The sequence below is a fragment of the Prunus mume genome, linkage group LG1, assembly GCF_029339155.1.
Source record: "Prunus mume cultivar Tortuosa linkage group LG1, ASM2933915v1, whole genome shotgun sequence".
Classification (NCBI taxonomy): Eukaryota; Viridiplantae; Streptophyta; class Magnoliopsida; order Rosales; family Rosaceae; genus Prunus; species Prunus mume.
In genome coordinates this window covers 23,156,550-23,292,044 of record NC_142698.1, presented here as the reverse complement: position 1 = coordinate 23,292,044, position 135,495 = coordinate 23,156,550, and the positions used below count along the sequence as shown (strand labels likewise).

At 36.8% G+C, this 135,495-nt stretch overlaps 20 protein-coding genes, 1 long non-coding RNA gene, 1 other non-coding gene and 1 pseudogene across 26 annotated transcripts in view; 7 read left to right on the top strand and 16 right to left on the bottom strand.

Moving 5' to 3' along the window:
• The window catches only part of LOC103343267 (methylesterase 17), a 2,145-nt gene extending 247 nt beyond the window's left edge, over positions 1-1,898 (top strand). Inside the window, 5 exon segments of the mRNA XM_089044154.1 lie at positions 1-133; positions 229-369; positions 736-870; positions 1,524-1,620; positions 1,623-1,898. The exon segment at positions 1-133 is cut by the window's left edge and continues 247 nt beyond it. Of these exon segments, the coding sequence (XP_088900280.1) occupies positions 1-133; positions 229-369; positions 736-870; positions 1,524-1,620; positions 1,623-1,804 (688 nt within the window). The 3' untranslated portion in view covers positions 1,805-1,898.
• Positions 1,899-2,038: 140 nt separating this feature from the next.
• On the top strand, positions 2,039-3,697 carry LOC148921359 (uncharacterized). The gene is made up of 4 exons (XM_089044155.1): positions 2,039-2,465; positions 2,568-2,647; positions 2,944-3,178; positions 3,319-3,697. Exons 1-4 carry the CDS (start codon positions 2,372-2,374, stop codon positions 3,432-3,434), a joined length of 525 nt encoding a protein of 174 aa, XP_088900281.1. The 5' UTR covers positions 2,039-2,371; the 3' UTR covers positions 3,435-3,697.
• Positions 3,698-4,205: 508 nt separating this feature from the next.
• Positions 4,206-7,767, bottom strand: LOC103338691 (eukaryotic translation initiation factor 2 beta subunit). Its single transcript, XM_008241961.3, has 10 exons — positions 7,613-7,767; positions 7,262-7,314; positions 6,445-6,553; positions 6,286-6,341; positions 6,150-6,204; positions 5,949-6,043; positions 5,696-5,841; positions 5,320-5,462; positions 5,033-5,118; positions 4,206-4,461 (listed from the first exon to the last, which is right to left on the bottom strand). Exons 2-10 carry the CDS (start codon positions 7,307-7,309, stop codon positions 4,384-4,386), a joined length of 816 nt encoding a protein of 271 aa, XP_008240183.1. The 5' UTR covers positions 7,310-7,314; positions 7,613-7,767; the 3' UTR covers positions 4,206-4,383.
• On the bottom strand, positions 4,719-4,803 carry LOC148921358 (small nucleolar RNA SNORD34). Its single transcript, XR_016123408.1, has one exon. It is a non-coding gene; the product is annotated as a small nucleolar RNA SNORD34 (small nucleolar RNA).
• Positions 7,768-23,297: 15,530 nt separating the features above from the next.
• Positions 23,298-24,738, bottom strand: LOC103338595 (pathogenesis-related genes transcriptional activator PTI6-like). Its single transcript, XM_008241848.3, has one exon. The coding sequence runs from the start codon at positions 24,378-24,380 to the stop codon at positions 23,523-23,525; it is 858 nt and encodes a 285-aa protein (XP_008240070.1). The 5' UTR covers positions 24,381-24,738; the 3' UTR covers positions 23,298-23,522.
• Positions 24,739-27,441: 2,703 nt separating this feature from the next.
• Positions 27,442-30,088, bottom strand: LOC103338499 (ubiquitin-conjugating enzyme E2-17 kDa). The gene is made up of 5 exons (XM_008241743.3): positions 29,949-30,088; positions 29,654-29,750; positions 29,030-29,157; positions 28,185-28,289; positions 27,442-27,817 (listed from the first exon to the last, which is right to left on the bottom strand). Exons 2-5 carry the CDS (start codon positions 29,721-29,723, stop codon positions 27,674-27,676), a joined length of 447 nt encoding a protein of 148 aa, XP_008239965.1. The 5' UTR covers positions 29,724-29,750; positions 29,949-30,088; the 3' UTR covers positions 27,442-27,673.
• A 1,002-nt stretch (positions 30,089-31,090) lies between these two features.
• Positions 31,091-32,306, bottom strand: LOC103343096 (uncharacterized). Its single transcript, XM_008246805.2, has one exon. It carries the CDS (start codon positions 32,166-32,168, stop codon positions 31,410-31,412), a length of 759 nt encoding a protein of 252 aa, XP_008245027.2. The 5' UTR covers positions 32,169-32,306; the 3' UTR covers positions 31,091-31,409.
• Positions 32,307-32,584: 278 nt separating this feature from the next.
• On the bottom strand, positions 32,585-37,505 carry LOC103338399 (Leucine-rich repeat protein kinase family protein). 2 transcript variants are annotated; one of them, XM_008241634.3, is made up of 3 exons: positions 36,973-37,505; positions 34,846-36,200; positions 32,585-33,510 (listed from the first exon to the last, which is right to left on the bottom strand). In XM_008241634.3, the coding sequence occupies exons 2-3, from the start codon at positions 36,122-36,124 to the stop codon at positions 32,885-32,887; spliced, it is 1,905 nt and encodes a 634-aa protein (XP_008239856.1). In that variant the 5' UTR covers positions 36,125-36,200; positions 36,973-37,505; the 3' UTR covers positions 32,585-32,884. The 2 variants fall into 2 exon arrangements, with proteins under 2 accessions (XP_008239856.1, XP_088900278.1); XM_089044152.1 differs by having other exon boundaries at positions 34,846-36,197; positions 36,973-37,216.
• A 3,747-nt stretch (positions 37,506-41,252) lies between these two features.
• RPT3 (regulatory particle triple-A ATPase 3) lies at positions 41,253-45,699 on the bottom strand. Its single transcript, XM_008241525.2, has 6 exons — positions 45,078-45,699; positions 43,497-43,727; positions 43,090-43,248; positions 42,750-42,902; positions 42,235-42,318; positions 41,253-41,718 (listed from the first exon to the last, which is right to left on the bottom strand). Exons 1-6 carry the CDS (start codon positions 45,576-45,578, stop codon positions 41,584-41,586), a joined length of 1,263 nt encoding a protein of 420 aa, XP_008239747.1. The 5' UTR covers positions 45,579-45,699; the 3' UTR covers positions 41,253-41,583.
• A 3,747-nt stretch (positions 45,700-49,446) lies between these two features.
• RPT2 (Phototropic-responsive NPH3 family protein) lies at positions 49,447-51,976 on the bottom strand. The gene is made up of 5 exons (XM_089041644.1): positions 51,821-51,976; positions 51,665-51,734; positions 51,147-51,524; positions 50,333-51,058; positions 49,447-50,230 (listed from the first exon to the last, which is right to left on the bottom strand). Exons 1-5 carry the CDS (start codon positions 51,880-51,882, stop codon positions 49,712-49,714), a joined length of 1,755 nt encoding a protein of 584 aa, XP_088897770.1. The 5' UTR covers positions 51,883-51,976; the 3' UTR covers positions 49,447-49,711.
• Positions 51,977-56,544: 4,568 nt separating this feature from the next.
• Positions 56,545-65,441, top strand: LOC103337829 (Leucine-rich repeat protein kinase family protein). Of its 2 annotated transcripts, XM_008241100.3 has the most exons (21): positions 56,545-56,914; positions 57,342-57,534; positions 57,957-58,107; positions 58,566-58,637; positions 58,821-58,892; positions 59,159-59,302; positions 59,406-59,477; positions 59,644-59,715; positions 59,932-60,006; positions 60,485-60,553; positions 60,697-60,765; positions 60,935-61,006; positions 61,231-61,317; positions 61,550-61,618; positions 61,711-62,207; positions 62,477-62,635; positions 63,059-63,342; positions 63,919-63,970; positions 64,165-64,415; positions 64,529-64,663; positions 64,871-65,441. In XM_008241100.3, exons 2-21 carry the CDS (start codon positions 57,426-57,428, stop codon positions 65,216-65,218), a joined length of 2,859 nt encoding a protein of 952 aa, XP_008239322.2. In that variant the 5' UTR covers positions 56,545-56,914; positions 57,342-57,425; the 3' UTR covers positions 65,219-65,441. The 2 variants fall into 2 exon arrangements, with proteins under 2 accessions (XP_008239322.2, XP_088906145.1); XM_089050019.1 differs by lacking the exon at positions 61,231-61,317 and having other exon boundaries at positions 56,671-56,914.
• A 6,737-nt stretch (positions 65,442-72,178) lies between these two features.
• Positions 72,179-73,529, top strand: LOC103337732 (large ribosomal subunit protein uL16-like). Its single transcript, XM_008240937.2, has 3 exons — positions 72,179-72,754; positions 73,205-73,286; positions 73,392-73,529. Exons 1-3 carry the CDS (start codon positions 72,243-72,245, stop codon positions 73,461-73,463), a joined length of 666 nt encoding a protein of 221 aa, XP_008239159.1. The 5' UTR covers positions 72,179-72,242; the 3' UTR covers positions 73,464-73,529.
• Positions 73,530-73,985: 456 nt separating this feature from the next.
• On the bottom strand, positions 73,986-77,123 carry LOC103337635 (AP2/B3-like transcriptional factor family protein). 2 transcript variants are annotated; one of them, XM_089052520.1, is made up of 7 exons: positions 76,863-77,123; positions 76,688-76,753; positions 76,468-76,602; positions 76,295-76,356; positions 76,047-76,206; positions 75,682-75,888; positions 73,986-75,219 (listed from the first exon to the last, which is right to left on the bottom strand). In XM_089052520.1, exons 1-7 carry the CDS (start codon positions 76,947-76,949, stop codon positions 74,128-74,130), a joined length of 1,809 nt encoding a protein of 602 aa, XP_088908646.1. In that variant the 5' UTR covers positions 76,950-77,123; the 3' UTR covers positions 73,986-74,127. The 2 variants fall into 2 exon arrangements, with proteins under 2 accessions (XP_088908646.1, XP_008239059.2); XM_008240837.3 differs by having other exon boundaries at positions 76,468-76,566; positions 76,863-77,092.
• A 916-nt stretch (positions 77,124-78,039) lies between these two features.
• Positions 78,040-79,576, bottom strand: LOC103337537 (cytochrome b-c1 complex subunit 8). Its single transcript, XM_008240736.3, has 2 exons — positions 79,324-79,576; positions 78,040-78,401 (listed from the first exon to the last, which is right to left on the bottom strand). Exons 1-2 carry the CDS (start codon positions 79,491-79,493, stop codon positions 78,353-78,355), a joined length of 219 nt encoding a protein of 72 aa, XP_008238958.1. The 5' UTR covers positions 79,494-79,576; the 3' UTR covers positions 78,040-78,352.
• An 899-nt stretch (positions 79,577-80,475) lies between these two features.
• LOC103337447 (KH domain-containing protein At3g08620-like) lies at positions 80,476-84,172 on the bottom strand. The gene is made up of 6 exons (XM_008240641.3): positions 83,707-84,172; positions 82,922-83,070; positions 81,856-81,972; positions 81,471-81,587; positions 81,184-81,327; positions 80,476-80,973 (listed from the first exon to the last, which is right to left on the bottom strand). The coding sequence occupies exons 1-6, from the start codon at positions 83,873-83,875 to the stop codon at positions 80,827-80,829; spliced, it is 843 nt and encodes a 280-aa protein (XP_008238863.1). The 5' UTR covers positions 83,876-84,172; the 3' UTR covers positions 80,476-80,826.
• Positions 84,173-86,202: 2,030 nt separating this feature from the next.
• Positions 86,203-89,249, bottom strand: LOC103337290 (zinc finger CCCH domain protein). Of its 2 annotated transcripts, none has more exons than XM_008240482.3 (7): positions 88,629-89,249; positions 88,313-88,486; positions 88,042-88,170; positions 87,593-87,745; positions 87,119-87,283; positions 86,670-86,849; positions 86,203-86,555 (listed from the first exon to the last, which is right to left on the bottom strand). In XM_008240482.3, exons 1-7 carry the CDS (start codon positions 88,917-88,919, stop codon positions 86,490-86,492), a joined length of 1,158 nt encoding a protein of 385 aa, XP_008238704.1. In that variant the 5' UTR covers positions 88,920-89,249; the 3' UTR covers positions 86,203-86,489. The 2 variants fall into 2 exon arrangements, with proteins under 2 accessions (XP_008238704.1, XP_008238761.1); XM_008240539.3 differs by having other exon boundaries at positions 88,042-88,167.
• A 5,441-nt stretch (positions 89,250-94,690) lies between these two features.
• LOC103343002 (glycine-rich RNA-binding protein 4, mitochondrial pseudogene) lies at positions 94,691-95,583 on the top strand (annotated as a pseudogene).
• A 360-nt stretch (positions 95,584-95,943) lies between these two features.
• Positions 95,944-99,688, top strand: LOC148921357 (uncharacterized). Its single transcript, XR_016125832.1, has 2 exons — positions 95,944-96,758; positions 99,470-99,688. It is a non-coding gene; the product is annotated as an uncharacterized LOC148921357 (long non-coding RNA).
• Positions 99,689-100,795: 1,107 nt separating this feature from the next.
• On the bottom strand, positions 100,796-104,903 carry LOC103337193 (uncharacterized). The gene is made up of 9 exons (XM_089048673.1): positions 104,610-104,903; positions 104,396-104,438; positions 104,204-104,273; positions 104,010-104,055; positions 103,816-103,914; positions 103,485-103,553; positions 103,197-103,386; positions 102,848-102,972; positions 100,796-102,339 (listed from the first exon to the last, which is right to left on the bottom strand). The coding sequence occupies exons 1-9, from the start codon at positions 104,838-104,840 to the stop codon at positions 101,020-101,022; spliced, it is 2,193 nt and encodes a 730-aa protein (XP_088904799.1). The 5' UTR covers positions 104,841-104,903; the 3' UTR covers positions 100,796-101,019.
• Positions 104,904-106,322: 1,419 nt separating this feature from the next.
• ABCB25 (ABC transporter of the mitochondrion 3) lies at positions 106,323-114,771 on the bottom strand. The gene is made up of 18 exons (XM_008240276.2): positions 113,892-114,771; positions 113,711-113,772; positions 113,480-113,523; positions 113,162-113,264; positions 112,895-113,002; positions 112,604-112,687; positions 112,423-112,483; positions 111,014-111,159; positions 110,791-110,907; positions 110,308-110,393; positions 109,754-109,842; positions 109,365-109,420; positions 108,558-108,638; positions 108,354-108,419; positions 108,186-108,278; positions 107,825-107,889; positions 107,497-107,632; positions 106,323-107,102 (listed from the first exon to the last, which is right to left on the bottom strand). Exons 1-18 carry the CDS (start codon positions 114,496-114,498, stop codon positions 106,959-106,961), a joined length of 2,148 nt encoding a protein of 715 aa, XP_008238498.2. The 5' UTR covers positions 114,499-114,771; the 3' UTR covers positions 106,323-106,958.
• A 504-nt stretch (positions 114,772-115,275) lies between these two features.
• Positions 115,276-116,717, top strand: NDHN (NADH dehydrogenase-like complex N). The gene is made up of 4 exons (XM_008240172.3): positions 115,276-115,844; positions 115,969-116,085; positions 116,195-116,280; positions 116,414-116,717. Exons 1-4 carry the CDS (start codon positions 115,416-115,418, stop codon positions 116,472-116,474), a joined length of 693 nt encoding a protein of 230 aa, XP_008238394.2. The 5' UTR covers positions 115,276-115,415; the 3' UTR covers positions 116,475-116,717.
• Positions 116,718-116,779: 62 nt separating this feature from the next.
• Positions 116,780-121,637, bottom strand: LOC103336913 (Tetratricopeptide repeat (TPR)-like superfamily protein). The gene is made up of 12 exons (XM_008240084.2): positions 121,081-121,637; positions 120,800-120,941; positions 120,603-120,719; positions 119,987-120,488; positions 119,828-119,866; positions 119,603-119,724; positions 119,266-119,412; positions 118,955-119,044; positions 118,700-118,824; positions 117,893-118,098; positions 117,309-117,433; positions 116,780-117,166 (listed from the first exon to the last, which is right to left on the bottom strand). Exons 1-12 carry the CDS (start codon positions 121,443-121,445, stop codon positions 116,978-116,980), a joined length of 2,169 nt encoding a protein of 722 aa, XP_008238306.2. The 5' UTR covers positions 121,446-121,637; the 3' UTR covers positions 116,780-116,977.
• A 1,410-nt stretch (positions 121,638-123,047) lies between these two features.
• Positions 123,048-126,310, bottom strand: LOC103336823 (cytochrome P450 714C2-like). The gene is made up of 5 exons (XM_008239972.2): positions 125,928-126,310; positions 125,410-125,636; positions 124,945-125,192; positions 124,328-124,682; positions 123,048-123,940 (listed from the first exon to the last, which is right to left on the bottom strand). The coding sequence occupies exons 1-5, from the start codon at positions 126,217-126,219 to the stop codon at positions 123,515-123,517; spliced, it is 1,548 nt and encodes a 515-aa protein (XP_008238194.2). The 5' UTR covers positions 126,220-126,310; the 3' UTR covers positions 123,048-123,514.
• Between the last annotated feature and the right edge of the window lie 9,185 nt (positions 126,311-135,495).

Below are 135,495 nucleotides of genomic sequence, written 5' to 3'. Positions count from 1 at the left end.
AGGCTACAAAGTGACATGCCTTGACCTAAAAGGTGCCGGCATTGACCAGTCTGACCCTAACACCATCCTCACTTTCCAAGACTATAACAAGCCTCTCATTAACTTCTTGTCCAATTTGCCATTGGATGAAAAGGTGAGTTTACCCTAATTAATCTTGCTTAATTAGGCTGATTATGTTATGTTGATTTAGTTTTTGGGGGATTAATTAATAATGTTTGCTATGCAAAGGTAGTACTTGTGGGACACAGTGTAGGAGGCATGAGCTTGACGGATGCTATACACAGATTTGCTAACAAAATACATATGGCAATATATGTTGCAGCAACCATGTTAGAGCATGGATTTTCTACCCATCAAGATTTCAAAGATGTAAGACTCATTTCTTCCTTTGTTTTTTTTTTGGGGTTAAAAATCTTAAGCCTTTAGTTCTTTACTCATGTTATTTTTGTATAATAAGAGTTCACAAAGGGTTTTTTGAGTAGCACCGGGAAAAGTTAGGTACCATGGTGTTCAAGCATGCTACTGCATTGAAATTTTTGTTTTCATATATGTATTATGTTTGTATATTCTTGTTATCTTATTTGTTTATTTTTTTTTTATATACAATTGATACTACTCTAAATTACTCTAATCTATGAGGGAGGGAGATGAAACTCGAGTATAAGGGAGGTAGGTACATTGCCTTGACCAACTGGCCTAACCCATGTTTGCCAATTTTCTGTACTTATGGAGTAGGGAAAGCCTGAATTATCAGCATTTGGAAACGTCGTCAAATTCATATATGGGTTGGGACCTGACCAGCCTCCTACTAGTGCCATAATGAAGGAGAATTTTCAGCACCAAATCTTGTATCAGATGAGCCCTCTAGAGGTAAGCAGCACTAGTACTACATAGTTTATATATTCTTCTTCTAATGCCTCAAAATAGTAAGAATTCTTGGATATTTATCTTCCCCTTGGGGCCTTGATCATTTCTTTTTTTTTTCTACGGTTGGAACTTAATTATATCATAGCCGTATTGGACCCTATGTCCACCAGATTGAATTAGATTATGCTAAATTGTATAACCTTGTATTAGACAGTGTTGTGCAGAATTTAAACGAATTCTTTCAAATTCTAAATTCCAAAATGTCAAAATCGACACCGGAAAGAAAGCCAGAGGTGTGTCACACTGGAGACCCTTAAAATGCCAAAATACAAGCCTGAAATACAGTTTTTGCTGAAGAGCCCTGAGAGACTCTGCACATTATAACACATTGTAGTGCAATCAATATTCAATATATATTCCAGTCCAGTTAAATACAACATACCAAACCAGCCCCAAGTGCACTATTAACTGCAGCAGGAAGATACATAAACTGATGTAGTGTCAACCTCACCAAACCACCAAGACCACAACAGGCCATCTCAAATTTACCACAGAATTGACTTCTCTTCTATTACAGAGCGGTTTAGTTTAAGACGCAATGTGTTGGAACAAAATACCAAATTTATTATAATCCTCTTTGGTATTGAATGTTTCAGGACTCAACTTTAGCTTCAATGCTGCTGAGGCCAGGACCTACGCTGGCATTGCAGGGTGCTCGATTCGAACGAACTGCGGATGCCGCTGATTGTGTGCCAAAGTGTACATCAAGACCATGCAGGACCATGTTATAAAGCCTGAGCAACAAGATGCCATGATCAAGAGATGGCCACCATCCCAAGTCTTTGTTCTGGATAGTGATCATAGCCCATTTTTCTCCACACCCACTGTGCTCTTTGGATTGTTGGTTAAAGCATTGGCTTCCATCAAATGTTCTTAAAATTTGGAGTTTTTAAGTGCATGTTGTTTCTCTCTCTTAATGCTCTGTAACACTCACACAAAATGCCAATAAGTTTTCATAGTAATTGTACTCATTTGGAGGATTTCACGGCTTTAAACAACCAATCCAATAAACTTCCAAGCAGAATGAGAATTTAGAGGAGAAGAATATTATCCGTCCTTAGATGGGCCACCTATGGACAGCAGGACTAAACACAATAAGATGACCAGAAAAGAACAGAAGGGAAAATTCCATAAGCTATGAAACTCTTGTTTTTATCAGCTATGGTTGTCTCATTTTGTCTGCTGAAAATGGACTTTGTTTTATTATCCTAGGTTAAATCAATGTTGCTACATATATACTAGGCATATACTGAAACAGACATGATAGATTCATATGTTTTTGGCTCTTAGTCTTTTTTTCTCTTCAATTATAATGAAGAATTCAACCCCTTGTAAAGGTTATAAATGTTTCGATAGCGCAGAAATTTTCTCTTAGACTTAATCCCAGATAAGTTTTTAGAAGAAGAAGAAGAAACAGCAGCAGCACGCAGTTTCTCTTGAAGGGATGGAAAATTACAAGACCTTTGTTGGTGGAAGGATTGGGTTGATTTGTTTCACTTTGGGGCTGTTCCTTGTGTTTCAAAATGCTCATGCTTTCAGTATGTATTCTTCTTCTATCTCATCGTTCTTCTTATATACGATATGAAAAAAATAAAAGAAAAAGGCAAGATTAATTATTTGTACTTTGGTTTGATTTTCAGATAAAACAGCGCCCACACACAATGTAAATCTAAGCCCATTCGAGGGTTGGATGAGTGCTTTCTATTGCATGAACAAAACAGTAAGAGTACATAAATTTACATGAAGACTAACGTTCTCTTCTCAAGCAAATTTTGACATATTATGTTATTAAATTGTTAATACTATATTTTATAAGAAAAAATGCATTCGACCAATAATTCAAATTAACAGTCTAATATGTTATGTTCATCAACTGATCAATCGGCATGACATGTTACCTCCGGCAAGAAAAATAGCTGGTAAACATACATAGATAGGTGTTATGGTACATAATATGAATTTTGGTTAATAACTAAGAAGGAATTGTAAGTGTGTTGGTGGGTGTTATAATTTTAGGTACCTGTTCCTTGCTCGCCGAAGGGGCAGCTGACATTCAGTGGAATAGTGGACGTGGCCCCAAGTGAGAAGGGAGACTATTGCAGTGATAAAACAGGGTGCTCAAAACACGCCTTAGGTGTGCTTGAATGCATCTACTTGGTCAAAAGAGACTTCTGGTTTCATAACAATGCCACTGTAGATGTCCTCAATCGAACCATCATTGACGGATGTGCCGATAAAAATAATAATTCAGGTACTCTTTTCTACTTATAAGCAAAGAATTGTTCTCTTGTTATACCGTAAGTCCATCTTAAATATTTGTCCGACTGCGAAACTTTGATGAATGGCTTTGATTTTTTCGATAACATTAATTGGAAGTCTGGGAAAATGCAGGTATTTCAACAGCGAATTACAAGAGCAGTGGGATGAAGGTGTACCAGAAGATGTACATACCATATGTTGCATCACTGTCAAGCTTGGCCTTCATAGCCATGTCCAACATCATGTGAAAAGCTTTCCACCGGCTGTGTGACAGTTTGGAAAATTCTAGTCGAGTGTACTCTACAAAACCCTACAACATATTATGCAAATAGAGGCAGGCAGAGCCAGCCATCTACACTATTGAAATCAATAAGGATCAACACTTCCATTACTATTATTATTGCATATGTCTTAGACTCTTTTTATTTTTTGTTTCTACTTATTTTAGTCCTTATAATATATTTTGTAATCGTGTTAGTGATGTTGTAAGGAATGCTTTGGCACCCGCAAATTGTTTCAAATTTCACAAATTTCCATCAACTTCTAAAATTTCAGTGTCTATGCCGGGAAAATGGAAACCTCCACTGATATATTGTAACCTCTGTCGACACGCATAATTGTTCTTTACTGGGTTTTTGTTTTTGTTTATTTTTTATTCAAGGAGAAGAGGAATTCGAACACATGAGCTCGGATGAAAACCAATTTCTTGTTTTTGCCTAATCAACACCAAGCATGCCCTTAGCTCTGAGTAGCAGTCATCATTCAATCCAACTCCTCATTGACTTTTACGTCAAATGTAAACTAACCTACCTAAACTAACACAGTGCTTAAAAGATTGCGACACACGACCCATCCAAAGGATCCAATCCAATCCAATCTAGCAGGTCTGATCCAATCCAATCCCACCCCAGGGGTGACGGTTTAACTTGCAAGAGAAACATGCAGAGGAACGCACATTCAAACGTCTGAGAGTTATCACTAGACAGAAAATAATTGAGCAGCAGTAGCAAAGGCCGAAGTATAGGAAGGTCTGTAATCACTAAGCAGAGGTAACTGTGAAACAACAATACAAGAGAAAATCTTCCTCAATATCCAAACGTCACAGCAAAAATATTACTGTTGTAGATGCCAAACACGCAACTCAAAAATCCATTAACTACTACATGTAAACCATGAGTTCACAAAATTATGCTAAGATCATGTCCCAGCGTTCCTTCGTCCAACGCGAGCCACAAAACCAGCTTTAATTGGAGCAACTGTTCGTCCAGAACCACACTGCAACATAAAGATTTATCAAATAAATTAGCCGGGAAGCTGAAAGTAAGACAAAATACACTCAATTTTAAAGAATTTTAAAACCAGAAACACAGAACCATACAAGATTGGTAGCATATTGCATTGATTAACCTAGAAACTATGAGCATATGAGGAAAAAAAAACAAGAAAAGTATTCCTTCACCCTATACCCTAGGGTTTTGTCCCAATACCCACCCACCACCCCTTCAAAAGAACAAAAAGAGCAAAATTTTAAACGAGGCCTCAGAAATAATATAGGTTACTCCATCATGAGCAAGAATCGGACAATGTAGGCAAATCTTCAGATCATCATAGGCCTCTTGAACAAGATGTTAGGTAGCAGCATAAAAATGCTAAAACCGTTCTTTATTTGCTTAACTACTTCCTATAAATCAATCCCACTGATCCTAAGCTGATGTATGAGGGTCTACTATGGATCCAGGGGGTTGCCAATCTATGGGATAGAATTCAATCAATGCCCAGAGTACCACAACTATTAAAATTAGCAAACCAATAGACAACTGAAATATTAGAGAATGCTAACTGTTACCTTTTCGCATCTGAGAAAGAAGAGACGATTCTCCTTTGAAAGTATAGTGTCTGGACTTTTGCACCCAAGGCAGATGACATATTCATCTTGGAAAAAAAAAAGTTACATAAGAAAAAATGAAACAATAGTAACAAGTGTGAAACACAACATAACACATAGAAAATGACAGATATAACTGCCAAGCAGGCCTAATCAACAATGCATCTTGCAGAACACTCAATCGAACCATGTCAGATTAACGACTGTAATAAAAATTAATAAATCAAACCACAGAACTAGGTACTTACTGACATATCGCCGCAGTATTCCTTCAAAATTCTTCGGTGCAAATCTTCCCTTGACGACCAACCTCTGTTGTCCATCAAGGGATCCACTTGTCCCCAATTCAGCCAGCAAGAAAGCCATGACGTGATCTGGCTGCCTATGCATCCTGTAAACACCATCCGTAAACACCAAAAAAAATGTATTTTTTCTTTGTCAAATAAGACATTTCCACAGAAATAGTATGACAAACAAACATGACCACCAAGGTAAACTGAGAAACCAACAGAGGGAGATTCTAATGGACAAAGTAATTTAAATAAAAGGAAGGAAACATTTAATGCAGATGAGATAAAAAAAAATGATGGTTTCGGTTTATCAGACAAGGGAGCTGAAACATACGTCTTGCACAGATCCATGAAATTCACAAAAACAGTTTTCTTTGTGCCCTCACGAAGTACTTGTGGAGGCCTCATAACTGTCCTACGCCTGTCTCCAGCCAGCTCCGGGTTATTCTCACGTAGAATGTTAAACACCCTATCAAGAAGCTGCAGACATTGCATTGAAAAAATAAATAAAACATATATGTACAAGGGTCAAGGAACCATCACTGAACTGTAAAAGATCTGTAATGGAGATGAAATAATTTACACACCTCCTCATATGTGTAATCACGATCGCTCCCCTCCCAAGGATAGGATGGAGCCTCAAGAACAATTCCTTCTCCTTCCTCATCCTCGCCAGCGCGCTCTAAAAGGCCAAAAATATAAAATCTTAAACAATTTTTTTAACGACATAAAGGTTGCAGGCATTTTAGAAGGTTAAAGAAAAAAAAGAAAGAAGTTAAAACACTCACCATTTAAATCTTCCACTACATTTTCACTGTCTTCATTCAAAATACTGGTTTCAACCTATAATCACATCCACCACTAAAAATCAATATCTAGGAAAAATATTCTGCTTGTAGACATTGGAAAAGCTTGGAAACTTACTGGCTTCTTCTTCTTCTTTTTCAAACCAGAAAATGTACTCTCCTGCCCATCAGAAACTGCAATGACCAAAAAGATAAGTACCACCAAAGGTGATGCATGTATAACATAATTGTAAAAGAAAACAGCACAGAGTAATCAATGGTTGTTCAATTAAACAACCTGCCAGGTTTTCTGTTTTCTCAGCCAGCTTGTCCACAGAATCATCAGTATTATCCTGAATTACAACCTTCTTCTTTTTCTTCTTTTTAGTAGGATCAAAAGGGGCAATCTGCAAAAAAGGATGAAGAACCACAATAATTAGTTCTAGTTAAGAGACTCGTCTAGGATATCTAGTTAAGAGACACTCTTCACCTCGATATAGCTAACTACACTACCATTCTGAACCACCAAATTCTAGCCAGGGGATCACAACAATTTTTGGAAATGCAGAAGAATCTGGATAAACTTTTCCCTCAAAAATGAACCAGCACAATTTTTCTCATTGGTTTTTTTTTTTCTCATTGATTTCTTATACATCTAAAGGGAAACTTCATGGAAGACTGACACACCCAAATAGATAAAGATGCACTGTCCCAGCAGAAACGTTTTATCGGCCATATATTTCTCCTACTTCTTTTATTGCAATAGATAATATGGTTTCCAGACTACAAATAGTTGCAAGCAAAGGAAACTTTTGACAAAATTCACAGGTGAGCCTTTCTTTGAGAGAAAAAGGGGGAATATCTAGTCCAATTTCAATAATGCTATAATCGTATTCAAGCTCCAATAGCCAAATTACGTCTCAAAGCTGAAGTAATTATTAGAATTCTCAAATAAAAAATCCAGCAATTCTCCAAAGAAAACCAGAACAAACCTTATCTATCTTAAATTCCAAAATGAACTTAATGCACGAGAGGTAGGGAATCAAAATTTCAATCATATAAGACCTGAAACTTATCTATCGGATGGGGTGCAATTACAAAAACGTGAAACTTACATCTGGTACCACCTCGTCCTTCACCTCATTCTGGTTGTCATCTGCCATGTTTGCTGCAAAACAAGTGAAACAATATCTATCAAGGACTAAACCCTACATACACCGAAAACCAAACAAGCCCTAATAACTCATAATCTCTCTATGTCGAACTATTTCAAGAAAACCAAACCTAGAAATCAGAAAAACCCTAGCACACAACCAAATATAAATAAAGCCCAGAACGATTGCGATGCATAGACACCATTTAAGCAATCATTGCTTGAATTCCCCCATCCGGACCAAAGCTTTAAAAACACAAACAAAACCATAAATAAATAATAAAGAATGAACGAAAAGAGGTCAGAATCATACAAAGCAAACCAAGATTGGGTAAACAACTGGCGATTTTGGAAACCCTAGCTCTCGCTCCTTCGCCTGTAGTGTTTTCGCTTCGCTCTTTTCTCTTTATTTTATTCGTTTTCTTTTTTTTTTGCTAGTTATTTAATTTGTGGGTGAGTTGGGTGGAAATTACACACGTGCAACAAGGCCTAAAAAGAGCTTAATAGCCCATTGGGCCTTGGGTTTCAGTTTTTCTTGTTGCTTGCCCATCACGCACTTGCTAACTAAAAACAGGGATTTTTTTTTCCGCAACTTTATAAACACACTCAAAATCCATCATTACACACACTCAAAACTCATTTATAAACACACCAAAAATATACAATTGTTGACTTTGTGTTGATTTTGGGTGTGCTTGATATAAAAATTGATTATTATATAAAAATTGATTATTATCGTCCTTCAAATTGTAAGTTGAACATCCGTGTCGTCTGGCCGTCATTTAAAACCGTCAAATACAACGATGTGATGTGATCGAGCAACAAATGACACAAAAAAACAAGAACACAATCTGATAATTTCGTAAACCTCAAAAAAATTTATGATATAAAGTAATATTTGGGAGTTCTAGGCACAAGTGGCCATTTGGCAACTTTCGCCCCAAAAAAAAATTAATAAAACCCTGGAAATCCTCTCCCATTGTGGATTGTTCTCTTTCCTGACTAGGAATACATACCTCCTGAAGCTTAGTAACAAATTTCTGATACAAATCACTTAGTTTGGGTGTGTACTTATCTCCTTCATGCCTTTGTTCTTCAAATCAAACTCAGCAAGACAAAGATGATTAGAAAGTACTTTGTTGCACCTAGAAGCTTGCAGACACCCTCATTTGCATGTCTAGTCGGGGTTGTCGAATCTAGAGCTCAGCTGGTACATAGTTATATACGAAGATATGTGATAAATTGATACAAAATTTGCTGTAACTATTTATGATGAGCACCTTCATTCAATTTACAAACCCTTTTTATGGCAGGAGCCAAGAAACAAGTTTCTGGTGAGCAAGTTAAAGAAATGAAATGGAAGAAAAACAAAAATTTCAACAAAGTACACCGCAATTGAATCTCAACTCAAATTGAATTTGACTCCTCCCATCGCCATGGAATCTTTAAGAAAGAAAAGCTAGAAATGATGGGCCTTGTCGTGAATTTGGCAGCAATTGAATTTGACTCCTCCAATCGCCTGTGTCAATTGTGGGTTCTCTTCTCTTCCACCTTATCAAGCCAAAAGCAACCAAACACACACCTTCAAACAAAACAACAAAACTTGAATTGCAAAACCAGATGCTCCAATCTAAAAACACCACAACTTTTAAATCAATTTGAAAACAAAAATCAACCCACAAATCAGGATCACTTGGACTTAATTGGGCAACGAACCGAGCAACAAAATGTACGGTTATTATTACCTTGGCCAGAGAGTGAGATGCCATGGCAAGCTAGTATAATATTTGAATATATTTTACAGTATAGCCGTGCGGTTATACGTATTAAATATTAGAATATATTTAAACAGGCTATACTATTTAAATTTTCGAATATAGGTTAGAGTGTATAGCCGCGCGGCTATACTATTGAAATTTTCGACATTTAAAACGTATAGCCGAACGGCTATACTATTTAAATATTGAAATATATTCGGCTATACTAATTAAATATTTGTTTATATTTAAACAGTATAGCCGCGGGGCTATTTAAATATTAAATATACAAAAATGGGACGCCAGCCAGAGAGAGAGCCCATGACCTTGAGGCAGGGCGGAGACTCGTTGCCAGGAAAGTTTCTCCGCTTGCCAGGTAATTAAATCGCATGAAAAGCCTTTGTCATTTATATACTGGATCATCTTGTCACTTATCATTGGCTTGTTTGATTTTTTTCAGGGACAAACAAGCAAAAGAGCTGAAATCCATGAACCTTGAGAATGTTCATCCACATGACTATTTAAATTTCTACTGTCTTGGTAACCGGGAGAAGATACCACCGGTTCTAGGGACACCGAGATAGCCATGGGTGGATATCAACCGCATCACACATTAGGTGAGAGGAGTTCAAACACGTGACCTCGAGGGTGACTACCAATTTCCAGTTTTAGTCCCTCAACACCCATGCCCATATCTGAGTATGTAGCAGTCATCATGCAATTCAACTTCTCATTGACTTTCACGCTAAATGTAAACTAACCCACAATGCCAAAAAGATTGTGACACACGATCCATCCGAATCCGATCTATCTTATCCAATCCAATTAAATGCAATCCCATCCTAAGGGGTGACAGTCAAACTTGCAAGAGAGAAACATGAATAAGAAAGAACATTCAAACATCATAGAGTTATAACTAAACACCAAATAATTGAGGGCAGTAGCAAAGGGGAAAGGATAGGAAGGTATGTAATCAATAAGTAGATGTAACTGTGAGTCGACAATAGGCCAAGATCATGTCCCGGCATTCCTTCCTCCAAGAACTTTAATTGGAGCGACTCTTTGCGAAGAAAGACACTGCGCAACAGAAAGAATTATCAAATAAATTAACCAGACAGCTGAAAGCAAGACAAAACAAACTCAATTTGGAAGAATTTAAAAACCAGAAACACATAACATATAAGATCACCATAGCAATATATTCTAAGGAAAGAATGAGAAACACAAAACCCCATGAACAAGAAAAATATTGCTTCGCCTTAATCCAAAGGGTTTTGGCCAACTAATATTAGAGAATGCTAAATTCTAAGACTGTTACCCTCTGGCATCTGAGAAAGTAGAAACGAATCACCCTTTGAAGTATAGTATCTGGACTGTTGCACTGAAAGCAAATGACATATTCATCTGGAAAATAAAAAATGAAAGATTAGTAATAAGTGTGAAACACAACATAGAGCTTGCAGAACCTCAATCTAACGAGGTCAGATTAACACTTGTAATACCGAACGTACGAGGTATTTACTGACATATCGCTCCAGTAGCCCTTCAAAAATATTAAGTGCGAATCTTCCCTTGATGACCAACCTCTGATGGTCGTCAAGTGATCCCCCTGTCCCCAGTTTAGCCAGCAAGAAAGCCATGACATGAGCCGGCTGCCTTTGCATCCTGTAATTTTAAGGTAGAAGAGTTTTAGATCGAATAAGCATTTTATTCTTTTTAACTAAGGAGATAGAAACAAATAGTAGCTTCAGAAAATAAATTGAGGAACATGATCATGATGAGCAATCTTTTTAAATTTCTACTATTAGGTCCATCCAAAAACAAATTTGAAATTTCCACAGAAATAATATGACAGACGGACGGCTTTACTTGAATAGGATACCAAACGCCCCCTTAAATTTCCCGAAATCTGATGCATCATTATTTATTTATCGAGTCCAGAGGATTAGGATTAAGATTTGGGTAAAGCAAAAGCAAACAGAGCCCATGATAAGATATCAAAAGACTCTAATTCAGAAACAAAAGTAAATGTAACTTTAGATAGAGTCGAACATAATAAATCTTAGAATCACAATGCAATATAATTTAAAGTTCAATGCCACAAAATGATTTAAAAGTTTCACAACAAGAAAGCATTTTACTAAGAGAACTGAAAACAGAAAAAGCAATACATGCAAATGCAATTCAAAACAGGAAACAGGCAAAGCCTCAAAACCCCAAAACACAAATTAGCAAAATTACGATCCAGTTACGAGCCATTATGTTACAAACACTCACACTCATTTTATTGATATCAACATTGATGACAACTGACACTCCAAAATCAAACATAGAAATAAATAATGTGAAGTGCAAGCAGTAGAGAATACAGAGACGATATTAACCAGAGATTTCAATGTCTTTGATTTGACATCAGGCTTCTTTAAGTATGGAACTCAAAAACTTTGATTTCTCCCCCGTCCAGGCCAAAAAATTCACCCAGTTTTTAACCACAATGATTCATGAACTTATATCCAAGTTTTATTGTGGTCATCTAATTAATTTATAAAAAAAATTGAAAAATCCCCGTACAGCCGAACGGCTATACTATTTCTTCAAAAAAAAATATCTAAACATCCGCCCGGCTATACTAAGCACAGCGTTTGGGGGACCAAGTACTAAGTCTTTTAACAGCGTATACTGTTTCTTTGTAAGCAGCGTATCCGAGCGGCTATATCACTTTTTCTAAAGAAATTGGAAAAGCCACGTATAGCCGCGTGGCTATACTATTTCCTTCTAAGAAATTTTAAAACTAGTATAGCCCTTTTTCTTAAAAAAAAAACCCCAGTATAGCCGACCGGCTATATTATTCCATTTTAAAAAATTGAAAAAAATTAACGTATCGCCGCGCGGCTATACTAGTCCTTTGTTTAAAAAATGGAAAATCCTGTTAAAAAAGATTGGAAAAACCGAGAATAGCCGAGCGGCTCTACGATTTCTTTTTAAAAAATAATTTGTTTTTGAAAAATCCGCGTACAGCCTGCCGGCTATACTATTTATTACTATTTCACGAGTATAGCCGCCGGGTATACGTGTACAGTTTACTATAGCCGTGCGGCTATACACGGGATTTTTTTTTACAGTCGACCGGCTATACTAGGTTTTATTACTGATTCTAAAAGGTTGTATAGCCGGCCGGCTATACTTGGTTTTTCCTGTATTTTAAAAAAGATTATAGCCGGGCGGCTATACCGGGTTTTAATTAAAAGTTCAAAAAATTAGTATAGCCGCTAATACATGTTCTCTCCTCCAATCGCCTGTGACAATTGTGGGTTCTCGTCCACCTTATCAAGCCTAAAGCAACGAAACACACACTTTCAAACAAAACAACAAAACTTGAATTGCTCAACCAGATGCCCAACTTTTAAATAAATTTGAAAACAAAAAATCAACCCAGAAATCAGTATCACTTGGGCTTAATTGGGTTATCAACCAACGAATTGAGCACCTAGTGAGGTGAGTGTCTTGAGGTTACAGGACTGGAGAGACTGGAGTTGCAGAACAGAGTGAGAGGCCATGGCAGCTAGTATAATATTTGAATATATTTCAAAGGTATAGCTGCTCGGCAATACGAATTAAATATTCGTTTATATTTAAAACGTATAGCTGCGCGGTAATACTATTTAAATATTAAATATAAAAAAAGACGCCGGAGAGGGAAAAAGTGAGGGGAAAAGTAGTATATCCGCGCGGCGATACTATTTGATGAAAAAAGAGAGGGAAAAAGTGACCCTCCTAGTTGCATATAAACTGAAAACCCCAAGACACAAACTCAACAGCCAAATTCAACTCAAAAAACAGACCCCACAACTCGGCTTCAAGCACTTCTCCCTGGCCTAAATTGACAGCAAACCCACCAATCCACTGACCCAAATGATCTCTCAGGACCCCTCCAGCACCAATGGCACCAGTACTACCCCTGCGAGACCTATCTATATTTAACTTGACCACAGGATGAAATAATTTAAATAAGGGGAAAGAAACACATAATGCAGATGGCATAAAAACTACAATTTTGGTTTATCAAACAAGGGAACTGAAACCCACCTGTTGCATTGATCCATGAAATTCACAAAAACAGTTCTCTCTTTGGCCTTCCTGGCCTCAGGAGGTACTTGTGGAGCCAGCTCTGTGTCAAGAAGCTGCAAATATAGCATGGAAAAAGTAAATAAAACACACATTCATGTATAATGGTCAAGGAACCGCTACTGAACTGTGAGATATCGCATGGAAAAATTCAAATTGTCCTCAATTTCCTTTATTGTGATATCACTCCAGCCACCTTTCCTACTATTATTATGAAGAACATAGATTATACAGTTTCCAGACTACAATTTGCTATAAACATATTCAAGCTCCTCTAGCCATTGTTCTCGAAGCTGAAGTTATGATCACAGATTCACGAACCTCAAATTAAAATTTCAGCAATTCTCCACAACAAAAAACAATATCTTATTTCTCTCAAAATTCAAAAAGAACTTAAGAAACCCGCTATTAGATAGAAAAGAGAAAAAACAAAGATTAAAGTAGAAATTAAACAGAAATTGCGAACTGGGGAGGGAAGTGGAAAATTTTCTGAAACTTACAGCTGGCACCACCTCATTCTGATTGTCTTCTGCCATGAAGTTCGCTGCACAAAACAAGTGAAATTGAATCTATCAAGCACCAAACCTCACAAATAAATAAATAATAATGCAAAGAGTTGCAGAAACAAACTGTACAGAACGAAGATTGGGAAATGAAGAACAATTGGGGATTTGGAAAACCCTAGAACAAGTAAAGATCAGGAGAATTATCGACACTTACAAATTAAAGAAAACTCTCCCTCTTCACCTGTGACTGTGTGTCTGATCGCTTTGCTCTTTTCTGTGTTCGTTATATTCGTTTATGCAGTTATTTAATTTGCATGGGCGAGGTATTTATGCAAGTGCTTAAGGCCTATGTTACTTGTCCATCACGCATAGCGTTATAGTGAAGTTCAAAGACATGAAAAATTGAGTTTCTCCCCATTTCTTGTTAAATCTTTTTCCTATTATTGTTTTGAGAGTACAAACATATAATTGGTTTGCCAGAGTTGAAGATTGTAGTGCTATTGAACTTGTATTATCAATTGTTGTATCGTAGGAGATGGACGCATGTCGAACTACAAGCAAACATGAGTAAGCAAAAGAAGAGTAATATAAGAAGTAACAAGAGCATCACCACGGTAACCTTGAAGGTGAAGGCTGCTTAATCGTAAAATCTGAGAAATGAATTATATGAGGAAAAATATGAAGTGATAACATACCTGCTGAATATTAGTAACAAATTTCTGATACAAATCACTTAGTTTGGGTGTGTACATATCTCCTTCATGACTTTGATCTTCAAATCAAACTCAGCAAGACAAAGATGATAAGAAAGTACTTTGTTGCACCTAGATGCTTGCAAACACTCGTCGAATCTAGAGCTCAGCTGGTACAGAGTTTATACAAAAATATGTGATAAATTGATACAAAATTTGCTGTAACTATTTATAATGAGCACCTTCATACAATTTACAAACCCTTTTTATGGCAGGAACCAAGAAACAAGTTTCTGGTGAGCAAGTTAAAGAAATGAGATGGAAGAAAAACAAAAATTTCAGCAAAGTAGACCGCCATGGAATCTCAACTCATTTTTTTAATTTTAGGAGGCCCATCATTTCTAGCTTTTCTTTCTTTCTTTCTTTCTTTCTTAAACATACTTACATTTTGTTGACAATTTCTTGTCGTGAATTTGGCAGCAATTCAATTTGACTCCTCCAATCGCCTGTGTCAATTGTGGGTTCTCTTCTCTTCCACCTTATCAAGCCAAAAGCAACCAAACACACACCTTCAAACAAAACAACAAAACTTGAATTGCAAAACCAGATGCCCCAATCTAAAAACACCACAACTTTTAAATCAATTTGAAAACAAAAATCAACCCACAAATCAGGATCACTTGGACTTAATTGGGTTATCAATCAACGAACCGAGCAACAAAATGTACGGTTATTATTACCTTGGCCAGAGAGTGAGGTGAGTGTCTTGAGCTTACTGGACTGGAGACTAGAGTTGCAGAACAGAGTGAGAAATGGCAGCTAGTATAATATTCGAATTTATTTCAACGGAACAGCCGACCGGCTATACATATTAAAATTTCAGCAATTCTCCACAACAAAAAAACAATACCTTATTTATCTCAAATTTCAGAAAGAACTTAAAATAAAAATTAAACAGAAATTGCGAACTGGGGAGGGAAGTGGAAAATTTTCTGAAACTTACGGCTGGCACCGCCTCATTCTGATTGTCTTCTGCCATGAAGTTCGCTGCGCAAAACAAGTGAAACTGACTGTCTTCTGCCATGAACCTCGCGGCTCTACGTTTGGAAAATTCTATTTACATAGTATAGCCGCGCGGCTATACTCTTGAACTCTCTATTCAGGGTCATCCCGAGCGGCTATACTTGTAAAATTCTATTTATTGAGTATAAAAATGGTATAGCCGTGCGGCTATATTCGCGAAATTTTTTTTTGAATGATATTCTTAAAAAATAGTATAGTCGACCGGCTATACTCGGTTTCATTAATGATTGTTAAAAGTAGTATCGCCGGGCGGCTATACTTCCTTTACTTTTAAAACAAATATAGCCGTGCGGCCATACCGGGTTTTATTAAATGTTTCAAAAAATAGTATAGCCTCTCGGCTATACGTGTTCTCTCCTCCAATCGCCTGTGTCAATCGTGGGTTCTCTTCCACCTTATCAAGCCTAAAGCAACCAAACACACTTTCAAACAAAACAACAAAACTTGATGCCCAACTTTTAAATAAATTTGAAAACAAAAAATCAACCCAGAAATCAGTATCACTTGGACTTAATTCGGTTATCAACCTACGAATTGAGCACCTAGTGAGGTAAGCGTCTTGAGGTTACTGGACTGGAGAGACTGTAGTTGCAGAACAGAGTGAGAGGTCATGGCAGCCAGTATAGTATTCGGATATATTTCAAAGGTATAGCCGTTCGGCGATACTAATTAAATATTCGAATATATTAAAATATTAGAGCCGCTCGGCTATAGTATATGAATATTCTAATATATTTAAAACGTATAGCCGCGCGGCTATAAGATTTGAATATTCGAATATATTTAAAACGTAGAGCCGCGCGGCGATACTAATTAAATATTAAATATACAAAAATGGGACGCCAGAGAGGGAGAGCCCTTGACCATGAGGCAGGGCAGAAACTGTTGCCAGGAAAGTTTCCCTGTTTCTCCGCTTGCAGGCAAGTGTTTCCCTCGCATTGGCTCCAAAGTCAAAACCAACTATACCTACCTAACATTGAGATTCTGTGGTTGCAAGCTTGACATATTGTTCTGTTGAATTGCTGTTACAGAACCTCTGAGTTTGATCTGCAAATCCAAGTCAGCAAGACAAAGATGATTAGAAAGAACATTGCAGCCACATGCTTGCTGCAGACGGCATAATTATCACTAGATTTCATTGTTTCTTACTACCACATGCCTTTATCAAAGTTTTTCTGCATAATGCTTTAAAATACAGTGCCAACGGAAAAGAGCTCGTGCATGCAACCATTAATTTATGTATGCTTGTATGTAATGTAAGGAGAGCTTCTATCAGACCCCACAGTCAATGTAAATCTAAGCTTGTTCGATGGTTGGACAAGTGCTTATTATTGCTTCAACAGCATAAAGCCTACTGTACATTCTCTTTCGAAGACATTTTTGATATACTGCCATATATATGTTATCAAATTGCAAACATAATACTATATTTTATAAGAAAGCACTCGCTTGATTAATGATTCAAATTAACAGTTTGATATGTCATGTACCGCAACATATTTTTTAAGAAAAAATCATTTAATCAATCATTTTGACATATGTTATGTTCGACAATTGATCAATCAATTTGACATGCTATGTCAAAAACAAAAAAGTTGGTATACACATGCCTTGGATTGCTTCATATTTTCTTCTCATATAATAATTCATATTTTCTATTGTTCCGCCTGCACCGCTACACATCCGCACAACATGAAAAGCACAATCTGATTATACAAGTATTTGTCCGGACGGCGAAACTTTGATGAATGACTTCGATTTTTTTGATAACATTAATTGGAAAATGCAGGTATGTTCAACAGTGGATTACAAGAGCAGTGGGATAAAGGTGTACCAGAAGATGTACATTTGTTGCATCACTGTCAAGCTTGGCCTTCATAGCCGTGCCGTGTCCAACATCTTGTGAAAAGCCTTTCCACCCGCTGTGTGATAATTGGAAAAGTCTAGTCGAGCGTACTCTACAAAACCCTACATATTATTGAATTCAATAAGGATCAACACTTCAATTACTATTATTATCGCACATGTCTCAGATTCTTTTTCTTTTTATGTTTCTACTTATTTTAATCCTTATAATATATTTTGTAATCGTGTTGGTGATGTTGTACCAAAACCCATCTATCAAATTCTAAGGAATGTTTTGGCATCCTCATTGTTTCAAGTTTTCATTATTAACTCCAAAATTTCGGTGAGTCGTGTCGGGAAATATGATGGTAACCTTTGCGGTCAAAGATTCTTTAATGAAATTCGCAAGAATAGTTTTCTTTGTGCCCTCACGAAGTACTTGTGGAGGCCTCAAAATTGTCCTACACCTATCTCCAGCCAGGTCCGGGTTAGCGCCGAATGTTAAACACCCTATCAAGAAGCTAGACAATATTGCATAGAAAAAATAAGTAAAAGGAACCATCACTGTGAAAGATCTGTAATGGAGATTAAATAATTTACACACCTCCTCATATGTGTAATCACGATCGCTCCCCTCCCAAGGATAGGATGGAGCCTCTAGAACAATTCCTTCTCCTTCCTCATCACCAGCCCGCTCTAAAAGGCCAAAAATATAAAATCTCAAACAATTTTTTTAGAGGCATAAAGCTTTGTTGTAGAAGGCCAAAAAAATTCTATTAGTCAAAACACTTACCATTTGAATCTACCACTGCATCGCCACTGTCTTTGGTTTCAATTGAACAACCTGCCACGTTTTCTGTTTTCTCAGCCAACTTCTCTTCAGAATCTTCAGTAGTATCCGAAATACAACCTTCTTCTTTTTCTTCTTTTTCGTAATCAAAAGTTGCGATCTGCGAAAAAGGATGAATAACCACAATTTAGATCTATCAAAGAGAAAAGAAAGAAGATTAAAGTAGAAGAAATTAGATAGATATTGCGACATGGGGAGGGGAATTGGAAAAATTTGAGTGTTATTGCACCTCATCTTTATTCACATGATCATTCGGATCAAGTGCAATTACAAAAACCTGAAACTTACATCTGGTACCACCTCGTTCTTCATCTTATTCTGATTGTCATCTGCCATGTCGTTTGCTGCATTGGACAAGCATACAAAGCAAGTAAACCGTAGAGAACGAAGAACAATTGGGGAATTTTGAAACCCTAGAACAAGTCATGAGAATTAAGACACTCACAAATTAAAGAAATCTCTCCCTCCTCTTTGACTGTGAGTGTTTGTCTAATCGCTTTTCTCTTTTCTGTGTACGTTATAATTGTTTTTGTGAATATAATTTGCATGGTATTTATTCGAGTGCTTAAGGGCTGTTGTTGCTTGTCTATCACGCAGAGTGTTTGATTTTGATTTTGGGTGTGTTTCTATCTTGGGTTTTTTTATAAATACATGCTTAGGATTGAGTTTTTTTATAAATTTGTATTGATATTTCCCAATCAAATCAAGATTTCCCCAAAACAAAAACAAAAAACAAAAATAGGAAATATAATAGCTTTATAAAAATTTGAAAATAATAGCTTAGGTTTTTATACGAAGCAGATTGATAAAATTCGTAGTCTCAAAAGTCAAAAGCAAAGAAAAAACTTGTTTTGTGGAACTGTTTTTTTCCTGTGGTGTGCCCTCAATAACTTGTCTTCTTCGGCCGGAAAAGAAGAAGAAAAAAAAGCCTATTTGGGAATCTTCTTGTCTCCAACGATGACCCTTTGTGAATTCTTTTCTTTCTTGACTTGGACTATATGGGCCTGGCTGCTTCTAAACCCAACTGTAATACAGGTTTTTTTTTTTTTTTTTTTTTGAAGATAAGGTTTGAGCCGGTACCAGAATCACCCAATTTGCTCCATCAATAATATGTCAATATATTATTTAGTAGAAATAAAATACTTTATGAACACGAGTTGATGTGTTAGAAGTTTGAATCAAAAATTATAAATTTTTTTATTTATAAAAAAATACCATGTAAGAGTACCCAAATCTAAAATGCAATATCACTAATACAATCTCCAAATTCACTTTTCAGTTTTTTCATCGTTTGTTATTTCTTCATATTGGGCTTGATTATTTCATTTTCTGATTACTTATCCAAATTTAGTCACGATCAGTCACGAATTAAGTATTTTGCAGAACTTTTACATAGCCCATTGTATATAGATTACTTTACTACATAAAACTATGATCATGTGATTACTAACTAACTGTTAGCTTAATATACATAATTAGATCATTCCTCGATAGCTCAAGCTTTTGCAACAAATGATTATGTAACAACATAGGAAGTTACTAGATGATCTTTTTGTGTTGTTAAAGTTGAAAGTTAAAAAATAATAATAACTGAAATAGGAACTTGCCCATTTGACGGGAAATACGGACGAACATAAGACAAAGAAGATAGGTTAGGCTTTACATTTGAATTCTAGTGTGTACATTTGACTAGAGATTACAACTTGTAAATTATAATTACCAGAGAGACAAAAATCACTGTGGGGCTTGCTGCGTCGATTATTTCGATGGAAAATAGATTGGGAAAGTTCTAAGAACCTTGACTGTCCAACTTTTATTTCAATTCAATCCATTCGAGGTCAAAGCATGCATGCCGCTTGTTTCCGCCCGCTTGTTTTTATGCTTTTTCCAACAGCATTTCACCTTCTAATTTGGCTTTACCCTATCGCTTGGAAATTTCTCTCCAACCTTCAAATTTTCCTTTTCATTTTTGGTTGGAGGGTGACATGACATTGTCATTGGAAGACTTGATCAATGGACGGTCTTTGTTTAGTCCGGTAGTGGGACGTAGAGCCTTCTGTTTTTCTTCATCGAAAATCAAAAAGCACTGCTTGGAAAAGTCAATTACGAAATTTATAGTACATGCTTTCAACTTCGGAGAACCTTCCACCTCTTTTTTCGTTTTTGTTTTTCTTCGTTTCCCAAGCTAAAAACAATATATTCACATATGTGGTTGTGGTTGGGAGTTGAAAAATCAAACCCAAAACCCATAAAATTTAGCCACCCTGCTTTGAAATTACGATGCCCAAATTTAGGACATAATTTTCCTACTATTTATATTTGTTTTAGGGTTTATGACATTAATTCGGCATAAGCACTTTCGTGGAAATTCTTCACTAAGTATTTTATATTGATGATTAGTTACATATTTATAATCTTTGCCTTTAGATTACATTCATTAAATACGTTGGTAATCTCTTATATGCAATCTAACAATTGAAATATATAACCAATCATTATTTAAAATACTTATTGAAGAATTTCTCGTCTTCGATTTTTGTTGAATTGGTTTTTGTTTTATCTATTATTTAACGTTGTCACGAGCTGCATGCCTGGATATTAATTGAAAACTGCAGCCATAAATTATGGAAAAATGAAACCATTTATTCCCACTTCACCACTGGCTAGCTAGCCTCCAGCAACATATATAAATATACATAAGAATATTATATATATCATGCAATGCCATGAGAGTTTTTGTACGTTTGGGTTGGTTGTTCTTATCCATTTGCAGGTGGGGCTTGAATATCTTTAAACTTTGCTGGGTGTCTTTATGTTTATGCCCCTCAAATTTCAGTCCGTACTGTCTCTTCTCACGCTTTTGTGCAGACACTATAAATATGTACGCATCTCTAGTGTAAAATTTGGGGATTTCATAACGTTCCAAGATAAATATCTTCTTCTTTCACTTGATGGGTCGTTTTCCTCATTAATTTATGCATGCCCTGTCTGTTACAAGTCTTCCACAGATGTTCGTCCAGTAAATAGTTCTACCGATGTAAAGGATTCCACTAGTGCAGTGGGTTAGAGTAAATGCTCATCCATAAAATATTATGGGTTCGAGTTTTATTATCCGTGTAATTTGTGTAAATTTAGTATATTATTACCACTCTTAATAGAAAAAATCCTCAAAAAATAAAAAATTGCTATACCGACGACCAACGGATCAATACAATAAAAATTTATGCCTTGTGTGAGTTTGGGAAGCAAACAGTCATGCCTTGCCTTATGTGACAATGACATACAAAAATACAAAATTTTAAAAATAAAACTTTAGAAGTAGGATATTATTGGATTAATGGTAGTATATGTCACAGTTTGTTTTTTATAATACCATGCGGGGTGGACTTACTGCTGCTGAGCAAAGACAAAACAACCAATTAACACCAAAATGCATTGGCAATTTGGCAACTAAATCTACTATTTGGTATTAAGATTCAAATTAAATTAATCATTGTTGGTATTAGTGGCGGGAGGCGGCTTTCGATTATAGGCTCCTAAATGGGCCAGATTATCTGTTTGGTCACCAACCATAGGACCCACCAAATCCCTATTCAACCATGCCTTTTCAATTCAAGCATGCCAATTCCAAATTTCTTTGACCCTCCTCAAATAGCTCTCTATCTCGAATATCTGAATTAGGCCAGTTGATTAGAACAAATAACCTTTTTTTTAAAAAAAAAATTAAAGTTCGAATCCCTCCTCCTCATAGATTAAATTAAATTATTTTTTTCTTTTTTGGTAACAGAGGGGGCTAACGCCCAAGGAAACAAGCCAATTAATTTAACTATACCTTGTATCTGAAGAAAATAAAATCTTCATTGCCGTCATCCATTCCCCTTGAATTGGGGAATTCAAATTCCAACTCTGCAGCCGCCGGTAGCCACGTTGGTTGTTTTATGCAATTGTACCAGGTCCATTCGAAATACCATCATGTCGCATTGGTGTGGGCCCAGAGCCTCGGCTATGATTATTAACCACTAGTGACTAGCCACCGGTTCAATGTGGACCCCACTGGCCCCCACACTAGCCTACTTGGTTCTGTATTTCTCCATTTCAACAGTACATGCAATAAGACAGATTAGGATTCTTAACGGAGCTTAGTCATCCTATACCTTATATGGAATTTCAGCCTTTCCATTAATGTATCTTATTTTATGATAAATATATTTATGGCTCTGTGGCTGCCATTTAATGTCAACTTTGTATTGAAAGAGTCTTCAAGCGCAGTATAATAATAGGGTGAAATCCATTTATTATGCCGATGATTTTCATGTGAATGTCTCATATGAGTTTGATGATCAGTTGTGTATACTTAATCTGAACGATTTCTGACTGTAGATATATATAAATCTCACAAACATCTATAAATAGAAATCGATATGACGCTGGCAACGAACGATTCATTTATAAAATGGATTATTTTGTTCCATATAGCGTGGCATCCAATATCAGTTTTGTTATGTACACACACAAAAAACAAAAGGTTTCATGGATTCACCTTATTATGAACCCACCACAAAATTATCTTTACACACTAATGACATTATCAACAAAAACAAAAGCAATTTAGATTACTTAAAAAAGAAAGAAAAACAAAAAAGAGAAAAAGCAATGAGATTAGATATTGTCGTCTTATTTAATAGTTTATTTTATATCTCATATTTGATGGAGCCCAGCAAGGATATCCGACAAAATCCAAACTCAAGCAGCCCGTTTTGAACACGTGTCAAAAAGTATTGAGCCTTCCTCCAAGTGTGCCACTATAAACAGTGACAGCCGAAGCCGAAGCCGAAGCCAAAGAGTTAGAAAGAAAATTCATTCCATTTTTTTATATTATTCGCAACAAAGCATATTATATATATATATTCTTCTCCATTTTAATATTTAATTTAGCCGAAATCAGTAATAATAATTATGCCTTTTGCTTTTCAACGCTAGGCGTGATGTCCAAGGAATCAAAGCACTCCTTCATTTATGATTTCTTCCCACCCCAAAGTCTCCGAGCCTCTAAATTCTCATTGACAATATCAAATAAATTAATATTCTTTTTTAATTACAATTAAACACCAATAATTTTATAAATAGAGAAAAAAAGAGTACAAAATCGCCGAATATAATTAGATAAAATCGGCTTTACTCATATAATAATAACACTCCGTAGTTTGACTAGCCAAAACTAATTGGGCATTTTGGTAATTCCACGTTATACACTCAGCTTCCGCTCCCAGTACTCACCCCCCGCAGTTCTGACGAAATTACAAAATACTCCTTCGCACCCCTGTGTTTCAGTGGAATCCGACACGTGTGAGCGTGCCTGGTGAATTTAACATATGACGTCAACCCAGAAATCGTTGACGTCAAACTCGCCGAACTCGTCGTGAGCAAAGTTGTTATTATTCGACAACATAATATCGGGCAGGCTTAATGGCAGGTCGATATCGAACCCAAAGGCGTCCACCTCGCCGTAACGGAAACCGTCGAACGGCGTTAACTCGTCGTACCGGAGAACGGAAGTGGGCGACGTGGCCGCCTCGTTGGGCGTAGATGATCCGCACCCGTAGCTCTCCTCCGCCGCCGGGACCACTACGTCAGTAACGACCGTGGCTTCCGTCATAGCGGCGTTAGGAAAGTTGGTGACGGCGTCAGGACCTTTGAGCAACACTGCGGCTCTGTCGTAAACAGTGGCAGCTTCCTCCGCCGTGTCGAAGGTTCCGAGCCAGACCCGTTTTCTCCGCGTCGGGTCACGGATCTCGGCTGCCCATCGGCCCCATGGTCGCCGGCGGACTCCTCGGAACTTGTTCCGCCGAGTCTGGTCGGATCCCGGCGACCTCGACCCGAGTTTCTTGGTGGGTCGTTGGCCTTTTCTGAGCCGTTTGGAATGACCCGAAGAAAATGAAGAAGAAGAAGAAGAAGGGGAGGAGGAGGAGGAAGGTGAAGAGAGCTCGAGGCTGATCTGTCTGACATGTCGTTTGACTCTGCGTACGCCGCTGTCTTCTTCGTCGCTGGAGGAGTCGGTGGCGTCGGCGTCTGTGAGTATGATCCGGACGAGCTTTGGTGGGAGATGGGTCGGGTTCACAGGCGAGTTTTGGTTTTCGTGGGTGATGAGCTTGGTCATGGTGGTTACTTGCTCCGAAAATTTGACCATGGGGTTTACGGACGAGATGGTTTGGAAGCTCGTCATGGGTTTTGAGGGAGAGGAAATGAAATTGGAGATGTAGGTTTGTTCTTGAGAGACATCAAGAATCGAAAGGCAAAAGAAGCATATACAGAACAAACTGTACCAGTGAGTTGTACTGAGTGAGGTTTTAGGTAGAATCTGAACTTTTATAGAAGGGTGATTTCAGAGTGGATCGAAGAGGAAAGAAAGAAGGTGATAGAAAAGAAGAAGCAGAGACCTGCGAAGAGTACGGGAGGAGGAGCGCCTAGAAAGGTAGCTAGAAGGGGCTTTTGGCAGATAAGAAATCGTACTAAAACCCCTTTGCAGGTTTGGGAAGAGAGAGAGAGAGAGAAGTGGAGAACAGGAGGAAAACGGAGAGGAATGGGAAGGGTCAAGGGTATATATAGTGCATGGAGTCGTGGATACATAAAGAGTGGGAGTGGACTAAGTATTTGAGTAACCTCACTGTCTTAGCTTTAATTTCTCAACTTTACCGCTGTTTTTTTACACTTATCTTTTCCGAAATCATCTCTGCTTTGTTTCCTTTGCTTGAGCGATAATGATGGTACTAAGATGTAATGTTAAACGTGTGGCACATAGGTTTGCTAAACTAGTCTTTGTTATTCAATGATTCTTCTGTTCAGTTTGTGGTGTCTTTAATTTTATACCCAACATCCGATTAGATGTGTTATTTAGTCGAGTACATCTATAAGGTATATAAATCGTAGAGAAATGTATTTCTTCTTATCTTTCTCGTCACATAGTATGTAACGAGTATAAATTGTTACGTAACGAGAGGGAGAGAGAAAAAAAACATATATTAATTATATTTTTGACGAAACGACAAATGAGAGTGCGAATTAATATTATTTATTCGAAATGGGTAATATATATTATTTTCTCGTGAGTGAGTGTGTGCGCGGGTCATGGGTCATGAGTCATGTCGGGTAGTATAAAGCGGGAAACCTGCCTCCAGCTGCCTCTATTGACGTGTCAGTTGCCCTCTTCTTCTCTCTTCCCCAACCCCCTAATTCTCGTTGCGTTTATTCCACCAAAAAAACAAAAAAAACAACCCCCCTTGACGCTCACGAATTGCCCCGAGTCGTCCCTCCCCCTTCATTTTTCTTCCCCATCTTTTGAATCTAAAACAGTAGAGTCTTTCTTTCTTTTAATCCATCTTTGAAATTTAAGCACACTAGAGTTCAGCCAACATGGTCCTGTCTGTATTGTCGGTAGAGACCCATAAACCTTGCATACAATACGACACTTTTTTCACAAAAGATTAAAATGCTACTGAAAAAACAGATCGTATAAAATAATTTTGTTCATTGGTCTCGACTCAGATGATTAAGCTTATCATGGTACAATGAGCTCTAGTTAACGAGAAGAATTTACAATGGATATATCACTGAGACGGTATATTAATATGTATGATTGACTTGAGATGATTAAATCAATTTTAATTTACATGTTGGTAAAACCGACCACGCAGTTATATGTAGGCTCTTTTTCTCTGTCTTTTTACGGTCTCTACTGTGTGTATGTTGTGTCCGCAAAAGCATGCTGGGAGGAACACCTTTTTTCTCTTTCGGATGCTTTCTTTCCACCTAGGAATTGGGAAGATGTTTTACTTTTTACTGTCGAAGTTCCTCTCCTAATTGGTGTATGCCAGGGCATGTCATGATCAGCCATTGAAATATCGGCTGGACCCAATTTTTTTTTTCTTCTTGACTCCTTCAAACCTAAGTTGGTCCATTCATTACATTACCTTTAAAATAAATAAAAAAAATCACTGCCTAGAATAAATTGTGATAGTCTATTTTGCTAAGGTGCAGCCATGGGATTATTTAAAGCAAGGGATTGGGTTCAGTCAAAATAAAATACATAGAGAAAGGAAATCTGTCAACTGGGAGTTGGAGAATGAGAAAGGCCATTACACAGCAATTTGATTTAAATAAAATAAGCCACTCAAATAACGTTGAAAAATTTGCTAGAGTTGGTTAATGCTTGGGCAAGAAGCAAAGGCAACAGACCCCAATCCATCGATCAACCACGTGGAGCAAGAGCGATCAATCATGTACAACTAGAGTTGGAATAAAAAGGATTTAGGGCGGTTGCAGTGACCACCTTCGTTGCTTGTCAACCAAGCGATAAGTTAATCAAACTTTTATTATTTTTCCTCAAATGTTATTATATTACACACTTAATAAGGATTACTACGATGATCTAAAAAGAAAGTTAATACGATTTTTCGCCCAAGGTCATATGTTCGATTCCTTATCATCTCCCTTATTCTCTCCTCGACTTATTCTTTAAATCAAGTATAACCTACCTAACTGCTCCTTCCCGTTATATTAGAATATGCATAATACAGCAAAACCCATTAAGAACCAGAGATTTCAATACTGCCAAACTTTGGCAATTAACAGAGCGACAATTCAAACCACAAGGCCACGCCTCAAAATTCAAAACAGAGCACATCACTCGTTGCCAAACATTGCATTGTTCGGCATGAGCCATCCATTGGTGTGACGTGTATGGGATTATAGCTACTAATGATCGAGACCTATGTTGAAGAGATTTTCGACCAAGCAAAAAGATAAACAAAAAACAATATTTAAAGAGATTTTTTCATATAAAAGATATGTACTACGTCCCTTTCATAATAAAATGGCTATAAAAGGAAGCATTGCATATACTGTTGTATGCAACAAAATTTGCCATAAATAGACTAGAACAAAGACTCAAAAGCAAAGTCCAACCACCTACACGGCTAGTTGATGATTCATATAAGGAGGACAAAACCAGTGAAAAAGAAAGCCAATAACAATCCTATATGAAGAAACAAGGACAAAACCAGTGAAAAAGAAGGCCAATTTGTTGTATGTTACCACACAATTCATCAATCTGAAACAAAATACATCTTTCAAACCTTCATACGATACGTAATATTATGCATTTTGCTTTTAGGATGTGTTTTCCCTCGGTGATCTTCCGAGGGGAAAGCATTTGCCAACCGATATAAGCAATCTCTGCAATCCTGCCCTCAAAGCATTATTTCTTTAATCATTTTAAGGGTAGTAGATCAACAAACAAACCATTAGCTTAATAACAACATAGCAACAATACATTACAGTTGTTTTTTACTTCCCATCTCCAATGCCCCCAAATGAATATTCACACAATGAGAATTAGTTCCTTCATCAATTTTAAGTTTCACAAATGACAAAGAAATTTTCAATTTTTCCAATGTTTACTTAAGAGGAGAGGGAATTCATGCATTTGCATCCTTTTACAAATGCTGGGAATCTCCAATTTTACCCCATGGCATACTTCTGTGTCCAACTGCGGGCAGTGGCTTCATACTTTGCCCTATCAGTCTTGTACATGTGTGCGATTTCAGGGACAAGTGGATCATCGGGGTTGGGGTCCGTCAACAGAGAGCATATGGATAACAGCACCTGAACACAAATTTATTGAATGACCATTATAACCTATATACCAAAACAAATAGGCTGCTCTTCTAACTGCTATCTTGTAATGGAGCTGGCTTCTGTCCTTTCATCAGATTAAAATGATGTAATATTAACTCCATCTAATCCTACTTTGGGCATACCATGTTACGTTGCTATGTGTAACGCTCACACCCATCTTGTTAGAGTTGCATGTGCCGCACCACCGATGGCAAGTCAGAAGATGCAACAAGATGGGGAGTGAAAAGTAGGACTATTAGGATGAGTCAAAGGTCATATCATTTTAATCTGATAAGAGGACTGAAGCAAGACCTCTTGTCATCACAAACGAAAAAACTAAAATAGCTATACAAACCTTGGAAATGGTAAGTGCCGGACTCCATTGTTCTTTAAGAATATCAAGACATATACTTCCGTTACTATTAATGTTTGGGTGGAATACCTTGGTCCTAAATGCAACCTGAAATGTAACTCTGGTTAGCCTCTACATTATAAACTGTGCAAAAATAAATCACCTCAAAACATGAAAACGACCAAAACAAAGCAAAACATTGAATTGCCCGCTTAGCGAGTTGATCTTACAAGAATCGGCTTTTTATCGTGCAACTCTAAAATCATTCTAAGACAACACCTACAAATATCACGAACTAAGGGAACGCATAATTCTCATAACCTTATAAAGTTTGATTTAAAGATAGAGCACCAATGAAACACGACATCACTTTTGTTAAATTTACATGAATATCAATTTTGAATAAAAGAAAACGTTAATATAGATGTTCAACACAGATAAGTAATCATCAAGACTGATACACGACCAAATACTCTATGGGCATTCTTGTTCACACACCCATGCCAACCCACCACAAAATCAGATTGATTTTGGAGGGGAGGAGGAAGGGGGAGCATCTTACTTCTCACTAAGTTCTCACATATATTACAATTTCAGAGAGATAATATACACAGGTTGCCATTGACAGAATTATCATTTAATCTGCAGAGAGCAAATTGATACAATAACCTACGCACATCAACTAAATAACAGAAAACTTTATCCCTTTTATTAAACACTGATGCAGTGTCCATTTTAGCCATTCTATGTCACACACAGCTCATACTTCATTTATCGTATAGTATGGAGGAATGAGACAATTACAAATTCTATAGAAACAAAAGGGTAAGGTTTTGCTTCTTTTGTACCTTTGGAGGCTTGAATGGATAATCTGGAGGGAAATGAATTGAAACTAGAAAAACACCACCTGCATATGGGCTATCAGCAGGCCCCATAATTGTTGCTTGCCAATGGAACATGTCCTCGGCCACGGGACCTATAACCCATTAAAAGGTACACCCAAAGAAAAGCTTCTATATCAACCTCAAGATAAATAGTGATCAAAATATACATATCTGAGAAAGCTAAGATGCATTAGCAAGCACACGAGACAACTGGAAACTCATTAAAGTGCAAATATGCTACCATCTTCAATCAGTTAAAACATTAGGGGATGGGGGTTTGAATTGGAGCCTGAGACAACCTCCTCCTCAGATTAGAGGTGTTGCTCTCAATTGGGCCATCCACAAATATGCCATTCAACAACTCACAATATTTGAACATTATTTTCAGTTTTTTCCTCTTTAATGGATCAAAAGGGCCGTGCTTATACTAAACATCGTGAGCTGAAAAGGGTTGATAGCCTTAAAATTAACCAGTTAATTAGCTGCAATTAATACTTTCTACAATCTTAATACAAATTTAAAATAAACATTTACAGTCTTAGACAGAAACCATGCAAGGGATTGTGGAAAAGGGAAAGGAGCAAATACCAGCACTGCATGAGGTAGGAGGGTCTTTCTGCAAATCCTTAAGCTCCTTCAAGATGCGTTTTGACGCCATGGCAACACACAACCGCACAAACACAACCTGAAGACCCAGAAAACAATCGAATCAACCCCAGATCGTGAGCCTAAACAAGACAAAAACGACACCCAAATTTCCCAAAACCAAACCCTATTCGTAAAACAGACGCCGATCCGAGATCAGCAGAGAAACCCCAGATCATGTAAATAATGACAAAAAAACAACAATAATTACAGAGAATGGGATGAGAAAGGCAAATACCAGGAGATTGTGAACTTGTATTTGACAGAATCAGAGACTTCGTGAGGGGCTGAGAAGGGTAAAATTCCGAAATATATTTTGTATTTTTATATATAAAAAGATAAGAAATAAGAAAAAGGAAAAAGCTTTGTTTCTAGAATTTTCTATCTTTATATTCCAACTTGGCGTAGGATCCACGTCCTTATTACAACATCCCTACTCCATACGCCCCCACCCTTTTTTTGTCCTTGCTACGGAGTCCCTGAGTGAGAGACATTAATTTTATCCGTGACCACATTCTCCGTTAAATTTTGCAATCGGGTCCCTGGGTGTGTGGGCCCCGCCCGTATTCAATTGTGTTATTGGGCGTGTACCGTAGGGTGTAGATTGGACCCATCCAAGGGCCATCATCAATACCACCAATAGATGTGTGGGCCACTATCAATACCCCACAGCCTAACTCTGGCTTATCCACTCAATCATGGCAAAAAAAAACTTATTTATAACGGAATAACATTGTTTTGCTATCCTTAGTCAATAACACAATAACATGTGGAAAAATTATTTTACTCTCTCAAACCAGGACTTTGCATTAAAGTAAATTAAATTATTCCAAATTTTAAAAAATAAATCATATGCTAAACTAAGAGCCAATTGATAAATAATTTAGTTTGTTTTAATGGACTTATTGTACGGTTCTATTGATAATAGCGTAAATTGTTTGTTTTAATGTGGAAACAATTTTTTTTTCTTAAGGCGATGATACGCTATGTTATGAAACTATAAAACTAAATAATTTATCAAGTTGGTTGAGTGTCATACTTAATTGTACAAACCTGTGAACATTTTTTTGAATGTGCATTGTATTGTAATTTAGTTAGTTTGCATGTCCTTTCGATGTTAGTATGGTGACATCTCATAACTCTAGGTTGGAAATCATGAAATTTAGAAAGGAAAAGAAAAGAAAAACTAGGCAACGAAATTATTACAGAAAGTGCTGCATATTGTTGTGTGCTTTGAATCTCGATTGAAGACATGTAAAGATTGCAATGATGAGTATTTTGATTATGAAGAGTATTCAAAATCGTGAGATGTTTATTGATTCTCCACAAGTTTCTCCACATTAAAGAAAGATGGAGCAGTTGGGAAGGCATGCAAAAAAATAAGGAAAAACTTTGTAACATTCCACATGATAAATAACAAACAATCAAACCTTTTATCCAATCGACATGATTATGATGATGGCTCAAACCAATTCCCTCATCTAACACTATTGGCAGCTATTGTCCTGCAGCCCATTGAATCTGTCTCAGACAACGTACGCTATATAACCCTGACTTTATTTTTTCTCAACTCTCTCTCATATAGAATACATGCAGCACGTACGTACATAGATTTCAAGATCATGTGAGATAGTTGAGAAAAAAAAGTTGGGTCCTAAAGCATATTCTACGTGGATGGAGAGAGATATCATTGAGGATTTTACTTTATGGCAATAATCCTATAGTCACATTTGGCCTTGTTTCCAAAATCAACTTCCTTTTGCTTGGCATCGCAGTTTGATATGATGGGAATGCTCTTAAACCAAACTCCTCCAATAGGGAAGCTAACACTGCCGGTTATTGCCAAATTCAGAGTTACTTCTCTATTTTTGATGTCGGTTTTGAGCTGATCGCCGTCTTCTTTATCAACCCCAGAAAGTTTAACCTTGATGGTTCCGTTCAGAGATTTTGTGTTTTTTTGGCCCTGTCTAAACTCAGGAAACTCAGTCTTACCTAGCTGGACGTGCGCAGATGAAGCAGTGATCTTGAAGGCACCATATCTGAGCTCAGTTTTCTCATTCTTGTTAAAAAACTCCACAAGAAAATCAACTTTTCCCTTCACGCCCAAATCTTTGTTGCCTTGAGTGAAGTCGATGGCGGTGGCGTTGAACCTTCGGATGTGGATTTGAGGCAGATAGGAATGGAAGATGGCCGCGAATATGAAACCAACAATGAGAGCAAGCAGTATGAAGGCAAAGAAGAACAAGCAACCCCATGCGCAGCAGGCGTGGCAGCCTGGATGAAAGCGTTTAGGGCGCTCATCATCAATGTCAGGAACAAAATGGATGGCTTGATCATGGGCCTTGCTGGGAACTGATGATGCAGAGGTTTCAGAGAAGGCGACATGTCGTGCATTGCTGGCCTTCGATTGGTTGTGGCCAGGAGGTGGAGGCAAGGATGAACCTAAGCCGTCTGACATTGTTGGAGCTCTCTAGCTAGCACACCTCCTAGCCTGATCACGGAGGGACAGCGACGATAATGGTGACGAGAGTTTTGAAATATCTCATGTGTTGAGATGGACCAGAGTTTTTCTTAGTTGGGAAACTCTAGGAGGACCACAATCTATATACGGTAAATTGAAGTTGGCATATCGGAAACTGGGATGGCTAGGCTTGAAATGCCACCCCAAATAGGTTTATATAGTCTCCTACTTTCAAGGGTCTAGAGAGGTGGACGTCCGTCAGAATTTCTTCTACCAAAAGACCACAGTTTCTGACCATATTAGCTGTCACAGAATTATGACAAGCACACATTTAACTTTCATAATCAACTTGTTATAGTCTTAACCTATAGTGATTAAAGTGTGATTATAGGATTAGGATATATAACACAAAATTTAGAGAAAGCTCTTGAATTAATGAAGATCATCAATTAATTCCTTAGGTTAAAATACATATTGCAACAAATCAAGAAACTAAAAAAAAACCCACCTGACTACTACCTAGGAAAAATGGCACAATTGGATTGATTCCCACTCTACAAAGCCGAGCATGTAATTGAATAATGCTTGGGAAAACCTGAGGAGGCATGTACATAAAGGAAAAGTTCTATTATGCTTCCCTAATCAGAAGAGGAACAAATATATGAATTTCTCAGAACCTGATGAGTGGAAAAAGCAACAAGTTTTGGTGGTGGTCAAGGAGTCTGCACATTTGAGTCCTTTGATTTATTCTCTTCGGAAGATGGCCGGTTCTCTGAGTCGGATTGCCGGATTTCTTCAATCATTCTAACAACTTCTTCCATGTTAGGTCGCATGTCTGGCACCTTTGCCACGCATGCCATTGCAATTTGCAACATTTGCACCATTTCTTCTTCAATGTTTTGGTACCTCATCAGCTCAACATCAAAAACCTCAGCAGTCCATTCCTCCCTGACAACAGACTGGACCCACCGAGGGAGATCAACCATATCATCACGCCCTGGTGACTGGAGAGGAGCTTTTCCAGTCAGCATCTCAAGGAGGACTACGCCAAAGCTATACACATCTGATTTATGAGAGTGCTTGCGGGTTTCAATCACCTCCGGAGCTCGATAGCCCGCACTCCGAGTAGTGGCAGGAACATTCATGAGAGGGGTCAGGCCAACATCAGAGATGCACCCATCAAGATCTTGGCTGAGGAGGACATTTGTGGACTTGATATTTCCGTGAGTGAATTTCGGACCACCCATAGAATGGATGTGAGCGATTCCTCTTGCAGTTCCAAGGGCAATCTTTATCCTGGAGTCCCAGTCTAATGCAGTTCTTCCGCCTCCCCTGTTTCCTGCCATCAGATTCAATAAAAAGTGAGTGTGGTGCACAACACAACGCTTCAATAGCCAGCTGAATTTTCTATAAAGGCAACTCTAAATAGGTTGTCCTACAAGAAGAATGAAAAATCCTCACCCAAAAAAAGTTGAATATCAATAAGTAGCAAACTTCTTTCCCTAGCTCAGTTAACTGAAAAGGGTTTTGAATTTTGGAGTTTCCGCATGTTTCAATCTCAAGAAAGGGATAGATACTTTGTATTTATATTGGTAACAGGAGAGAACCAGAAGAACAGTAACTGGTCTTTTAATATGCATCTCCATACCAAAATGGGGGTTGAAATTATAAAAAAACCCAAGCACTATTTAAACATATAAACACACCCAAAACCTATCATTACACACACTCAAAACCCATTTATAAACACACCCAAAAAGTTGACTTTGGGGTTGATTTTGGGTATGTTTCTAAAATAGTGCTTGGGTTTTTTTATAAATACAAGGATTGGGTTTATTTATAAATTTGTATTTTTTTTACCACCCAGCAGAAAAAATACAATCAGGAAAAGTAATATGCATTCTTTGTAAATGGCATTAAAGAATAGGTAGCTTTCAGTATCAGTAACACTCTGACTGAAGAGTGGCGTATGGCATTGCCCCCTCCAATATGGGATAAGACTTAGAAAACCATTAGGCATATGAGGTCAAAACAAGGCTTTACATAGCCGTTCATATAAAATGAAAATCATGTCAAGGACTTTCTGTAAAGGATAGAAGAAGCTAACAAGAAGCTGTAAAGAGAAAAAGGGGGGCAGGGGGAGGGAGCCACCTTAACTGCAACAAAATAGTTCATGAATAAAAACATACAAGTTGTAAAGCATGTAATTATAACTAAAATCCCAATGCAACATCATTATCAAACATGATACTCGACTAGGTGCACGAGCTAATACACTTCCAAGTGTGAAACAACTCTTTCTTTAAACGTTATGTTTTTTACCAGTATTCTACAGAAACTATGGAACTCGTCATGGTAATTACCTGCATTCTCTCTTAGATATGCACATAAAGTTCTCACTTACAGATATTAAGGCACAGTGTGTTTATTCTCATGAGTGTCTACATACCCAGAAGAATGACCACATTCTGCGTAAACTCCTTGACTATCTACTGCCCCCACCCTCAATATCCCCTTGTTTCCATCAATTAATTTTTAAAAGTTTAACATGACTTCAGACTGACATTTAGGAAGTTGACTTCAATTTACTGCTCAACCCGGGACCCCCACCCCATGAAAGAGATCAAATAGAAGGAAACAACTAAATAAAGAGCAGTGGCAGTGGCATGCATACCATGCAAAAGAGCAGATAAGCTCCCATTTGAGATGTAGTCATAAACTAGAAGCTTCTCATCCTTTGAGTAATAATAAGCACGGAGTGGAACAACATTTGTGTGCTGTCCAACTCTTCCCACAACCTCCATTTGCTGTTCAAAATCCTTCTTCCCAACGACCACTTCCTTCAACCTTTTGACTACCACTGTTGTTGCCTCCTCCAAGACGGCCTTGTATGCTGTGCCATAACTCCCCTTTCCCAACACTTCAGCAGAAGCCCTCAACAAATCATCAAGATCAAAATTGTAAGAACAACCTTCAAAGAAAACGAGTTTGTTCTTCTCAGGTTCTTGCACCCCACTTCCAAAATCCTCCTTAGGCTTCTCACTCCTTCCACCACTAGAAGCCTTTCCTTTCAATACACTAGTTCCTCCACTATCTTTTTTCTTTAAACACCAGAGAACTATGATAAGGCCTAACAGCAACAGCAGAACAGACCCTCCAGCGGCAATCGCAATGATAACTCCCAACTTCAGCTTCTTTTTGGAGCTTCGTTTCTGAGGAACTACTGGTGGTGGTGGATTGTGAGTAGGAGGTGGCGGAGGAAGGACAAGGGAGCAAGCTTTAAGAGGTGCTCCACATAAAAGTGAGTTTCCCACAAAGGATGAATTGGAAAATCTTTGAAGGGAAGACGGGATAGAGCCATTAAGATGGTTGTAGCTTAAATTTAGACGCTTGAGCCCGGGTTGGTTGAGATCAGGTATGGGTCCAGAAAGGTTGTTGTTCTGGAGGTTCAATCCTGTGAGTTGTGTCAAATTATGTAATATTCGTGGAATGTTGCCAGTGAAGGAATTAAATGATAGATCCAAAACATTGAGCTGAAGAGAAAAAGAGGCCGGAATATCACCAGAGAAGTTGTTATGTTGGAGGTATAGATTCTGGAGTACAGGAAGGGAGGTAATATCGGAAGGAAGGTTACCACGGAGGAGATTGGATCGAAGGCTAAGAATCCGAAGGGCATCTAGCCTACCAACGGTGTTTGATGGGACAGAGCCCACAAGTCCAACTCCAGGAAGTCGGAGGGCAGTCACCCGGGTGCCATTTCGATTGCAAGTGATGCCAACCCAGGATGTGCAGACTGGGGAAGCAGGGTTCCAAGTTAGGTTGCGACGATGGGGAACAGCAGCAGCAAAGTCAAGAAGGGCTTGCTTATCAGAATTCAGGTCAGAGAAAACAAGGGGAAGAAGAATGACAATGGAAAAAAGGAAAGGAATAACTGAAAAGGGACAGGACTTCATGGGGAGTTGTTTGGACTAAAGTCTTTGAAAGTGACTAGAGAAATCAAAATGTAATCCTTGGAGGGCTCACAATCTCCTGGTTCAGCACAGAAACCACAAATCAAGATCAGGTAGCCAATAATGCAAAGCATTCATATATTAAGAAGGAAAAGTGACAAACTTTTTGCATGCATAATAGCAGGGGAGAACAGTAAACGCCAAATGATAATGATAATAGTCAAATTATGAAATGTACTTCCATTCACTGTTGCCTTGATTCTAGATTGCAAATTTAGAGCAGAAAAACTAAAAAGAAACATGCTTCCTTTAACCTTTAATGAGAAAACAATGTAAAGTCAAAATTGGGTACATATCCGTTGGGAGTTACAACTATTATTTCCTTCAGTCCAGTAATGTATATGCACTATACACAAGTGAGAGAGAAAGGTTAAGCCCTTTTCATACACTGCTGTATAAACTAATTTATTATACAACAGGACTAAATGAGCAGAATCATGGATAACAGACTGATAGCTCAGAGTGGTTTAACAACAATATGGAGAAGTTAAAGAAATGAACTTTACCAATATTAAACCTAATCTAACCGTAACAAGAAACTGGGTTTACTCTAAAGCAAGCACATTGACCGAATTCAACAAATTAATTCTAGTAATAATGAATGAATAAAACTGAGAAAGCTTTAATGGGTTGAGTAGAAATCAAGTCTAAGAACTAGCATTAAGGCATTCATCCAAGGAGAGAAGAGAAAATTTCAAGTTCCAGACACTGTCAGAGTCCAAAACACTCGTTACAACGGCAACAATTACAAGACAGATCTGTAAGCAATTGAAAAAGGTGAAGATGGTAACCTGCAGTTTGCAGCAAAGAATGCAGTGAGACCTGGGCTGCCTGAGCTGAATAGCAGAGGGTAAAGCTCCTTCCTTGAAGTGAAAAGCTTCAGATCCAGGCATTAGAAATTTCTCTTGGGTTAGCACTTAGCAGAAATGTGGGTACAAGGAAGGACAACAAGTCTGAGACTTTTGAGAATTTGGTGGGAATTAAGCATGATTTTAACTGATAAATGAGTTAGGAGAAGCAGGCAGGAATAGTATTTCTAATTTCTTACCAGAAAAAAAGAGAAAGAGAAAGTTGGTTTTTGAAGATGAAAAAGAAAAGAAATTTTTTGGGTTTGAATTATAAAAGTGGAAAAGGAAAAGGAGAAGGTAAAGGGCAAAGAAGAAAAATGAATAAATTAGAGGAAAAAGGAAGATGAAGAGGACTGCACTGCCCTTTGTTGTATGAGCTGTGAGCCTCACTCTACTGAGAGAGAGAGAGAGAGAGAGAGAGAGTTATTTGCTGGTTTTCTTTTGGGTAGATATACACACACAATATTTTATGTATCTTTTTTTTTTTTTGGTCGGAAAATATAATATATACAAATTTAGTAGTAGTGTCTAGTGTTACGGTTAAGCTCGTTTGTTGTTATTTGTTGTTTACGTTTTGGCTGCTTTCCTCAGCAATTAAATTCTTCAGTTTCAGACTTCAGTCTTTGTTTTCTGCACAAATTACTATCATGCCAAAGACAACGAAATTGACAACAAAAAAACAAAAGAAAAAAGAAAATGCAGATTATTATTATGCATGCAATTCCATCACTCAATGAATTATGGGTTTGGTTATAAATAAATAAATAAATATTTTGGGTTTGACTAAAGATACTTATTAGTTTAATGCAGGATGGTCTTGTTGTGACAAAAGAATGAGAGGAATGAGTTGTACCTTACACATTAAAGTTTGAATCCTAAAGAATAAAAAAATAACTTGACTTTGTTTAATACTTATGATTTATGAGTGATTATCGGTTTCTGAAATTTGAAAGTTTTCTTTTTTTTTACCAAAACACATTTTCTTGGTTTTCATGTAGCAGAAGACTAAAAGATATATGCTCTTGTTGTGTGGCTGTCAACACAAGCTTGTTAAAGGAGAAGCTCACTGTAGTTGAGGACCCTTGACTGGGCTTCAATCATTTAGTTGTCCCTCAGGGTATCAGTATGGCTCATTGTGGCCGAAAAAGTAGTTGGTATTTCATTTCAACTTTCAATTTTCAAATTCCCTTATTGGTAGGCTAAACCTGCAGCTCTCCATTGCCAGTGGCAGCAAGCAGCAGCAGCTCCCTTCTTTTTGCTTCATCATGGCCCTGTGGGAACCGGTGCTTTTTAGTCAATGAAGTTTCCTGCTGCCGACTCAGAAGAGTTTTCAAAATTTTGAACCGCATTAAAGTTGGGATTGCAACTCACAGTATCTCAAGTCAATCACAACACTCTAGTATTGTTACGTGTTTTTTTTTTAATATGACAGTGCATGATTAATTTGAGATACAATTTGTGCATCCCACATACATACAAGTTTTTCTCCACATTCACACATACATCAATACCATTTATGTTCACTTTCAAAAGATTGGAAAGTGAAACCTACCCTAGTACCCAATTTCGGTTCATCTTTGGGAACTTTTAATAAGCTCAACCATAATGGTATCTGGTGGGTTATGTATTGATGTCATTCTGAGGTTGAGGATGATGAGGCTGAGCTAAGATAAGAAATGACCAAATGCTCAAGCTAATGAGACAGAGGATTCCCCCCACCCCCTTCAATAATATACTAATGAGCTGTGTGTACTGGCTGGGTAGAGTGTACAATTTTGATGGAAGAGTTGGACTGGAGAGAGAGAGAGAAAGCTTGATCCAACCACTCCTACACCTTTTTTATTTTATTGCCAACTACCCTCAACCTACCATTATTAGATTTAGATCTGCTGCATCATCTGCATGCTCATCTAGATCCCATGCCAAGTATAAAAATTCCAAAAAATTATTGATCTCACATGAAAAAGGGCACTTTACCTTCTCAAAATTGGAACTTAAATAAGAGTGAGCAAATAACTTATATTCTCAAGTTTACATTGTAATCACATTGTATATATTCGGAAGTTTTTTTTTTTTTTTGGTCCTTTTTTTCGCTTCACTTTTGGTCAGTCAAAACTTCAAATGGATTATATTCAAAAAAAACATGATTAAATTGTACCTGCATGGCTTAAATCCTCCAAGGCAAGCTAACCCTGCAACTACTAGATAATCCCAAAATAAGAAATCCATGAATGAGAAGTTCTAACCGTTCTTCTCATCATGATGCCTCAGTATAAGCTTTTCTCAAAAGTTTCATGATTAAACATCCATGTCATTCATGGGTTAGCTGAGGAGAAGAGTTTTCTAGATGGATCTATCTCCTAAAATATTGTCTACAACAACTACTTCAGTTAGTAAAGAGGTAAAAACAGCATGACTTTGGATAGCTACATTAAATAGTGTGACCCTGAACCTGATATATGCTCCAATTTGTATTTATTATGTTGGTGCAAGTTGGTTTTACATGGAATATTCAAAGGTGTTTTATGATGTACTAAAACACAACAGAATAGACAAGGCCACATGAATATTTAGTTTAATATTAATTTGTTCATCAGATCAACAGAATAGAGAACCCCATTAATGTTCTAAAAGCTAATCATGTACAATTAATGTAAATCGTATATATTATCTTGAAGCTCTCAACTTGGAAAATGATTGATCGTGAAAGATGGGAGAGAGCCAGAACAGAAAAACTTCCATGAAACAGGAATAACACTGTTTTGTTATTGCCGACCAATCACACTATATCAAGTGGAAACATTATTACGAGGGGGAGAGGTGAGAGTTGTTGAGCATGCAATCAATGAGAAGCTCCAGATCTCAAAAGATGCCATGCCATGACACACAGTAGTGGCAAATACTGTAATTCTCAGGAGGCCCATGACTGAGAGAGTGAGAGCTTACTTACTAATAAGTGGGTTGTGACAATTGGCAACATGTGGCCCCAAACATTTGAGATAGATATACAACTTTACCCAACATTTGAAAGAGAGAGAGAGAGAAAGAAAAGGGTATTGGGAGATTCATTCACTATAACATAATAAGATAGTGGATTTGAATTTTACCAAAATTAGAAAAGAAATTATGCAAGAGAAGAAAACCATGAAATTAATTAAGTATTTCTAATTGCTGGTTGTAATTCTGATTTTTTCTGAAGCCACATGGAGGGGCCCTTGTAATTTAATATAAATATGAGATCTTTGTTTCCACTTTACAGCATCATTATTCTAATCAAGGACATGATCCATAAATTAGGTAGTGTAGGACCTTTTGGCTTTGTTTATATTTGTATGAGGAGCATTGGTTGGTAGCATGAAACTTACAAGGATGAAGAAATGATAATGGGTAGTTATTTTATTTCCAAAAAGAAAAAAACAGAACAATGGGTTGCATTGGACTTGCAAATACTCATTGGCAACTCAGTTATTTCTTATTTAATTTTCTGATCTCTTTTCTTTTTTTTTCTTTCTTTTTTTAGGTCAAGATTTTCTGATCTATATTGAACAAACAGATGGGTACAATGGGTCCCCATGGGCCATGGTAATGAATTGATCATGACCTATCAAAGGGGGTGAAGGAAAATACTAACTTCTTTTTTTTGAAGCTGTTTGACATCCTGTCTCCTCCTTTTTTAGTCTTCCCTCCTAACAATAGAAGACCGAGCTAGCTAGCTCTAATCGGAAAAGAAGAGAGTATTGATACGTAATATGTGTGTTTGTGCACATTTCTAATTCGGAATTAGAGAATATTGATCCGTTTAGATCAATTACGATTTTACAAGAGAGTATTAACCTATACGTCCATCCAATTCCATCATATTTATGTCAACCTTCCCGAACTTGGAAATTCTTATGAATGACTTGTTACAGTTACATCATACGTATTAATAATAATTTCCAAGTTTGAGAAGAGAGACATAAACACACAAATGATGGAATTGGATGGACCTATAAGGAAAATACGATCTGAATCAATATGGATCAGAAACTCACTTTGATCAATATAGAAGACGGAACAACAAAGCCCTAATTAAATCCCTACTTTCGTTTTCTGAATTCAGTCATGCTTCAAATAGGTGTCCACGATAATGGCCCAATGGGCCAGAGGCCGTTGACAGAAAATTTGGGAATGTGGCAAACTTGATATGTAAAGCAACTGCGCTGAGAAAGTAGGAAACAGAATAGCAAGTAACAAGCGAGCAAAGTGTGCATCACTACAAACAGTAAGAATGAAAAGTAATTTCAGTATGCTTTGTTACAGTTTCCCTAAACAAGTCTCCAACTAAAACGCATCCAGAAATTTAAAGGACAACAAGAAAAATATCTTTAGAAAATAAAACCATTTCATGGCTCAGCATCATACATCACCGCATTAACTTGGAATGTCCTAACAGACAACCCCTCCATTGGACTATATAATCGTTCAAAGAAACTAATCTCCAGATGCGGCTTTCGTGATAATGACCTTCAGCAACCTGAGCAACGGCATTATCATATGAGCTTCAAGCACCGATCATTTGTAGAATTCAAAGTCAGTGTCGGGCTTCTTCACATTGATTTGGTAACCCTTCTCAAAGTCCTTCGGGAGTATGACGTACCGGTTCTTGCGAACTGCATGCATTCCTGCTTCTTGACATATAGCTGAAATCTGTACGTACCCATCCAGTTGTAACCGTTAGTATATGATCAATTTTAATATTTAAAGAAATTAAAATATGAGACCACCAGCAAAGCCTCAGTATCTTTAAAGCTGCAGACAGAAAATATATGATAGATGAAGGCAGAAATGACAAAATTCAAATCCGTTGGAACAAATTGTATGGTGATCCCCTATCCGTTCCCAGTTAGCAACCATAAATAGTTTCTAAATCCAACCAATTGACAATGTTGCCATCTCCAATCCTGGCATATGGATTCATCCCATATAAAACACCTATCAGCCTAATGCCATGAATGTTCTAAATAAGATGTCATGATTCACCAAGAACTTCAGACAAAGACAAAACAGCACTGGATTTGCATTTGTAAAGATATTTTAACACTTATGACCCCACCCCCCAAAAATAAATTAAACATTTAAAATTAAAGCATAGAGAAGAAGTAAACATAACAGTAAAAAGATTTAACTTATGGTAGCAGAACTGAAACAAAATTCATGTCTCACCTCAGCAGCACTGATTTTATCTGGCCGAGATACATAATCTTCCAAGTCCACCTCATCACCCAGGTTCATTTTAGCAGTGCAAACCTGCAGTACAAGCAGCGAAGTTGACATTAAATTACTTGCAACAGCTCGCTAAAAGTCGACAAGAATAAGACATCATGATTACAAGAGAAAAGATTTTTTATTTTTTTATTTTTTAAACAAAGCTCATGTAAAAAACATATAATAACTAAACACTCTAGGAGGTAGACACAGGATAAACTCAGATAGAGTGTGCTTTGGGGTGCCCAACCACTGTGCTGTCCACAACTGAAGATATAGGGAGCTGATGGCAGGTTTTGTCAACAAGGAGCATGCGGGGAAGTAACAAATCCATTAACACGGATGACAGAGCATGGACAGAGGAAGTTATAAATCTTATGATGACGAGAATGAAGGAATACCTCACAGCTTACAAATATCATTTTACCAAAACTAAATGATTCATTGAAAGATGCTTTCTGAATGTTACTTACCTGAAAAACAAGTCTTTTCTGCCTCCTATCAGGCAAAGGAAATTCAATCTTCCTATCAAGCCTTCCAGGACGAAGAAGTGCAGGATCCAATGTGTCTGCTCGATTAGTCGCCATTATGACCTTAACATTTACCGTCTGGTCGAAACCATCCATCTGCAAAAAATATGACTCCCAACTCAACTAAGATAAATGGCAACAAATAAAGGAATGTATTGCAGGGTTTCTCTTTTTTCATTTACAGAAATATTTCTCACACCCTAAATCGATGCATTACAGGTCCGAAGTTCTGGTTGAACTACGGTTTTAGTTCACCCAATAAGATCAAAATATGCATTCCTACCTGATTGAGGAGCTCCATAAGGATTCTCTGTACTTCTCTGTCAGCTCCAGTTTGAGCATCAAACCTAGCGGTAGCAATAGCATCCACCTCGTCAATAAAAATGATTGCAGGTGCATTCTCCTTGGCAAGACGGAAAACATCACGAACCATTCGTGGACCCTTGATATACAAAACGAAAATAAGAATAAGTGATCATAATGTTTCTAAAGTCAGTCAATAAATCTAAACCCAGAGAGTCAGGCAACAGGAAACCACCAAAACCCGAAAAAATAAATACTTGCAATCCACTTGCAACACTAGCTAGCCTCACCGAATTTGTTATTCCAAAAAATAATAGGATATGTGGAACGTAATAAATAAAATTACGTACAAAAGATAAAAGAAATGAATCTAACTGAAAATCTCACCTCACCCAAATACTTCTGAACAAATTCTGAACCAACAACTCTAATGAAGGCAGCAGTTGTATGATTAGCAACAGCCTTTGCTAACATGGTTTTACCAGTTCCAGGTGGACCATAGAGCAATACGCCACGTGGAGGGTCTATTCCAATCTGTTTGTATAACTCATGGTGAGTAAGTGGCAGTTCTACTGCTTCACGGATTTCTTGCTTCTGAATATCGCATCCTCCAATATCCTAACACACCAACACAAATTAAAGACGATAAGGCATTGACATCATTAAATGATGAAAAGATCCAACCTACCTACGGCTTTTTAGCTCAGAGGAGGGAAATGCCAAACAGATTAGTCAAATGTATAAAAACTTCACCAAACAGCCAATTTGACTCTGCATTTGGTACAGAAAAACCCATAGCAACTTGCTTCTATTACATGGAGACAACTTAGATCGGTTTAGTTCGTTCTTAGAGAATTGGGATCTCAACCGAACCATAGTACTAGTCTACTACTTAATTATATGAACCAAGCCAACCCACATTATTCCAGCTCAGTACTGCATTTCTTTGATTCTTTTTCCTTTTCTACATAATTCTCTTTTAATCAAATACTAACGTAGGTATGACTATCAAATACAATATAAGTAACACAAATGTGTGATGCGCCAGTCTGACGACCATGCTCTTCAAACTATTATATTAGTGTTGTTCTTGGATAAATTCAATTATTGGATGCCCAATTGTGAATTTAAGAAAATAGTTGTAACAGGCAATATACATCAACCATTAAACATCGAAATCAGGGTGGGGTTGGGCCAATACTTGAAGTTACATGTCCCAATGATAAAATTACATAAAATTCGTTTAAAAATCTATGCATATTACATTTCATAGCATTCCGGTTGGGTTGGATTGACTAACAAACCCCTAAAACCAAGAACTAAACCAAATTGGTTGATCCTGAGAAACAAGCAGTAGCCCTAACTAGCTTAGACAACAATAATTACCGCTTCTTTCCAATAAAGGAATAATAAATTAGAACAGAAAAATAAACGTGTTTCCAAGTTAGAAGCTTGATAACCGTCAAATAGGATCATTCATATAATATGCAGTCCAGCTCAATATAAGAAACCTAGAAATCAGAAATTCACAAGTGGGGAAAAGAACCACTATCGAATTTTACTTTAAAACACTCTCTAAATCCTAAATATCCATAATTAGGGATGTAAAGGCAATAGTAGTTGAGCATAATGTCCATACATATAGTTAGCTCTCAATCTTAAAACTTGAGCAACAGGTAAAATTTTGGGCTAAACTCCATTTCTCCTAACATCAAGACCATTGAACAAAGATAATTAAATTCTCAAAACACTCATATGACTCTAGTAAGACAAGTTTTTCAGAATGGTTCAATTTATAGCCACGCTTCTCCTCAAGAAGCACATGGCACTCAACACCGTTAAATTCCTCAAACCCAAAACCCTACCAGCAGTCTATTAACTCCAATTGACCGTTTCTTGAAAGATGGCGAAACACATGAAAAACCCTAAATTTCATAACCCTACTCAAATTAATTGAGCGTAACTTACAGAATAGGTGACGTCGGGCTTCTCAGACTGGCTGAGGAGCGAAATGCTGGAGTCGGCCTCCGGAGGCAGAACGTCGACAAGGGCATTGGAGTGGCGATGCAAGGCGACCGAAGCAGAAGGCTTGAGAAGCTCCCGATTAATGGTGCTGAGAATCCTAACATAGTAATTGGAGCCAGTGGTGGAGCCCACAATCCCATTGTTCTGATCGACCATCTCCATAAACTGGCCGATGACGAGGGGCACCGACTGGATCCTCTTGACCTCTTCTTGGGCACGAAGGAGCTCGCGCTTCAGGTTCTTCTGCTCATCCTTGACATACTCCTCCTGGATGTCGATGAACTCGAGTTGCCGCTGAAGGGATTTGAGGCGGCTGTAGAGATCGTCCTCGTCGGAGGCCTGGTGCTGCTCCGACGAAGCCTGGAGGTCCGATCTAATGGAGGGGAACGAAGCCGGTGGCTCCGGTAAGGGTTTCGGGTCCAACACCATGGCGGAGCCTGCCATTGTTGCTCTGAGAGTTAGGTCGCTTTGCTTCGATTCTTTTTCGTTCGCTCAGGTGAAGAAGACGAGCGAGGAGAGATAGAGTGGAGCTCACGAAAGTTCAATTCCGACTGGGCTAAATATGGTTGTGGTGATTTATGTAGCTGCCAGTTTTACGAAAACGACGTCGTGTTGCTTTGTTGCGTCACCGCCCCTTCACTTAAATTTGGGCAAGGAAATCCAAATCCAAATCAGACAGTAATTTGAAATGCAAAAAATTGGGCTCTTAAACGAACCCAAATTGTTTTAAGATATGGACATATCAAATGCCTTGTGGCCTGGCCCATTTGTTAAAAACCTTTTAAACACCTCTTTAAATATAAAATTCAAAGCCCATCTTATCATAGTCACATAATGTTGTTTGGAAGCAAATGCATCCGGCTTTATGATGATGCTTTGGGTTGATGGGGGGTGGGTTCAAACCAGGGGTGGGGGAAGAGAGAGAGAGAGATACTTGGTGGTGATGGTGGGGGGAGGAGGAGGAGTTGGTGGCAGTTGTGGTGGGAGGGGAGAGGGCTTGGCTATGTCGGTGGGGGCAGTGCGGTTTCTCCTTAGAACTAGAATTATTTTACGGTGCGGTTCGGTTTTTGCCAAAATGAAAAACCAATGGTGTAGTAACCGCACCGATTTTTGGTTTTGAACCGATTTTGTTTTATTTATGTTATTTCAAAAAAAACACATAGAAGATAGAAATAAAATAAATAAGTCGGAGAGGGAAGAGAGGAGAAGAAGAGAAGAGAAGGGGAAATATAAAGAGGGAGAGTAAAAAGTAAATAAAAAATGGTGTGTGGGATTTGAAATTCTGTTGTATGAGATGTTTTAAAAAAATTTATTATATATATACACAACTAGTCTAATTTAGGTTTTTGGAGATGCGAAACTAGTCCGATTCGGTTTATTTTATTTTATATTTATATACTTTTGTTGATTTTTTAATAAGGAAACTGATTTTCCCACTTCTATTTTGTTCACTTACACTCTCTTTATTAGAAATTGTATAATCTCACTCATCTTTTGTCCACTTACACTCTCTTTTTACTAGTTTTTCTAATCTAGTTCGTTTCGATTTTCTGGTTTCGATGTCTACCCTTAATTAGCTAGACAAATTATAATGAGACGGGTAGGAGGTGGACGAGTTGATGCCATAGGTGTTGGGGAAAAGACAGCCTTGCCCCATGACCATTCACTAATCCTACCATATATTAAAAATAGGGGGTGTGACGGTAACATGAAACATTTGAGCTATGATTGTAATTATATCAAACCTCAGGAGGTCTACATTTGAAAATGAAGAAGAATAATAAAAAATATGGAGTTTCATTAAAACAATCAAAATGGGGGCTGAAATTATAAAAAAACCCAACACCCAAAACACTTTATAAACACACCCAAAATCCATCATTACACACACTCAAAACCCATTTATAAACACACCCAAAAAATATACAATTGTTGATTTTGTGGTTGATTTTGGGTGTGTTTCTATGTTTAAATAGTGTTTGAGTTTTTTTATAAATACATATCTAGATTTGGTTTATTTATAAATTTGTATAAAAAATAACCCCAAAATGAAGGATACGAGTCAAACAAATACATAATGAGATGTGAAGACAATAGATTCGTACTCATTCATGAAGAATTTCATCATGATGTACAGTACACATTTCAAGACTCACATCCACATCAGGCACAGAGTCACATTGGGACCAATGTGGTCCCGAGTCCCCACTCAAATTTGTTTTTATATTTTAAAAATATTATATTATTATGTATTTCTGTGTATTTATTATTTCAAATACTTTACGTTTTTACATTCTCCCAACATCAATTGGATAACCAATATGAATATGGTATTTTTATAGATTGTTCACCCACTTAAATCATTAAGTTGTAAGTTTTATTATTGTGTAAAATGACCATCAAACTTAATACTTAGTGTTTAAAACAAACTCTTCTACATCCTATGTACTACGAAGAGACCTTGTTTTCTACAAAGAGAAAGGGCTCCTAATCAAGAAGTCCAAGTCAATTTGGGTTTGATTGTTTGATTCAGTAGAGAAGGAACGAATGTCAAGGCAGCCATCACAGCAGGGAGGGAAGATCCTAATTACGGATGCCAATATTTGCAAGAACAGAAAGGCCTACATACATACCCTGTTTTGGATGCCAATCTCCTCCTTTTCCATTGCTTGATTGATATTCATGGAATTCTCTAAACCTGTAGCTTATTCATCCCATTGCATTGCATCACGTTATTTGCTTTGGCTTTTCACAAATGTCGTTGGGGAAGAGGTTTCCGAGCACCAAGCCATGCAAGATGGTTGTTATGAAAAGAGCAATGACCAATTGTAAATTTTGTTACCACATTTGTGACTTCATTTCACTTCATTGGAAAAGTATATACCCACCATGCCATAGAAAACCTATAGAACCAAATCTAACTCAATGTCGAAAAAATTATTCTGTACAAAACTACAAGAGATTCAAGAAATGAAAGTGATATCGTTAAATCAAATCTCCGTTAAAAGAACAATTAGCGATAACACCAAGCCAGTAAGTAGTAATGCAACTTAGTTCAGGTTATACTTGAGTTGAAGGAACAAGGCAATGAAGTAAGCAATCTGAACTGTAATCAAAGGAGCCTTCCCATGCCATGGAAGCTACACTTGGTGCTGCAACAAACAGAAAGAATACAGGATGGAGGTCCTTTGGGATTACTGTCTCATTAGTTGGAAGTCGCTGATAGAGCGTTACGAATAAAACTATGTAGTGCTGGTAAATAGAAAATATCTTTTATTTCTTATTTTTTTAGGTCCTTAGTTTCATATTGTACCCACATGTGGCCCTAACTAGTGAAAACCCACGTCTCCTCCGAGACTTGCAAACCCAATAGCAAAAAGTTTAATATAACTATTAAAATTACATTACCGCTTTTAACACAAACCTTAAAATTAGTCTTTTTCACCCCTCTTTTCATGGTATATGCAATAGAAATTACCACTCCTCTTAGAACTAGGTTTTTGAGTTTTTCTCTAAACTTCATACTATATTTCTCTCCATTTATGGTTTTTCTTAGGGTCCGTTTCATAACAATTTTAATTTTAGTTTATATTTTTTGTGCTAGAGTATAGAACAAAATGAGAGTGAGGATGAGATTGAGATAGAGGATAAGAGGAAGGATGAGAGGGAGGAGTAACAAAAGTGAAAACAATTTCAAATAGATTTTAGTTTTTTTTTTTCACTTTTATTACTCCTCCCTCCCATTCTCCTCTCTCATCTTCCCTCTCAATTCCATCTTTACTATCATTCTCATCCCTCATTCTCCCTATTTTTTCCTATGTACTTTAACAAAAAATGAAAACCAAAAACTAAAATTGAAATTGGTTATCAAACAGGCCCTAGTTCATGAAATTGTGTCTTTTTTTTCTTCTTTCCATTGAGTTTTATAGGGGGAAAAGCTTTAAAGATATTTGCTAAGTCGCTACTCAACTGCAAGTATGTATTTGTCTATTTCTTGCAATTTCCTTGGTTAGTATGTATTTGTCTATCCCTTTGTCGATACATTATGATTGCAACCAATAAGTAATATAATTCTTGATATATGTGATGTATATTCTATTTTTTGTATGTATTATGAATTCGAATGATTTATTGTTTATAATTTATAAGAGGCCTCCATCCACATGAAATATATGTTTCTTCGTTGACTAACTTCTTGTTTTATCCATATTAACATAATGACCCTTTCAATGAATAAATTCGTTATTAATATCAATTGTTTTATCTTTTCATTCATGAACTTGCATACTTCAACATATCAAGGGATACAATCAAACCAAAATAAGCTTCTCCTCACATTCATCCATGCACTTACACATTTCCCTCATCAAAATCAAAATAATAATTTAATTACACACCAGCACTAATAACTTGGTAGACCTTGTGTTGACTAGAAATATAATTTAAGCAATGCTTCCAATCATATAATATATATATATACATGAACATTACAATTTGAGCAAGGGTCCAAAATTAAGAAGAAAACAATAATTAACACCAACACAAAAGTCCAAAGACAACAGCAAAACCCTAAATAATTAAGAGATTGAAAACCTTCTCCTTCTAGGCTTGGTAATGTCCACACCCTCATCCATAATATTCGATGTGTCGTCCTTGGACCCTTGCTTAAACGGATTGAACTTCCCCAATTTCTTCGACACCGACGAAAAGAACGTGCCCTTCCTGGGCCCACCACCTCCTTTCCCAGACGACGTCGTCGCGGCGCCTAAACTACCTTTTGCAGCAGGCCCACTTTTCTGCAAGTCCGAAATGTACATCTTCATCCTCAACAGCTCCGTTCTCAACGACTCGTTCTCCCTCGCCAACGACACGTCCTGCTGCACCTGACTCCTCGTCGTTACGGCGTCCTGCATCATCTCGTTTTCGTCCACCCCGCTCCTCAGCTTCAGCTGATCGTAATACAACGCATGCAGTACGATTTGCACGGGAAGCCGTTTGTTCTGCGAAGCGTGCACTCTCGCTTCGTACGACAACTTCAAGGCGTCCATTACACTGCACACCTTCTCCCTCTCTATCTCGTCAAGGTTCGGATGAGCCTGCAACATCATTAATTAATTAATCACAGTTAATTCAACAGTTTTAGGATTTTATTTAATTAACGAGATTAAAAGTGAATTAATTCGTAATTAGTGAACTACCTTCAAGTAAATATCAACGGCGCGATAGAGATCGTCGTCCACTTTACGGGCGCCTTTAGGTACGAGGTTGGCGATGCCATTGAACTTGGAGATGCTGAGATCAACACAAGTGGCGATCTCGCCTAGATACGCGTCGACAGTCTTCCCTACTCTGACCATGGCCGCCGAGCAAACCTCTCTGAAATCGCCGGCGTTGAAGACAGCGACGCTCTTCTCCTTCTCCACGAATCCGGAGATGATCTTCCTCACGCTCTCGAGATCGAAGAGCCTCTCGCCGTCGTAGGTGAACGACAGCACCAGGAGGTCGTCGACGGTCACGTGCTCCAATATCACCGAGATCCGCTTCTCCAGCTCGGTCTTGCACGCGCTCGAGGCCTTGACGAAGGTCGCAGATCTGAGAAGGCAGCAGAGGAAGTTTATCGGCAGCGCCGCTTTCTCGGACGGCAAGAGAGAAACGATCGCTTCCAGAAGCTCTAGTTGCCGGATTCGGAGAGCGGAGTCGTTCGAAACGGCCGAGTTCGCGCCGGTACCAGAGTGGTCTCGGACGAGATCTCGGAGCCATTTCTCGGCGTACGTTATGATCGCGCTGGCTACGATTAACGATTTCGCTCCGCGCAGCTTCATCGCAGTGATGAATCTGCCGAAGAATTCAACGTCTAAAATCGCCAATTCCTCTGTCCACCAATTCGTTGGCGTTCGACTTGGAAAACTCGCTTCAATTGAGGCCTAGAATGAACAATTAATCACATAATTAACCGAATTATCTCGAGAATTGAAGCAAATGATGATGAGTGATTGAAGCACACTTAAGCACCTTGGAAGTAGCAACATCCACGCATCTGTGAACGATCTTGAGGTCCTCGGCGATGGGGAGAAGCTCTTCGCACGACTTGAGCACGACAATGGCACCGGATAGGCTTGACAGAGCGACCTGCGTCAAGAAATCTTCGGTGCGGCCAGTGAGGTTGTTGTCGCAGTACTTATCGGTCATTTCCAGGTACTCTGCGGCGCAGCGCAAAGCGGCGACGTTTTGGACTGTGATTTCGAAGTTGACGCCGTAACAGAACTTGGCCGCCTTCTCGAACGTCTCGGGGCCTCCCGGAATGTCGGAGAGGTTGATTCTCGTAAGGTCTGGCTCTGTTGACTCTAAAACCAGCTTCCTTATGTGGTTGCTCTTCGCCACAAGCATGAACTGCAACAGAAATTAAGAGAGTTTCGTATAATTAATTAATCATAATCATGCATGCACACGAAATTGAGCGAAAATCACGTAAAAGCACAATATCAACACAGAAAACATAGAGGAGTGAGTTTGAGCATAGAAATTAGTACCTTGTGTAGAGAGAAATTGGCTTCTCCAACTTCAACCATAACATCTGAAGGGATTTCTTGAGAAAAAATCCTATACAAAAAGAAAGTATTAAAAACATAACGATGATGAAAAATTTGTTAATTATGCTCATATAGAGCGTTGAGTTGTTGTTGTACCATTGGCCAGTGCGCTCCATGGCAATGGAGAGTCTGCTGTTACCCTTGACAGAGGAAGCCATGGGAGGGGGATGAGGAGGGAGAGCTTGGTGTTGCTGTAGAGAGAGTTTATAAGGAAGAAATATAGGGTGTCTTATAAATAAGAAATAGTGTCACGTCCGTGTTACATAAAGAGCTTTATTTACCGTGTTTTCTAGATAAGAGCGAGCGAGTGGGATATAATCAAATATTGATGCACGAGTTGAGTCTTATCTTTTGTTATACAACGACTAAGCTTGGCCTTTTTTTCTTTTTAGGGTATAGTTTTCCTTTTCTACGTTACTTTCATTTGGCTCCATTTGGACCCTTCTATTCTATCACAATTTTCACAATAGGAGCTTATCATAAGTATCAAGCTATTTCTTTGGTCTTTTCCCGTGAAAAGTTGTTCCCTCAATTTTATGTTCGTGTGTTGGTCGGTTCTAAATCTGGAAAATTTAGTAAATACACAATCGACGGACTTTTAATTTCAAATATTTATTACAGGATAAAAAAAGTGTGAAACCGACTAAATTGGTTTCCATTGAATTCTCACAAGTAAATCTATCATCCAATATAATCATGTCGATTTTAGAAATTAGAAACCCAATTAAATCAATTAAATGATTAAAACTCAATTAAACCTGAATTGGATCTTGAACACCCTTAGTTTCCAGCTTGTCAATCTGTTAAACCTCTTTAGTTTTGGAAATTTGATGCTTGTCCATGTAGTTGGCATTTTATGTATTCATCTAATTAAGGATAAATCAGATTATAGAACGATAGAAAACTTCCATACACAAAAGTTAATGTGCAATCATAACGTGCTTATAATTTGAACAACAATTATACGGTCATTTTGCACTTGCATGGCTAGTTGCATTCCACGTACGTATACTATAAAAGTTAATTAAGAATAAAATAAATAGGTTGCACGTACGAATTCAACATCCTCGTATATATTATGTAGATAAATGCTTGACCCCATTACATAGTTATGGAAAAGAAAGAAAAAAGATGTCTATCATGTTAGAACTGGCTTATTCATGAATTTTTTTAAAAAAATTAAACATTCTTCTAAACAAATGTGATTATTGTAGAAATATAGGGATTTTCCAATAAGTATTTTATGTTAAAAATTAATTAAATACTTCTAATATTAGCCGTTAGATTGTATTTACTAAATATGTTGAGAATTTCTTCCATGCAATCCAGTAATCCAATATTAAAAATATATAACTAATCCTTAATTTATATATTTATTGAAGAATGCCCCCGTAAAAACAATCCCAAACGGGCTTCCAAGTTCCATATATCAGCTCAAGTCGTCAACGACAGCGGTTGGTAGTATTATGATAAGGATGGGACGTAAAATTGGATTTAGGGACCGGTAGTAATGGTCCGGGCTCAAGGGATGTCTCTGCCACTCAAACAAGTGGTGGCTAGGACTCGCCCAGCTTTCGGGTTCGCTAAAGTAATGGTCTGCTTGGCGCCACGTCATCAAAAAGTCTAATTTGTACAACCGAGGGCCCTACACGCTGAACAGCTGACATGTTGAGCGTAAGTTGGACAGGTAGGATAACGAGGTGGGCTCCCACATGAACTAATCTCTGATCTAACTACCAATGCTAGATAAACACGTGGCATTTCCTTCGCTTTTTGATAGAACCATAGAACCATACGTCTACCTACACTTAATCGGTTTTTTTTTAATCGAAAATTTTGACTGCTTTCACTTCTTTTCATCCTAAAGCAGTGGGACATGTTATATACGTTAATGTTTCTTCTAATTTTACTTGTAACAAGATACTCGCTCTTTAGGTTCATACATTTTGTTCTGAATATTGGATGTAAAAGATATTTTAGTTTGCTTGATATATATGATTTACAAGTGATTATATGCATGTACATGAAAGTTAAAGATTATCTTAAAGTTTGTACATGGTGAGATAAATTCAGATTTACCTTCAAATTTTAAACTCAATGAAAAATTGCATAGTAAACGACAATGGGGTTTAGCCGCAATGGTTGAGCGCCAACTTTCCGCCTTACCTGTAATTGTCACCTGAGTTTGAGCCACATGAGAGGGTATCTTTCAAAATCCCACCCCATGTATATCACCCCCTCCCCCTCCTAAAGATTGACAAAAAAATGAAAAAAAATTGCATAATAAACATACGTTACGTGTTCAATCAAACACTCGTGAGCATTAAAACACTCATTATTCACTTCATACATACCTATGCTTTTGTGGATGCATACTGGATTCAAAGTGTATCATAAAAATCTTGTACATGTGAAAGTGATTCTAGTGAAGATTTTCTTGTTTATCCCAAAAAGATAGATACTATGAATGATATCTAAAAACTCTAAAAAGCGCATCGCATGAATGATTATGCAAATGAGCTTTTGCCGGGTGAGCAAACAAATGCATATGGACGGGTGCTCCAAAAATTGAAGTGACTCTTGAAGATTGATGGTCTGGTTTGGGTTGACATGTGTTATGGGATTTGCTAAATTAATTAGGTGCAACTTGTGGTGGTAACCTAGAGAGAGGTTGGTCCCTCCTTTCTTGGTGATGCATATTGCTGAACCAAATTTGTGGACTAAATTTAAACCTACTTTTCTAGTTTTTATTGATTTATTTAAGTTTTCCAAAAAGAAACAAAATATCATAGTCACCACCATGTCTATTGTTAGAAAGGTAGGTCTGGTGCTAAAGGGGCAATTTGCCAGCCTTCTAATTAGTTTTAGCAACATAATAAATGTTTAACAGCATCTTCAAGGGAGATGTCAGATACCAAATATTAAATTTAAATTTAATAGTTGATGTGATAATTTGACATTTACATAGTTTTATAGTTCACCCAATATGTCAAATAAATAAATATTATAACAGTCAAATAATTCAAGATAAAGAATAAAATAATAAAAAAAAAATAACAACCAACTATATTTTAAAAAATAATAAAATATTCATTTGACATTTTGCTTTTGGGATGTCAAAAGTAATGAACCTCCAACCTTCATTCCACATCAACTTTAACAATTGGTTGAAGTGATGTGAGATGTTATTTCTAATCGATAAATGTCTATAGACTTTTGACATATCGGTTGGAGATGCTTTAAATAGTTGTATAGTTTTAGGCATGCAATAGTCTTCTTTTTTCTTTTTCTTTAGTTTCCTCGTGATTAGTTTAGGACGTGACTTTTTTTAAAATTACGCTCTTATTCTTGACTTTCATGTTGATTTTTGGATATTTTCATCCTCTCCTCTGTATACTCTTATAACAAAGCATTTTTACCCAAAAAAGAAAAAGAAAAAAAAGATTGTTGTATAGTATATGTTGTTCCGATTCATTGGGACATCGATTTAATGAAAAGCTTAGGGCTGTAAAATGGTACCCACCATTCATATGGGTCAGCCCAGTGCACCCAAATCATCGAACCAGCCCAATGAGCTTAACCCCAAATTGACAGGCTATTATTTGTTGCTCCCAATCCATGTCATTCTCTTCTTGTCATGTGTAAAGCCGCCCACGGAAGTCAAAATAATAATGTTTTAATAGCTACACATAATCACACAAGGTTGAAATTTGAACTTGACCTTAGAGGAGAGTAATTATTAAGAAGGTAGTGGTTGAAATTATAAACAAAAACAGGGGAAAATATCAAATGCGTGTTAGACATATTTGTTAGGACGTCCCTTTACTCGCAAGTTTGAATCTTCTTCTTATAAGGTGATTTAAACTATTGCTTGCAAGAAAAAACATAAGTATATACATTCAACAAGTTGCACCAGCGTCAAATGATTAGGTGAGCATTGAGAATCAGATGTTAATATTCCTTGTTTAAAGCTAGGAGAGTTCCATTTAACTCTATCTCCTTGTAATTATCTGTAAGTTGAAGTCCAAAATCCAAATCTATTAAATTGAACAGTGCTCTGCTCAGCTTTGATGCTTTTGTTTGTAACTTTATATCTTTCAGTTCATTGATGTAGTTATTGAAAAGGCTGATGGTGTTGGCCAAAATTACAATACAACCAAACTTGATGGGTAAAAAATTAAATTCCTGTCAACCATAATTATATAATTGGCCCTGAAATTATGTATTTGACTTTCTGTACCCCTGGCCTTCGCTTTCAGTTCTGCCGTTTGCTTTCAATACACATGGCATGACGAAACATGCTGGTTGACGGATTAATATGTGTTCCCACTTGCCATAGATTTGATTGATGCTTGCATTACTAATAATTAAAGTCTGTTTAACCAATATCTTAAGTAAATTAAAACCTAATTAACAGTTTAATTTGTCTTTGAAAACATATTATATGTTGTATTCCTTTCTCTCTCATCTCTCATTTCATTTCCCATTCCTTTCTCATTCTTCTTCTCCTTCTTCTACTTCTAAATATATTAAATACGAGCCTCCAATACGGAATCAAAATTGAACGACAACTATGAATGTGACTGCCGGTTGATCGGCTATAACCGGTAACACTCATCGCAATGTGGACAAATTATGTATGAAATACAAGTTCGTAAATAAATACTGTATTTTATAAGTTTTTGAAAGAGGTCGATTCTCTTCCATTATAGCCGGAAAATAAAGGAAATACTTCATTACAATTTAAAATTCGATGTGTTCATGAAAACAACCTGGAACCACCGGCATTAAAAAAAGGTAATGCTTTTAATTCAGCTCTATCAGACCAAATATTAAATGGACACAAAACCTCTCTCTCTCTCTCTCTCTCTCCCGCTCACCGGGCAGTGGTAGTTGGCCGTACCCAGTCTCAAACGTCATCAGTTTATTGGATTGGTGAATACCTCCACTCAACAATTACAAACTCTCTCAACAACAGCCTACCCTCAAATGCTAAAAAGTCAATACAGCCAAACCCAACACCAGAACTCGTTTTCGGTTAGATATATTTTATATACAAATTTAATTCCACATTGTAAAATAAAAAACAGAGCAAAAGAAAAGGATGGGTGAAATCATCATCAACATCAGTCATCTATGCAGCATTAGTTATGGTGACCTGGTCAGAAAAATACCAAACCCAAGCGGAAGGTCCATTTTTTTTACAATGTTTCATGTTATAAATCTTCACATAGTTGGTATATTCAAATTCAAGTTTCAACCCAAGCTTATCTCTTTTTTTGCATCATTCTTTTTAAGTTTCAAGATTTCAGTTTGTCCGAAGTATGAATATCTCCTAATTTCTTTGTTCTTATTCAACTTATTCTTGTATGAGTTGCTGGCAATTGGGGTTCTTTATTTCGTCTCTAGCTGTCTGCCATATGAATTTTCATATTTTGGTTTGAAGTGGTTGGGGCTTGTTGCTTTGCTATTGATTTGTTTGAGGACTTGAAAATTCTGTTCATTTATAGTGTTGAAGCTGTGCTTTACCTTTGTTTCCTTCGTTAAACACACCATTTCCATCTTTTGGGTTTACCCTCTAATTCAAAATTTCAAACTTTGTGCTTGGTGCTATCAGGAGGACTATTCGAATTCTGCATGAATTTCTACCCTTGTGCTATAAAAGGTGAATAAGAATTGTAGTGATTTTTACAGTCCCGGGATGTATCAGTCAAGAGTTTGGACATATGCAGCTGTTTTCGCCACGTGCTTGTGCTGGTTTTCGCTACGAGCCTTAGCACAAAACCCTAATATTACTCACCCTGCAGAAGGTGATTTTGCTTATGTTTTGTGAAGCTTTGAATTTCTAAGCTCCCCAGCAGATTTCTTCAGAAATTCTATTATAGGGAATGCTTGAGTACGGTTATTATGGTGTGAGTGCGTTGTAGAATTTTTTCCAATCAGGAGTCTGAGTCGCCTTATGTGCTTAAACAGTAACTTCAATTGACAAATGAAGTGACCTGTTTCAAGTTTTCTTTCTTCTAGAGGGATTGATGTCTATGTCCAGTTCCAGTTTCAGTAAATACATGCACTCCAACAATGATTTTGTGATTTTGACTCATTTGTGATATATAGAATGATTGTAGACATTTCCTTGTTTATGATTTGTATATCCTTATAGTTGGTCTTTTTAAATTTTAATTTATTTGGTTGTGTTAATCAAGTAATGATTATCGTTTGTGTTAATTTACAGTGACGGCGTTGAAGGCCATCAAGCGAAGTTTGGTTGATCCCAACAAGAATCTGAGCAATTGGAATCGAGGAGACCCATGTACTGCCAACTGGACAGGAGTTCTGTGCTACAACACATCATTATCTGATGGCTATCTTCATGTTCAAGAATTGTATGATTCAATCTTTCTGATTCTTGTCTGTACCTTGTAGCATCAGCGACTGAATGGAGATATCCTCTTTCTTTTGGTTTTCTTGTTTCCTTCTTTCCCCCATTTGTGGAGAGATTTTATTTCCATCTCTCAGGTTCCAAGTGCGTTTTTGCAGTTTACTATTTAAGAGATGTGGTCATGGTCCTTTTAGCCTTTTACTATGGAAGAAGTCATGGGACATGGGTTATCCAATTATGAACTTCGTAGACATATCTTAATGAAATTAAAAAAAAAGCTGTCAATTTTTTCTTTCTTCGTTTGGAAAATCAATCACTAGCCATCTAAGGTTTACAGAATTAAGTAGTGCTGAATGTCTTGCATTACATGAAAAGTATGTATTGTTATCACTCAAAACATGTTAAACTTTTAAACTTCAAGTAAACTGGTCTATAATGACATGTTTTCCTTCTTTACTGCAGGCAACTACTAAATATGAATCTGTCAGGAAGTTTATCACCAGAGCTTGGCAACTTATCTTTTATGAAAATATTGTAAGGCACAATTTACCTTGAAAGAAGCTTTACACTAATAAAAGGGAAAAGAATCTATAGTCTGATTTTAAATTCTTGGACAATCTTCACTCAATACTCTGGAAAATCTGTTACTCTCTTGCCTAAAGTGATGGTGAATGATTTCTCTTTCCTCTGACGCATATTCCATCCATTCTGCTGTAGGGATTTTATGTGGAATGAAATAACTGGAAGTATACCAAAGGAGATAGGCAACATTACATACTTGGAACTCTTGTAAGTTAAGCTGTTTTGACTTTTTGGTAATATTGGGTAGATTGGATCACTGAGTCTACTTGTCATCCCATGGTAATGTTTTATGTTAATACGATTGGAAAGCACACATTAGTTTTAGAGTTCAAGTATTACATAAGTTTTGCACGTTGTGAGGTACTCCCAAATTTGAATCAATTAATCAAAGTATTAATTCCTCAATGTTCGATAACTTGTTATTGCTAAATGGCTTAACTTTTCATTCTCCATCTAATATTCTGTGTTTACAGGCTCCTGAATGGAAACCAATTATCAGGTCCCTTGCCTGATGAGCTTGGTTATCTTCCGAACTTGGACAGAATACAAATTGACCAGAACAAAATTTCAGGATCATTACCTAAATCATTTGCAAATTTAAACAAGACAAAGCACTTGTGAGGGTCTTTCTTGTGCTGCTTTAGCTTAAAAAGTGTAATATTATCTTGTGTTTGTTATACTTCTCACTTTCTTATGATTTCTTTTTTCCCTTTTGAGCAGTCACATGAACAACAATTCAATTAGTGGGCAAATTCCACATGAGCTTTCAAGATTACCGAGTCTTGTCCACTTGTAAGTAGGATACTGGCTATATTCATGTGCTTAATTGTGGCCATTATTTGCACAGAATGAGTCCAATCAGAATATTCATATTGGTCCATCAGTATCATTTTACCTTCTTCAATTGTGTTTCTGTATGGCCATCCTTTGTTAAATAAATGCATCTGACTCTATGCAGCCTGCTTGACAACAACAACTTATCTGGGTATCTTCCGCCAGAGTTCTCCGAGCTGCCAAACTTATTAATACTGTATGCTTTCTTACTTGTAATTTTGGGACATAGTTCTTGCTTTAATTGTGTTTCTATAGTCTATCCTTACCTTTAATTTTTTGATATATTCCTTTCCTTTCTTGAATTTCTGTATTGTTGGTGAATAATTCTCTAGAATTTCCTTTCTACAACATAATATTAGGGATATAATCCCATGCCAAGTTTATTATCCCTATCATCTTCTATGTTTTGCAGTCAACTTGACAACAACAACTTTGATGGGAATACGATTCCAGATTCTTATAGCAAGATGTCTAAACTGTTGAAGTTGTAAGTGCTCCTTCTGATCCTATGTCTGTAAGTAGGTTTAAAGGTAAAAATGTGTACCTAAGTGCTTGCATCTCTATTTATTTATACATCAGATTCAGATGTAATCCCTGAAAGATTTGGGATTACTTTTCTTTAAATATATTAGTGTAGGAATAGTAAGAAACAGAGATAATTGTAGTTTTCTTGGGAAACCCAAATTTCCAACCTTTGCACAGGGAACATAAGTATGAGCAGTAGTAAAAGCGGACATAAAGTTGCTCGACCTGTTGGGTGGCATGACTGAGTTATAGGAACATAGAGTCAATTAGTATTTTTTATAAAATAAGGAATCTAAATGATTGTCCTGTTGTTGTCTGATGCTTATATCACATTAGATGATCTACCCTGTTTGTTTGGAATGGCAATCAAGAAATATGCTATTTAGCATGATGAATCATGTCAATATTGAGTATCTTTGTGTTTTGGTTGTTTCTTTCAGGAGTCTGAGGAACTGCAGCTTACAAGGGCCCATCCCTGATTTGAGTGGGATACCAAACCTTGGTTATATGTAAGTTCATTCAAGAGGTTTCACTTCATACCCCATTTCTTGTAGTGATTTGCTGCCTCTTTTAATCATCAGTAGAATATAATATGCAGTATATTTGGACAGTATATTAATTAATTCATTATCTTATTCATACAAATTTTCAGAGACCTAAGTTCAAATCAGCTAAATGGATCCTTACCTTCGGGTAAACTTTCTGATGAAATCACGACGATGTAAGACTCTTTATCTTGCAAATGATATGCCATATGCATTCTTTTTTGGCATTTAATATCATTTTATAAATTTTCCTCTAGAAAGCTTTGTTGAGATTTGGAGAATCTTATACTAGATTCTTAAAGGATTATATGGATTTTTAATATTTAATATGAACCATTTCTGCAGCAATTTATCCAACAACAATCTTACTGGAAGAATTCCTGCCAACTTTTCGGGTCTTCCTCATCTTCAAAAATTGTGAGCAATTTTAAACTGCTCTTTCCTTGTTTTGCTTCATTTTGATGATTCAGTGACATTGTTGACTAATCGATATTTAGCTAAAATTCGAGCTTCCATCTATCTTATTTTGTCAATAGTAAGAATCTTAAGTTATTTTACTTATGATGCTATTAAATGTTATAGCAGTGCCAATAATAAAAACTATTTTATGAAATAAAGTGAGAATTTATTCCTCATGGCAGGTCTATATCAAACAATTCACTAGATGGTTCAGTTCCAGCAACCCTTTGGCAAAATAGGACATTCAACGCAACAGAAAGACTGATCTTGTAAGAACTGGAGTGAGAAAATTGTTACTTCTGTTGGTTAGGAGTGAATGTGTGCATGTCGCACGTGTGAATTTACACTCTCTAGAATTAACTAGTCTGTGTTTATAAAGATTGATTCCATTTCCTTTGGTGGTCAAAGAGTGTGCTTTAACCTTGCCCTTGCTTGAATTTAAGTTTTATAGCATCTTTTGAAAATTTATTAAGAGGTGGAGCGTGGCTTCTGATATTGTAGGGAGTTGCAGAACAATAACCTTACAACTATATCTGGCAGTACTGAAGTTCCGCAAAATGTCACTGTCTGGTTTGCTTCTGAACTTTGTTTCTATTTTAAATACATAAGTGCAAGTTATGAAATGCTTCATCGAACTTTCACTCTTGACTATTGTTGTTCAGGCTTCGGGGAAATCCGCTTTGCTCAAGTGCCAACCTTAATAAGTTCTGTGGATCCGAAAGTGAAGACAAAAATAGCAGTCAGGGTTCAACTAACTCCACCGCTAGCTGTATGAGTCAAGCATGTCCACCTCCTTACGAATATCTTCCTGTAGTTTGTTTCTGCGCTGTTCCTCTACCTGTTGAATATCGGTTGAAAAGTCCTGGATTCTCAGATTTTCGTCCATACAAAAGTACATTTGAAGAGTATCTTACTTCTGGTCTGGACTTATCTCTTGATCAGCTGGACCTTACTTCATTTGTATGGGAAAAGGGACCTCGACTGAGAATGTATCTGAAGCTTTTTCCTGTATATGTTAATAACAGTAGTTCCCATACTTTCAATAAAAGTGAAGTTCAAAGAATCATGGCCAAGTTCACATCATGGAAAATTCCTGACAGTGATGTATTTGGACCTTATGAACTCATCAACTTCATTCTACTGGATCCTTATAAGAATGGTTTGTCTCAAAAACCTTATTATTTATGTTTTTTTTTCCTGTACAGCTTTGTCATCGTTAATGCTTATTAAACTGCATATCAATTAATACGTATATATCCCTTTAGCTGGTTGAACAATTTGAGTGCTTCACTTCTGATTTATAAAAACAAGGTTCTAGGAGGCCTACTATGCACCAGTCAATATACCTCTTTTCATTCATGTATCTATGATATGAAATTGATTGATAATTTTGATTTGTTGATCTCATGGCTCTTATTGATGTCACAGTGGGTGCCACCTCTACAAAGTCTGGTCTAAGCAAGGGTGCTTTGGCTGGCATAATATTAGGGACTATTGCTGGCGCCGTTACACTATCTGCAATTGTTTCTCTTCTTATATTGAGAAAGCATCTGAGGGACCACCACACAATTTCAAGAAGACGTCGTAGTGAGTATCTTACTAACATAAGGAGAAAGGTTACTTGTATAAATGATCATTGCCATAATGCTTCTCCCAAGATTTAAGAATCCTGAGAAGCCCCAAGTGCCCCATGAAATTCTTGAGAGAAGCCACTTTGAAGCTGACCGCTGATTGATACCTCAATTCTGTCATTTGGTTCACGTGGCTGGACTAATCTATGACTTTTGAATCTTTAGATGCCACACCTGAATGTCTATAGGAACGGACATGCATAATTTTTTTCTTATGCCCAGTTGATATCGTTCTTGTCTCCTAGAATTTTACTCAAATCCATAAAAAATTGGAAGTTATGAACCCAAATAAGGATCTTTATTTCATCAAATTGTAACAAGATTGGGTAGTCTCTCTATTTAATTTAATTTTTAACATTGTGCCTCTATTTATATGCAGGATCCAAGAGCTCCGTAAAAATTGATGGTGTCAAGTTTTTCTCTTATGGAGAAATGGCCACGGCTACAAACAATTTTAACAGCTCTGCTCAAGTTGGCCAAGGAGGTTATGGAAAGGTTTATAAAGGTATCCTGGCTGATGGCACTGTTGTGGCCATAAAACGTGCACAAGAGGGATCATTACAGGGTGAGAAGGAGTTCCTAACAGAAATAGAATTATTATCACCCTTACATCACAGGAACCTAGTATCCTTAGTTGGGTATTGTGATGAAGAAGGGGAACAGGTACTTTGCTTATGCTTTCTGAATGTAATTCTGCTACATTTTCTTCAGAAGATTTCTTCCACCAAATGAAAAAAAAGCATAAATTATCTGCGTGTTTGTTTGTCTATCAAATTTCATCAGTAACTTGATCAATAATAAACTGCATCAGGAATTAATTTCCTTTTACATAGGAAATGGATGCTAGGTGAACAAAATATTTTGGAAAGCTATAGAAGAGCCAGGAAAATGAAATCCATAAAATCATACTAATGTATAGTACATGTTCAATAATGGAAAAAAGAAAGAAAGAAATCAAAGTCAATCAAGCAGCAGAACATACAAGATGGAGGCACTTGATGATGGAGGAGCATATATTGTTTTTCTTTACTTGATCAGTTTACTCCTCAAGTTAAGGCTTTATTCATTTTCAACATGCGCCAAAAACTTTACATGCATCTTTGTTTAAAAAAAAAAAAATTTCATTTCACATGAGAATTATTCGGCACATTAGTTCCTCTTCTTGCTCCTTTTTGTTATGTAGGAACCATCAATTTTCATTTGGGAAAAGCTTGACTAGTATTTTTTGAATGCATGCAGATGTTGGTTTATGAGTTCATGTCCAATGGCACTCTAAGGGATCACCTTTCTGGTAAACCTAATATTCTTCTCTTCACTGTCTTTGGTTCTGACTTCATCTCTTACTGGGCAGTAATTTAATATTCGTAAATGTTTGGCTAAGAATTTACAATAGGGATTTTGGTTTTGATTTTAACAAGATAAGGAATTCTAAATTGAACATGCCATTTGACAAGCTATAACATATAATTGATACTTGTGTCACAGTTAGGTCTAAAGAACCACTGGGTTTTGAAATGAGATTGAGAATTGCCCTGGGATCAGCCAAGGGCATCCTGTACCTCCATACTGAAGCCAACCCTCCGATATTTCATCGAGACATCAAGGCAAGCAATATACTGTTGGACTCTAAGTTTATTGCAAAGGTTGCTGATTTTGGACTTTCCCGACTTGCTCCAGTTCCAGATCTTGAAGGGGCTGTGCCTGCTCATGTATCCACAGTAGTGAAGGGGACACCGGTAAGACTCAGAAAGATTCTACTTACCTAATTTCAAGCAATGCAAATTAGTCACTGCAGAGGATGATAGGGAAGGTGATAGACCTGCTCTTATTCCTTGAATTGATTTTGCAGGGTTACCTTGATCCAGAGTACTTCTTAACTCATAAACTAACGGACAAGAGTGATGTTTATAGCCTTGGTGTTGTGTTTCTGGAGCTCTTAACAGGGATGCAGCCAATCTCACATGGCAAAAACATTGTTCGAGAGGTAACTCCTCGAACCTTACAGGCAGTGTGTTTTGAATAAGCATATATGTCTACCATAATTCTGTGCTTTGTATGTAACAACATAGATTCCCTTTTAATCACTTTAAGACCACTTTAACTTGTAGTTCACGTTATTTGATCCATTTAATAGACTAGCTACACCGATTTTGATGTTCATTTTAAAGTTACAAGTTTTCTTGCACTTCAGGTAAATATTGCATTCCAATCTGGTATGATCTTCTCAGTAATTGATGGAAGAATGGGCTCTTACCCTTCCGAGTGTGTGGAAAAGTTTCTGAGTTTGGCTCTCAAGTGTTGCCAAGACGAGACAGATGTGAGACCCTCGATGGCAGAGGTTGTTCGAGAACTTGAAAATATATGGCTTATGATGCCAGAGTCAGACAGCAGAACAACAGAATCAGTGATGAGTAATAGTGGTGGAAAGGTAATGACTCCACCATCCTCATCCAATGCAGTAAAGCATCCTTATGTCTCTTCAGATGTCTCCGGCAGTGACCTTGTTAGCGGGGTTGTGCCGACAATCACGCCAAGATAGGAACGGTAGGGAGAACTATAGCCTCCCAGAGTTGTTATATTATTCTGGAAAATTCGAAATTCAATTGACATTTTTTGTATTTGTACAGCCTTTCTTATCACAGTTGATTTTGTAAAGATGAGGGAGGGGTGGAGTCGTCTTAGGAGTACATGTTGTTTTGATCCTTTTGTTGTAAAACTAGTCAACTTTAACAATCAAAGACTCAGGCCAAAATAACTCTCCATCTTCTTTGCTTTTGTTGATTTGATTTGCACTTTGGTGCATTTCTTAGCCCTTCAATCATTCCATGGCAAATATTTTGTAATGGAAAAGTCCATGAATGAATTTATTCTAGATCCCAGCAATAAGTGAGCAGTTCATTTTAGAAATTGAAATTTCTTTCTTATAGAGTAGAAGATAATTTAGTGGAGAATTATGCATTTTCTCAAGTATAAACTGAAAATATTTACTTTGTTCAAAATCAGTATCACACATGGACGATTTATGCACGTAGCCATATTTAAACTTAAGACCCATTTTTTCTTTGTTTGATACAAGTGATATTAGAAGAGGAGGATTAGAACACAAGACTTCGTGTCATGTGCATAGATAATTGTTCTTAACCACTTGAGTTACAAACCCTTTACAATCCAAGGCTTGTTTGATGGCATTTTTGTGGTGCATAAAAGGTATGGCCCACCATGACGAATCGGAAGATGGTAAAGTTTGACCCGAAACCTATGCATTGTTTTTTGGTTAAATTTAAGCCCTAGATAATATGAGTCTGGTCCAAGAAGCAACCCAAAACACTGATTTGGGCCAAGTCCATGGACCAACCTATCCAAAGGCATATGACATAAGCCTATACGCAGAAGCTGACAGACGGAAAGGCTATAATTAGGGCTTAAAGTGAGGAGGTTATTTGAGAAGGTCAAATCTCACCATCAACAAATGTAAAGAAATCATGAGACTTAAATATTTTAAATGTTTTGACGGTCGGATCGGTCTCCTCAAATAACCTCCTCACTTTAACTTATCATTGTAAAAGCTCCCACTGACATATGCCAATAGCCTTAGGGCTTTAGAAAATTGGAATGCAATATTTACCTGAAGTGCAAGAACACTTGTAACTTCATAATGAACATCAAAATCGATGTGGCTAGTCTATTAAAAGAATAGTCACACGGCTATACTCCAAAAATGGAATATCTTAAATATATAGCCGTTATATTCTATAAATATAATATTTTAAAAGTATCGATGCATGAGTGCTTTTTTAAATTCTTTATAAATAGTATAACGGTGGCTATACTCGAATTTTTTATTTAAAAAAAGGGTATAGCTGGGCAGCTATACTACGGTTTATGATAATATAAAAAATAGTATAGCCGCATGGTTATACTGTTTTTACACTTTGCGAACCCGGATGCGGTCCTTTTTATTTTATAAACAGTGTAGCCAAGCGGCGATACCCCACAAATAGAACAGCTGCACGGCTATACTCTACAAATATAATATCTTAAAGGTATAGCCGTGCTGCTCTACCATTTAAGTAGCATAATATGAATTTCTCTTTTTTAATGACTTTAATATATATATATATATATATATATAAAGCAAAAGCAGAGAATGGTAAAACATTCAAACTACCAAAAAATATCATTGGTTAATGCAAATATTAAGAATTGAAATTATTAATTAGTAGTTATGTTTTAGTTATTTACTTAGGCCTTCTCCAACCCATGAGGGGCTAAACCCAAATTTTTCCCCTCCAAAAAGTGACTATTTGGGTTTTGCCCGGACTCAAATTGTTTTTTCTCCCAACCCTCCGGACTCAAATTTTAAGTCTGCAACTTTATTAAATTGTTTAATAATGGTTTAAGTCCTTTTTTTTAATTATTTTTTATAATTTATGGATAACTTTTCTTCATTCAATCTTTTTAAATAACTTCATAACTAAATTTTTTGAACAATTTGACCTAAAAAAAAAAAAAATTCCACAAAAAAAATTTTATTTCAAAAGAAAACACACAACATAATTCTAAAAGAAAACACACAATACTTCAAATTCATCATACATGAAACCCAATAGGAATAAACTAATAACCATCATCATGGGGGCTTGGATAATAGTCCCATGAGTTGTCTTCAGGATTAACGGTAGACTATTGATCCCCAACATGTTCTTACATAATTTCATCTTGTTTATCCCCCCAATACTTCTTCTTTCTTAAAGTAAATTTGGACACGTCTATGGACATTATTTTTTGTTCTTGAGCTTCCTTATCTTGTTGCTTCTGATACGCATAAGCATCAACTTGATCTTAGACAAACTTATCCAATATGTTGCGCTTTCATCTCCTATCCCTCTCGAAAGCAATACCTTGCTCCACCAATGTTTCCTAGTACTTATCCCTTTTTTGTTGAGAAGGGTCAGCCATCTTCCTTTTTTTTTGTTGTTGTTGTTGTGGAAGCCTTCTGTTTATCTCGCCCCTCAGTCCTTGGACTAGGCATGGTGATTTTGTCTGCATCGTTATCCAAATTCACCATACTTGCACTAGCTCCAGAAGAATGTTGTGTGGAAGGCTCATTTATATCGTTCCACTTTGGGCAATCTTTTAAAATTTTTCAAGCATGGTACAACTTGAAATGCCTATTTGGAGGCTTATTATCATTAAGAAATATTATTTTCGCATACACGTTCTATGCATGAAAAAATAAATTTAAGTTTGGAGTTGAATAAAATTACAAATATAAATTTAAAGCTTTAATAAGAATGGTTACTTACCACATCATGTAAATTTGAGCCATTTCGTGGGTTCGTATTGGCCTTAGTCAAACATGTCTTCCAAAGAGAACACTGTTGGTTGATAGTCTTGAACCGAGAACCAATGACTTGATATGTTCGTCACTCGGGTCCACTAATGCCCGGACCATTTTTCAGAAACTATTAATAAACACACTTTCAAAATGTGTCGCTTGCTTGATTGGTGCCAATAGCCCCATCTTCAACTGACAGAAACCCACAATTTGCACAATGCCTCATCTTATTCGGGCCTCCAATTCACACCTCTTTGAGATTTGGTAAACATCTTCAACAAGAATGAAAGGAGATTGATGAGATTGACAAAGGAAAAATAAATTGAGAAATAGATAAAATATTTTTGGTATATTATTTGAGAAATGGATGGGTATTTATAAAGTTTGGAGTGAGTTTTGGGGTTGGATCTGATCTATATTAATTTAAAGAATAATACTAGTCTTACCACATTATTTATACCATAATTTTATACTACATGATGTGGCGGTTGATATGTATATACCACATCATGTAAAATACTAGTTTTTGTTTTTCTAATTTTATTTATTAAAATACTTCATTCATTTAATTGATATGTCATATGATATGGACATGCCACATCATGTGGTATAGAAATGTGAGATAATAATGTGGTAAGTGTAGCATTATTTTAATTTAAAATATTAGTTTGACTATTAGATTTAAATTTCAACCGTTGGATCTTTTTTTTATTGTTAAGATAACATAGATTTAATCCCCATCGTTTTAAATTATATGTATAAAACAAAAAAACAAAAAAAACAAAAAAAACAAAAAGCAATAATTTCAAAAGTTGCCGTTGGATTCCAACGACAACTCCATAGGGCATCGACACGTGGCGCATGTGGAAGACAAAAAAGCAACAGCAAAAAAGAAGGTGGGGCCTACAGAGGAATCTTTGCACATGGGGGTTGTTTGATATGAAGGTGGGCTCCACGAAAGAATTTGGGTCTAAGCAATAAGTGGTCTGGTATTTGCCTCCAAATTTGGGTTTTCCCAAATTTTGGCCTATTCATTTTCTTGGATTAGGAAAGGTTTTGTGCAATAATTTGGGATATTTTGGGTTTAGGTCATTGGGTTGGAGATGGTCTTAGTGAATAATTATTATTTAAATATTTTATTAAACAAAAAATAGAAAATTTTAATTATTATTTATTAAGTAATATAATTTATGAAGTTAATTAAAATATTTAATACTAATTATTCACTAAAGAAATAATAATTAAAATATAATTACTAATTTAACTAATTAAATAAGGCAAATATATTATTTAATTACTAAAAATAAAAATTTTAAAAAATAATTAACCTAAACATAATAAGTTTATTTTTATTTTTATAAATAAAAAACTTGTGCAACGAAATTTTGTCGGTAGATATATTTCCTAGAGAAATTTGCCGTATTAGACCACTTTTGTAGGGAGAGGTCTAATTTGTCAAATTGTGCCGGCATAGACTTGTGTCGACGAAAATTCATTGGCATAGGTGTTTTGTTTTTTTTTTTTTGCTTTGTTTTGTAAAAATATAAAATTAGTTTCTTTACTTTTTTTTTTTGCCAACTTCTTTAATTTAATATATTTTATTAATTAATGTCTTAACCTTTTTGAATTACTTTAATTAGTAATTATGTTTTAATTCTTATTTCTTTATATGTTACTGATTTCATAAATGACTTAATAAATAGTAAGTACTTGAAGTTCAATGGACGTCAAAAAAATAAATTATTTATTTACATTTAGGTGTCTTAATTAAATTTCTCTAGATTCCAGCTATACTCGATTTATTTTTAAAGAAATAGTATAGCCTCGCGGCTATAATCTTTCTCTCTCTCTCTCTCTCTCTCTCTCTCTATATATATATATATATATATTGGGATTCTTTTTTCCATAAATTTTCGTTTATCAATAAGAGTTGTTTAGAACATTATCCATTACTATTATGCCATTACTCGAGTCTTTGTTGTCCCCTTTTGAGTTTTTACTTCTATTACTCATATAAATAATTTAGCATTTTCATGTTTAATACTTGCATTGTACAAGTACATACGTATTTTTCATCTTTAATATGCTTTTTTTATACACAATTTTCAATTATACACACATAATTCAAGTATTATACACATAATTTTTGAATATTATTGAATAAAAATAATATATATTAAAAAAAATTAAAAATCATATTAAAATAATATACAATGGCCGAACTTATCTGTTGTAATTTGCCAAAATATTGCCGAATAAAAAATGTATTTATTTTATGCATATTTTTCCCGTTCCATATTTTACTAACTGAAATAATGTGAGAGGCTAAAATTATTTCTTACTTGTTGTAACAAAAATGCAAGATGGTGATTTTGCAAATTCTTTGCCAACCACAACAACAATTTCAAACAATGAATTATAGGTATAGTAGTCAGCGAGGTGGTAGTATTTTTCATGTAAAATGCTGTCTAAAATGCGAAACTCCCTTAAATATAATATACTGAAAGCGTATAGCCTCGCGGTTATAATGTTTTGACACGGGGTCAAGCGCAGACGGGTCCTCTTTATTTTATTTTTAATAAACAGTATATCCCGGCTTCTATACAGGGTTTTTATTTTTCGGAGTATAGCGGCAAGGCTATACCATGGGTTTTTATTATAAAAAATAGTGGAGCGGTGCGGCTATACTTGGATTTTTATTATAAAAGGGTATACCCAGGTGGCTATACTACAGTTTATGATTTAAAAAATAGTATAGGCTGCGGCTATACTTTTTTGACATGCGCGTCGATGGAGCTAATGCCAGGTGGTCTTTTAAAAAAAAATTTAATAAATCTTATGGCCGCACGGCGATACTCCAAAATAGAATATCTTAAAGGTATAGCCTCGCGGTTATACTCTAAAAATTATAATATCTTAAAGGTATAGCCGTGCGGCTATACCCTTTAAGTAGCATAACATGAATTTCTCTTTTTTAATTACTTTAATTAGTAGTTATGTTTTAGTTATTATTTACTTAATGAATAATTATTATTTACATATTTTATTAAACAAAAAATAGAAAATTTTAATTACTATTTTTTAAGTAATATAATTCATGAAGTTAATTACATTTTTTAATACTAATTATTTACTAAACAAATAATAATTAAAATATAATTACTAATTTGACTAATTAAATAAGGCAAAGATATTATTTAATTACTAAAAAAAAATTAAAAAAATTAATTAACCTAAACATACTAAGCTCATATTTATTTATTTATTTTAAAACTTCTCCCGATGAAATTTTGTCGGTAGATATATATCTCGGCCAAATTTGCCTTATTATATCACTTCGAATTAATGGAAGCCGAGCCTGTAGCCATGCCCATTAGTCCAACTCTCCAATGTTAACCACACTTACCAAACCATCATAGTGTTTTGTTTATAAATATATGGGAGTTGGATTTTCATAAAGGGCACCTCAAAAGACGAATCTATAGAGAAATCCATATTTTTATTATTGTGGCATATATTTAAAGAGTATAGTCACGGGGCTATATTGTATAAATAGAATATTTTAAAACTTGCCTAGCTATACTCCAAAAATAGAATATTTTAAAGGTCTAGCTGCGCATCTATGCTCTATAAATATAATATTTTAAAAGTATAGAAGAGGAGGATTCAAATATAAGACTTCAAACAATATTTTTAAAGGTCGTTTTAATATAAAATTGCTGAATAATGACTACTTCAGCATGGTGGTGGAGGTGGCTGGTGAGGTGGTGGTGGATGTGGAGGTTTTGAAGGAGGTCGGTGACGATGGCGGTGGTTGTGGAGGTAGTGAATGTGGTGGTGTAAGTGGAGCATTAAAGGTCTAAAGCATGTTTGATGACAAAGTTTTTGTGGTGCATAAAAGGTATGGCCCACCATAACGAATTGGAAGATGGTAAAGTTTGACAAAGTTTGACCCGAAACGTCCGCATTGTTTTTGGGTTAAATTTAAGTCCTAGATAACATGAGTCGGGTCCAAGAAGCAACCCAAAACACTGATTTGGGCCAAGTCAATAGACCAGCCGACCCATGGGCACATGACGTAAGCCCATACGCAGAAGCCGACTAATGACAATCGCCTTAGGGCTTCAGAAAATCGGACTATATATATAAATCACAAACGCCTCTCTTCAATCTTCCACCCTCTTCATTTTGAGAATTAGGGTTTGGGCAGCCGAAATCAGTCGCCATGGGACGAAGGCCAGCCAGGTGCTATCGCCAGATCAAGAACAAACCCTACCCGAAATCCCGTTTCTGCCGTGGTGTTCCGGACCCTAAGATCCGAATCTACGATGTGGGTATGAAGAAGAAGGGCGTGGATGAGTTTCCCTTCTGCATCCACCTCGTTTCTTGGGAGAAAGAAAACGTTTCGAGCGAAGCTCTCGAGGCCGCTCGTATCGCCTGCAACAAGTACATGGCCAAGTTCGCCGGAAAGGACACCTTTCATTTGCGGGTTAGGGTTCACCCCTTCCATGTTCTCAGGATCAATAAGATGCTTTCTTGTGCCGGAGCCGATAGGCTTCAGACTGGTATGAGAGGTGCTTTTGGGAAGCCCCTGGGTACTTGCGCTAGGGTTGATATTGGTCAGGTGCTTCTCTCTGTTCGTTGCAAAGATAGCAACAAGAACCATGCTCATGAGGCTCTCCGCCGTGCCAAGTTCAAGTTCCCTGGTCGTCAAAAGATCATTGAGAGCAGGAAATGGTATGTTACACTCTTAATTTCTGAGTTTGTTTCTTATTTTGTGCATATGGGTCATGGGTTTTGCATTCGGGAGGGTCACTAAAACACCCAAACTGGGGTTGAAATTATAAAAAAACCCAAGCAATATTTAACATATAAACACACTCAAAATCCATCATTACACACTCAAAACTCATTTATAAACACACCTAAAAAGTTGACTTTGGTGATGATTTTGAGTGTGTTTCTATGTTTAAATAGGACTTGGGTTTTTTTATAAATACATATCTAGGATTGTGTTTATTTATAAATTTGTATTTGCAATCTGACTCGAAACCCAAAATCGAATTTTTTATTTTGATTGCATTTTTGTTGTATATCATGGTTTCTGTTGAAGAAACTTTTTGTCGTAAGTAGAATTAGAATTAATCTATATTATACTGAAACTTTGTTGATGTCTTACTTTTTCAGGGGCTTTACCAAGTTCAGCCGAGCTGACTATGTCAGGTTGAAGGCAGAGCATCGTATTGTTCCTGATGGTGTCAATGCCAAGGTTTGTTTATTTCTAACAAATATATTTTTATTATAATTTTTAGTTCCTTAAATTTGATTTCATGTGACAATGCCAATAACTAATGATTTATGTTGGTTCTTGCAGCTTTTGGGATGCCATGGATCTTTGGCTTTGCGCCGTCCTGGAGGAGCATTCATTGATGCTGCTGTGAACTGATTCATGTAACACAACTTCCATTAGAAATTGTGTTCATGAAATCCATATTACATTTCTGTTTTGATTTCTGTTGACTAGATTATGTACGTTTCGGAAATGTTTGGGCAAAAGATTTTAGAATTTTGGGCAAACTCATGTTGGAGTTGTGTATTCGATATTTTTATGAAAGTTTTTGGTTATCGTTAATGTTATCAGAAAGCCGTTGCTTTGCATGAATTGGCTTATTATGTTGTCTCTTTTGATGTTCTTATCTGGTAATGATATATATATATATATATATATATATCAACAATAAATTTACAGTTTCTCATGCAATGGAAGTACTTGAATCACAGGCTACAGATCTATTGCTGGATAGAGTTTTTAATGTTATAGTTTTAACGGTGTTAACCACGCATATAACAGAAATAGTCCCCTTAGACCATAGTGCTGGTGTTTTCAGTTTGAAATTAAACAATTTGATTGAACGTCATGGATTGCCTCCTTGCATGCCGTATTAAGTTTCAAGTTTTGTCAAGGCTATTTCAAAAATTAGAAAGTTAAAGACCCGAAGAAATGGAACAAGTACACTGCGAACAGAATTTGAAGTCCGTTCTGTTTTGGAAACACTTCGCCTCGTAAACCGAAGGTTGGGATGTCAAGCAAGTTATAAAGCCTTCTACCGCTATGCTCTCTTTCGGAAAAGCCTTTCCTTTACAACTTTCTTTCTGGGTTTCCTAGCTACACATTCCTTCTCATCTTTAACAACTCTACTATCCGTCGCAGTTGTGCTTGCTTCCTGTTTGACTTCACAACCTTCTGGACTTTCTGTGTTTGCTTCCTGTACTTCGCAACCTTCTGGATTTTCTGTGCTACGAACTCTGTTTGCTTTAGCTTTCTTTCTAATTTGTTTAGGAGCAACTTCATTCTTCTTCATCGGGCTGACTTCCTGTTCAATTTCTTGACCTTTGGGGCTATCTGGCAGAACCTTTGGAGAAGTTTTTGTGTCATCCATTTCGGGCACGATACCTCTCTTTGACCTTTGTTTCTGATTCGATTCTGAGTCTGGGGAAGTTTTTGTGTCATCCATTACAGGCACCATACCTCTCTTTGACCTTCGTCTCTGATTTGGTTCCAAGACAGGGGAAGTTTTTGGGTCTTCCATCACAGGCACAACACCTCTCTCTGACCTTCGTTTCTGAATTGATTCCGAGTCTGGGGATGTTTTTGTATCAACCATTGCAGGCACAGTACCTCTCTTTGACCTTCGTTTCTGATTTGGTTCTGAGTCTGGGGCAGTTTTTGTGTCATCCATCTCAGGCACCAAACCTCTCTTTGACCTTCGTTTCTGATTTGGTTCTGAGTCTGGGGAAGTTTTTGTGTCATCCATCTCAGGCACCAAACCTCTCTTTGACCTTCGTCTCTGATTTGGTTCCAAGACGGGGGAAGTTTTTGAGTCTTCCATCACAGGCACAACATCTCTCTCTGACCTTCGTTTCTGAATCGATTCTGAGTCTGGGAAAGTTTTTGTGTCAACCATTGCAGGCACAGTACCTCTCTTTGACCTTCGTTTCTGATTTGGTTCTGAGTCTGGGGAAGTTTGAGACTCATCCATCTCAGGCACAATACCTCTCTTTGACTTTCGTTTCTGATTTGATTCTGAGTCAGTCTTCATGGCTGCCTTTGATGTCTTTTCAGCACTGGTAATCTCTTCTTTGTCCACGTTGTTTTTCAAACATTCTAGACTCGGCATGGGGTATGCCTTAACTATGTAGATCTGCAGTCGTAACAACTACTAGTTCAATATTTGGCCTTTCAAACAAGTCCAGATAAGCGTATAGAAAGCATACATTCTCAAATCAAGCCAAAGCCTCATCAGATAATGATGCATTTGATGACTTAAAACGGCCATAAACTGAAAAAATAAAAAAACGATAATCAAATCATCAGATCTTGAAAGTTTATGATTAAACTGTGATAAGAATTTTGTCCAAAAAAAAGAAAACTGTGATAAGAATATGTTTTGAAGTGTCTAATTACTACACTGTTCAAGCCTAAGCCTCAACATATAATGGAATGGTACTACTACTATGCATGAACTACCTAAGAACATATTTGAAGTGTCTAATTCCTCAAATGTTTCATTCCTAGATTTAGACTATATGCTTACATCGATCGAGCATAATAAGAGGGCAAGCTCTTGCAAGATCAATTTTTTTTAATATATATTTAAGCGTACCTTAAATCTTGCGGGTTCAGTCAGTTCAAACACAAGCGCATCACCATCATCCAACTTGTGTTCCAAAGCAAACCCTCTCCAGCCTCCACTAACCCCAGCTCTCTTGCCAATGTAGACAGCATCATACTCATTGCCATCTTCATCCTCTAGTACCATTTCCGACCCCGTTTTTGAGAGATGATCCTCGCAAAATTTTGAAGGAAGCCCCTTGATATCGAAACGAAACCAGTAGACAAATAGATTAATTAATCAAGTAACACAATTATATCTGCTACAACTTGTTTGATGTTGTGTTATAGATTAAACAAACCACTAATAAGTAATGACGACAGTACTTAAAAACCAAGTTTTTTGTTGCAACTTACCAACCAGAAACAGCTATAAACATGAGACCGAACCATCGATTTGACAAAAGATGGATTCTCAGTCTGTAGATTCTCTTGAAGCTTCTCTGCAGCTTTAAAAGCAGCACTCCTTTCTTCATAAGAAGCTGCTCTGACTTCCTCTATAGGCCTTGCAAGGTAGCTGAAAGTTTCACACAATTACCACCAAAACAGCTAAATAATTGATGCAATAAAGCAACATGAATTCAACAGCCAAAAATCTATCCTACCTTCCCCATGAAGAGGAAGTTTTCCTTGACCCTTTCCTCAAAGTTGGCAGGCCTATGTCAACCTGCAATGGGAAGCAAAAATCGATTCATTCCTTTTCCCATAAATTGATGTTCATGGTTCAAAATCAAAACTTGCTTATCACACATAGACCAGTTGTGAGTGCATCACTTACATCATCACGATACGATTGGATTGGGTTGCGTTGACGGGAAGACCGTCTTGGCTCTAAATCAAAACAGGTATTTTTTGCTTTGGGTCTTGAAACACGTTGCTGTAGCACGGTACCACCCATAAAGATACGAACTTTCTAAATTTTTTCAAGTATTGAAATGAAGACCCACAGCAATATAAGAAAATGAGAAGATGGAAACAAGTCTAGATTTTTCTTTAACCTGGGACTTGTTCGGAGAAGCAGTCAAGTGGGTCAGAGTCTTCGAAATGTTTGAAATTCCCAAATCCTTCATCAGCCAAAATTATGCAGCAAATGAGAGTTCAAAGATGAAAAGTTTTCTTCTTTTCGAAAATGAAGAAGAAGAAGAAGATATGAATGGGATTGCAGACACAGACCTGGAACTTCCTTTTGTTTTCTTCAAGGCGTTGGTTGCGAGCCTCTTCGTAAGTGTTGGCGGTGAATGAGTCGACAGCAGCTACCATTTTTCGCTTGGAATTGGATTGACCCAACAACGAAAAAGCAAGATCCGATTGATCGAGTGAGAACGTCGCCGTATCAGAAAACCAGAGAGAGTTGAGGTGTTCAGTTTTTGCGCAGCCTAACAGACGAGGTGAGCGGTATGAAGTTGAACCCTGGCGTGCATTGAACAAGGAAAGAAAGTGCGCCGTTTGAATTTCAAAAATTAAGTAAATTTAGGTTTTATTCAAAAAAAAAAAAATCACTTTTTGAAAAAGCCAAATTTTTTTAAAAAAAGACAAAAAACCTCTTAATTTTCAAATTAAAAACATGCAAATGTAAAGGATTCTTTAAAAAATCCAAAAATAAATGAGGGTAATTTTGTCCATTTTAGCTTCTTTTACAAAAAAATTTCTCTCCTTTGTGTTTTTCCAAAACCTCCCTCAAATTAACTATGACTGACGACGTCGTTTTGATTAATTGTTTGTTACCTTTATTTCCACTTTTTCTCCTTTTCCTATTGTTCTTACTTCGGCCCCAACCATAAAATGAAGCCCAAACCCAAATCTAATTTGGATTTGTGTCCTGCGTGATTTACAAATGATTACGTATTTATAATTTATCTCGAGACCTTTTCATTGATGAGGAAGTGAGTAAGAAGCTTTGCTTCAGCCTTCAGTAGATCACAATTTTTTTAAAATTTCTTTAAATGCAAGCGATATTAGAAGAATGGAAATCGAACTAAAAACCTCAAATGCATAGATAAATGTTCTTAACTACTTAGCTATAAGGCCTTCTAGTTGGAGACCACAAAACTACTTACCAACCCTGATTTTGGCAAGTTCTAGATTTTTCGTGAACGGCCATAGATCACAGCTTCATCCATATTGCATCAAAATGGTCAATGGCTTTCTTTTCTTCTTTTATTTTTTCCTGTTTTTTGGGTCAAGAAGAGTACTTCATAAAAGCCCGAAGGCAAAGCAGGCCCAAGACGAGGGCCCTAGCCTGAACAGGCGCGGGGAGCAAACGCAAAGACAATAAGGCCTAAAGGAATGGAAAAGCAAGAGCAATAACCAACCAAAGGAAGAATGAAAAGGGAATTCACAATCGAGAGTGTAACAAAGAAAATGATGGCAACATCTCAATTCTCATTTGATATGTATTGGGTTGTAGGCAACATAAGCCATATAAGCATTATTTTATTAATTTGGCACCAAACCAATGCATCAATCTAGAAATACCCCCAAAAAATTGTCAATTTAACAAGTACAAGTCAAGACAAGAACTGGAATTCCCAGTATCAAAGCTCAACATTGAAGTACAAGTTTAACCAATAACCAAAAAAACTACTCAAACTTATTCGCATGAGAAACAAGAAAAACTACACTTCTTCTGGCAATTTCAACAGCTATTGACTGAATCCATAGCTTCAGTACCTGTGCTCCAATTTCTCCTTTTCCTGGTAGCTCTGAACATACCTGCATACATTTCAGAATTGAGCACAAGAACAAAAAAAATATGGTCTATTTAATCAAAACATTTTTGTGGGCATAGGGAAGAAGAATAGGAAAGGGGAGTTAGACAGCAAATAATAAGTAAAATCGACGATGACAGAAACGAAGAAGAGGGCAATTACAGATTGGTCTGACTTTGCAATGTTGAAACAAATGTATTACTGACGAACAAAATGCCTATTCAAAACCAAAAAACCCTTTTATCTGAGCCTTATACACAACTTAGCTAAGTTAATTTATTTACATCCTACGCTAATGTTTGCTAGAATTTGATGAATAGTGTGAAAAGATTTTAGGCTGTGTCTCAATTCTTTTTAGTTTTCTAATTATCTTGTTCATTGTTTTATCAAGTCCTCATTTTGAAAACTAGTGACTTCTCAAGCAAGATATGAAAGGGTTCAAGCCCCACCAACACACACACATATTCCTTTAAGCAGATGAACTAAATATCACTGGTTCTAAACAATCAACTGATTATGAAAAACCAAGAACAAAAAATATGTACTGGACGACTTGTAAGAAAATCCAATAAAAATACAGACGGCATGCATCGGTGAAAAAAAATATTAACTAAAAATCAAAAGCTGCCACCTTTTTTTTCCCAGTTTTTCGTCCAAATTCCTCAGCTACAATCTAAACAAATAATTATTTCAGTATGGCTGCGAAAGTGAAGCCCTTGAACCCTAATATCATATCTTGGGAAAACTTAGAGAGAGAATGCGATTGGTGAAATGGGGATTGACAATTCTTTGTGGCAAAAAGAAAAAGCTTTCAAATTTAGTTTTTACTATAAATCCAGAAAATTCGATCAATTATCTCATATGAATATAAAAATCAACGAAAAAAAAGGAAGATTCGAAGAAGAAGAAGGAGAAGGAGAGCTTACGAGTAGACGCCGACGAGTGGGCCGAGAAGGAGGGTGGCGCTGATCCAGTTCTCGGAGATCTTGTGGTGGATCTTCGTCGGCAGATCTTTCCAGAGACCAGGCATCACCTTCTGCTGAAACGGTGAAAGCGCGTACACCACTGCCTTCATCCTCACCGGCTGCTTCCCCATTTTTCCCTTCTCCAGAAACTTCTCAACTTCCCTTTGGTTTTTGGTCTCAGCTTATCAGTTGATATGAGCAAATCAAATACTTTTCTTACGCAATCTAATTCTTATATATCAAAGCCCACTGGTCCACACCCAAATAACTCTATTTTCTGTCCATGGATCCAACATAACCAAATCTGGGCCTAAGACCGTTTTCAAGCCCATTCATTTAGTCAAACCCATGGTTGGGGCTCGCTCTCCAAACCCACCCATACACACATCTCTCAAAGCTCCATGTCTTTTTATATAGGCGATATTAGTAGGGGAGAGGAAAATAAACAAAGAACTCCGGGTGCAGAGACAAATAGTTTTGAACCCTTCTTTTGTTTTTGTTTTACAAAGCGATATTCTAAACTACTCTAATCTAATAAGCACTTCATATGAAACATTTTTGCTCATAAGCACTTTATTATAAGTATATTGAAAGTGTGCGAGGAATTCTCCTATGGAAGCGTGGCTAGTCCTCGAAAATGCTTGTTAAAAGATGGACAGAAAAACGTATCGAGCCAGCAGTTGACTTGAGCATTTAATTCTTATTCCTTTCGACAACAACGCTTATTTCTAAAAACACCTGACATGTGCTTCTTCATAAAAAGCTTTTATGTCCTAAAGGCAAAAGCACTTCTAAGATTTTTTTTTTTTTTTTTTGCGCAAAACTCTTTTAGAAGAATTTTTTGATTGTCATAACAGAAAAATGTTGGTTTACCTCTACTAAGTTGGTTTTTCTCATGTGAATATTCACTGTGTTTGTTTACTTACAAAAAAAATGTTTGCAACGTTTTATCACATTTCCAACTGATTGATTCTCTCTCTACCATCCCCAACTCCGAGTCAAATTTCATTCACCTATGCGGGCATAGAAACAGTGTCTACTGCAAGACGGGATAATGTTTGCCGAGGAGCATGATAAACAGCTCATTCAAAGAACTGAATTCACCCACAAATGTAAAACATATTAAACAATCGATGCATATTCCCACTTCAGAGTTTTAGACAATGTCAAGTTAATAACAAGATACTTGTTCAGCAAAATAAAGAATAACTTATATGCCATAATTTTTCTACTTCTACAATCACAATCAACTACAACCACGAAAAACTATAACAAAAGAATATCTCCGTTCATCCGTATATCTTAATGTCATGGAAGAAAACCCTGCATTGATCTCACCAAACAGGTCCATAACGCGCCCTCCTTTGCAGACAGGATTGAAATACACCGAGAAGCATTCGATGGCAAAAAAGTTCAAGAGTGTACAGGAGGAAGAACCAATGAGAAGACGAGTCAAATGAAACATTACAGACCAGTTTTGGCACGCTTCATCCCACTTGAAGTGAAAGGAGATACACTACCATATGGTTGAGGACTCTCTTCTCTTAGATTGGATTTTAGCATAGCTAGTTCTCTCAACTGTTCCCTCTTGTAGTGGTCTTGTGACTCGTCCTGAAATGAAAATCAAGATTCATTATTTATGCGAATCAAGGGCAACCTCATACAATCTATTTATTTTGAACCAGTAAATATTGTACGTTGAGGGAAGGTAAAATCAGTTTCATTATTCATGTGATATGTACTTGTGAATAACGATACATCATAGTGGAAAGGCAACAATATTTGTATTGAAAAGCCAAAGGGATGAATCAGAAAAAATACCATGGGTTTGAGAAGTTCTTCTATGATTTGTTTTGCCTGTCTCAACCGCATATCAACAATATTAGCAGGTAATTCAGCCTCAATTATAATGTGCAGCGGATCATTCAGATGTTCATAACCTGGTCTTCCTCTCAAAGATTCCTCCTTGAGAGCGGGAAAGCAAGAAATATATGTCAAGAGACGTAAAACATGTAGTAGAAATGAAAACAGAACAAGAAAAAAGAACTTGATTTAAAATCCTGAAAACTTCTTATTTAACGCACACAACACACTGAGAATAATTCTACCTTGTCAATATCTCTTATTGAACATTTTCCTCTTATGTATACACGACAACCTGTAGAAGCTTCCACCCTCTTTAGTGAATTGCCTCTAGGACCCAGAAGCCGGCCCACAAAATTGAACTACAAAAATAGAAGCTTTAGTATCACAAAAAGTGCGGGGGAGAGAGAGAGAGAGATCCTTAAATAAGGACTTATTTCTCAGTTGTTCGTTAGATCATATGTGAAGGCTGAAATCAGATGCATTGAGGCACATGTACTTATTTCAAGAACCTTATTAAAGAATAACTGTGTGTGCGCCTCTGCACACTAACACTTGGTTCTTTTTAATCATTAGAATTTAAGATAGCAATCTCACATAACGCACTCTCAAGTGATATGCATGGCTTACATTTGGAAAGCTATCTACTGGAATATCCAAGCGCAATATCCTCTTCACAATGTAGGAACTTGGGCTTGATGGTGCGACTTGCCACTCCATATTCATCCCTTGTGGACCACCTAATCTCTGTTACAATTATGCAACCAAAGGCAAACTATTGAAACTATACCAAGAGGAAAAAAGAAGAATTAATGGAGCATGAACAAAATGATAAAAAGATAAACTGAGAAACAGATAGGGGAACTGTAGCCTATTCCGCATAAAATAAACGTAGAAAAAGCTCAAAATACACAACATTCAACGTAGTGGGATATCCAAGCTAGTCAACTAACATAAAATAGCTTCGAAGTATATAAAATCAATTAATAAACTTCAACCATATTATAAAGCTGAAACTTCCACTATTTACCATATAATAATGGATTTAATGGTATATGAAGCCAGTGGATTTACGGACACCCCTGCCTTAATCACACTTTGACTATGTCCTGGATCAAAATGAATTCACAGTTGAGAAAGCCACCTAATGGAAATAGATGAATTTGGAAAAAGTCAGTGGATAACTGACCCAGAAGGAAACCATGTCGTAGGCTGATACATAAGAGTGTTTTGGCAGTCTTCAAGTCCACAAAAAGTAAGCAATACTGTCTCTCAACCTGTGGATAGAAGACCACCATAATCAACTTCCAAACTCCCAATACTGCATTACACATTCTGACCCCACTTCAGGCAAGATCCAAGTCTTCCACGTCAGTAGAATACTACTCAGTATCTCTCAGGACCTGATTATGCTTTCCTCTTGTTCAGTTCCACATTGCCATGAACGATTATTGAAACTAGTTTTTCAGACGTTCATGCTTTGCATACCAATTAAGCAGGTAGGCATAGACATACATACAAGATACAACAAATCTAGCAGGAAATTCATTTAGGCATACACAGTTTAAACAAATCAGAAAAGGAGCAGCAAGAAAAATAATCAATGCACTACTGTGCTATAGATAAAGAAAAATGGAAGACCAGAGATGCAAACTATGGGTGTTACATAAAAGAGAACATGATTTCAAGTACTTACATCATGAGGTCGGCCGTTCCAGCCACCCAGGCCTGACCCTCTATAGTTTGGCATTATGTCTGAACCAATGGGGCTAGGGCTTCCACGTTGCATTCTGTCAAAGTCACTAAACCCTTGGTTGGGCATCATTCCAGAAACCCGTATTATCTCTATCAAAAAATAGAAGAGTACCAAACTTTAGCATTTCCCTTCCTCAATATATAATATAATGAAACAAGAATATAGAGCATTGAATCAGTTTCTTGGCAAAGTTTAAGAAATCAATATGACAAGTAGAACACATATGAAATGGAGAGATTAGTGATGAAAGCAAATGAAAAAGAACATAACACATTGAACATGCAAGTCAACTCCAATATTGTGAGGAAAAAGAAGTTCCATTTTATCCAAAAGCATTAATCTCCATCCCAATCCTTGATGAGGAGGTGTGTGAAAGACTACTTTGAACCACCAAAGGTGGGCAGAGCATACTCATAATAAGTAATTCAAGGACCAAATAAACATCCTAGTTACGCAAGGCTGAGAAATCTGCATTCTTTTCTCCTGTATCAACAAGTTCTGATCTTTCTTTCCATGGCTTTCATAATTCATCAATTACCCAACACCCATATACAGAAATGAACAGCAGACAGCTATTAAGATGCAGAATTCTCAATTGGGTTCATAGAAAAAAGCAGAAAGATTTTAGTTTTGGGCCGTAAAAACACCCAAAAGCAAATCCAAATCACAATCATAACACAGAAACAAGGACTTGGTCCAAAAACAAACATGGGCAAAAGAGAAACCTTGATTCAAGAGTCGGCCACATATGGGAACGACCTGCGCGAAAGGTCCAAGCTTTTGGTGCTCTGCCAACAGTTCAGTCAAGTACTGGCTATCCACATCGGGCGGGGTTCTTAGGTGCGGAGAGAGCGCTCTTGCCGGTGAGAAATTCTGAGCATAAGAACCTGACATTGAATTCCAATGGACGTCTCTGAGGAAAGAGCTCAAAAGGGTAAAGAAACTAGTATATGGGATGTGGTGAGGCTTGAACTGTGCTGGGTAGGAGCAAAAGTAATGGTGGGCAGAGGTGGTGGGGTTTAGAATTGAGAGGGTTTTAATGGCGTCTTGCTTTGCCTTTGCTTGCTGCTGTAGCTAGAGAGAGAGGCGATGCGGACGCCATTTCATTCAGATTTTGAGACCCTCTCTCTCGCTCTTTCCTTCTCTGTCGTTGCTGTAAGATTTTAAGATTGACACCTCACACCGAGACTGACAGGAGGAGCACCGCGTATGACGACACACGCTGAGTGAGCGCGTGGAGTGGTGCTCCAATCAGATGCTGTGGAGATGTCATCGGATATGGGACCCAGTGGCCGCAGGGTAGGCCCGGATCCAGCATGTGAGTTGTGAAATGAAACCACGCTCTTTCAGGGTGTGGGGCTCTCTCTCCTCTTCACTCTTTGAATATTCGCATCATTTAGTCCATACACCCTCTACATCCAATTTTACTTTCAATGTTTTAATTTTAAAATTTTCTTCTACTATTTCTTTCAAAATTAAGAGTTGAAATTTAATTTTTAATAACTGGTGATTATCTATTAATTGTTGAAAACGACTTGTAACTCAAGTGACTAAGATTATTTATTTTCTATTGAGAACCGACTACATGTAAGTGACGATTCTACGAAAAACAATTTGGTTTCATTTTTTTGAATTAGGTCCCTTATGAGTTATAATGACATTCCAATAATGGTCTTAATCCGAGGACGGGAGTGTTAAGTTGTCTTCTTCTTCTCGGAATATAAGGTCGGTTGCTCTTTGAACCACAACTTAGGTATTTGGAAACTTGAGGTCGGTTGCTCTTTGATTGGTACTTGAGGTCATACTATGTGATTTTGATGGCAACTAGTTTGACCAATGCTCTACACAGTGGCCAAATTCCTTTTCTCATTCATGTAATACAAATATTAATATTAATAAATGTTAAATACAATCGTACACGCAACGCAACGCAACGTTGATATATAATTTTTATTATATATTTCTCATACATCAACGGTCGAAAATAACCATATAATTTGTATAATGATTGTGAATGGTATAATGAGCTGTCTTTGGTATAACTAACTAATACACAAAGACAAATAAACTTTGTGTTGTTACATAATAATTAATATGAAAAAATATTAGAAATGGAGCAAGGGGTTTTGCATTGCAAGATGGACATGATTTTAATAATTTATGGAGGCTCCCAGAGGGTGACATGGTCTGTTTTGATCCCCACATTGTTGTCTCCGGCTAAACCTCCTGTGCCATGTACTTTTTCTAGCACACACCTTAGACCTTAGAGGAATCCTATGCTTCATTTTCAACCATGTATTTTTAAGAAGAAAATTTTAAATAAATAATCAATGTGTTTTTGGAAAATAAAAAAATGTGGTTATGTTAATTAATATATTAATTATTTGATGCAAAAGTAGGCCGCCGAATGAAATTTTCTATCTATGGCTAGCTAGGTGCTGTCCACAAGCTTTGGACATTACATCTGTCTTTAGTTGTTGCTTAATTGGCAGTAGGAAAGTATTAACTATATATGGAAATATTCTATTTTTAAACAAGGTTGCTATGCTTCCTTCCTAACTATCAATCTCATTCTGAATCATTGATGGTGGGAATGGCCATGAGTTTAAACAAAAGTGATATTAGATTATGATTTAAATTATTATTATTATTTAAAAAAAAGTGGTAGATTCAAGTCTCTGTCTTAACTACTAAAATTATGAACTCTCATATTTGAATGTGTTTAAATTGACAGCTTAACAACAAAATGTACAAAAACATCTTACGATAAAAAGGAAAATTTGGATTGTGCATGTTAAAAGCGAAAGAATTATGCTAACGTTAGTCGTACCTAGACATGTGACATTAGCTTAGCATATCCGTTGGATGATTATGGACAGGTGGTTTGAAGGCTTACCATCAGGGGGTAACCAATAACCAAGGTCATGAGTAAAACTTGAAAATGACATGTACGGCTGCTTCAGATTCTGGTGGATATTAATGCTTCGGTAAAATGTCGCGAGAGCAGGTAGTAGTGTCTAATACATCATAGATAGCATTTGGTTTGTTGGTCCAAAGCCTTACATTTCATGTGTAAAACTTGAAGGGGATGAGGCTTTGTTCAATTCCGTTCGAATTCAAGCCTGTTGGAATAAGTTGCCCTTCTCAATAGGCTCGTCTACAAATGCTCAAAAGCTACCAACATCCATGTTTCAGGTGTTATGTATGAACCCACAAGCCAATTTATCAAAATGCAGGATTTTTTTTTTTTTTTTTTTTTGGTGTGTGAATCCCAAGCACTAAATAAATTATCATTGTATGTTAACAAGCTTTTTAAAGCTCATGGGACATGAACTACACATATCAGCCAAGCAAATTGGACGGACTGATAATAAATGGCAAAAAGTATATTACAAACAACAAATAATATTGCTACAACTTCAAGCCTTTGTTGAAAGTATAGATTATATGCCCTTGCCAATCAAAGAGAAACATCTCCAGTTGCCATCAAAAGGGGGATAGAAGAGCTTCATTGGGAAGAATTTTGGGAAACTCCCCGGACTTCTGATGCTGGTGAAGAATAAGAAGGTATGACCTGGGTCAATGAACAGTTATGTCAAAGTCGGCCTACAAAGCAGTGCAGATGACAGCAGATAGGGATACAGGTAGTGCAATGGAGACAGGAGTTCAACTAGAAACTAAAAGGTACCTTAATGGGATAAACTTCAGTGACTTCTTCAGTTCCCTCGTCCAAGTAAACAACATCCTGCATGGTAAGCTGGTGATATTCGACAACCTCCCTTAGGAAGCGATTTTCACGTGCATAAACTGAATTTTCATGTGCCAATCTTGCTTTCTCTGCCAAAAGTGTTTCCAATTGCAGCCGTATCTGAAAGGGAAATATTCGCATCAGAGACATTGCACCTGATGTCACTATGCACATAGAACATAAGCATTAAAATGTATCAAGGAGGTTCTTGTCCTGCTCAAACTATTTATAAGGTCTTTAAATATATAACATCAGAAATGAAGATGGTAAATTGTAAACCAAACATAATTTCAAGTCTCAAAAGAAAGATAAATTAACAAAAGAAGAAGCCAATGTAAAAGATAATAAACCAAAAAACACTACTAATGAAGAAAGAAAAAAATTGATACCAAATCATCATCTTCAGGGCTGTCTCCCCTTTCACGATTCTCTCGAAGGATTTTGTTTTCTTCCTCCAGCTGAGCACATCGCTCCTTTGCAAAAGCAAAATCTGCTTTGACAGTCTTCAACTCCCGAAGAAGAAGTTTTGCTTTGGCAGCCATTGCCATTGCTACCTGTAGTGCAAACAAAAGGCAAATCATGCTTCTTATTATACAAGTGAATTGTAAGCATCAAACAATTGTGCTACACGTGAACCCAATAGCAAGGTTATGGATTATGGAGCATCAAAGTCATCCAAAAATTTTCATTCTATTAACTGTTAATTATTTGTACAAAGAGGGTCATACCAGACTCAACAGATTTCATGCATGATAAGGAGGAAATTAATTAAAATATTCCAACATCCCAACATTATTCATATTCTGGCTGCAAGCATATAACTTCTATTATATCAACCAGTGACACAAAAGTTGCCACCTTACGTCGCGAGATGCCTTCAATTGAAGTTCGAGGTCAGCTTGCGTCTGAGGTTTTTGCGCCTGATTCTGTGCAGAACCACTGGCCTTTTTCTTGATATGCTTACGAGTTTCTTGAATGATGTCTGCAGTCCGGTTCTCAACAATCGTACGACCTTCCTGTCAAAGTGAAACACAAACAGTGCATACATGATCGAATGGTAAGTACCAATTTATTGAATTGATTCCAGAGTAAGCTAAACATAAAGTCAATGAATTTGTGCAGATACAAACACACACACACAGAGTAATTGTTTCCATTCATATTAGCCTTATGTATAAACACACACGGACAACTTACTATGTTTCAGAAAATAGAATGAAAGAGTAGGCAAAATAGTGGGATTACTTTTGACAGCCTGAGAAAACCATTTAAAGCTCAAAATTGACTTTAATATAGCTTTTGCAATGCCTACCTCCAAGGCAGTCCCAATGGTTCCACTAATATAACTAAGGGATGATGTGAATGCACCCAACCCCTTCTGTAACGTCGGGTTGTCTGTCCTTCCACGGCTCTCAACATGTTGGTTTGGATCACGATACTGCTGCAAATAGTTAGTAGATATACAACTTAGTATTAGACACTAAAAGTCCGCAGATACACAACTAAATGATGAATGAACAATGAAGCAGCAACTGCACGTCTTTGGAAAATGCCAAGCTACCATAAGACCAAGATTATCTCACCTTACCCCTTGTTGGTGTAGAAGGCATGTCCACCCTTGTTCTTCCAGGAGAATCATAATTTTCAGCTGCATTATCCTCGTCGTCGTCGAGAATGGCTTTGGCTTTTCTAGCAAGTACACCCCAAAACCCATGTTTGGATTCACTCAAGTTTTTTATTGATGTATACTCATGTGGCTACAAAACACAACAGATAAAAAGGCATTGGAACTTGCAAGTAGCAGCGAAAGCAAGAAATGGGTAGAATCAAACCACATCAGATGCAACACAGAAGCCAATTCGCGAATGAAAACAACATAAAGCATGTGAATTCCCAGACCTGTGAGGGAGAAGACGACGCAGGGGTTGTGGTGGTGGGGGGGTTGGAAAATCGGGAAGGTGACGAGGAGTTGACAGCAGGCTGAGCACCGCGAGCGGCATAAGCAGAGGAGAGAGAAGAGTCGCGGTGTGCCGAAGAGGCTCGAATAGCTTTGGCCGCAAGCGAATCATCGGACTGCGGCGGAGGAAGTGGGTACCGAGATTTTTCGTCTTCTTCTTCTTCAAATCGAAAGCTTGGGCTTGATGTTGATGACGAAGATGATGGCACCTGCTGCCTCCTCCTGTAAGCCATTTCCAACAATCTCCTCTTTTCTCTGCTAAATTGAATTGCAAAACCCTAATACCCACGAGAATATATGGCACTCGCTCTCATTCAAAATTCGATCTTTTTGCCCTCTTTTTTGTTTTTTGTTTTTTGTTTTCAGAGTCTCTGCGACTGCAAAGATGGAAAATTGAATAGCCCCGACGAGGAAAGCCCTAAATTGGCAAACCCTGGTGCAGTCACAGAGAAGAAGATACTCACACCTTCGGCCGAATCAGCCCTTCTTCTGAATTCGCCTTCTGGCTTTGCTTGGCTTGTGTTCTTGTGTCTTTGCGTTGTCAACGCCCACTTTCCTTTGATACAGAGTTACTGTTTTTCTTACCAAAAATAAGATTGCTCTTTTGATTTGGGCCTGGAGCTTCTTCTGCCCAGCTTTTTGGGTTTGGGCTTGCTTTGTAGTAGAATTGACAAAAACCACATTTCCTTTTCCTTTTAGAGCATTCATAGTGGGGGGTGTAAAGTCACTTTTACATCCTCTTTACACCTTCCGGGGGAGGGGGTGTAAATATGTTTTTTCTCCAATGGGGAGGTGTAAATTTGGGGGTGTAGCCATGGGTCCCAGCCTTTTATGTTGAATTTTCTTTATTTTTCTTCTCTTTTCTCGGGTGGGTTCCGTTTGCAAGGAATGTAAAAATAGATGTAAATATACATTTTATTTTACATCCCCATGATAATGATGTATATTTACATCAATTTACATCTTTCCATTGGAGACGATTCCGGTGACTTGGGGTGTATATTTAACATACACTCCCCCACTGTGGATGCTCTTACAAATGAACATTTTTATTGAAATCCAACAATCCTTTTTTCAGACTCAACACCAAAATTTTATCCCGTTGTCAAGGTTTTTTATGGCAGAATTTGCCTCTAGTTGTTGGATTAAATTTTGACAATATGTGGGAGACTAATGAAGGTGAAAGACTAATTAGACCTAATGAAAAGATGGTGTAAAACCCATTCCAAGGAGAAGTTTTGAGGAATCAATGAAATCGGGAGGTTGGGGCATGTAGACTTCTTCGCGGATGGTGCCATGGAGGAAGATATTGGAGACATGTAATTGAGTGATGGACCAATCATATTAGACAAGTGATAAGATGATTCTAATGGTGATGGATTTTACAATGGGGCTAAAGGTTTGAGAGTAATTGATTCCGGATTGTTGATGGAACACCCCTTAACATAAAGCGTGACTTGAAACGATCAAGAGAGCCATCAACCTTATATTTTACTTGATACACTCATTTGTATCCAATGATGTTTTGAGAGTGGTTAGGGGGACCATATGTACATGTCCATGTTGATTATCATCATTATTAGAGAACAGTTTTAGACATCAACCCCATAAAGCAATAGTAGATAAGCCCAACACGCCCAATAAATTAATCTTTTTCATCCACTTAAGAGTCATTCTATATTGAGTGCCTTATATATGACCCTTATGTAGGGATGACAATGGGTCAAATGAAGGGTGGGTATGCCATCCTCATCCTCATTGCACATTTTTCCCCATCCCTGCCTTCATATCAACAATCTTCAAATCAGGGATTCCCCATCCCCTCCTTCATTGGGGAATAGGTTCCTCGACCCGCCCCATTATGAAAAAGTAAAAAACAAAAAGCTACTTTGTTAAAACGAGAAAAAAAAAACATTATTAGCACAAGATATGTATCAATTTCATTTTTATTAACTAAAAATATAGAATAGTTATAAAAAAAATTAACACATGTCATAACTACATGTTCAAGACATGATCATCAGTATAGAAGTAGCACCACCATCATACATCTTAATAATATAATGATATGATAAAATAAATTATGTATATGTATATATTCTAAACGGGGAGGGTTCGGGTCGAGGATTAGAAAATCATCCCTGCCCATTCCCGACTACCATACCGGAAAAATTCCCTTAACCCGTTCCCATACCCATTTTTTATCATTCATACCCGACCCATTAGGGTTGAATCTCTGTGAAGACTCTTATCCGTGGGAAAATTGTCATCCCTACTCTTAGGTGAGGTCTTATCTCTTAACCGTTGATTTAGGCTAACCAATTTGATCAAATGGCTAACCAATTTGATCTAACGACTAATAAATAGAGCCTCACCTAAGGGTCATATATAAGGCCCTCACTATAGAATTCTTGATCCAGTTAAAATGGAGTTCGGCTCCACGTTAAATAAGGAATTTGCCAAATATAACCGTATTTTCCTATTTTCTTGGATACACTATTGTACTAAGTTATATGCAGTATTCATTGTTGGATTGGTGGATACTCCAATCACTCAATGCTTTTAAAGCCCATCCAACGATGAATACTACATATGTACTTAGCGCATAAATATACCCAAGAAAATTAGCTTTTTTCCTTTCATTTTCTATGAATCAATGCTAACATTAGACTTGGCAAACGGTCCTATTCATGATTTTGAAATCCACTTTATTTTTTTTACAGTTCCTTTTGCTTTGGTATTTAAATAAGGAAAATATTTCATTCCTTACCAAGTAAGTAGTAGCTCTTACATTTCTATCAATAGCAGCGTAACATGTGTGCATAATTTTTTATTTTTGTATTTGTAATGAATTATTTTTGCATATATGTCAATCTGTAATTCGCAGAAAGGAGGAGTATCTCCTTATTGATAAAAAGACAAGTAATATCCTTTAAATAAATTTAGTGACTAATTGAAGTTTAAGAGAAAGGCTATACACGTTTCTTCAGCTGAGAATTGAGGGAAGGGAACATTTAAAAGCAAAATCAGGCCAATCAATATTATTGTCGAGGAATATGTTACATGTACAATAAAAAGGTTCAATTTTCAAATATGTAAAATGTTGCATGTGCGTTATATAATGGTCATTGTACATAATAATATAAGCTTTGAAAATTGAAATAAAGGGAATATTGCAATAATAATTATGAGTACTTTGAATATGCACGGCTTTGTGTTGGAAGGGTAGGTAGAGAGAGGCTGAGTTGGCCACCCTTTTGCTAGACAAACAAACATGGGGTGGCTCTGACGGCGGTGGCAAGCTCCATTATTTTGGTGTAAACTACAAGAAAATAAGCAATTGGGAATCAATGGTTGTTCAAACTTTGAAACATTGTGTTGGTATACTCAGCACAACAAGACATAACCACACATGATTATGCTTACTTGTTTGCCTTGGAAATTATTCTCTCAGCGAATATAGCAACATTTCACTATTCTAATTGCATGTTTTTGAATCTGAAATATATTATTATGAAGTATCAAAGAAATGTTGATAAGTGCTCTTAATGAAATTTAATATAATTGAGCTCTCGACTCATCTTAAAGTAAAAATTTAGTTCAGTGTAACGTTCGTTAGAGATTCGAATTTAGGACATTTTCCAACTTTTAACATTACATTAATTATTGATTTTTTGCACAAAATTAGTATGTTATTGCATTATAATAATTATGAGCAACACTTTCTTAGTGAAATCATATCTCAGCAATGTTGCTCAGGAGTCTCCAAAAGTAGTAGCAAACTAAACTCTTCAAATTAAAGTTTGTTGACCTATGTGACAATTTGAAAAGGTTTATTTGCTATTTTAATAATTTATGCCCCAACAAACTCTTCAATTCAATTAATGAAATATTATGGAAAAGAGCGAAAAATACGAAAAATGTCTATGTATTTATTATCCGAAAATAACAATGCATGTTTTTAATATTTTCAAGATATGTTTTTTTTTTTCCAAATTAAAATTAAATGTTTTGAAAAGCCAAGGTCAAAGACCCAAGACACCATCACAAATCCTAGCCTCTTCTCTCCCAAAAAAAACCTCTACAACTATTTTCACTTTAAGGGGGGAGGAAGAATTATTTCTTATATTTTCCCCATTTTCAAAGATAAAAGGTTTTCCCTATTTGTCTTTGTTTTGTAATGATTTCCTCCACTCATCATAGGCAGATGTGTCTCGATGTCGGATCTCCACATATATTTCGATGTTGGATCTCTACCACCATCGTTTTTCAGGTTTCTTCATCTTTGGAATAAGTCGCAGATACTCTTTGGGTTTTCTGTGTAGTTTTCACTTCTCATTTTGTGAGAGTTTTTCACCTCTTCTTTGTGAGAGCTTTCTACATCTCCTTTATAAGAGTTTTATTTATATTGTTATAGCTTGGTATTCTCAAGCTTTATCTCTTTTTGGTTGTTCTGAGTTTGCACTCTTAGTTGTGATGCTTATGTAAGAGTTTTTTCGATCCTGTGTGATCATTAGTGGAGAAGCCTCAAATTGTCATAATTTTGATGTTAGATCGCTCTGTTATTGTAATGGCCTTTTGTGGTTAGTTTGTATTGGCTCTTTGCGGCTAGTGGCTTTTTTGGCTAAATTATGAATGCAATCCCATAATTTATAAAAAAAGAAAAAAGAAAAGAAGAGCCAAGGTCAACTTTCTAGTTCTGAAAAGAGAGAAAGATGTTGTAACTTTGATGATTGAGTTTAATAAGGCAGTTGGAGAGGGTTTTGATAATGTGGCTCACTTATTTTAGCATTTCAAAATTGTTGAAGAGGCTCTTAGAATTGCTCTTAGCTTATAACAAACACTTTAATAAAATATCACACATTATGAGTTATGACAAAGGTAAGTGCTCCATACCCTTCATGAGTTTGAGTAACAAGTTCTTATTGTTATCCACATTTCTGGATAGATTATACATCATATTATTATATCAAGCTTATTAAGTTTATTAAGTTAATTGTCAAATTTATGTTTGTTAAGTTTTTAAGTTTTTTTTTTTTAATCAAGTGAAATTTGTATTTATAATTTAGTCACTATATTTTCTTGATGAAATTGATGGTATATAAACCAACCAAGTTGGCCAAGCATTTGTGTTTTCTTTTATTGAGAAATTCTGGGATTGAATTCATAATTCAACCAAAAAAGTAACTAGTCACAAATGACTAATACAAACTAGCCATAAATGGCCATTACAGTTACGGAGAAATCTAACATCAACATTAAAACAATCTTATGCCTTTTCACTAACGATCACGTGACACCGAAGAAACTTTCTGACATATGCATCCTATTTAAGAATGCAAAGTTATAACAATAAAAAACAGATAAAGCTTGAAAGAATCAATACATAGCGAAGCATTTGTTTAGTAGCTTATGGTTGCTTGAGCTCCACTGATCCAATTTAAACAAATTTGAGTCTTGTTATAGATCAAGTTAACTAAAAAATAGAGCTGAATAAATTTGATCCATTACAACAGTAATATGTCTTATTCTTTGTACACAAAATATAATTACTAATTGTATGATATACAAACAGTAACCTTGGAAAAGAACATATCAACCACCAATAATTTATTAAAGAAAAACAAACCATGATCCCAGAGATGACAAGATCATAAGCTAAATATTTATGCCAGTGGTGTAAACATTAACATACAGTCTATGGTTGCATAAAAGCAAAAAAATTGAATTGGTAAATTACTCAAATGATCCTCAAACTTATACGCGATTTACATTTTGGTCCCTTAATTAAATTATTAGTCCAAATGGTACATAAACTCTATTTTAATCGCCCATTTGATCCAACCGTATAATTTTCTATTAGATTTAACCAAACTTTAGGGTACATATGACTTTTCATAATTAACAAAAAAAAAAAGATTAAAATAAATACAAAATTAGAAAAAAAAAATGAAGAAAATGAGGAAGAAACCCAGAAGAAGAAGAAGCGGACAAGGTTATTGCAATGACTTTCTTAAGTAAAATTGGGAATATACTCAGATAGATTGCAAACAAGCATATCAGATCTGAATTATCTCCTTTCAAACTGTCTATCCATCAAGCAGTAAGATGCATGTCAAACATGGTGAGTTCAAAGCTCTTTATTGGAGGTATTTCGTACCAGACATATGAGTAGAGTCTGAAGGAAGCTTTTGCAAAATATGATGAAGTTATTGATGCAAGAATCATCAGTGACCGTGAAACTGGTAGATCTAGAGGATTTGAGTTCATCACTTTCACTAGTAGCGAGGAGGCATCCAGTGCAATACGGCCTTTGGATGGGCATGAACTTCATGGTAGTCAAGTAAGGGTGAATTATGTTATTGATAGACCTCGCCCTAACATCGGTGATGGATGTGATTTTGAAACTACTAGCATTGGAGGTGGTTTTGGCAATAACATCAATTTAGGTGTTGGTGGTGGTGTTGGTGGTGCTGATGACTTTGTTGGTAGTGTTGACAACGACTTTGGTAGTGGTGGAGCTCAATTGGGAGAGAACAAAGGTGGTTTCAGCTTGGATGATCCCTTGAAAGGAAATGATAGGGATGATGATGATGATGATGCCGACAACTTTCTCAAGAGGGCTTGATAATATTTAGATAAGAGGAGCGATTTAGTTTGCTTCTCCGCAGAGCTACTAGTAGATTGTCTTTTTGTTACAGCTAAATGTCCCCCCTCCATGTCCTTCTGAACTATTAATTTCATTTGGTAGATTTTTTCTATGAATTTCATGCACCTTTTAGTGTGCTTTGTCAACTAAGGACATGGATTATGGGAAAAAAAAAACAAAAGAAGAAGAAACTAGGAAGAAGAAGAAGAAACACAAAAGCAAAAGAAGAAGAAACCCAGAAGAAGAAGAGAGAGAGAGAGTTAATGGATGAAATGATCAATTTGTTCTCATATTTAATAGAAATATTGACAGAATGTAATGGTAGGACCAATGAAGTGAATAATATAGAGTTGATGTACCATTTGAACTAATAATTTAATTGAAGGACCAAAATATAAATCGGATATAAATTTAAGGACTATTTGAGTAATTTACCTAATATTGAATGGTTTAATTTCTGCTTCTTGGGCCTACATCGTATGCAAAGTGTAAAGGGTTAGGGGTAGTTATGTCATTCAATATTCGGAACGACTCAATGAGTATGAGACCCTGACTTTCTCCGCCAGACTCATCTGTGACCTCAAACCCTATATATAGCGTACATCTCCCTACAAATACTCAGAAGATAATAGACCTAGATACTAGTGCAGCACAGTAGGGAGAGAGAGAGAGAGAGAGAGTGAGTGAGTGAGAGAGAAGCAAAACTATGGTCAAAGAAACCCCACCACCTATTTCTTCTCTAAACAGTAGTGGAGAGGGTGAGCTGTACATATCAGTGGCATAAGCATCTCTCTCTGAGTCTCTCTGTCTCTGATGATGTAGCTGGAGATGGAGGGAGGGAGGGAGAGAGAGAGAGAGAGAGAGAGAGAGAGCCTTAGCCTTGTGTTGTAGTTTGTCCATGTTGAATGAGTAAATACTAAATAGTAAATACACATTCATTATGGTCATAAGTATCAAAAGCTATCCTGAAAAAGAAAAGAAAAGAAAAGAAAAGCCCATTTCTTTTTTTATTTTTGAAACTTTATTGCTTTCTTTTGGTATATAGTAACAACAAACACCAGTGCTTTGCCAGATTTGTGTAGAGAGAACAGAGAAAGAGAGATCCTTCAATATATCGCTTTCCCTTCTCTGATTCTCACGAAAGACAGCGACACTTCCTCTCCCTTCTCCCCCCATTTTTTCTCTCCTACTCCTTTAACACAAACCCTTCTTGATTTTTGCATCACTCTTTCATTTCTCTTAATTTTTATTTCATTATTTTTATAAATCTTATTTAATTCTTTCTGGCTTTTGTCTATATTTTTGGTTTCTTTCTTTTAATACATAATCACAGACTTCACAGTGCGGCTGCTGATCGTGGTTGAAGAACGGATTTACTTTTCCCTGAAGTTGTAAGGACGTTTCGGTGGAGGTTCTATTATTAGTAAGTCTCAAAGTCTTTTAGACCGTCTTTCATTCCATGCCCACATAATTATGTGTTAATTTGCTTCGTTTTTTCACAAGTTGGTCCTTTGTCACATGTACCATTATCTCCTTGTTCCCTCTGCAATCTCTAAAAAAGGTCCCTAATTTGAGGCTTTGACAGCCAAACACTTGATGATGGCTGCTTAAAACCTACCATCTTTTACTAATTTTGAATTGTGATAGAAGCAGCTTCGACATTTTTATGCAAGCTATTAGACCATCTTTATTTATAGTATTTTTTTTGGGGCCAGGAAGAGTAATTCATAGGGGATGAATATATGATGATGTGATGTTCTTAGGTGGTTTTGAGTCTCTGGTTTGTAATGGGTTTTCTTTTACTTAGGGTTAGGGTTCATGCAAGAAATTATAATTTACTTTGAGATCATGGTTTTCTAACGCTATATAATTTATGTTCCTTTGGCCATTAAAGAAAAATAACTAGTGTTACTTTAATTACCGATGGAGAAATGAATAGAAAGCAAAAGGAGTTTCTCACTTTTATAAATTATCCGTCGTTTGGTTCTTATGTGTAAGTGGAAACAAAAGAGGAGAGAATTCCAGTCTTGGAGTCTTGGACTTACAAGTCATGGACAATCGGAATTGATGCAAATTTTTGGTAATTTGTAAAATTTCTACACCTTTATGAGAGCACATATCAGAATGTCCCCATTAGTACATATTTTATTACTGGCGGTAAGATCAGATGGATTAAGGGAGCTATATATCAGAATGCATATCAGGACTCTATAGAGTAAAGTTATTAATTCATGATTGTGTCAATAATATATAGGCTACATTTTCTATTGGCATCCATTTTCAGAATTTCCTTTGAATATGCTATAATCTATTTAGAATTTTAGATTGATTTGAGTATTTCTGCTTTCAAGAATAATGCTATAAAATTTCAGTAATAACTTTCAATGTAATATGTTTGAACATGAAATTTGAATGCTATTCATCTACATGCATAAATTCAAACCAAGCAAGCACTAATCAATACCATATGATCACAGTATTTTATTTGTCCTTTTTTTATCATTTTGTTTAGACATCAAATTGAGTATAGGAAACCTTAATAATATTTTGGTCCTTCTTGTTTCCCCCTTCTGAATTAGCATATGCGATGTTTAGTTCCAATTTTTCATTGAATTATGGTTTGATGCCGATGGAGCATCGATATCGTTAGAATAATGTTTATTATGTATTCTTAGAGATGATTTAAGTGAGCTTTCTTCAGTCCACTCATGGAAGGGCAAAGGGTTTGGATTAGCTGCCGACTCATTCATTCAAACACAGTAGAAAAGGGGGTTGATGTTTCTACTGCGAATGTGTGAATGATGCGGGAGATAAATTTCATCCTTTTCTTCTCTGTGCTTGGACTGAAGGGAGCTCCCTTTTATTGTCTTCTTTGTTATATTTGCCTTTGAATACCTTGCCATTTCCATTAATTATGTTTTTGTGAGTAATATATAATTTCCCCAAGTAATCTTTTGTTTCTTATACATTCCTGAGTGAAGTAGATTATGCTGCCTTTCCTTTTGTTGCTGACTGAAGGGTCGAAGTTGAACCATCTGTTGTTTTGAATCTACCTTAAAACATCTATTTGGGCTGCTTTTTTATATATTAATTTCTTTGCAGGGCACCATACTGGATTTTAGTTGAAGTTTGGCAACAAAGTGTACAATTTTTATTGTGTATATATATCTAGTTTGGCCGGTACCAGGAAATAAAGGGGTAAGGAAAAGAGGATGATGAGGTCATGAAATTAGCTGGGAACAATTATTTCCCTCACTGAGCAAAATGATTGTGATCTACTGTTTTAGGAGAGGGAGAAACACTTACATGAAATTGCTATTCCCGGCCAAGATATACCACGTGTGGTGACTTTTTCACGTGGCAGACTGTACCCGTTTCATAGAAGTTTTCTGGTGTTTTTTTTTATAGAGATTGTTAATTTTAGTAAAAGCTAGAGAATCAAAATAGAACGTACAAAGCCGGTGAGTGAGGTCACACTGGAAAAACAATAAAGTAAAAGTGCTTTTATGTTTATGATTATTAGGGAAAATTGAGTGAGAAATATAGAGGCTGTGGTTGGTTGTCTTTATTGGTTTGGCCATGTTTGGGAAGTGGATATAATTAGAAGCAGATTTTGTGGCATGCATTGATAATTAAGTAGCCCGTGCGTTTTGGCCTCATGTCCACGTCTGTGTACTCAAGTGGGGCTAAAAACGCAGTCTCAGATCAGTCTCAGTCTCTCAGAACCAGAGGTTGGAACTTGGAGCTACCTAGCTATCTATATATAGACTATACATGCCATGTCTATTTCTACCCACCCTTCATGCTTCCTTGGCATTCGTGAACCCTATACATACATCATATGTATCACACCCCGTATAATTACTTAAACAACCCCAGAGTCTCCCCTTTTTACTTTTGTGGCATAATGTCTCTCAGCAAAAATCTGATTCCCTTTCACATATGAATTAGGCCAGTTAGTTAGGGCATTAGGGCAGTGAGATTATCCTCTTGTGCCAATGTTCGAATTCTCATTTTCATTGTTTAGATTATTGCTTGTATTTGAAAAAAAAAATCTGATTTTTTAAAAGATTATGAGAAGTTATTTTCTTCTATTTTATGGAGCTCAAAACCCCCCACTTGTGTTTTTTGTAGGTTATATGATCTTTACGTGTGTATGAAGATCTGAAGTGAATTAAATAAGCAGTTCATTGGGTGTCGATAATGGAAGTACACAAAAAAAGATATTGGAAGTACACTTGAAGTAGATTTTTAATTGTATTTATCGAGTAATGAGCATGTGTTATGGTGTTTGATTAGTTTATTGAGGTGAAGTTAATTAATATTCTTCTTCCATATGGGGGGGTGTTGCCATGTTGTCTGATCCTCTCTATTTTATTTTGCGTTGATGTCATTCTAAGAAATCTGTGTAATTGCTAATGCTGTAATGCGTGAAAACCCTACTGGACGACAACTGGTCTTATTTTGCTTTTCTTATTAGGGTTTATTAGGGCTTCTTTGGAAGTCCAACTGCCCACATCTACCTAGTTAATTTCCAAGATAGGCAGGAGGGAATATGCAACATTACATTACCAACCAAAAAAAGAGAGGTCAATTTCAATAGAATGATGCTGCCTCAAATCTGCAAGAGAAGTGGCATTTGTTATGTTTATGGAATTAATTAGTCCAGGGTTTTATCTGGGTGAGCACGTATATTTTATGAGAACTGAAACGATGCATGATTTTATGCTAGATGACTACTGTTGGACCCGAAAGCTTAAACTTGTATCTACTCCGAAAGATTAAAGTGTAAAGAAATGAAGCACCAACGTATGTCAAGGACAAACAATTCCAACCCTCAGCGCACCACACTGCAAGTGTACGAATGTTTATTTACTTTTTTGTTTTATATTTCTTATAATATCTCCCAAGAGCTTGTAGATGAGAGAGAGAGAGAGAGAGAGGTGGTCCTGCCCTCTAAAGTTAAACCCCTGGTGAGTGGAAATGATAGATATATGGTACATTGGTCCCTCCTCTACAATGAAATTCCCCCACTAAAGAGGTGGCTGTGAGTTTGGCATATCATATCATGTTGACATATTATCTAGATCTGTGGAGAAAAGTACCACCAGTTGAATAAGTTAACCTAAATTTGAATGCACTTGAAGAATCGCAGGTACCCTGGGCTTGTGTTGTTTAATCATTAATGTGTACACTTGGTTTTTGTCATTGGACGGTTAAGTATCTGCTTAGAACAGTACACGACCCTTAATATAAAATTATGTATAAGATTGAGGGAAGGAGCCAGTCATCTTCAGGCGAGAAGTGGCTTTCACTAGGAATAAGTGCTTTTTGTCTGCTTTTCACTTGCCCTCTTTTAACAACTGATGATTCTTTTGATGCTGCTGCTGCTGCTGTATTATGAAAACTCATCACCAAATGCTCCAACCAAAAAAGAAGAGAAGTAAAACCCTACAACCCTTTTCTGAATTTTTTCTCTCTCTCTTTTTCTTTATTTTCCTTGGTTTTTAAATGAAGTCCAAAAGGGAGCATACATAGATGAACAGAAATGAAGACATAGTACATTAACATTACAACATAATTAAAATTGTCTCTCAACTGGGACAAGGGCAGATAATAACATAGAAGCACAGACATGTAAAAAAAGAGAACACACAGAACCAGTCCACTTCTCTAAGTTCAACTCACAGCTGCAGAGCCAAGTTTGGCTGCTGAGAATCCTCCAGTAAAGATATAAAAGATGGAGAAGTAGGCTCCTCTTGGTACCATTGATGAGTTGTAGCTCTTTCATGGCTGCCAATTTCATTGTACAATGGGGGCTTCATTATTCCCTGAGCTGATGACACAAGCTCTTGTTCTTTCCTCATAAACATAACATTTGCCAATGGCCGGTGATCCTCACCAAGCTTCACTTTCATACTTGGAAAACTACCGATTTCTTGCATACTTCGCGCTGTACCGGGATGGTTCCATTGAGCCAGCTGACCTGCCTGTGCAGAGTTAGCTACATAGTTATTCAGTGAAGATAGCTGACCTGCCTGTGCTGAGCTTGCTGCATAGTTATTTAGTTGAGAAAGATGACCTGCCTGTGCCGAGCTAGCTGCATAATTGTTATTCAGTTTTGAGCCAAAATCATAAAAGGAAGTTTGTGCCTGACTCAAACTTGACAACTTTGGAGCTGGTGAAGGCATGTAAGATGATGGCCTCAAATAGGTGTTGCTTCTAGACATGATCTCTAGCAGCCTTGACTGATTAGAGTGATATGCAGTTCTAGACAACTGAGCTTGCTGAAGCAGCTGGTTTCCTAGATTGTTAGGTTTGGCTAACATATCCACAGTCCTAAACTTTATGCTGTTGTTTGAGGTACCGGGACTACTCAAATCTCTAACGACACGAATATATGATTCTAACCGAACCTTGCTGTTTTGATTTTGAGGAGCTCTGCCTTCCATGTTACTTCCCTGAAGTCCTATGCCAGTGGTAAGACCAGGGATGTTCATGTTTTTGTTAATATCAATGGCCATCTGTTCATGCAAAGCTTTGTTATAAGTGTCTTTTCCCTTGGCTACCTGAAGAATCATTTTCCCTTTTGGGTCATTTAGATTGCTCTCCATGCCTAATCTGGATGTGCCAGGAACAATCATATTTCCCTTGTTAGCACCCTCATTGATACATATGCCAGCTCTGGTGGGGGCATATCTTCGTGCAGAAGCATCACCATGAAAATATGAAACATTAGCATCCCTTGGGAAGTTATATAGGGAATTATGTTGCATTTGAGTCGTTTGGCCGGTATTAACAACAGCAGGATGACCAGGTACCCCTGGGGCAGATAGGGTGGAAGCCGGATCATTTGGGGTCTGGACTGGAGGGGTTGTCTGAGACTGGCAATTTGGAGCTTCAATAAGACTTTCTAACTTTCTCTGGGCAATCATTTGAGCTGTTGGCCCCAAATCTTTAATAAACCGCATGAGACTTTCTCTATATCCAAAACCAGCATCAATCTACAATGTCAAGAAGCAATCTAGTTATATATCTCAACATACACAAGTTCGGCAAAAATTATTGTTTGAACCTATCATACATAACCTCCTCCTCACAAACTTCAGAAGTAAATAATCTCAAAGTTAAAGCATACTATACTCAGATTGGTGGGCTAATTTTGATTTTCAAACACTTTTATAAAGTTCCATAACCATTTAATAAATGCTATCCCTGATTTGATGTATATAAGATTGGCAGCAAAAGCACCTTCCATAACAGTTAACACAAGCAGAGAAAGAGGTAGGATCCAGAACAAGCTGCCACACTCTTCCGGTTATGGAACAAAGTGCAGGCCAAGTAAAAGTCTGTTTCTCTTTGCATATGAAACATATCAGTGAATAAGTTACGCAAAATCTTTGTTGGTAAGCAACTAACATGCTGTGCTTCCTTATGCAGGTGAGCTTATATCATGGAATTTAACATCTGTTAGACCAAGTTCTCGTGTAAGCAGGATGTATGGTAACTTACATGAAAAAGTGATTTGGGGAACTTGTAGACAGTTGAGAATAAAGATTCATCGTCATTGGAAGGCCTCCAATAAGTTTGACGCCGCTGAGTTTCGGCTAAATTTGAATTCCTACCATCTCTCAATCCTGCGCAAAGCAAGGGAAAATGAAACCAAATTAGCTTCCTTTTCAATCCATGCATGGCTGAAGATGGAAACTCTTCCAAATATCTTCCAAGTATGCTGTTCTAGTTATCATCCAATCATGAGTTGATAAACTATAGCAGTAAGTTCAATGATAACATCTATGGCAAGAAGAGGTAAGCCTTCAGAAGAACAATGTTGCAACTTAGCATGTTTTACCCCCCTTACCAGGGTTCGAATCTGTTTTTCTTCTTTTGACACTCCCTGGCGTAGCATGCTTTCTGCATAAACCTCTGGCTTCACTTTGGGGCTTCCTATCAGGGCATCTTCTTTTCAGCGAGTTTTCTAACAGAAACCGTTCAGGATCTGTTTTCAGATCCCTGAAAAGCTCCTCGGCTAGTTCTTGTAAGCGCTGAGCCTGGAAAGCATTATGTTAGCATTCACAAAGAAAACTAAGATAGATAACAATTGATATGCATGTACTCTTGTATCATCATGTCAAATAAATGAGCCCACCTGGAAGTGATATACGGTGGCTGATGAGTTGAAGTGCATTGCATTTTTGGATACCAGAATCGCATCATGCTGTTAATTCAAAGGAATGAAAAATCAGTTAATACTTCATAAAATGTTCTACAACATAATATCAAAATTTCAATAAATTTTCTGTCCTTCCTCACTTCTCTCATTAACATATAGAGGCCTGCACATAGTTTCACCACTTACAAATAAAGCTTGGTGCAATTTAAACACAAAAGAGATCATAATTTTTTCCTTCTCCTGAATGCAATAACAAGAAGAAGAAAGAATGAGAGCTAGGAGGGAAATTGTTTATATGGGAGTGAACCTCAAATTCTTCCAAGTTGTTGTACATTCCTTCATGTAGTTTTGCCCTCATGGTGCCAAAATCCATTGGCTCTTTGATAATTGAGTAATAGGACCTCACCTTAGAAAGCAAGAAACAGATCATTGTTTTTTAGTCAGAAAGGAAGCAGAACATCTGTAACAAAAAAAGTTTAGAAACCAAAGTATAGAGCTAACCTGTTGAGGGTCAACAGGCTGTGCAAATATTCCAAATACGTCTCTCCTATGTAAAGCAGAATGATTAGGATAAAAAACCATATATCGCATAAATAATCCACGTCCTTAAAAATAATTTTCTAGCTAGTAATTCAAACAATTAAATTGATTAACTTATGATTAAAGGAAACATGAAAAGAAAAACGCACTCAAACCTTTGCAGCGTATCAAGGATGAACTCAAATATGCGTTTTTGTGGCACTTGCTCATCAGATGACAGATTTTCTGCTTCATTTAATTAATATGAACAATAACTAAGTTACCACATTCAGAAATCTAAATGATTAGGGTGTTAAAATCACTTGACTTCAGTTAACATCTATGTTATATAACAAGAACAGGCTCACCGTTCATGATCGAATTGTCTTCTTGTTCTTGATCTTCACCATCCTGCATGCAATTCAAAATGAGAAAAAAAGCATCAAACACTGAAGCTGCAAGTTATGGTAAGAACCCTGAAGCTCAAATCAGCATCCCAAGATAAACTAGATGTCCAATTTATATATGCGCGTGTGCACACACGCATAAATACATGTAAGAGCAAGGCAGGGACAGAGGGACCTGTTGAGATGATAGGCCAACATCTTTAAGTCTTTTGCGCTTGGGGCCTCTCTTGGCAGCAGAAGCTGCTGCTCTTGCTGTAACATGAGCCTGATTCTGACCATTCTCGCCAACGACGTTGCTACCGGATTTGGAGAATTCATTGTTCCTCTTCACCTCATTCAATGCCAATATTCGGGCACTCTTCCTTCTCCCTCCAACTACTTCACTTCCCTCCCACATTTTATACATCCCTGTAATATCAACCCATGTTTATAATTTTCTGCTACTATTACCATATCAGCTTTTGTAACAAGTTTTACTTTCCATGTTACTGCCATTAAAAATTACTCCATAGAAAAGAAAGAAAGAAAGAACATGAGAAAAATAGCTTACCTGAAGTGAAGTTAGAACTAAAACCACTCTGCTTATAAACGTCTAAATGAGTAGAAATAAAATAAGGACATCATACAGGACTTACTATTGACGATTGTTTTGACCCCTTGTGGTGGGGATGGGGTGGAAAACAAAAGACTCAATTTTGGTAATTCTGCAAATACATTGTAACGGCTGCACCCACATCAGCACCAGCAAATTTACAGCTCATCTCTGATGCCTCTTACTTACTTTGCTAGATTTACCGCAAAAAGAAGGCAAGAAAGAAGATTTGCAAGGTGACCATATTTCTATCTTTTCCATCAAGCAAAAATGGGCCAAACCACATTTCCATTTTATGTTAACACTACATGCAGAAGGGTAATGAGTATGAAAAGCCTACATAGACCATATGGTAGGGATCGGTCAAATTCTGTCAAGCCACAAGAGACTTTGAATTGTTCTAACGCCTTGTGTTTGTGCGAGCGTGCCACTATTAGGATTGCAAAATCTCCGTTAGTTCCCCCTTTTTCCATTCGACAGCAGAAGTAATTTTTGTATTTTGAACTCTATTTTTTGGGTGTTCCATGAAAAACAAAAATCACTGTAATTAAAATAAAAGATTGACATGGACAGGAAAGCTTGCCAAAGGGACCTTAGAAACTCGAAAGAAAATTGTTCAAAAACATAGTAAAATTGCAGTTATGGACACAGATCCTATATAGAAGGTAGATTTGAACAAAGAATAGATGTCTAATAAGCAGATAAAGCAGCACTTCTGGTAGAAGCAAATGAGAGACTAGAGTAAATTACCAAATGAACACTTCCTCTTGTCAAAAGGGGAAAATTGAAAGCAGCTCACCACCCTACAACTCTTTCAAAACTGGCAAAATCCTCATCACATCTCCATTTCAAGGATCTTCATCAAGTACTAACACACATTCAAGGCACACTCTCAGAGTCAAGTGATCAAGAGTCTTTTCTACAGATAAATTTATAAGCCAGGTACTCATGTCGGTGACCGGGTTAGGTGCTCAGGTTAGCGTTACATGCAACGAGCATTGTGACAACTGTACGGTGATCAAATTCTCCATTTATAAGTGCCAGTAACTTCCTAACTTGTTCAACATGCATTTGTTACGCCAGATTTGGCACGATGCTAATGCATGGCAATGTTGTTTTCGATATGATAAAAGTACTTGTAAGCTAAATTACATTCTACTCCATAACCACAATAAAGAAGAACAAATACACACAATGCTCGGCACAATTTGCGCAGAAAGGTAGAAGATACATGTATAAACATAAATTACCAAAACTTACACTCTGATTTACAAATTGTGCATGAATAAATGGAACTGAAAGCACAAAACCAATTGCATTGGATACAAAGAGTGCATAAGTGATACAATTGAGAAGATGTCCTGCTTGACTAAAACATAGAACAAAAAAGTTTCTTCAATCCTTCCTAAATTGATGCATAAAAGGGAAGAATTGCATTCAATCCTAAGCAGCAGCAGATAGTTAAGAAGCTGCTTCTGCTATCAGTAAGCTACTTTACACAATTGCTTCCGCTGTTTGTAGGCTGCCCCAGTAACACAGAGCATGCTTCTCAAAGCTAAGGTGGCTTCTGTACAATTTATCAGAAGGTACAGCCAGTACCAAACTGGCCTACAAGCATCACATTCTTGTTTGAGTAATCAACCAGTACCTACCTCATCACAGAAGCACGTCCTTGGAACTTAAAGACATATGAAAGGGAACTGAGAATAGTCAAGTGAGGATCATACAAGGATCTTATGGCGAAAAACACACGCCATTTATCAATCTTTCAAGCGCACCTGAGAACATTGCTTACTCCAAAGTGCATTGATATACCTATAATTCAATATCCAAGGTGGCTAATAGAAAACTGGAAGGCAGACAGAAAAGCAACTTCTTAAGCCACTCTTTCTTATTTCTGGAGTGAGAGTGATGGAGGAATGGGAACAACATTCACGCCCCCAATTTGACACTGGAATCAAGTGCATCAATTGTGTTATTTTGCTGTCCCCAGAGCTGTGCATATCTCCCCGCCTTTGACAAGAGAACATCATGGGGCCCCTGCTCAACCACTTTCCCGTTCTCCAGAACAATTATCTGAGAATTGATTTGGCAAGACACAGAGTAAGATATTGCGACATAATAAAAGGAATAGGAAAAGATAAAGGAATAGTAGGATATGGGTAGAACATCGAAGGCTTTGATAAGGGTTAGTCAATACTACAAGACATTTAATAATTCAGAGTTCAACAGATGGCAGAAATTGCTCTCTCAATGCATTTGGTTTCTACGAATGAAAAGGTATGTATATAGTAGAAGAGAGTTTGTTAATTTCACCAAATAGCAACTCATACAACACTCTCTGTGCATAAAATGAGCCAAAGAATGAATTAGAAAGCAATAGATGTTCAGGTCAAAAACAGAGGTGGTAAGTTGACATAGAAAAACATTAAAAAATGAAGGAGAAGAAACAGAGGTAGAAGAATGTTACCTCATCGCACTGCATTGCAGTGGTTAGCCTATGGGCAATGAAAATTGAAGTTCGATTAGTTGCCAAGGACTTCAATGCATTTAATATTTCCGCTTCCGTGGTGCTATCTAGTGCACTTGTAGCTTCATCACATAACCTGTGAGTGTCAAATAAAAAATAATAATCATAAAATGCTCAGGATATATTAGATTGCTGTGGCCTACTTTCTTCTAAAAGATTTAATTCATTAGCAAGTCAAGGATAACTTCGAAATTATCCACGGATACAAAATCGCAGACAGCATGAACAAATAGAAGAAAAATGACAGAGGAAAGATTAGAATGGTTACAGAATTGGAGGTGCTTTCAAGAATGCACGAGCCAGTGCCACACGCTGTTTCTCACCACCACTTAACTGCACAGAATTATCATCATACTTTTCAGAATTCAAAAGTCCACCGAAGAAAATTAACAAACAGTTGCAATTCCTTTTTTCCCCTTTTTCTTGGGTCAGCATGTTACACGGTTGATCATTACAAATAATTTAAAAAAGACAGTACAAAGAACTGACTTTGCAGGAGGTAAATGTGCAACTATACAAAAATTTAACACATGCAGTACCCCAACCCAGCCTAGCTCTTAAAGAGGGATGTTTAGCCCACTATCAAAGCAAACAAATTACTTAGTAAATAGCATATTCAGTCTTCTCACCTTGAGCCCTCGTTCCCCCACAACAGTAGAATACCTGTCAGGGAATTTCATGATAGTGTCATGTATTGCTGCACGACGAGCAGCATCATACACCTAAACAGAATAACCATTAGGCCAAGAAAATAGCATAGTAGAGTCAACAGTCCGCAATACTAGTCTATCGCATACCTCTTCTTTTGTTGCTGAAAGACGACCATAATGAATGTTATGAAATATTGTGTCATTGAAAAGTACCTGCCAATGAAGCACAAGTTATTTCCTTATCAGGATGTTACTATTTACGACCAACAAGATCCCAAAAAGCAACCTCTCAGTTTGCAGTAGCACCAACTAAAACGAGAAACAAAACAAAATTTACTTATTTAAACTTACTGTATCTTGGGGCACAACGCCAATAGACTTCCGTACACTCTCAAGTGTCAGATTCCGAATATCTTGACCATCTATCTTTATCTGTGAATGACAAAAATTATGATCTTCAATTGGAAGAATGTCCATGTGAATTGTGAACTACAAACATAATATAATGGTAAGCTACGGGTTTTTATTAAATTGTTCCTGGTGGTGATGCCGGGAATACAGACTGATTTTTGGTTCATAACAATTAAGTATATTCAGAAAAACAAGAAAATTGGAGTTAACAAACTAATTATTATGCCCACATTATGAAATTGCAGCCTAGAGGAGGTTAAATGGGACATAACAGCTTTCTCTTCTCAACGTCAACTTGCTTGCCCTCTTTAATCTACCCAATTAGGTCCTTAACCTATTTTCTTTTGGTTTAAACCTTATAATTTAACCGTTCCTTGGTATCTCTAATATATGCTCATAATTCAAATACAAATTTTTATTTAGTTATGTGGATCATTATTTTTCAGGGAATATTGCAGATTAAAATTTATATTAACTTCAGACATGTTTTAAGCTGATGAGTAGATCGACAGAAAGTCCCCTATTATATTTCACCATCATAAAGTTTGTCTAACTGATTAGAAATTGCAACCAGCACAAAGATTTTCAGCAATGATGCAATAAGCAAGGCAAAACCTGTCAAGTGATTACCACTCATGACTAGAACCATCAAGATTAGACTCCAACGCTAAGAAAGCTACATGCTTTATAAATTAAGTCAATATTGTACCAATAGATAATTACAAAAAACAGGATCAGTTGTCTTACACTTCCAGAATGGGTGTCAAAAAACCTGAAGAGCAATCTGAGAATGGTTGACTTGCCTGCAAACAGATGCCAATTCAATATATTCATGATGATCCAAGAATATTGAATAAAGAACAGATATATGCTGCATCATGCAATATTAATAAAATTAATACAAAAAATAAAAACAATTAGATATGCATGGGCATCACTTGCTTATCCTAATAACTTCCAGACTAACATTAAGCAAAAACAACTGAACTGTGGTAGAACCATGTCTCCACAGCAGCACCCAAAAAACATTAATATCTGGTATTTCACGTCAATCAATCAATGAATTTAAAGAGGAAAGGAATTTTGAATCAAGGGAAGACGCCAAGACAGAAAGAGGAAATCCTGACAAGCCTTACCACTTCCGCTGGTTCCAACAATAGCCACACTCTTCCCAGCAGGTACAACAAATGATATCCCATCAAGAATCTTTCTTTCTGTCAGATAACTGTACAAATAGAAAACAGATGTAGTGCATCAGCAATGGATTACATTAATTACACAGTAACAATAATATCACATTTGATAAATGTTAATTTAAATTTGTCACATATGGATCACATCTGTAGTCCAAAAAATCGATTTTTTTAGCATCATGCTAGCTACAGACTACTATAAAAGTACTAGATGATATATTAATGATAGAACAGCTAGAGAGAGGAAGGCTGCCTCAGAAGGGGAGGCAAGCAAAGCCTTCACCTTAGCCCGCCAAATTTAAGTCTTCTTAGGTGAGGATTTTTTCTTAAAGACCCTAAATAGCAAAAGAAACGAGTCTTCTGACTCTCAGCCTCTCCCATGCTATTGACACAAAATAGCATTTGATTTCAGAAAATTAAGAGCTTTTATATAAAAAATCTATGGTCTTGAAATGCTCCATTAACACTATAAGAACAGCAAGAGAAGCATCAACCACCTGAAATGTACGTTGTCATATTGAATGCTCCCCCCACTTAACTTCAGATGCTTTGCATCATCTTTGTCACCAATTTCAGCCCTTTCCTACGATAAATAACAACAAATAAAGTAAAAGCAGATAAAGAAAGGGCCAATTCAACAATGTATTACCAAAAACCACTATCAAAATAGCTTGCATGACAAAACTATATCAACCTTAAAAGTTTTATAAATACAAACCAAAATGTAAATAAATTAAGAGTAGAGTGCGTATGTCCTTCTTGTTTCTTCGTTAAAGAGGTTCAAAAATAAAAAGATAATAGATTTTGTCCATTACAACAAAAGAGCATAGATTTTGTGACAGTGAAAAGTGAATAGAATTATCGCGTGGTCCAATATTAGTCCCTTGATTCAAGCCATGTAAAAGAGGTCAGTGTAATTTGAAAATAAATATAACAAGACACACATCACTGAAAACCAGATTGCAAGTTCCTATATTTACCTCCAGTAACTGAAACAGAGATTTCATGTCGACAAGACTCTGTATAGTCTCACGATAAACACTACCAAGGAAATTGAGTGGAAGTGATAGCTGGAATAGAAGCCCATTCACCATGACCTGTATATTGGGTTCAACCATAATTTGTATGACTATCAGTGAATCACTTGGCAAACAGGATTTTAAAAAAAAAACTTCAAAACATGAGAATCCCAAGGCAAATTACCAAATCACCAACTGTCATATTGCCACTCATAATACCATTTGAACACAGCACCATAGCAGTTGATAGAGCAGTGCTAAATATAATATTTTGGCCGAAGTTCAGAAAAGCAAGACTGCGTTGTGTTTTTAAGGCAGCATCTTCGTACCCTGAAAGATAGAATAACCACAAGCAACAGAAGCACCATTAAGAAACAATGAAAATAACCTTCTGATGTAAAAACCACAATTATCAATGTCAAACTAACAAAAAAATATTTCAAGGAGAAACAAACAAGTCCAACACCATACGAAGAACTACCACACAGGACATTCAATAAAGTAAAATAAAAGTTGGCTTGGTGGAAGGCCACCTGAGGTTACCATGCAAACTTCATAAATGCATGAAACAGAAGGGAGAATTAAGGCTGACTGATACCAAAGACACCAACTTTTGAACACTAACTGATGTAGCAGTGTTTCATTTGTTTTCTATCTGGGTCCACCTTGGAACTTAATTATTCACCGTAAATAAGAAGTTGCCACATCAGTTGTTGTCACTAGTATCATTGCATATAAATACATATTTATACAATTGAAAATAATGTTTCAATCATACTATGATAAATAAAAAACAGTAAAATAATTTAAAAAAATTAGAATGAAAAGTTACAAAATAGCTTGTGCACAAGTCAAATCTGGTTCTTGTTCGGTGAACCAACTAGTCACTCCTCTAGCTGAAGTATAAGACCCTTTTTTTGTGTGCCCAATGATCATTAATTTTCAAAATTGAAAAAAACTAAAGTAATTATCACCTATTTCTTTGACCACATATGGCAAGAAAAGCCATTCTAAATTATTAAGCAAAGAACACAATAACATTTTTTTTTTTTACTTCAAAATAATTGAAGTTAATTCATAGTCTTGAACAATTTCACTGGAAGACAGAGAGTAAAGCCCCACAATGAACATTCTTGTATGATATGAAGGTCTGACCTCTCCTTCCTCTCTCTCAACACACACAAATACATGTTGTATGCCATTGACCCAAATGACCAGAACGTGCATTTGACCCGAATGACCTGAACATGCATTTGACCTGAATGACCCGAACGTGCATTTGGCGCGGATGTTATATGATAGATACATACATATGCACATGTAAAATCATCTGAAACACAACCCAACCTAAATTGGAAATTGGTCTTGACCCAAATGTCCCAGAAATACATGTTTCAGCACTATAGAGTGTGCACATGCAAGGACCAAATGTGGCATGACAATTCATGGCTTATAATTTATCAGCAAGATAATAGAAGCTTTTACAAGTTTGTGTATCACGAACTAGTGGGTTTAATTCATATTAGTTTCCAGAACAATGTATTAGTTCAGGATTAACAAACTAGAAACTGTGATAAGACCAAAACAACTTACTCTTTAAGTACTCATCATATTTACTGGCTTCATAAGCTTCGTTATTGAAATATTTTACAGTCTGTATAAATAAAACAGCATCAGATGATGAAACGAGAGAAAAATAATTCGAATAAAGGAGATGGAAGGCATCAAATTTTGCATAAAGTGAGTAGAAGATATACAAAGTACATCACCTTACCTCATAATTAATAAGTGAATCAATTGCCCTTGTACTAGCATCATTATCAGCCTTATTCATGGCCTTCCTAAACTTAGTCCTCCACTGTTAAGACAAGGAAATCATTAATTCAAAATTCGCAACACAAAAACTATCAGCAGCTTAATAAACGGGTAAATATATAGCTAAAAAAAATAGAAATTGTTCAAAATGATTAACTAGTACGATTCAGGCACCTTTATTTTTTTAAATTTTTTTTAACAATTCATTCCTAAGAAACTATAAACAAAGAACTGGCAAGAGACACAATACCTGTGTGACAGTCAATGTAAATGCCACATATGCAGCAACTGACAGTGAAGTGATCCATGCAAAAGGTGCTCCAAATTTGTAAGCCAGTATACCTGAAACCATAGATATCTGGAAAGGCACATGTCAAATCTGTTAAATTTGTTTAGTAACAAGAAACAAAAGCAAGATGGAACCCTTGACCTCGCTTCGCACTACATTACTAAGTCCAGCCAGTGTCTTTACACACATCAAAATAGCTCAACAATAATCTAAGGTACAGATCCATACCTCTAAGATCGTGGGCACAACATTGAACACCATAGATGATAGAATAAAATTTATTGCACGGCTACCACGGTCAATTATCCTATTTAGTGCGCCGGTTTCTCGACTGAAATTACATTAGCCACATGATATTGCAAATGTTAGAGTGCAACTAATAGCTCAAAATCAACTATATTGAAAAGGCTTTTATTATAAACTAATATCTCCCCAAATGACAACAAAATCATGAATTGGAGCATGTTAAGAAGCCACAACATACTGGCCCGTCTGCAACTAATAAATACATTCTGAACAAACATGGAAAAGAATCTATATGAATACCTAAGATGATACCGAAGATCAAGGTCATGCAAATGAGAGAAGACCTGCAAAAGTTTAAATTACATATGTCACAAAAAGGATTTTAGGATATAAGGAATCTTTTTTTCTTAGAGATTAACAAGAATGTTCAATATGAAACCAAAAAGAATTTGCAATGACTTAGAACATGGTTAAGGTTTTATGCGGCTTGGATATTCGATAAAAGACATTTTGGGACTGCCATACTCATACCTTCCTAGACACTGATCGGATTGTTCGCAGTGCTACTTTAGAAAACACAGCAGTCCGTAATTCTGCACAATACAATTTTGAAAAACTTTAGAAATGGGCAAATTTCAATACATGAACATGTTATTGAAGCATAAATATCCAAAGGAATGGTATGAGCAAGCAATTACTTCATGCGTAGTACCGTTGAAAGCAGAAGCACCCGTGCGTGCAATCCCATATCCAATTAAAACCGAAACAGGAGTTGCAAAAAGAGCCAACTGGGTTGAATTGGCGGCAGTGAAAGAAGCAAGTGCGGTAGCATTGCCATTAGCTGAGGTCAACCAATCCACAGCAAGCTTGAAGAGGAAAGGCACTTGAACATTGAGAACCTTAGCCCCAACCAAGAAGCCCAAGGCAGCAATGACCCTGATACGGAATTCATAGTTATCTTTCATCCACAAGTAACTTGCGAGAGTTCGGAAGATCTTAACGTTCGTAATCTGTTCGACGGAAGTTCCCTTAGAAACTGGAGGAGTTGGATTTCTCAGGTCCGGCGATGTAGAGAACCACGAGCGGCCATCTGGCGGGGAAGGAGCTGATGAGGCATCGGAGAGGAAAGCGTTGACATGGAAACGGAGTCTTGATGTTGTACGGACGCTGTTCGAAGTCAAAGTTTTTGGAAGGAGAATTGGGTTTCCATGGAAGGCGGTTCTGGTGCTAAAGGAATTTGCTTTGAAGCCGCGATGGGGTCTAAGTTGGAAGAGAAGCCCGCTGGCTCTGTACCACTTCGATGCGGTAGGACCCAGCATTCTTCTTTCTTCTTCTTTCTTCTTCGACCCAATGAACTAGTTCATACGAAGACTGAAAACCCTAATTCAGCAACTTCAAATTGTGTGGGTTTTATACAGGGAGGGAAGGATGTACGAGGACAGAGGCAAGGGAAAAGGGGGAAGAGTCGATCTGTGTTAAATATTATTTCATAATTTCAGAATAGAGAGTATAGTACGAGCAGTTGCCTTGCTCGTTTGAAGTTTTAGTTGGGAGGGTTCAAGTTTTGGGGTACAAACCTCCTTCGTGTTACAATTCATTATGTTATATAGGTTCGATTTATTTGCCCTCAAATTTCTTGTTCAACACATTTCAATTGCTTTTCAAATAGTGCTTGCCTTAGTTGACCTTATTCAATGAATCAAGGGTGTATAGGAATTTTAAAAGCGTTAGTAAAACGGATATATGAGATTCATAAAATTATCTGTTTACACTAATTAATTTTCTCCGTATGTAGCGTATATGAACGATTGTGCTTAGCATTTTTCTTATTCTCTATATACATATTTTACTTTGAAAATGAAAATTTTACTCACCACACCACATCATATTTCAAAAATACATTTTAAAAGTTTTCATTTTGTTTTTAAAACTAAGAATTTTTTTAAATAAAAATAAAAAAGGTATCAAAACAAGGCTATAGTTATTAAGATGTGTTAAGAACTTTGTTGTTTTCCCCAAATAAAAGCACCATACATTTTAGTTGGGGAAAGAGTTTTCAGATTTCTTATCTTGTTTGTCCACCATACAACTCCCAGCATATTTTGTATTGGCATCTGCTTTTTCACAACCTTTATCTAATTTCCCATTTCGTTCCCGCTAATGGCATCATCTCCCACCATCACCATCTTTCTTTCAAGTTAGAAAGAAACCTGCAACATAAAAGGCAACAAACAGAATGGCAGCTGCAAACTGCTTCAAGCATGGAACAATTCTACCAGTCTCGGCCAATCTCCAGCACAAGCAGCTACCGCCAAGAAACAGCTGCAGCATAAACAATGAGCTCAAGGGAAACAGAAACATGATGCTTATGATGGGTTTGAGTGGAAGACATGGTAAAGCATCCAAGCGTGTTGGGATGATAAGGTGCAGTGGGAGAAGTATAGAGGACTTCATAGGAGGAGACTTGGTGAGATTTGATCTCGGCCGTTGGCTTTCTGACGTGGAGGAGCACAAGGCCCTGGCTGTCTACTCTCCCCATGAGGGAGGCTACGAGGGCCGCTATCTTAACCGCCTGAGATACCAGGGTTACTATTTCCTGGACCTTAGTGCCCGAGGCCTCGGTGATCCTGAGACCACCCTCACCAAGGTCCATCCTGTTTGCCCGGTGAGTTGAGATATCTGACATGTTATGTTATTGTATTGTCGATCTACACCCAAAATTGTAGAGGACATTTTCCATTTTGTTGTTTGTTGTTTTCTTCTGACTCTAATGTATTGTTGGAAAGTAGCCTCATCTAGGGAAGCAGCCCATATCAAGGTGGTACTTTCCACCAGAGGTTGATTACAGGCTTGCTGCCCTGCCTCCAAAGGCCAAAGGCCTTGTAGTCTGGATTATTGAAGCCAAGGTGCTGAAGTAAACTATGCATTTAAATGTATTTGTTCTTTGAGACCTGTACGATCAAAGAGGAAGCAAAATAGGAATTTAAATCAAACCAATGTTGCCCTTGTGCACAGGTTCTGTCAAAGGCAGAGCTGCAGTTTCTTGCTCTGCTTCCCACACTCCGGCCCAAGGTCAGGGTCATTGCCGAATGCGGAAACTGGTATTTTCAAATGTCTTTTTCTTTTCCTGCATTTTTAAGTAGCCAAGAAACTTTAAATCCTGTTTCTTCATGCCTACATTTGTATAGCAGAGATCATACTTGCAATAATGTCGGAAAACCAATGTATTTGCAGGAGGAAATTTGTATGGAAACCACTCAAAGAAATTTCGGGATTAACTGCTAATGAGGGATGAGAACAGTAGCAGAGACACAGCAGATGAGTTCAAGTTACTCTCATCCTGAATTTGAAGACATTTGAGCTTTATTTCACTGTGGAAGCAAATCCATGGAGCAAGAGATACTCTACAGTTTTCGCTATCAACATTGTTTTCCTGATCACATGTCGAAGTACATAATAATTTCATCTAAAAATTGTAATCTATCCACTTTCATCCTACTGACAATTTTGACCATGTAATCAAATCAATTGCATGACATACGACCAATATGTCCAGAAGCAAATAAGCATCTGTGTTGCATTCACTATGGCAAGTAAATATGGTAAAGATTGCTTGATAAATTATATTAAAAAAAATATACAACATCCCTCGTACCAACGCTAAAGATACCCTTTCTTGCTGGAGTTAACCTACTTCATAGTACACTGTACAAGTCTCTCATTTTTCCTCTAAGCTATAGTCTCTCATTTTTCCTAAAAGGGGAAATACAGAGGATGTGGAACTGTACAAGTCAGAATCTAAACTTTCCTCTTCCCACGTCTTCCCATGTCTAAATCTACTAGCCTTGATGATGAAGGAGCAGGTAACTGGGCAGCCAGACCAACTGATTCTGGTATGTCAAGATTGGCACTCATGGATGGGCCCATGGTTGCACGATTGATGTCGACTTCATGAAATTGCTGGACTTCAATCTTTACTTTGTCAATCTGCAAAGTTACATGTACAAGAAAAATGATCAGTGAGTGCCTCATGTCAAAAGACTTATCATTGTTTAGGTGTGTCAAGCAATTTATTTTATTTTATTATATTTTATCACAAGGCTAAAACAAAGAGATGTGTTGCCCTCACTAGTTCAATATGGTGAATGGATGAATGTGCATCTACAAGTCTCTTTTGCAGATCATCCTCCCTTCTCTTCTGAAACTCAAGATTCTCCAATTCATGTCCCCTTTCGCCTAACTCTTTATACAAAGCTACCAGAAACATAGCATATATCAGCAGAATAAATCCAATGGAATGAAGATTCCAGTTAAAATCAACGCAATCGAGTCAGTTCAATAATGAAATCCAACATACTTTACTAACATGCAGAGAGATGACCTAAAATGATACTTGAAATGTAATTTTTTTTTTTAAATTCTTTGGTGATTCCAACAAAATTTGTTCCTAAACTCAGGTAAACATAAATGCAGAATGCGGTCATGGGACTGCCATGTTTTATAATATGTACAAGTATCAAGAAGTGAAAAGTTTAAACATTAGAAAACATCCTATAACAGTGCAAGTCCACAAGAAGCATAGATTTTATCAGTACCAGTTAGTGCATGTCACAACCGACAGTGTGGTAGGGCTCTCTGTTCCACTTACAGAGAAACCAGATTGCCAGTTCTAGATACTGAGCATAATCCAAAAGGAATGTAAATATATATTACCTGTCATAACAGAGAGCACCCATATCTGTGCTGGGATATCAGAAAGCTTCTTTGCCAATGTTAAGGATGATCTCAAGATCTCTCTGGCCTGTCCGGGGTCATGAAGAGCTAGTGCCAAACTCCCAAGGATTGTCAAATACTGGGAAACAAGCTGAAGGTTCCCCAAATGAGTATGTGTCAATTGCAAACCTTTGGCGAGTCGATTTCTGCACCAAACTGAGATATTAGGAGGGGGGGAGAGAGAGAGAGAGAGAGAGAGAGAGAGAATTCATAATGGGAAATATGCTGGTACTATATCAGCTGACATGATCAGGTATAAGTTTATTTACAGGTTCTTCCCAGCATACCTCCAAGAATGGAACAAAATTAATGAAGAAGCAGAGCCTGGATACCTCAGTATCAATCTTATTAGTTTGTGCTCTTGTCTTTGTGCAGATGGATGAATATGTAGGGCAAACAAAGGTGAAAGTACAAAAAGGCAGCCACAATTAATCACTTAACATCTTGAAGGATTTTCAAAGGTCATGTTATAAGGAGGGTTAGTGTGCTTTTCATCCATGGCATTTCAAGGAGTAAATTAATTCTATGTACAGAGCTTGAGAAAAATTTGATACGTCACTCGCAAATATTATCCATTAATAAAAAGGAAAGAAAATTGAAATGGACTCGTTCTAAATGACTAAGAAAACACAATAGATAAATTTATCCCCATACCGCAGTCCAATGCCAAAATTTCTTTGGCTTTGAAACAACAATCATAAATATATACTACCAACGCAGCAGATGATAAGGGACTTGAGCATCTACCTTGCTTCCTGTAGATCTTGTTGCTTCATCAATAAAAGACCATAGGCAAAAAGGGCAGTGGTTTTCTCTCTAACTCCAACAAATGAGTCCATCATTCTGTAAACTGGTCCAATCAAGTCAAGTGCCTGCATCCAAACTTCTATTCAGTGATGGGAAATAATCCAATGGAAAAACAAATAAAAGTACGTGTGAAATCAAACATTAAATTACAATCACATGTAAACCCAACAGAATTGTAATTAGAGGAAACTTTACCTGTGTAGATGATTCAGAATCCCCAATGCAGATGTAGGAGACAGCTGCATAAATCTGGTAAATAGCTTGCATGGATTTGCTCTCTGTGAGCTGCTTATTAAAAAAAAGTAACACTTAGTTTAGATGCCATAGGAAATTATATCCATATGCCTTCTTTTTTATTTTACCCTTTGCTAAACAGAATAAAATCTCACATACAAGGTGGTGTACACAAATTAATTAGCACATTGCTCCCTCATCATGAACCTTCAATTTTTTTGGCTCATATAGCATCTCTTCTAAATGGATAATGCAATTCAAGAAAAGTTTACCTTTGCAGCTTCAATGTAATGGAAAGCTGCCTCATTATAACAGCCAACAGAATGAGCATACTGCCCTCTGAGCATTTCGATGATGCTCTCACATGTTTGTAAAATTGTTGGGAAGCGCATAAACCAATTTTTCATCTGTACCAATGCCTGCAACACACAAGTATATTGATTTGACTATACTCATTACATGTAGTCAACTTGAGTTAATAATAAACTTAAGTATGCCTACCACAGGGCATATAAGACTGCCATCTTTAACAGATCTGATATATATATATATATATATATATTCACTACAAGAACCTAGAAATGCACCATACTGAGACATGCCACCTACCTCTTGTGCTTCTACAAATTCAGATCGTGTCAACTCCATTGCCACTTTGTTTTCAAGGAACTGCATAAGTAGCATTAAATACACACCAGCCATCCAGATCGCAGAGTGCTGCAAATTCACTTCTGCTTGAATTTTTTATAAAGAAAGGTTGCATTAATAACAGTACGGCCAACAATAAAGCCAGTGAAACCATGTTATTATAGGCATCTCAAAAATTGAACTCACCTCTCACACCATCAGTTATTCCAAGCTTCACAAGCTCCTCTGAAAAGAAACAAAGAGATTAAAAACCATAACAATTCAGGATAGACCCATAGCATGACATGACACAACTTAATCACCCCCACTCTGGCCAAAAAGGAAAAATTCAGAATGAAAATCAACCTTGGATGGTAAGCATTCCAGATTGAATTCGCTTCGCACACTCCTTAAAATTTCCTTTTGGACGACCCGACGCAACCATCATCAGATCAACAAGAGCATAGACCGCACTTTTTGGTAGCCATTCCCCATCAATAGGAGGTGGTGCTAGCTCAAGCTTATCTCCATACGTTCGTTTCATATTTCCAAAATAAGCTGGTTCCAGAGATCCCTTGGCAGTTGAACTCCATGTAGAAAGACTAGAGAGCTGGTGTTGAAGCCAAGCTTGTTTTTCAGACAAGGCTGACCTCTCCCTGTGATGCAGATCAGACCGGGAGAGACTCTGATTTATGGCATCAAGTTCCCTTGCCAGCTGCTGTACATGCTCCATTTGCTGCAAATCAGCCTTCATAGCAGCATCCAATCTTTCCACATGAGGTGTAGCATTCTTGTAGTCACAGATCCGGAGTCGATAAAATATGTGCAGCAGTTCATTATAGAAGAGTAAACCAAGGCATTGTTGTCTCTGTATGGGAGAAAGCAAGAACAGGGTAAAAGTAAAACAAACAAAAAAATTAGTATCACTGAAAACTAAACTTAGAAGAATCAATGTTGAAAACTAATGAAGAAGCATACATACTTTCTGTGGGTCTAATGACTCCCAGACCTCATCGCATTTGGTAACAGCTAGCTGAACAGTATTCTCATCATCCCATTGCATTAAATGCACATGTAGCATACAAGTTGCGAAGAACATCTAAAACAAAACGAGTAAATTAAGCTACGAAATGAGCCTACGAGTTATGTTATCTTGCCAAATCCAGGTAAGTTAACTACCTGTAACTCAGGATAACAGATTTCAGTTGCGCAAGAAAAACCAGCCTCCAAGGCGGAGATGGAACTCCGGTAGTCTCCTTCAATGATCAGAGCATTGGCAAGCTGAGAATTGAAGTTGCAAGACCATAACTTGACTGTAATTCTTCAACAAAAACAACGAAAATCACAATGGCAACATGAGATTTGAAGCTGAAAAAACTCGAACAACAGCAACAACAAGAAGAAATGAACATTAAGCATAAATTGCAGGCAAATTGTAGAAAAATACAGCTACTACATACTCGTGGCCAGCAGAAGCAGAGAGCTCGAGGGCTTTGTGGAGGACCTGCTTCTGAGGAGGGATGGCACCGACGAGGTGGTAGCACTGGCTGAGGAGACTGTAGGCTCTGCACTTCAAGTCGAAGCAGGAAGGGATGGATTTGAGGAGCAGCTGAGCGCGCTCCAGGTGAGACTTGGCGTGGTTGACGTTGTGCGAGTGCTTGAGGAGCAGAGTGGCGATGCGAAGACGAGTCTTGACTTCGACGATGGGGAAAAACGATACGTCGCTCTGGCATATGGCTTCCAAGCACTTCACCGCCTTCCCGATCTCGCCTCTCTGCTCCTGGTAGTCCGCCAGCCCCCACAGCCCTTCCGCCACCGCTTCCATATCTCTCTCTCTCTCTCTTAATTTAATTTAGTATTAACTAATTAATTTCGTCGAAGAACCTTCTGAATTGGCTGAAAATGGAAACTGGGTTGGGAATTTGGGAGGGAGAAGAGCAGAGCGTCAGAGAGTTACGGAGACGACAACACAATATCGAATGTCCGGCGTTCAATTTTTCCAACGACATGCCGGTCCAATGTCCTCCTCAGTCCTCACGCTTTTGCTGTGTCTGACTGAATCGTCTCGAGGGAAAAATGCGACAGGTCGTTTAAATTTTACAAGTCCGTTTGTTTTTAGGTCAATTTTACAAGTCCGTTTAAACTTTGGTTTTGGGGATTAAAAAAACAAAAAAATTTGCATAAAAATCATCTGAACTTTTAGGCATATGCAAGATTATCACTTAAAATTTAAATTTTTACTTGTAACCACCTAAACTATGTAAAGTGTGTATTTACCACATACATCTAATTCCGTTAACAATTTCTGTTAAATCAAGTCACATCCTACACATGTGATGTAAAAATTTCCACCCAAATGACTAAATACCTTCTTATTCTAATTTTTTAAAAAGAGGTTGTAATTTGAAAGCAGAGAGGCCACATCAATATTGAAAAGGATTCTCTGTTTCATCAAAAAAAATACCTAAGTCTGTGTCTATAGGAACAGACTCATAAGGGGGTTATTAGGATCAAACGACCCTATGGACTCCATGGAATTAAGCTTGGAGGTCCATTTGAGTCGACTCCGTGACCCCATGAAACGCCCTCCAACTGTTTGATGGTTGGTCTCAATGAAGGGAGCTGCGCAAGTAAGAAGAAGAAGCGCAGTGCGCTTTGGTTTTTGTTTTTGTTTTTTTAAACACCCTGTGCAAAACGATGTCTTTAAAAATATATATATACAATCAAAGCCACTCCAAAACCCCTCCCACACGATCCCAGCCATTCCAAAACCCCAATTCTTTTCTCCCAGATCCTCCAAGCTTTTGTTAGTTTCCTTGCATTGTTTTTTGTTTCTAAGTATAGCCTGTTTCACCAAGGTGGCATGTGGCTTGGTGTTGGCTATCTGGCTTTTTATTCCGCTTGCTTGTGTTGGAGTTTTCTCCCTCCCTCCGTTTTGGAATGAAGATATTTTTGAACCAAAAAAAAAAAACCCTAAATCCCCAATCTCCCCTCGAAACCTTTAATCCCTATCTCCTCCAATGTTATTTTCATCTTAAATTTTTTTGGAACTTTTATACTATGATTCTATGAGGTAAAATTCCTGAATCCGTCACTGCATGTATAAATACTCAAATTACAAAGGGTTGCAAACACAGTCACACGTCCAATGTCTTATGTTGTAAACTGACGGAAAAAAACCTAAAGTATGAATTCAATATTATTATTATTTCATCTTTTTATGAGTATTCCAACTTGAAACATATTTGCACATTTGGAAAAACAAAAACTACCAAACAAATCAAGAACTAATTGCTGATATCATTCACTTTCAATAAACCATACCAGGAATGAAAATGATGAAATATTAAACATGCATTATTAGAACAAGCAACTTTATATACTAAAGGCCTTTAAAGTAGGAGAAAAAAGAGTGGAAAAATCACCATTCTTTTTTTTTTGGGGGTCAGAAACAGTGCTTTCATTCCAGAGGGGAGCAGCCAAGAAGCCAAACCCAGAAGAAATACAATAGCAACAAACAAGGAAGTCCATGCCACATGGGGGACAACAAAACCAAAATGTAATACAACAGACAGACTAGGAGGGGAAGAAGAAAGACACAGCAGCGCTAGTATCCGCCACATCCATAGGCCTCCCAGACACATTAGACTAAATATTTGTTGGAGGACACGGAAGGCCATCCTTATTCAAGATGAACGTGAGAGAGGATGGAGGCCTATAGGCCCAAACTTCGTTGCACATCCTCGACTTAGCAAGCTTAAACAAGTGAACAAACTATAGGCTTAAACAAGTGAACAAACTTGTAAACTATAGACAGCCAGGAAGCTAATCCTTACTCCGTTTTGTAGTTACAAGAAAGTTTAGGTTAAAAAAGATCCAATCTAATAAAACAGCTCACAGCTTCGTCACTAGGAGATCAATTCCATGCTCTGGCTCCACAACCAATCTAAGAGCAGGTCCGTATTTGTACTTGGGAGAAAGTGAGAAGGAGAAGTTGGAGACTATGAGGGCTAGGAGAACCTTTAGCTCAACCATGGCCAAGTTCTGCCCTAGACATACTCTTGGCCCAACCCCAAATGGCATGTACAAGTGGGGAAGCTTGCAAGCACCTGTGATCCCGTTTGCAAATCTATCTGGGTTGAATTCGTAGGCATCTGGGCCCCATATTTCTGGATCAGTATGCAGTGTCACTACTGTAGTCCAAACATTGAAACCCTTCGGAACATTTATGTCCCCAAATTTCATGTCCTTGAAAGCCTCCCTTGATACCACAGTAACCGGTGGATATAGCCGCAGTGATTCTTGAATCACCATTGTTAGCTGCACACATTCAACAATAGTCAATTTTTTATGTTAATTAACTGATATTTTCTGCATATGAAAGTACGTCTCAACATGTAAAATATTCTCTTGTCAGACTGTTTGGCAAACTAAATATATCATGTTGTTAGATTGCAAATTAATCAGGAAAAATATTCTCTTGTCAGATTGTTTAACAACCTAAACATATTTTGTTGCTAGACTGTAAGTTGCTTTAGAGCAAAAACATGATGGAAGATGAGAAGTGTTTTAACAGTTTCTTTTGACAGACTTTGTTCTATGTTACGTTTTCCCTCCCGACACTTAATGACGAGCCAATTCACAACAATATATAGAAGGATAGTTACTCTTATATCTTAAATTCTTCAATGGTGTAAAAATGTATACCTGTTTCATCTTGCGAACCATTTCGTTATCAGGAATCTGGCCTTGGCAAATTTGAAGGACCTCTGCCCTGACACGTTCTTGCCATTTTTGATTTGAAGCCAACAACATGAGGCACCAAGTGGCTGAAACCGCTGTCGTTTCATAGCCGGCCAAGTAAATGTTCTTGCAGTTATCAACAATGAAGCGGTCTGTTGCTTCTGGGCTGAGGTCAGTGTTTCGAGCACCCTCAAGAATCATTTGCAAGAGGTCTTTCTCATATCCTGCTGCTTGTCTTTCCTTGACTACTTGCAGGATCAAAGTGCTAGCCTCCTTTTCTAATGCCCAAGCTTCCCTGTTGCTCTTCGTGGGAAGGTGTCTGCAACAATATATTATAGCAATTAACTGTAAGATTGCGGGGAGCTATATGTACCACATTTATTGACCATATATTTCACAGTACCTATAGGCGAAACTACCTTTCAAGTGGAAAATGAGAAAGAAAAAAATTAGTTGTTTGCATTGCATATATTTCTCTATTAGAGTGCCAAAGTCTCTACCCTAAAATTTCTCCAATTTTAGTTGTTTGGTCATAAAATTATGTAAGAAAACCTTAAGCCCCAATTGTGAGGATAAGGTACCTCATTCCAGGAACTCCAGTCAAAAAGATTTTCTTGGACATGGCCTCCTGGAGATTTCTTAGTTTCTGAAATATCTCTTCCCCTTTGGAGTAGTTGCTTCCAAAACAAGCTCTTGAGATTACATCACCAGAGAAACTTCTTATGTAGCTGTCAATTTTTATGTCGGCAACTCCTCCCTCTGCCTCAATTCTACTGTTCCATGAATTTATCAGAGTAGTTGTTGACTCTGTAATTAAGTTGATCATTCCCTGCAAGATTTACCATGGTTGCAATCACAACAATTCTTGGCACCATTTGCTATGAATTATATAGTAATATACAGATCAAATCTTCTCTAAACATGACATCCGTTGTTTATTCAAGAACGGATTGTCGATATCATATCAAGATGTGAATATCATTTATCCATAATATGTCAATATTAAAACATACTATCCACAATATCAATACAAAATACATACGTACCTTAACTTTCTCCATGTATAATTCAGGAGCAATGACTTTGCGCTGGTGGGCCCATGAGGCGCCATTTGAGGTCAAAATACCTTGACCGAGCAAAGGGCCGCGCTCTTTATATTGATAAGTAGGTTTTCCCAAGTCTAAAGACGTGCATGTTGTAATCTCCCTCACTGTGTCTGGTTGGTTCGCATATAATATCTGTGTGTTGCCAAGTGCAAACACAAACACTTCACCTGTAGGTAACTTACTTATTTAGTATAAGTAAATTATAAGACTCACTGAAAATAATAGCAATTCATCAATTTCATTAATGGAAGAGCAATACAAGAACATAGTCCCACAAAGGGTTCTTGCAAATATTTAAAAAATACAAATAATAAACACAACTGTTTGCAAGACAATGATATAAATAGACAACATATAACATATATATATAAGGTGTGTATACGTAATATTAAAACGAACATTAATAACAATATATGTGATGAGGAACCAAATGTATAAATATTGGTATATGCATATACCATATTGTTTCCTCCACTTCTCAAAAAATGGGAAGAGCAGAGCAGCACAATTATGAGTGGTGGGAGCTTCACCCTCCCTGAAAACATTGCTGGAGCCTCGAGAATTCTTTATCTCCATAATGTTTCCCAGAAGAATAGTAGCCGGGGGTCCGCTAATGCCTTGCTTGGTTAGCAGGGACCTCAGCTTCTTCGGCTTCGCCACAAGCCCATTGTACAAGCGCACCAACAATCCTATAAACCCCAGCAGAACAAGGGACATCAACATTTTCGCATCAACTTGAAGAAACTCCATTAGAAAGGAAGAAAGGAAGAAGGAAAAAAAAAAAACCCCCGATACTTCAAACCCTCTGAAAGTGAGAGAGTTCAGTTTTTGTTGTTGATGATGTTCAAATTTTGCAGACTCTTCATGGATATTTATATACGAGTTTTACTATTCACAGTAGCTGAAAGGCGACTGTGATCAAAGTTGCCTTCTAGAGCTATCCACGTGTTCCTTTGAAAAGTAAAAGTTTGAATACTGCAGATTCTCCTCTTGCGGATGGCATTGAACGTATCTTCTTTATTATTATTTTTGAGTTTTTTCTCTCATACTCACTGAAGAAATGTGCTTCTGACATAAGCCAGGTGTCATCTTTAGTCTTTATCCTTGGATTGTCTCTCAATTTCTTAACATTATATGCGTTTCTGTTTTCAAGGGAGATTATGCCAAGTGACTTTTCTACATGTCCCCTAAACTACGTCAGCCAGTCCATCAAAGTCTGTTTAGTTTGGCATTTGACCAATTGGCTCCACCATTCCTCTTAATTGTAATTCTACAAGTTCTAGTGAAGTTTAATCTGCCCTCTCAAATAAACGATAAGTGGGTTTCTTCATTTTAATTTATTGCATTGAGTATTGTGTATCTTTCAAAGACAATTATTATATGAAATGTAATCTATTTATACATATAAAGTAAAAGATAGAGAATGATGAAATATTCAAAATACCAGAAAATGACATTGATTAATGCAAATACTAAAAATTAAAATTATTAATTAAATAAAGATAATATGGTCAATTTGTATTTTCCATATTAAAAATAAAAATAAAAACAAAATCAGTTACTAGGTCATACTTTTATGGAACATAACTACCCGTATTATATTTTCTTAATTCTAAAAATAAAATAGAAAACAAAAAAGAAAACCAATTGGCACATTTGCAAGCGTGTGCCAAGGCCTAGTATTAAGAAAAGAAAAAGGTAACCATATTTAGACCTTGCAAACAGGTCATGTTTGTGTCAACCCGTTTTTCTTAAAAAGTTAACACAACATGACCCGTTAAGTTTAGAGTAGAAAATATCAAACATAAACACGACCTATTAAAATAATGAATGACACATCATAACCCATTTCACCTGTTCATAATATAAAAGAATTGAAAAAAAAAAACTTTTTAAAAAAATCAAGGTTTGATGAGTGGGAGCATTTTTGCTCACTACATTACTTAGGGATATATGCTCACTAGGACTCTTAACATATGACACATGTCCTAGTGTTAACCTTAGTTAACTTTTTTGTGAAATTTTTATAATAAAAAAATTAAAATAGCCACAACACACATACCAAAACAATAATGTCACGCATACCAACTTGTTTACTAACATATTGATACCAACACATGTGGCACACATGGCGGAACTAGGTAGAGGGCTAATCCATGTCATCTACTATCTCTTTTTTAACTATATTTTTTGTAATATAATCATATTTAATTTGTTTGCTCAATTAATAAAATAATCTCTTAATAAACACTCATGATTTTAACTCTCAAACTATTTTATCAATATGTACTTTAATATATTTCTAGAAAAACTATAGAAACATCAAGTATCCAAAAGAATTGGTCAAAGTTAAACCACGACTTCCCCACCCAAAAAAAAAACCCAAAAACCAAAAGAATAGAAATTCCCCAGTCGTTACTGCACCCTCACTCATAGTGGTCGGCAACCGATGTGGGGAAATAGAAAGTAGACCAACTTCGTGTTTCTTGCATGTAAAATTTGTCACTCTCTTGGAAAATTGGAGCAGTGTAAATTTGATGGCATATACGCCAGAGTTTAATTTGTTTGAGAAATTTGATCAGAACAATTTAGGATATTTTAATTGTATAAATTATTTTAGTTGTATCATTAATCCGTTTGGGTCAAGGAGTTCATGAAAGCATATATGCTAGAATCTGCATCTTGGCAAAAATAAAAAGTTGATATATGTTGGAAATTCGTCTACTTACTTGTGACTAACCCCAGTATCAGTTTTTGTGTCGAAAACTTGAGACAGTATGATTGAGATTATTAATTCATTGAAGAAAAATCTTGTTAAAAATTGTGTAGGAAGAAACTACCTAGATATATAGAATGTTATGCATGTCCGTAGTTCCATGTGGGAAGTACAACTTAGCAATACTAATTACCTGTTATGCATAGTTTCTAGCTAATTTATTTATTTATTTTTAATTTTATACAAGCGACATTGAGAAAGATGAATCAAACCTAAAATATCGGGTAAAAAAATAACTTCTCTTAACTGCTTGAACTACAAACCCCTTACATAATATATAACTTTATATTTTAATACAATGGTCAACATTGGCAAACCCCGTGCTACAATAAACCACCCTACAACATCCTTTTCTTCTACCAATCGTACTCTCACCATTATTCATACAATACTCAAAGGTGTGACTAAATTTCAGATGACGAACAATTGGACTTTTTGCAAATTTGGCGGACAAATTCTGATAAGGGACATATCTTCTGTCCTTTTCACGTGTCTTTAAGATTCATTATTAACTATATTTTGCATACAAAATCCGCGGGCTGTCGTAATTTAAACAACGCGAGGTTGTCAGATGGGGATAGGAAGTCAAGGGATTCACATAAAATAGCCACGTGATGAAATAAAATTACTAGTCATCAATGGTGGACCAGAAATATTCGTAGAGATAAGGCCAAAAAAAAAAAAGGGATAAATTATGAACCCTTGTTTGTTACAAATATATTATTTTTTATAAGCACTCTTTTTCAGTATATTTTCTTCATCATATTTAGAACTTTTTGTTATTATACGACATTTGAAATAGAAAAAATGTTGGAATTATTAGTAATATTGTTGACATATTTGAAAGGGATTGAAGGGAAACAAAGAAAAGAAAAAAGAACAAATATTTAGAAGGAATTGAAGTAATAAAAAAAAAGGAAGTAAAAATAAAATAAAAACATCACCTTTTGTTGGGCAGTGCACATGACAAAATAAAAACACATCTCATGACAACACATATCTATTTCCTCTTCTCTCTCTTTCTTTCCGTTTTTTTTTTCTTCTTCCTATCTTCTTCTTTTCTTTCTTCTTTCTTCTCTCTTCGTCTGCTCTATCTCTCTGTTCTTTCTTTTTGTATTGGATTGATTTCTTGTTCATAGCAGGCTGATTTCTTTGATTGGTCTAGATTGAGCCTACACAATAAGCCTAATCTCAAAGTCAGCACTGTGCTAGAGCACAAGCTAGCCTATACGTGGATTCGCCCTTGCCAATCATACTCTCACCACTATCGATAAAATTATCTACAATTCCTCTGACTCAATGGTATTGTAATGCCTTAAGTACACAACTTTGAAATGTTCACAAGGACAGGAAATTGATGGGTATCGTAGGTTTTTAATTCTCTAATATAAGTGACATGACAATAGATGGCGAAAGGAAAGAGGAATTATTCAACTCAATAGATAATTACAAGGATTGCAAATAAGCATGCCAAATTGGAACAAGCAATGCAGGCTTAAACAGGTGAACAAACTAAAAATACCAATTTGTCACAAGAAGTTAATAATACCTAAATATAACCTCTCTATCTACTATTTTTCAGAAAATGACACAAAGGGAACAACAGCTCACAACTTCCTCATTAGGAGATCGACTTAATGCTTTGGCTCGACAACCAATCTAAGAGCAGGTCCATGGCTATAATTGGGAGAAAGTGAAAAAGAGAAGTTGGAGACTATGAGAGCTATGAGAACTTTGAGCTTAACCATGGCCAAGTTCTATCCGAGACATGTTATGCGTAAACATTTCAAGACCTTGTCATTGATGGACTATACAACTATCACACACAAGCATCACAAAGATAAAGCACACACATGAATCGAAAAGTAAACACACACAAAGAACACAAGAATTTGTAGAGGTTCGGCGGTATGCCTACGTCCTCTCCGGTGATCCCCGAAAAATTCACTAGAATGAAAGAACCCATTTGGTTACAATGAAGAACCCCCTTACTCTCTCACAAACTCTAGCTCTCTTTTCTCTCACCTTTTGTTCAAACCCAATTTGATGTCCTTTGATTCTCACGTTATCAAAACCTAGTGCTAAAGTGCATATTTATAGACCATAGAACTTTAGTACAATCATACAAGGAATAACAAACATAAAACTCCCCAAACCCTAAGAAAAACTAACCTAAAATGCCAGGGATTAGCGATGTCCGCTCGAATGCCTAGGTCGGGCATGAATTCTTGCTTTGTCGCTCGAGCGCCAGAACCCAGTCAATTCTTCTGCAACTCTTTGATTGATCGCTTCCTCTGTTCCTTCCGCATCTTTTAGATGAGCCAACATCAACAATCTCCACGTTGGAGAGCCTTAAACACCTTGTGAAAATCATTGACTCCTAGAACCTCTTGGAAACCGTTCTAGTAATTTTCTAAGAGCTTCACTTCAATATTTAGCATGCAACAAGATTGAGAAAACTCAAACAATGTCTGAACTTCTCAACTGTGATTGGTCAAGTAATCAAAAGCGTTCTCATCTGTATAAACCTTCTCTATTGCAATGTCCCTATAGTTCACCCAATCCCTTATTCGGTGGTATCGTACATCAATATGTTTAGACTTTTCGTGAAACACTTGATGTTTGACTAAACATATAGCACTTTAACTGTCACTTTGAATCACCATCAAGTCCTGGGCTATCCCGAAATCTTTCGCTAATCTTTTCAACCATATTGCTTCCTTAGAAGCCTCCGTCAGCACCATGTTCTTCCGCTTCGGTAGTAGATAAGGCACAAACAAATTGTAACACTGCTCTTCAACTAATTAGTCCTCCACCACAACTAAAAAATACCCTGTAGTAGATCTCTTATTGTCTAAGTCTCCCGTAAATCCAAATCCACATAACCCAATATACATGCCTTTCCTTGTTGTCTTTCAAATAAGATTCAAAACTTCTTAGTGCCCTTCAAATATTGAAAATTCCACGTCACCACATTCCAGTGTTATTTACTCATATTTGCCATGTATCTTGAAACCACACTCACAACTTAAGCTAAGTCGGGGCGTGTACAAACCATTACGTACATGAGACACCCTAAAGCGCTTGCATATAGAACCTTAATTATTTCATCATTCTCTTTGTCACTAGAAAGACTCTCTTGGGCACTTAATCTAAAGTGCTTTGCCAAATGAGTGGACATGGGCTTGCAATCCAACATGTTGAATCTCTCAAGTACCATAAATATGTATTTGCCTTGTGACAACCACAACTTCCAGACATCTCGGTCTCTCCTTATCTCCATTCCTAGAAGCTTTTGTGTGGGTCCAAGATCCTTTATGTCAAACTTCTTCCCAAGTAGAATCTTCAACTCTCGGACCTTTGACATATCTTGACATGCAATTAGCATATCATCCACATATAATAGCAACATGATAATCTTCCATCCTTGAACGCATGAGAGTATAGACAACAATTTGATTCACATCTTTTATACCAAATGCACAACATATAGGTCTCAAATCGTTTGTATCATGGTCAGGGAGATTGCTTGAGCCCATACAATGACTTTCAATCTACAAACCAAATTTCCTTTCTTTGCTTCAACGAACCCTTGAGGTTAACTCATGTAGATGTCTTCCTCTAAGTCTCCTTGAAGGAACACGATCTTCACATCCATTTGCTCCATCTTCATGTCTCATTGTGCCACTATAGAGAGCAACAACCATATAGAAGTATGCTTTATAAACGGGGATAAGATCTCATCATAATCAACTCATTCCTTTTATAGGTACCCTTTGGCCACTAGACAAGCTTTGAATTTAGTTGGCTCTTTCTCATGTATCCATTCATTCTTTCTATACACCCACTTGCAACCGATCACCTTCCGATCTTTAGGTTTAAGAACCAATTCTCAAAAGAAGTTCCGGTGTAAAGATTCTATCTCATGCATCTATTAAAGGCCTTCACGTACTCCATCATGTTTGTGCTCTCCTCTATATTTAGAGAGTGACGCTTTTCCTTTAAAAAAAAAAAAAAAAAACTTGTTGGACAACAATTTTGACGCAAACATCTCTTATAGTTTATCCCATGTCTTTGCAGTATCTTCTATTGCATTACACAATACTTCGTCAGTGAGGTGTTGTTTGATAAGCTTTCTAGCAAGCTCTTCTTGGTTTTCCCATTCCGCATTCTTCATGGTGTCCGTTTTCTTTTCCTTACATGCCAAAACAAAGCTGAGACCTTGTTGCTTATGCCCTATTTTGCCAAAGAGTGAAGTTCTCGTTGCCGATGAATGGCTTCAACTTGACCTTTGTACTCGACACATGTGGTGATTTCATCTGGGAGCTATCTCCCTCCTCCTTGTCACTGGCCATCTTCAACACACCGTTACTCTTAAAGTTTTAAGAGTACTTAGGTCCCATTTGGTTAATGGGAAAGGAGACTTGGAGATAGGAAATCAATTGCTTTCCCATGTTTGGTAAGTCCAAACATGAGAAATCATTGTCTGGCCTATGAGAAATTAGGGGGAAAGTGAAGTCATCCTCCCAACTTAGGTTTTGTTTTTCCTCATCATGGGAAAGTTTGGGGAAAAAATCAATATTAAATAAATATTTTTCGTAACCATTTTGTCCTTATTACAAATTTAGAATTACAATATATCATTAAATGCATTTTTATTTATTTAATATAGGTATAATTGAAAATTTATACAAACTTTGTTTTCCATTCCTACTCAAAATAAACATGGGAAATGAAATAAAGTGATATTCCCAGGTTACTTTCCTAGCATTACCAAACGTGGGAAAGGAATATTCCATTTCACATCCCTTCGGATATGATATGGGAAATGATTTCCCATAAATTCATTCCATGAACCAAACAGGGCTTTAAGCATAAACCAATACCAACAACAACCTAGCTTTGATACCATTTGCTATGTACAAACACTCAAAGACCTTGTCATTGATGGACTACACAACTATCACATACAAGCCACACAAAGATAAATCACACACAAGAACCGAAAAGTAAGCACACAAAAAACACATGAATTTATAGAGGTTTGGCAGTGTACTTGCGTCTTGTCCGGTGATCCTCGAAAAATTCACTAGTATGAAGTACCCCCTTGCTCTCTCACAAACCCTAGATTCTTTTCTCTCACCCTTGGCTCATACCCAATTTGATGCCCTTTGATTCTCATGTTATCAAAACCTAACACTAAAGTGCCTAATTATAGACCATAGGACTTTAGTATAAGTATACAATGAATAGGAAATATAAAACTATGAATTTACCATATGAAAATGTGTGAATTTACTATATTATCCTCATTTAATTAATAATTTCAAGTCTTAATGTTTACATTAACCAATGACATTTTTTGGTATTTTGAATGTTTTACCTTATCTGTCTTTTACTTTATATATATATATATATATATATATGAAATAATGGAAGAGGTTTGAGCTTGAAATTTGAAAGCAGAGAGGTCGTAAAAAAGGGGAATGATATAAGTAAAAAAAAACAAAATCACACGTCTTAATTCGATAAATTTCTTAACAATAGGGGAGACTTATAAATAAACCCAAAACGAGTGAAGTATTTATAAAAAAGGACAAAATGTAAGTGTTTGGACAATAATGCCCTTATTCATTTCTAAATTTCCTAGGGGATCCTCTAGCCGTATGAAACTGAAATATTTATTCTTTTCATATGTTGCTTCGTACTGCTGTATGGAGCCAAAAAATTTGGCGGCTGTTCAGCTGGGATGATTTCTTCATGTGAGTTGAGGCTGATGATGCTTCTACTATCATTTATGCTTCCAACATGTTATCTACATTGTGTAGCTCTTCTTCTCCCATGTTGTTCCAGTATGTGTTGTCATTGTCTTCTGCTGTAATTTGTTATGTTATTTGGTTATAGATTTCATCAAAAACTTTTGCTCATGTCGTGCTGATCCTGTATTTATATATGTCATCTGGTCTCCTGGATGTGGATTCTGAATACACCTTGATAAACTTGGATTGGTACAAGAGGGTCAGACGATCATCGTTGAATAGATGTTGCTCGGCTATTATTGCTCCTTTATATTGTTGGATGTCTTGCTTAGTAGGCATTCTTGTTTGTGCTGATTCTCTCGGACTAAGTAATTCATTAAAAGAAATAATAATTCTATGTTGTGCTAAATGTGGGTAAATGTCATATTCAAACCACTATGGGGGTGTATACTAGTGAAATCTAATTTTATATTTTTCCAGAGAGGCAGATAAAAACTTATAATTCCTCTAAATTTTGGGGAGAATGAATCTAAATGCTCGCCTTTTTCAATATAAACTTTTTCAAGCGGGTCTCGATCAAGATTTTCAAAGGCCAAAATAACAACCAGACACCATGCCTAAAACATGGAACAAACATGATGCAAAGATAACTTAAAGGGCTAAGGAGCAGAACTCAGAGGTTTCTTGACAGACATTCAATTATTGTTAAGGCAAATATCAAACATGACCAAGTGCTCAAACAAAGTATTGATCGTCAGTTTAACAAGATAATAACATAATTATGAACAATGTTTCCCTGTTTTGGACAAGAAGTCTATGAAGAAAACCAAAAATAAAAGAGAAAAAGACTTACTTAATTGCTTATGTTGCTGGAACTACTATTATCACCGGGTTTTAATAGTGGTTGGAGATATTAACAGTGATCGACAGTATTGACGTTATTAACTGTGGTCGGAGTAAGAGAAAAATAAGATAAAGTATATGAATAAATGGAGTTTTATTGATTAAAGCTGAAGGAGGAAGTACTGAGATTTTTTCTTCTCTGGTATTTCTGTACTTCTTTTTTCGGAGTTACAAACTATATACATAATTTACACCGACTTCTACCATGGCTAAGGATGAGAAGAAGAGTTCTTCTCTATCTGATGCTCTCTCTCTCTCTCTCTCTCTCTCTCTCTCTCTATCTGATACTATCTTTCTGAAGTTTCATATGAACTTCACATGCACACTGATGGCAAACAAACAATTCTACACTAAGACAACATGCGCTCTGAAATATGTATAAAGAAACAAAAGATTGTATCTGCCACTGTCATTGCGCAGTAATAACAATCTGACATATGCAAAGTCTCCACATGGCCTGCTTGCTTGAAGACAAAATCTTCACATGTTGATGGCGGATGAAAGGGCTTGCAGGACTTGCATGTCTCTAAAGCTAAAGATAATGGGCTCTTTTGCCATTTTGAAATTTTTTTGGGTGTTTTTGAGAGC

Bases quoted from the DNA above. Each gene is read 5' to 3' on its own strand.
- LOC148921359 (XM_089044155.1), top strand. From the start codon at position 2,372: ATGGAAAATTACAAGACCTTTGTTGGTGGAAGGATTGGGTTGATTTGT. The intron at 2,466-2,567 runs GTATGTATTCTT...TTTGATTTTCAG, and splicing joins TCAAAATGCTCATGCTTTCA to ATAAAACAGCGCCCACACAC. The intron at 3,179-3,318 runs GTACTCTTTTCT...GGGAAAATGCAG, and splicing joins CGATAAAAATAATAATTCAG to GTATTTCAACAGCGAATTAC.
- LOC103338691 (XM_008241961.3), bottom strand. From the start codon at position 7,309: ATGGCAGATGACAACCAGAATGAGGTGAAGGACGAGGTGGTACCAGAT. The intron at 6,554-7,261 runs GTAAGTTTCACG...CCTTTTTTGCAG, and splicing joins AGGACGAGGTGGTACCAGAT to ATTGCCCCTTTTGATCCTAC. The intron at 6,044-6,149 runs GTGAGTGTTTTA...TTGGCCTTTTAG, and splicing joins TGTAGTGGAAGATTTAAATG to AGCGCGCTGGCGAGGATGAG.
- LOC103338595 (XM_008241848.3), bottom strand. From the start codon at position 24,380: ATGACGAGCTTCCAAACCATCTCGTCCGTAAACCCCATGGTCAAATTT.
- LOC103338499 (XM_008241743.3), bottom strand. From the start codon at position 29,723: ATGGCGTCAAAACGCATCTTGAAGGAGCTTAAGGATTTGCAGAAAGAC. The intron at 29,158-29,653 runs GTATTTGCTCCT...AATGGGTTATAG, and splicing joins TCCTACCTCATGCAGTGCTG to GTCCCGTGGCCGAGGACATG. The intron at 28,290-29,029 runs GTACAAAAGAAG...GTTACATTTCAG, and splicing joins ATCCATTCAAGCCTCCAAAG to GTTGCATTTAGGACCAAGGT.
- LOC103343096 (XM_008246805.2), bottom strand. From the start codon at position 32,168: ATGTCAGACGGCTTAGGTTCATCCTTGCCTCCACCTCCTGGCCACAAC.
- LOC103338399 (XM_008241634.3), bottom strand. From the start codon at position 36,124: ATGAAGTCCTGTCCCTTTTCAGTTATTCCTTTCCTTTTTTCCATTGTC. The intron at 33,511-34,845 runs GTATGCATGCCA...ATCTGATGGCAG, and splicing joins CTTATCTGCTCTTTTGCATG to GAAACAGGGGAGGCGGAAGA.
- RPT3 (XM_008241525.2), bottom strand. From the start codon at position 45,578: ATGGCAGGCTCCGCCATGGTGTTGGACCCGAAACCCTTACCGGAGCCA. The intron at 42,903-43,089 runs GTAGGAATGCAT...TATTTTTTGCAG, and splicing joins TTATGGAGCTCCTCAATCAG to ATGGATGGTTTCGACCAGAC. The intron at 42,319-42,749 runs GTAAGTAACATT...CTTGTACTGCAG, and splicing joins AGAAAAGACTTGTTTTTCAG to GTTTGCACTGCTAAAATGAA.
- RPT2 (XM_089041644.1), bottom strand. From the start codon at position 51,882: ATGGCTTCCTCTGTCAAGGGTAACAGCAGACTCTCCATTGCCATGGAG. The intron at 51,735-51,820 runs GTACAACAACAA...CTTTTTGTATAG, and splicing joins ATGGAGCGCACTGGCCAATG to GATTTTTTCTCAAGAAATCC. The intron at 51,059-51,146 runs GTGCTTAAGTGT...TGTTCATTCTAG, and splicing joins TGGATGTTGCTACTTCCAAG to GCCTCAATTGAAGCGAGTTT.
- LOC103337829 (XM_008241100.3), top strand. From the start codon at position 57,426: ATGTATCAGTCAAGAGTTTGGACATATGCAGCTGTTTTCGCCACGTGC. The intron at 60,007-60,484 runs GTAAGTGCTCCT...TGTTTCTTTCAG, and splicing joins ATGTCTAAACTGTTGAAGTT to GAGTCTGAGGAACTGCAGCT. The intron at 60,554-60,696 runs GTAAGTTCATTC...ACAAATTTTCAG, and splicing joins ATACCAAACCTTGGTTATAT to AGACCTAAGTTCAAATCAGC.
- LOC103337732 (XM_008240937.2), top strand. From the start codon at position 72,243: ATGGGACGAAGGCCAGCCAGGTGCTATCGCCAGATCAAGAACAAACCC. The intron at 72,755-73,204 runs GTATGTTACACT...TTACTTTTTCAG, and splicing joins ATCATTGAGAGCAGGAAATG to GGGCTTTACCAAGTTCAGCC. The intron at 73,287-73,391 runs GTTTGTTTATTT...TGGTTCTTGCAG, and splicing joins CTGATGGTGTCAATGCCAAG to CTTTTGGGATGCCATGGATC.
- LOC103337635 (XM_089052520.1), bottom strand. From the start codon at position 76,949: ATGGTAGCTGCTGTCGACTCATTCACCGCCAACACTTACGAAGAGGCT. The intron at 76,754-76,862 runs GTCTGTGTCTGC...TGGCTGATGAAG, and splicing joins AAAACAAAAGGAAGTTCCAG to GATTTGGGAATTTCAAACAT. The intron at 76,603-76,687 runs GTTAAAGAAAAA...GAAAAAATTTAG, and splicing joins CTTCTCCGAACAAGTCCCAG to AAAGTTCGTATCTTTATGGG.
- LOC103337537 (XM_008240736.3), bottom strand. From the start codon at position 79,493: ATGGGGAAGCAGCCGGTGAGGATGAAGGCAGTGGTGTACGCGCTTTCA. The intron at 78,402-79,323 runs GTAAGCTCTCCT...AAATGTATGCAG, and splicing joins CCACTCGTCGGCGTCTACTC to GTATGTTCAGAGCTACCAGG.
- LOC103337447 (XM_008240641.3), bottom strand. From the start codon at position 83,875: ATGTCAGGTTCTTATGCTCAGAATTTCTCACCGGCAAGAGCGCTCTCT. The intron at 81,973-82,921 runs GTAAGTACTTGA...TAATTGTAACAG, and splicing joins GGAACGGCCGACCTCATGAT to AGATTAGGTGGTCCACAAGG. The intron at 80,974-81,183 runs GTATTTTTTCTG...TTTTCATTTCAG, and splicing joins AAGAACTTCTCAAACCCATG to GACGAGTCACAAGACCACTA.
- LOC103337290 (XM_008240482.3), bottom strand. From the start codon at position 88,919: ATGGCTTACAGGAGGAGGCAGCAGGTGCCATCATCTTCGTCATCAACA. The intron at 88,487-88,628 runs GTCTGGGAATTC...TGTGTTTTGTAG, and splicing joins CGTCGTCTTCTCCCTCACAG to CCACATGAGTATACATCAAT. The intron at 86,556-86,669 runs GTACCTTTTAGT...TCATTGACCCAG, and splicing joins CTGAAGTTTATCCCATTAAG to GTCATACCTTCTTATTCTTC.
- LOC103337193 (XM_089048673.1), bottom strand. From the start codon at position 104,840: ATGTATAAAATGTGGGAGGGAAGTGAAGTAGTTGGAGGGAGAAGGAAG. The intron at 104,056-104,203 runs GTTTGAGTGCGT...TGCTTTACATAG, and splicing joins ATCCTTGATACGCTGCAAAG to GAGAGACGTATTTGGAATAT. The intron at 103,554-103,815 runs GTTCACTCCCAT...TTGAATTAACAG, and splicing joins ACAACTTGGAAGAATTTGAG to CATGATGCGATTCTGGTATC.
- ABCB25 (XM_008240276.2), bottom strand. From the start codon at position 114,498: ATGCTGGGTCCTACCGCATCGAAGTGGTACAGAGCCAGCGGGCTTCTC. The intron at 113,773-113,891 runs GTACTACGCATG...TGTATTGTGCAG, and splicing joins GGGTGCTTCTGCTTTCAACG to AATTACGGACTGCTGTGTTT. The intron at 113,003-113,161 runs GTATGGATCTGT...GTGCCTTTCCAG, and splicing joins TTGTGCCCACGATCTTAGAG to ATATCTATGGTTTCAGGTAT.
- NDHN (XM_008240172.3), top strand. From the start codon at position 115,416: ATGGCAGCTGCAAACTGCTTCAAGCATGGAACAATTCTACCAGTCTCG. The intron at 116,086-116,194 runs GTGCTGAAGTAA...CCTTGTGCACAG, and splicing joins TCTGGATTATTGAAGCCAAG to GTTCTGTCAAAGGCAGAGCT. The intron at 116,281-116,413 runs GTATTTTCAAAT...ATGTATTTGCAG, and splicing joins ATTGCCGAATGCGGAAACTG to GAGGAAATTTGTATGGAAAC.
- LOC103336913 (XM_008240084.2), bottom strand. From the start codon at position 121,445: ATGGAAGCGGTGGCGGAAGGGCTGTGGGGGCTGGCGGACTACCAGGAG. The intron at 119,867-119,986 runs GTTGATTTTCAT...GTTTCTTTTCAG, and splicing joins TGGAATGCTTACCATCCAAG to AGGAGCTTGTGAAGCTTGGA. The intron at 118,825-118,954 runs GTAAAGTTTCCT...GTTTGGATGCAG, and splicing joins ATTCTGAATCATCTACACAG to GCACTTGACTTGATTGGACC.
- LOC103336823 (XM_008239972.2), bottom strand. From the start codon at position 126,219: ATGGAGTTTCTTCAAGTTGATGCGAAAATGTTGATGTCCCTTGTTCTG. The intron at 124,683-124,944 runs GTACCTTATCCT...ATATTGTTGCAG, and splicing joins ACTGGAGTTCCTGGAATGAG to ACACCTTCCCACGAAGAGCA. The intron at 123,941-124,327 runs GTATACATTTTT...GAATGTGTGCAG, and splicing joins TGGTTCGCAAGATGAAACAG to CTAACAATGGTGATTCAAGA.